At 40.8% G+C, this 120,610-nt stretch overlaps 3 protein-coding genes across 3 annotated transcripts; 1 reads left to right on the top strand and 2 right to left on the bottom strand.

Moving 5' to 3' along the window:
- Positions 1-3,534: 3,534 nt before the first annotated feature.
- On the top strand, positions 3,535-66,600 carry UTP20 (UTP20 small subunit processome component). Its single transcript, XM_058021940.1, has 62 exons — positions 3,535-3,633; positions 4,207-4,287; positions 5,400-5,466; positions 5,657-5,789; positions 6,245-6,433; positions 7,432-7,513; positions 8,619-8,756; positions 9,140-9,295; positions 10,900-11,046; positions 11,542-11,676; positions 13,105-13,182; positions 13,794-13,972; positions 15,930-16,085; positions 16,613-16,701; positions 22,307-22,412; positions 23,612-23,762; positions 24,154-24,216; positions 24,534-24,692; positions 25,621-25,697; positions 26,566-26,645; positions 27,308-27,551; positions 28,110-28,322; positions 30,068-30,158; positions 31,882-31,967; positions 32,558-32,683; positions 33,219-33,385; positions 33,905-34,113; positions 36,949-37,092; positions 39,011-39,090; positions 39,933-40,159; positions 41,063-41,207; positions 41,649-41,736; positions 42,776-42,919; positions 43,501-43,551; positions 43,647-43,799; positions 44,320-44,475; positions 44,852-44,992; positions 45,790-45,927; positions 47,130-47,269; positions 47,771-47,850; positions 48,592-48,881; positions 49,360-49,499; positions 49,954-50,110; positions 50,900-50,998; positions 51,593-51,760; positions 52,419-52,585; positions 53,483-53,624; positions 53,912-54,028; positions 54,744-54,914; positions 55,420-55,548; positions 56,031-56,141; positions 57,372-57,451; positions 58,141-58,210; positions 59,230-59,412; positions 60,228-60,359; positions 61,489-61,621; positions 62,656-62,855; positions 63,209-63,280; positions 63,478-63,744; positions 64,422-64,548; positions 65,390-65,535; positions 65,867-66,600. Exons 1-62 carry the CDS (start codon positions 3,589-3,591, stop codon positions 66,020-66,022), a joined length of 8,391 nt encoding a protein of 2,796 aa, XP_057877923.1. The 5' UTR covers positions 3,535-3,588; the 3' UTR covers positions 66,023-66,600.
- An 88-nt stretch (positions 66,601-66,688) lies between these two features.
- Positions 66,689-72,679, bottom strand: ARL1 (ADP ribosylation factor like GTPase 1). Its single transcript, XM_058021941.1, has 6 exons — positions 72,575-72,679; positions 70,631-70,768; positions 69,239-69,320; positions 68,201-68,312; positions 67,260-67,438; positions 66,689-67,070 (listed from the first exon to the last, which is right to left on the bottom strand). The coding sequence occupies exons 1-6, from the start codon at positions 72,576-72,578 to the stop codon at positions 67,040-67,042; spliced, it is 546 nt and encodes a 181-aa protein (XP_057877924.1). The 5' UTR covers positions 72,579-72,679; the 3' UTR covers positions 66,689-67,039.
- Positions 72,680-73,910: 1,231 nt separating this feature from the next.
- Positions 73,911-118,989, bottom strand: NUP205 (nucleoporin 205). Its single transcript, XM_058023209.1, has 43 exons — positions 118,913-118,989; positions 115,785-115,927; positions 114,582-114,753; positions 113,518-113,662; positions 112,550-112,709; positions 111,157-111,385; positions 110,838-111,002; positions 109,929-110,104; positions 107,909-108,025; positions 106,597-106,734; positions 105,399-105,549; positions 104,424-104,629; positions 102,837-103,019; positions 102,121-102,171; positions 101,321-101,530; positions 100,447-100,546; positions 98,804-98,941; positions 98,356-98,545; positions 97,541-97,661; positions 96,971-97,052; positions 96,386-96,550; positions 94,154-94,278; positions 93,139-93,253; positions 92,025-92,174; positions 90,990-91,064; positions 90,117-90,274; positions 89,063-89,143; positions 88,049-88,240; positions 86,169-86,439; positions 85,630-85,728; positions 84,359-84,507; positions 83,463-83,654; positions 82,583-82,704; positions 81,360-81,498; positions 81,025-81,151; positions 80,014-80,090; positions 79,119-79,247; positions 78,456-78,582; positions 77,601-77,767; positions 77,071-77,194; positions 76,103-76,231; positions 75,330-75,403; positions 73,911-74,265 (listed from the first exon to the last, which is right to left on the bottom strand). The coding sequence occupies exons 1-43, from the start codon at positions 118,938-118,940 to the stop codon at positions 74,113-74,115; spliced, it is 6,045 nt and encodes a 2,014-aa protein (XP_057879192.1). The 5' UTR covers positions 118,941-118,989; the 3' UTR covers positions 73,911-74,112.
- Between the last annotated feature and the right edge of the window lie 1,621 nt (positions 118,990-120,610).

Genomic DNA, 120,610 nt, shown 5'->3' with positions numbered 1-120,610 from the left:
AAATCTGTTTGCTTCATTTGAAAGAATACACCAAACTGCATGATACACTTGTATAACCTGCCTTCAACTCACGCCAGCTTCTCCCTACAGGAGGATTTTGAAGAACTCCTGTGATGCAGTAAGTTTACAGCCACATCCACCCCACCTGTGTGGTGACTCGAGACAGGCAAAGAGAAAGGCTTCTGGGTTCACAACCAGCTCAGATAACTGTTTAGTGTCTTTAATATTGATTGAGAAACCTAGCTTTGGGCAGCCAAGATTGGAAGTTGTTTGGTCAAATTCACAGTTGTTTCTGTTGATTTATTAGCCTGTTATATTTCATTTTGAAAGGAAAAATGCTCACACAAGATAATTACCTATGTAAACTCCACTATGCCTCTATGAATAGGGTAAGAAAATGAAAATTTGATCTAACTCCTGCGCACCTATGCAATCTACAATGTCCTCTGGTTAAAAATAGTCTGACCTGGCTGCTCATTGTCTTGTGTCAGGTAACATGTCCTTTAAGTCAGAAACTCAGTGTCAGATGGGCTTCTGGAGTATGTGCTGTGCTTGTGATTAATACACATAAAATATGACAGAATTAGGGCAACTCAGTAACCCTGTTTGGATACAATGAATTTATGTAGTTATTGAGCCATGTCATGTAGGGGGCATCCACAGGGGCAGTTGCAGATATGCACATATAATGGAGTCATCCAGACTTCCTGAGACTACCAATCCTAGGATTAATTCTATCCTAACACAGATGTTTCAAGTACAAGAATATGTCTAGAGCGTCAGTGAATAGAAAAGAAGACTGAAGTTGGTGCTCAAAGACAGACACATTTTACACATATAGGTTATATAACCTGAGATTAATTCTGCCCTCTGAAACCATCCTGGGTTAAATATTGAGGTATTTCACCCCAATTACTACTATTAGGCTAAACTACAGACTACCAGAGGGCAAGCCTGCTTTGCTTCTACATAAAGTGGCTCTGGCTCTTGCTGAGTCCAGCAAGTAGATTTAGAACTGCAGGACTAAAAAGCCCAGGAATGGAGGAGACATAGGAATCTTAGACCTGTTTCAGGAGTGCTGATGGATTAGAGTCAGAGATTGGTGGCTGTAGCCACCAGTGGGTGTTTGAAGAAGTCAGATCTGAATTGGTGACTACTTTGGTAGACATGCATGCACTATTTTACAAAGGTTTCCTCTACATGCCTCTACAGGCATTACTACCAATAAGACATTACTCTTCAGAAAGCCACCTGCTTTTAATTTTTAATGCCTGTAGCATAAATTTCTGAAGGAGAATTGCTGGCAGGAACCATCAGATAATCACGGGGTGCTGGAGCTGGGGCCTGCCCAGAGATGGGAAAACCACATCTCTTACTGGAAAAGAATAAGTCCTGAGGCTTGAGGCGTTGCAGTCAGAGGGGAGTGTATGTAATAAAGATATCATTAACATAGCTGCAGCTCATACAAGTGGGGAAGGGCCCTTCTGGGTCACTGAACCTTGCCAGCTGAGGCAGCAGACCTACTGTCCTGGCCATACTGGTATTGATACCTGGGCTATGAGCCTGAGGCTCACTCAGGTGTACCTCCAAGTATTCAGTGGTATTCAGTGCTGTCTGACACGCAGACCATGAGTAGCTCTTGCAACCAGAAACTCTCAGGAACATCAGCAGCTGCAGGTTTACCTTGTCTCAATCTTCTGAGAAATTGCCAGTTTACAAACACAAGAAGAGCATTTTTAGGCTTTTTAAAACTTCCTCTAATGTCTTTTATTTTTGGTGATGATGACTTCTGCGAGCCAGAGCACACCTGAGCTCTCCTCTCCATTACATCAATGTCAGATTTTGCTCATTTCCTTGGATGATGTTGTAGTGCAAGCATCCCACAAAGTTCTACAACTCTATGAATAGATGCTATTCATAATGGAAAAAAGATCTTGTAGACTGGTTTCCGTAAGTACACAATAGGTAGGAGACATAGTAAGTGAATTTACTATCCACTTCTGGAGGGTTATTTGTGCTCCTAAACTGTTGCATATTGGTCCCTAAGGTCTTGTGGATCTAGACCTCTCAACGTGCTTTTGGATGCCCTTTCTATGGAGATATTTGGCCTTGAAATCACTTAAGCCAACCTTTTCAAACTTAAATGCCTAATTAAGCATTCTCTTCCTACCTGATGCAAACGCCAGAAGTCCTTTCTATTTCTACAGCAGAAGAACAAGGTTTAAAGCTGTCTCAGCAGCTCTGACTCCACAGGTGCTGAAGCAAGCACGTTCCCCTACCTATCCAGATGACTATCATGCTAATGGCTTACTGCCTGCCTGTGGGCAGCCTTTCTGGGTGCACCTGGCACTGTTTAACCTGCTGGGTCTGTTCGAAGCTGTAGGTCCCTACGTGCTCTGAATCGTGAACTTCAGCTGTGCTCAAATCCACCTGTGTGTCTTTCCATCGGAATAGCCTGCAAGCCTGGTTCCTGACAGTGGCCTGGTCTGAACAGCCTGCAAGCCTGGTTCCTGACAGTAGCCTGGTCTGAACAGCCTGCAAAGCCTGGTTCCTGACAGTGGCCTGGTCTGAACAGCCTGCAAAGTCTGGTTCCTGACAGTGGCCTGGTCTGAACAGCCTGCAAGCCTGGTTCCTGACAGTAGCCTGGTCTGAACAGCCTGCAAAGCCTGGTTCCTGACAGTGGCCTGGTCTGAACAGCCTGCAAAGCCTGGTTCCTGACAGTGGCCTGGTCTGAACAGCCTGCAAGCCTGGTTCCTGACAGTAGCCTGGTCTGAACAGCCTGCAAAGCCTGGTTTCTGACAGTGGCCTGGTCTGAACAGCCTGCAAGCCTGGTTTCTGACAGTGCCTTGAGCTGCCTGAAGCAGGCAGGACGGGCGGCCTCGGCAGGGACAAATTTTCAAGCTGGCCAAGACGCAACCTGGAACGACGGCGTGGTTCTGAGCTGTCCTTACTACATCTGCCCGCACCAAAGCTCCTTCCACCTTAACTTCATCTCCCACCTCACTCACATGTCCTTCTCCTGCAACTGCAGCCGCAGGCAGAAGCTCCCATAAACCGTGATATTGCAAGGAACGACCAGTTCGTAACCATTTACTCTTGTGCGAGGACTTGGTTTGCATGTGCTTTGTCTGCGATGAACATTTTTGTTGAGGTCTGGACAAAAATCACTACTGAGATCACGGAGCTAGGCAGCGGCCGTTTCGTGACGAGCCATCAGGGCTGTGCTGTGGGTTGCGCTCGGCCCCATCATGGTTTGACCATAGCACAAACTGCTCCTCCCTGGGCACCGCTGTGGCCTCCCCCGAGTACCGAGGTGCCTCAGCCCGCCGCCCTCCACCAGAGCGCACAGACAACGGCGGAGCGGGGCTGCTCTCTCCACAGCTCCCACGGAACCTCCCCTCGGTGCCAAGGTGAGACGCGGACAGGACCCAGGACCCGCCCGCCTCCGGGGACGGGTCTCGTTCGGCACCGCCCGCCCCTTCCGCCGGCGGTCCCGCCCCTGCTCCCGGCAGCCCGTGCCGGCATGGCGGCGCCTGGCGCTTAGGGCCGCACGTGTGGGACTCGCTGTGGGGCCCCGCCGCCGCCACCATGAAGAGCAAGCCCACGGCCCACAAGTCGGGCAACACGCACCGGGTGAGCGCCCGCCCGGACGCGGCTGCTGGCCGGGGGAAGGGAGCTCGGTGTTAGTTCAGCGGTCGTGCCCGGCTGCCGAAGCGGCACGGCGGCAGGAGGGGCGAGGGTGGGCGGCGTGGCGGGTTCCGCTCAGCGCTGCGAGGGTCCCGGCCGGGGCAGCGGGGCCGGAGAGCGGCTGCTGCTCCGTAGCCGGCAGCTCCGGCCGCCGGGTCACCCTCCGACAGGCAGCAGGCTCCCCGCCGCCCTAGCGTAGGACATAATTCAGTGAAATTAACCGGGGTTGTTTCAGGAAGGCTGAGAGCGGGGCAGTTTGCTGAAATCTGGGTAGATTTCTTTGCGTCTCTGTCATCGTGTTGTGCAGGCGCGTGGGCCGCGAGCCTCGGTTTGCAGGTCGGGAGGTAGAGGGTCAGTCCTGCTCCTGTGCGTTTTGCCTTCTTGTAGGGCTGATATTGAGAGGTATTATCCGGCAGCCTGTCTTTAGGAGTGGGGTTTCTGTTTGCAGTGTGTGTACTATTGAGAGATTTGGAAGGGCTGTGCTCAGAACTGAGCAAGAAATGTGTCTTTTCTTTGCAGTTTCTTACCTTTTCGGAGCGCCTAAGCAACATTAATATTGATATTATTCATCGGATTGACAGAACTGGGAGCTATGCTGAGGTGAGAGCAGCAATTGTGATTATTTTCTGAAATAACATCACAAACAGACATAATCCATGAAAGAGTCACTTAAGAAATTTATTTAGGAGGAAATTGGAAAGGAGCTCCTGCAAGAACTGCTTTTTCTGGAGCCTCATTTCATGCTTTGATCCCTTTTGCTTTTACCTGGTCTGCAGTATTGCCATTGAGGGACTTTGTCGGTACCACCCTAATGTCTTCCATGTGGCTGATGGGCCTGTTTCTGATGCTGCTGTGTCATTTAGCAGTCCTAGGACCAGACTTGGAAAGACTTGCATGTGCTGAGTATCTGAGTAGTTGCAATAGAATCTGAAGTTTGAAAATCATAAGCTGAAAAAGACCTCTAAGATTATTGAGTGTAACTGTTAACCTAACACTGTAAAGTTCATCATTAAGCCATGTCCCTAAGTGCTACATCTACACATCTTTTAAATATTTCCAGGGATGATTATTGAACCACTTCTCTGGGCAGCCTGTTCTAATGCCTGACCACCCTTTCAGTGAAGAAATTTTCCCCAATATGCAGTCTAAACCTCCTCTAGCACAACTTCAGGCCATTTCCTCTTCTCCTATCACTTGTCATGTGGGACACATCACTTGTTACCTATGGACACCCACGCATTGGCAACACGTGTGTAAAGTAGGAGCATGTGTCTTTATGGATCACAAGGACCATTTCTATGTGTCATATAAATCATCATTATGATTATAGCACTTTGCAGGTTATTGCCACCCGGCCTTCTGGATTGTTCTGAACTTCCCACTCAATAGCTGAGAGGATGCCAAAAGAAAATCCCAAGGCATTGGGCTGGGTGAACTATGGCTCAGTATCTTAGATTATCAAGGCCAGTCAACAGAGGTATAAAAAGCAATTATGCAAACAAGTCCTGTCATCAGAAAATGTTTTCAAATGTGTTTTGAATATTGAAAGAAAGTCATATTTTCAGGTAAACTCCATAGTGCCTGTTGAAATGATTTCTTAGAATATTCTTTAAATGTTTAAGGCACTTGATAGTTGTCTTCATTTGAACCTCTCATCTTTGCAGGACACATTCATTAGGGTTGGTAGCTATTTTTCATCTTTGTTTTGGCAGGAGGTTGAAACCTACTTTTCTGAAGGACTGCGGAAATGGAAGGAGCTGAACCTCACTCGCCATTTTGGTACGTCATTTATATTCATGTTTTCTGCTTCCCTTAGACTGCTAAAATATGGTTTTTCTTCATCCAGAGCCCAGTGGGAGACTATTGACTGGTTTTTGGACTGGGCTGTGGAGCTGTTATTCTTTTACACCCTACATGCTTACCAGGGACTGGACTAGTTTTCAGGGCTTCTCTTTTGTTTTTTGAACAGTGCAATTCTATAATGAAGTGGCCAACAAATGCCAGTCCTTCAACCAGCTGGTTTATTACCAAAGTGCTGTTGTGCAGAGCTTGAAGACACATCTGCAAGTCGAAGGCAGTCTTGCTTACCAGCCCCTATTAAAGTAAGTATATGGTCACAAGAAGTAGTCATAACCCTTGATGGTATTACATGTGAGCATGACTCCTGTTGTAAGTATTCTTTGTCTTTATTGTGCTTGAGGAAAATATTCAATGAGATGCCCAAAGTGGTCATATTTCCCTGATAGAGCTTTATGGTTCTAAGTCTTAAAAAAAGTATAGTTGTGACAAGGCAAACAAATTAGCTGGAGTGCTTACTAAATGTCAGACATTATATTAATGTGCTTTGTTTGACATTAATAATTTGTTTTCTTGTTTACTGTTGTCTGCTTGATTTTTTGAAAATCTTAAGATTCTTGCCATCCCCAGCTGCCTAATAGGTGATATTTTTTAAAAAGCGATGCTGCCTTTCTTTCCAAGGGGACTGTGCTGGATTATGCAATGTTTGACTAGGTTTTGATTGAAATGCACTAACATTGGTGTATTTTCTGAAACACAGTCTAGTGGTGCAGCTGGCTCGAGATCTTCAGGCTGACTTCTATCCTCACTTTCATGACTTCTTCCTGGCCATCACCAAGTTATTGGATACACAGGATACAGAGCTGCTAGAATGGGCTTTTACCTCTCTTTCCTATCTCTACAAGTATTTGTGGAGATTGATGGTGAAAGACATACACAATATATACAGGTAAAAACCATATTTAATGCCTGTCTCGATCAGCAGTTACTAGATGCCGTAGAAGTGTAAATGCCACATGAATGCATGGCTTAATTCTTCAGTGTACTTTTTAGCATGCTTTCTCACTTTTTCTCAGAGAGGAACTGGCCAAGCTCCAGGGTGTTACCAACTGCAGGGACTTCTGGGCTTGGGGAGTTCCTGAGCTGCAGGTGCTTGAAGGCTGATTTCGTACATGCTTGCTGTGTTTTTAAACCTTTCCCAGGTATCTGCTTTTGGCAGCTGCTGTAGACTGAGTGAGCATGTGGCCTGACCCAGTGTGACCACTTGTTCAGTCTGAAATTGCTGATGTAGATGGGCTCTTACTTTTAACATAGACAGTGGTTCCATATTTCTTCCTCCTAATTTCAGTTTGGAACAGATGGAGCAAAAAACTGGTTACAGATTTCCTCCCCAGCCCAGGCTAAGCTGTTAAACATATTGAAAAATGATCTGCTCAATTTGAGAGAATCTGAAGCACCACTCCCTCTGCAATGAACCTGTGATGAGCCATCTGTCACTGTTACTGATACCAGCAAACTGCAAATATTTGTCAGCCTTGCAAACTGAATCTTTCAAAACTTTTAAGTGTACAGGAGAGCCTGTTGGCTCAACTGAAATACAAATCTGGCATATAAATCAACTCTCATTTCACTTACTGCTGCTAAACATATATTTGGAAAATCTTGATGCTGCAATTGAATCTGTGTAGATCTGCAGATTTGAAAGGTATTTCTGATTGTGGCTTAATTTGCCTGGCACTGTCATTTGACCTTCTTTGCAAAACTCTTGTTATTTATGCAGGGAGAGTGGAAAGGAATATAGATGAGGGAAGGTATTGGCCCTCTCTAGGAGTACAGGTTCTTAATGTTTGTAAAAAGTGCTAATGTAAACTGGAAACAATTTTTTAACCAGCGGATGGCAACTATTGCATTGCCCCTAAGACAATGGGTTATTTTGTGTCTTTGTAGCCTGTACAGCACCCTGCTGGCTCACCACAAACTCCACATCAGAAACTTTGCTGCTGAAAGTTTTGTCTTTCTAATGAGAAAGGTAAGTGGGATGCTTGTACTTTGGTGCTGTCTTAATTTTGAGGTGGTTTTTGGATTCAATGTGCAGTATTAGGTTTTCTCCAGAGAAGGGTTGCAAAGCCTGAACTGGCATATAGCATGTCCTGAGTTGTCTTTCTTTGTCATTTTGTTGTTTTGGGGTTTTTTTTGTCATACTGAGAATGTCATGCATTCTGTGTCACAAGTGGCAAATAGAGGCCTTAGCACTCTCTGTTTAGAGACATTAAACTAAATGCCTGTAGTTGGTTTATCTAAAATGACTAGAAATAGTAAGGTCAATCCTGAGGAAGGGAGGCTTGAATTTGTGTGTGCACATTTTTTTACTGTCTTTTTCACGAATACTTAAAGGCCTTTGTAGAACTGAAATTCTTATGACGTTTTTCCACTCCTGAAGATCACTGCATGTAACATTCCCAGACAGATCAGCCGAGATCAGGCAGTAGCAGCCTTTCATGGAGTAAGGAGAGAGGGAGTGTTAATTGTTGGGTTTTGTTTAGTCAAAACATACAAAAGCCATGATTCCTTAGACTGGCTAGCAAGTTTGAGTATCCTCATTTTTGTCCTAAGTTGAGAGACCTTAATAAAGCATGTTCATTTGCTTGGTTGCTTTTGGAAATTTCTGAACTTCAAGTCAAATCCTCAGAAACTGAGGTGTTTACAATATTGGTCCAGAAGTCCCTGCAGTATTCTCAAGTGTGGTTCTAGTTTTGGACAACTGGATTCTGTGTTCAGTTGATTCATGTCTCTGTCTCATCAGGATAGGGACTTTTTTGTTTCAGTTGTCACCAGTTTAACAGTGCATTTATGCACGTGTTTGAATGTGCATGAGAAGAATGAAATCCATATATTTCAGCTGCAGTGACTTCAGCAGACCTGTGTACATTCTGGGATTGTGGGAGCTGTAGCGACTGAATAGCTGATCAAATTTCTTCTTTGAATTTCCTTGTGTGGTCACAGAAATAATGAGTTTGAACTGTTGTGGGATTGCAGAACTAGGAGAACATGGTGCTGTGGAACCTTTTGATTGTCTCTGTCCATCTGGCAGCTCTGAATAGAAGATAATGTTTTTTTCTCCTCATGTTTTGTAGGTTTCTGATAAAAATGAACTCTTCAATTTAATGCTCCGTGACCTGGGAGAGCACCCAGAAAAGGTGGAAGGTGTAGGACAGCTGCTGTTCGAGATGTGCAAGGGTGTTCGGAACATGTTCCACTCCTGTGCAGAGACGGTAAAAACAAGATTGCTGCTTTAACTGTTACTGTAACAGGCCTTAGGCAGTGCTCACTGAAACCAGGGGTGTTTTCTCCTTCACCTCAGTGGCTCCTTGGTGATAAGCATGTTGGTAATTACCTGGTAGGATCTGAAAGCCTTCTAAGAATAATTTTGGAGACAGGATGGTTGTTTTAAGTAATTCCTTTTCAGTATGCCTGTATGCTGATATTGCACTTCTTGCTGATATTTCAGATTTTAGGTGATAGCCAATTTTTTTCTCAGTTCTAGAAAGAATTGAGATCACTGGAATATTTTAGCAATACCTTGCACTAATTGGTTTTAGGATTGCTAGACTTATTCTCTAAGTGTAAGATCACTATATACTCTTTTCCTGTGCAGGCTGTGAAGTTAATTCTGATGAAGCTGGGGCCTATGACTGAAGAAAAAGTTGAGCTACCATGGGTAGCTGTTGGAGAAGCCTTCAAGCAGATGATCAAATCAGCTGCAGTGCATATCCATAAGGAGCATTTTGACATTGTCTTCAAGTGCCTGGAGGTACACTGATTGCTTTTCTTCTTACTGTTATTTTTTTATTCATGAGTGACAGAGAAAAAATTCTGCACTTATTGTAGAAAGTGTTTGTGTTTTACTGGACCAGAAATGAGTTTTTATCTGATTTGGGAACACAAAATACAGAGTCGTGAGAAAAATTCCACCCTTCTTTTCTAAGCTCAGAGTTATCCTGGTGGCTGTTTTGTGAGTGAGAAGGGAGCTACTGCAGGTGAGACTTGGAACTCAGTCCTGTGGCTGGGCAAGGTTGGTTTGTACAGTCTGCCTTTGCATGCACTGCAGAACCCTTGATGGAATGTAGTGCTTGTTTTATGTTGCTGAACTATTGGTGGTTCAAAACCACTTTATGACAGTAAAAGGGAAGCTTTTTGCCCTTCAGAGCTTTTTAAGGCAAAGAGTTGGGTTAAACCTGGAAATCCAAGTTTGAGCCTTGCAGCCAAGTACTGAAAATCAGAATGGTTTCAGTCTGGGTGTTCCTGTGTTGCTGCTTGGGGGTTGCACTGTGGTCTGAAGGAGCACAGCTGAGTGCTGTGGGCTGTGCTGTGTTGGATCTGGGTGATGTAGAATAATCAGCAATGACACAGCCTGGCAGCGTATTTTACTTACCTGACCAACATTTAAAAGTTTGCAAACATCTGGTAGGAGGATTGAGGCCTCTTGCAGCTGACAACAGACTGTGTCAGTTGTGCTCCTGAGAGGGATGAAACAGGAAACTGCAGGAAGTGGTTCAGATGAGCTTTTCTAGGGTAGTCCTTCCAGCATGGGTAAATAATTCCTATTGGTTACTTCTTGAGACTGCTTTCCTGTGACTAGCCAGTTTCCTAGAAAATCCCATCCTGTTCCTCTGGCCTCACCCAATATGATGAGCAGTTTTAACCTGACTGTCATCAGCTACAGATTTGTTTATCACTGAATGTTTTGTATCCCTGAGGTTTCTTTGACTCAGCATCTGCAGTTGGTATGAAATCTTGGAAATTTGTGACATATTTCCTTTTATTTTTAATGAGGCTTTTTCTTTTACCCTGGGAACTGATGGATGCACAGGGGATATCTTGCTCAGAGCAAAGTATTCATGTAGTCTGTGATAGCTGTCTAAATTGGGTTCAGTTTGTTGGATCAAGGGTAGAAGTTTATATTTTCTGTCTCTCTGGACAGAAAGAAACTCTAATGTAGAATGTAAATTATATAAGTAATCTCTCAGCATCACATTAGCAAAATGATGCATAAAGTGTAAAAGTACCTAAATTCTGATAATTCCAGTGAAAGCTGGCTGCTTCCAAATCATTGTAGGTGTGGAACTCAATATTTCTCTTTCCTACTTTGTATGTCAAGTATCAGCCTTTCTGGGGACCCTCATTTTAGGAGTTCCTTGTGTTTCTGTCCAAGGAATCTGGGATGTGTTTTTACCCGAGGGAAATTTCACAGTGTTTCTGCACAGTTTAATTTGTGGAATATGTATGAAAGAGCCAACAATAGTTTGTTGGGCAGCTGAGATACTGATTCTTCTGAATGTCCTTCAAATAGCAGTAAGTGAAACAGAGTCTGTTCATTTATCTGAAGCATTTAAATTCTCTATTTTATTTAAACAGGAGTCACTCCTAGATTTGCAGAGGAAAATAACGAAGGTCAACTGCTCTGTGGCTTCAGAGCAGATGGAAAGGATTCTACAAGCTTATCTGATCTTAGTGGAACATGCAAATGGATCTAAAATCTCACTGCCTGAAGATGTCTGTCAGGTGGGTCAAACTGGCACTTAGATGTGTCAGAGAGGTATTGTTTGAATATGGAAGAGGTATGGTCAGCTGAAGCATTTATACACATTTCTAATGCATCACTGGGCTTGGGATTTGAGTGAACAGAGACATACATATATTTTGAGTATTGCTACTTCTCTGATCCTGTGAGATTTTACCTCTGTATAGTGATGTTAGTGTAGCCCAGCTTTAAATGAGCAATGGGGAAAATGAGCTACTGCTTCTAGAGTCTGTTCCTGCCACTGTGGAGGAGATTCCCCCCATATCACTGGTATAGAGCATTTCTGCCAGATTCATGTACATTTGACCCCATTGGGCTAGATTTAGGGCCTTCAGACTTCAGTGGGGCTATTAGGATTTGTTTCTGTGGGCTGAAGCTTAGAACTCTGCCCTCCTGGTCCAGGGACTGTCCAGGCCATTCAGACCAGATAATGATTATCTTCTTGGACAAATATGAGTTCTCTCTTTTCATTTCAGGTTTTAATGAAAATGTTACAGACACCATATCTCTCATCATCTTGCTGCAAGATGTTGCTGAATGCCATTTCTGCATTCCTGCTGGCAGAAAATGTTTTGTTGCCAGATTCTTTGACCAAGGAAGCTATTCAGAAGGTAACAAGGATTGCTGCTTATACCACAAATCCCAGTCTTCAAATTCCCTAGAGCAGGGTGATTTCTGGACATTCTATTTCAGGCTAGGAAATATGCTGTAAGGTTCCCTTCAGCCTTTTTGCACAGATAATGAAGAACTTGCCCAATGCCCTAAATGAAGTCTGATGAGGTGTTGGGGTTACCTGACAATCTTGCACAGGCTGTCAATATAGCAGTGTCACCATGGCAGACATCATTGTAATGAAATCCAGGCTTCAATTCAAACACCTACAGCCTCTGTAGAGAAAGGAAGGAGAGCAGTGAAGGAATGCATCCTACCTGTGGTGATAAAGCAGATCATTGAGTCAAACTTAGTGAAAAAAAAAAATAAAAATCATTAGGTTTCCAAGCATTTAATGAGTATGCCTTAGCCTTGTGGACAGGGTTCACACAAGTGCACTTTTGATTTAGAAAGTACAGGGGTAAGCATATTTCAGTAGTACCTTTGCTCCTGGAGCATTGACATTATTAGCTGCATACATTCCTAACAAATGTAGTGTTGCAAAGATCAACAGGAGATTATACTATGGAGTCTGATTCTTTAGTTTTCATGTTACAGGAAATTATAATTTTGCAATTAACAGTGTGGACCATAGTTTGTAGTGTGTGTGAAAAAATATTTCAAATAAAAATGCCACCCAATTTACAATGGGAAGGCAAGACTTGCAGTTGTTTAAAGGAGATCAAATTTCATCTGGTCACTTGTGCTGAAGTAAGATTGGTTTTGCCTGTGGCATGAGGCCAGTTTTGCTCAGCAGACTTCTTCAAACATTTGAGGATATTTGTGTAGGTTTGTGTTAAACTGGAGGAGGCTTAAAGCTGTCCTTGTGTTCTGAAGGGTCTGGGAAAGAGAGATCTGGGTGTGTCTTTTATCTTGGCATTGAGGAGTACTGATCCTGAGTGTCTCAAAGGACTATTCCTGTTTTGGATCCTTCAAAAGCACAGAGGTTTGCTCTGCCCATGAGGTAGTAAGCTTTCTGCAACGTGCTGCAGAGAAAAATGCCAAGTTGAAATATGTTTTGGGCCTAAGCTTTTCCCTAACATTTAGTGTGTGTGTGCTGCAGTCCTAGAACTTTCAGCTTCTGTTCTCCATATCACACTGAAGAGATAGCTCAGTTGTCTTTGCACAGAGATAGTAGGATCCAGCAGTGTTGGTCAAAAAAGGTTGTGTCAGTAGGGTTTGTTAAAAAGGACTGTGCATTTCTGTACCTGAATTGTCACTTGGAAACAATGCTGCTCTGTGTGCTGGAATTAGCAAGAGGACCAGGCAGAGTATCTCAAGAGTTCAAAGAATGCTTGAATTGTATACCAGAAAACATGTCCCATGGGTAGTGAAGAGCTCACTATGAAATGTCTCTCATTCTGCAACCTTTCACTTGCATCTTGCAGGTATTTGCAAGTAGATTTGAACGGCATTTTCTTTTGGACTTCTCTGAAGCAATGTTCACAATGAAGCAATTTGAGAGGGTAGGTGGAAGTGATTGTGCGTTATGTTTATTTTTGTTGCTAAAGGGAACTGGAGATTCCACAGTATACTTACCTGCCTTGAATGCTGAAGGATTGTTGTGTATTGACATGATGTTTATTTGAACTTCTGTTATGATCTGATAAGAAGGAAAGAGGTTACTTGTGCTATTGTGTTCAAGTTGTTAAGGGTTCTCAGGGTTGGAGAACGTGATAGGTATCTGTTCACAAAAAGAAGCTTGTTAAGAGGGTAAGTGAGTTATGGATGGGAGGAAGAGAATGAGTTCTGAAGAAACTAAAGGGAGATGAAGAGTAAGCTGTATAAGTGATGATCGGGAGGTATCAAATTAATTAAACAGAATGAGAGGTGAAAGCCAAGTCAAGGATCTGGAGTGTCCTGATAAGACTGGATTTGGTGCAAAATGAGTTTTTGCATTAAATTACCCAGTCCCTGCTGGTGTCTAGGGGCACCAGAACTGATAAGTCCAATGCTTTGCTGGCTTATTTGTGAGCATTTATATTTCCCTGTGGTTGGTGTCAAGGGTTTTTTGGTGGATTTGATGATGATTAAAAGACTTTCCAATCTTTGACCTTTTTTTTTTTGGTCTCTTCAGCATTTTCTCCCATGCTTTCTAGAATACATTGAACGTTGCTTCTCTGGCACAGATGCCATCGCAAAAGATGAGGCCGTGGCAATTCTGGCTAAACTCATTTTGGTGAAAGCAGAGCCTCCTACAATTGGTTCAATGGCATTTGAAAAGTATCCTCTTGTTTTCACTGAGGCATCTGTCAGGTGAGACTTGTCAAGTTTAGCTAACAGTAGATGTGTCTGTGTGGCTCTAGGCCTAAGGGCAGTGCAGAGCACATAAAAGTTGCCCTCCAGTATTTGCTGGAGTTGCATAAAATGGCAGCATTTTTGGCAGATTTGCAAACCAAGTGATATAGTAGGACATCACTTTGCTTTTTGAAATCATGTGAGAAGAGATGCTGCTTTGGAAAGGTGGTTGCTGATACAAACAGTGTTGTGGTGCACATATGGTGGGGATCTGTTACACCGTGATGCAAACTGCATCCCTTGGCAGTTAATATTTGTAGTGAGTGCAGCAGTTCAGCTTCTCATCATTGCTAACCTCCTGCCTGTGCCCCAGCTTTTCTCCCTGTATGCATATGTCTTGTCCAGGAGCTTTCTTGGCAGCAGTACAATAGCCTTGCCATAGAGCACAGCTGGACATCATAGGACATGTAATTAATCCAGAAGCAGCACTGTGCTGGCACAGCTTGACTGCTTTTAGTTGCAAACCTAGCTTGGTTGCAATGAAGTGGTTGCTTTCCCCAGAGCCTCTTTAGAGAATTAGGGGTAACCACTGAAGCACAGAATGACCATTGCTAATTTAATGATAGAGATTTTTTAGTAGTTCTAACTCGGCTAATTCAAAACTTTTGACGTTGCATTGCCTTTTATGTAAGGTCTGGTTTTTCCTTTAAGCAGTCTACTCTGGTTTTTTCCTATGTTTATTTAATAGTAGTGGAAACACTGAGGTTTTGGGAACAGAAAGTTGAGTCAAAATGATTAAATTTGGTTTTCTTCCCTTTTTTTCTTTGTTTCTTGATTTTTATTTTTTCAGTGGTTTGGAGCACAGAGCTGCAAGGACCTTGGTCCTGCTTGGACTATTTTTTTGTGCTCTTGCAAAGAGTCAGTAGTGTAAATTACTGTCAGGAGACATCTCAAGAGTTGCATACCCCGTCTCCTATCTAGTTTTTAAACACTCCAATTTTGGAGATTTCTGAGCTGCCTCTGGCAGTCTGTGCCAGTACTTTGGTATCTTTATACTTATACAGTTGTATTTTTATTTATTTGGGCTTTTTGACTTTTGGCTTTTTTCTTGGGTTGTTAGGGGTTTTTCCCCCAGTCCTCAGTGTATAACTTCAACCTTCTTTACAGCAGTTTAAATCCCTTGCTGCTTATCTTATCTGCTGGAAACATAAAGAGCAGAATATTTCTTACTCTTTGCATCAAGCTTTTACAAATAGCAGGCTTTCATCATCATACATGTCTAAGATCTTCTTTCTCTAGACCAACAATCCTAATTCCTTGAGCTTTATCTCATAAATTTATTTTCTTAAGCCTCTAATAATTCTTATTGTTGGCTTTTTATGAGCTTCTGTATTTCTTGAAGAGTGAAGCCTATGCAGCTCTCTGGCTGTGGTCTTGCAAGCACTGGGTGGAATGGAAAGATTGCTGTGCATGAGTGTGAAGGACTCCTGTTCATATGTTCCAGTGTGGTGTCAGCCCTTTCTGCCTGCAGATAGGCTTGTTGGTTTGGGCACACCTTGTGATTCCATTTAAGTCCCAAAACTTTTACCTCACTGATTGTTTTCTGTCATCCATCTGTGTCAATGTTATTGTGGTTTATTAACAACAGTTGTAGAGATGACTGTCAGATGTTCCTGGGGTCTATATGTCCCAGCTGTGAGGGTGTTCAACTGAGAGCCAGTGTCTTTTCTTCTAGAAATATTATTTGAACTTGAAATAAAGAGCTGACATTTCTTGTGGGCCATGTTTTGTGCTCTTCAGCATGACTAGATTATGTTTTGTTAAGTAGAGGACATTGAGAAGAAAAAAAATCTCTTGTTTTATGCAAGCCCTTTTTGCTAGAAGTAGACAACATAATTTTGAATATCATAGGAGCAAAAGGAGCAATCTCTGATATGCAGTGGTGAATTATTAAAAATTTTGGGTTTATTTTTAGCTCTAATACAAGACAACAAACAAGTAAAAGACAAGGAGAAAAGACAGGAGTATCAGTGTTGGATCATGTACTGTCCTTAATGCATTTACCAGAGAAGGAAGACATCACTGACCTTTCACAGTCTTGGGTTGCCTTGGTTGTACTACCCCATATTAGGTAAGTGATATTCTAAGGTACTGTGGTCATGTATTTCTGTAGTTCTGTCTACTTTCTTACTGCCTGTTTGCTGTCTTTCCATAAGGAATCACTTTACTAAGGAAAAGATGATAAGTGCTAGTGCTAGGCTCAGGAAACTGGGGTTAGAAGACAAAAAGAAGTGCTGCATGGAAATCCCGTGAGTCAACAGTAAAGACAGGAATAGAATATCAGCTTCTTGATTGCCTACTCACTAAATTTGGTGCTTTAGTGTATAGAGATGTTCTTGACACATTTCAGTTTGTGTGTTTTAAGCATTATCCTCTCTCAACAGTATTTTTTCAGTAATTATTGAAGGACTAGTTAGAAAGAAGATGCAGTGAATGCTACAATTTAAATTGTGAGTCAGAAATAGCAAAAACGTTTTGCTGCTGGTTTCAAACTTGGAATGAGCTACGTGTAATTTAATAGAGGTAAATGGGATAGAAAATTTTATATGTAGGTGTCAGTGTAACAGAAATAAAAGTCTTCCCATTTGTTTTGAACAGACCAATGAACAAAGACCACATCCTGCCTCATGTGACAAGTTTTATAGACTCTCTCTTCACAGCCATTGGCAAAGGCAGCCTCTGCAAAGGTCAGTTAGTTACTTCCTGTTTATTTGCTTTTTGTTGATATATAAAAAAATAAAAGCAATTTTTATGATTGTACAAAGCATGGAAATGAATAGTGGTAGCATTGTGTCCAAATTACCAGCTTGACTTAAACTAGAAGAGCAAAGCTTGGGAGGAAACAACCTCCAGGAAACAATGGAGGAACATTTGCTGTTCATAATAATGATGGGGTGACAGATGTCCTGCACAGTGGAAGACAGAGGTAATTGGGAAAGAAAAGAAGAAAGATTTTCTTCCTCTTTTTTTTTTCCTCACTATCTAAATCAAATTCAGGCTGAAGCTGTCAAGTGAAGGAGAGACTATTGACTCAAGCTCCAATTCAAACCTGTAGTGCAAAGTTTAGGACATTAGCATCTGTCAGTGCATAGTTACTCATCAAGGACTGCTATAAACTCCAATTAAATATCATTGTCTCAAACCCTTTGAGCTCCATGTTGGGTGCCAAAAAAGACTCTTGTGGTTTAACCCCAGCTGGCAACTATGCTCCACCCAGCTGCTCATACTTGCCCAGTGGGATGGGGCAGAGAATCACAATAGTAAAAAGTGGGAAAGTTTGTGGACTGAGATGAATGCAGCTTAATAGGTAAAGCAAAAGCTACACACAGAAGCAAAGCAAAACAAGGAATTTTACCACTTCCTATGGGTGGGCAGGAAACTTCCAGGAAAGCAGCATTATGCCATGCATAACGGTGGTTTGGGAAGACTAACACCATCACTCTGAAGATTCCCCAGTTTATCTGCTGAGCATGACCATATGGTTTGAAATACCCCTTTGGTCAGTTGGGGTCAGCTGTCCTGCATGTGTTCCCTCCCAGCTCCTTGTGCACTCCCAGCCCACTCACCAGTGGGCTGGTGTGAAAAGCAGAAAAGGCCTTGATGCTTTGTGAGTGCTGCACACTGATAACAAAAACATCCCTGTGTTGTCAACACTATTTTCAGCACAGATCCAAGCCAGAGCCTCATACCAGCTGCTATGCAGAAACTCAGCTCTATTCCAGCCAAAACCAGCACATTCTCTGCCTGTTATTCAGAACCATTTATGTCACGCTCAGGTACCACACTATCCAATGCAGCCTCATTATCTACCTCTTCCCCTCCCATCCTTTGATGCAATATTATTCCCTTAGTCTGTGGACCACCCCTGTAAAATGTTCACAGAATATCTGCTGAGTTCATTTTATTCACAAATCTGTTATGGCGGTCACTCAGGACAGGAGAGGTGGCCTCTTGTGTGGCATTGTTTGCCACCAGAGTCAGCTCATGTTAATTCACTGCTGCACTTACACTGCTTCTTGTAAAGCTTGTCCTCCATTGGTTTGGGTGGTTCCTGCTATAGGAATTCCTACAACATGTGACTTAAACCTACAACATGCTACTGAAATGGGTTACAACAATTTAAAGTAGTATCTTTTATAATCTCCACCCCAGTCCCTTTGGGCCAGGCCACAGGGCTTAACATTGCAATGACCTTTTCTCCTTGCCCCTGCTGGGGTTTGAATTTCCCCACAGTTTTGTTAGGGGAGTACCTGCTCCAAGTGGAGTCTTACCTACAAGTCCCAGTTTCTCCTGGGGTATACCTGCTGTGGTGTAGGCTTCCCCATCACCACAGGTGTTTTGGGGTGCACCTGCTCCAGGGCAGCCTTATCCATGGGCCACAGTGATATGCCTGCTCCGAATGAGGCCTTGCCCATGGCTGATCTCCCTCAGGAGTGTACCTGCTCTGTCATGAACTTGTCTATGGCCACACTGAGGTGCTCCAGTATGACCTCATGCATAGCTGGGGAGGACTCACAGTGTACCTGCTGCAGCATGTACTTACCCACAGGCACAGATGCTTCAGGTGCACTTTCTCCAGCCTGGATTTACCCTTGGGTCACAATTCCTTCAGGGGTACACCTGCTGCAGCATCGATATAACTAAACCCATAGCTGCTTTGAGATGTACCTACTCTGTCATGGACTTAACCACAGCCACAGATGCTTTGGGATGTGCTGCTCCTGTGTGGACTCGTCCACAAGTCACAGTTCAATTGACTCAAGTTCACACTGGAGTTCCAGCCTGGCTGGTACAGCAGGACAAAAAGAGCAGCACTGCCCTGGCCACCTGCCCACCTGGGTGCATTGCCATGGCTGTTATCAAAGTGCTCCCAGGTACAGCAGGGAAGGATGCTAAGCAGTACAGCACTACAGCTGTGGAAGCAAAAAGCAGGCACTGATGATCAGTGGCTGCTAATATACAGTAAGACAAGCAAGCCTTATGGCAGGCACAGAAGCTTGCTAATTGATATTAATAGCTAAACAGCAATAACAGCTATCAGTCAGGGTTCAGCCTAGCCCATTGCTACCTTGCACTGCTCAGGCTCTGTGTGTGCCAGAGACACACTGCTGTTTCTTCTAACCTTGCAAGCCACATGTTGGATACCAGAAAGAAGTATTGTATCTTAACCTCAGCCAGCAACTGAGCCCCACACAGCTGCTTGCTTACTCAGCAGGGATGAGGGGAGAGCATCAGAAGGGTAAAAAGGGAGAAAACTCAAGGGTTGAGATACAGATAGTTTAACTGATAAAGCAAAAGCCATGCATGCAAGTGAAGCAGAACAATTAATTCACCACTTCCCAAGGGCAGGCACGTGTTCAGCTATCCCAGGAAAGCAGGGCTCCATCACTCATAACAGTTACATGGGAAAACAAATGCCATGCCTTCTTCTTGCCTCTGTTTTAAATGCTGAGCATGGTGCTGTCTGATAGGGGATATCTCTGATCAGTGGGGTCAGCTGTCCCAGCTGTGTTCCACTGGGGGAGTTAGTTTTCATCACAGTGGCTGGTATGGGGCTGTGTTCTGGATTTGTGCTGAACACAGGGTTGATAATACAGAGATGTTTTTGTTACTACTGAGCCTACTGCTGCTGCCAGGGCCTTTTCTGCTTTTCATGGTGCCATGCTGCCAAGGAGGCTAAGGGTACATGGCAGGCTGGGAGGAGGCACAGTCAGGACAGGTGACCCAGCTGACCAAAGGGTATTCCAGACCTTATCACTTCATGCTCAGTATATAAATTGTGGGGAAGGAGGAGGAAGGGAGGGGATGTTTGAAGTGATGGCATTTGTCTTCTCAAGTCACCACTACATGTGATGGGGCCCTGCTCTCCTGGAGATGGATGAACACCTGCCTGCCCATAGGAAGCAGGTTCTTGTTCTGTTTTGCTTGTGTGCACGGCTTTTTTGCTTTATCTCAACCCACAAGTTTTCTGCTTTTACCCTTCTGATTTTCTCCCTGATGTTGCTGGTGGGGGAGTGGGCAGGTGGCTGCAGGGGGTTTGGTGGCTGGCTGGAGTTCAATGACAACACCTCTCCCAATGCCTTGTGTCCTCCCAGCCTCCCCACTGGTGGAGTGGGGTGAGGAGCAGGAAAGCCCTTGGTGCTACGTGAGTGCTGCTCATTGGTAACAGAAACATCCTTCTGTTATCAACAGTTTCCATCACAAATCCAAAACAGAGCTACCTACTAGCTGCTATGAAGAAAATTCGTCTATCCCAGCCAAAACCACCACACCATCTCTGACCCAAGTGGCACCACTACTTCTAAATGCTGCATCTTTTCTCCAGGAAGAGATGGTTACTGGTTGTCTTCCCTCTCTGGCCAGGAAAAAAATTAACTGAGCCTGCATAGAGCAGGGCAGTTACTCAGAGAGCTAGAAAGTATTTGACCTTGTGACAAGCTATAAACAACTTCTGGAATGCTCCAGGTTGAGTGTTCATTGTTCCTTTGTTTGTAAGGGCTGTCTGTCATTTTTCATTTATAATACCTTTGTTAATATTCCTAAGTGTATCCACCAATCAGGTCCATTGCTTTTTCTTCTTTAAAGAAACTTTGTCAAGCATTTAGGTCTTTCTTTTATCATATTTGCAATGTGTTTATGCTGTCATGATTGTTTGATTGGTAATGAACTTAGCCTAAAAAAGGAATATCTAGAATTTCTTTTCTTGGGTCTCATCTTTGCTGGCAGTAGTAGCAGCACTGCTCAGGCTCTGTGTGCATGCCAGAGGCACATTGCTATTTCTTCCTTTGTTGATAAGGGAAAAGAAAATAAATGCATCCTCAGTCCTGTACTCATGCCTCCTCTTGTCCCATATTACACTTATTTGCTTGGTTTTCTTCACCCTTCCCCCAAACTAGAGTTCCTGGATACTGTTTTCATCCCCTGGCATTTTTTCCACCTCCATGATTCCTGCAATTCCTTCACCTTCTACTAGGACTTCAGTCCTCTCTCACTGCCTGTGCGAGGCTCCCAGCCCTGTGCTCTATTTGACCTTCCTGCCCTCTGAGCCCTGAGGCAAAGTGCAAGTTCCAGAACTGGGTGTTTTTGGTGTTGTGGTTGCTGTGGAGTGCAAGGAAACAGGCTTGAAAACTGGGTCAGAGCAACAGCAAGGTATCTCTGGCAGCTCCTCAGGGCCAGTATGGAAGTGCTTCCCTTATTGATCACACAGGAGTGTCTGTAGGGAGGTGGAAGCTGCTGTCTTTGTCCAGCATGGCCATACTGCTACCAAAGGGCATGCAGATTGCAGCTTGGGAACTGTTCTTACACTAAAGATGCAGAAAGTTTCCTTCTGTCATTACTTGGTGTTTCTTCTCTCTTTGAGGAGCTCCTTGTGGAGGTTAATGGTTAGCAGGATCTGGGAAATCACATACCTGGGGAATTAAGCAACTGAGAATAGAGGAATTAGGCAACTTAGAATAGAGGAATGTTCGCAGAGAAATAAATAGGATATGAATGCTCACTTCTCTTTCTTTTCCATTGGCAGCATGTAAGATAGTTAAATCTTCTAAAAATTTTCTTGGATTTGCCTGGTTTGGGAACAGTATTTCTTTACCCTGGAAAGAGGCGAAGGAGGGGAATTATATTTTTTTTTATTTTTTTAAAAGCAACCTATTTGCTAACTTTGAAGTGTGATGGGAAAGGAATTGCCCTTTCTTGCCTGGCAGGGCATTGGCTATCTTGTGCCTCTGGGAAACCCTCCATCTCAAAAGGAGTCTGAGAGGTTTAGAAAGGAGACAGAATTCAGCAAACCCTGCCATTCACTAATACATACTCAGTCTTTAGGTATGTGGGGCAGCTTTAAAGATCTTACACAGTAGTGCATTGCCAAAGTTCCAGAGTTTATAGGCACCTTTGTGGTGGTAGCATCCGTATGTATTTTTGCTTTGTTTTTGCTGCATTCATATCAATTTGGCAGCATTTCTTCCTTTTGAGCAGAGTGCTGTCTGTGACTCCTGCCACAGTGCTTAGCTCCAGATCCCTGCTTTCTGCACATGTGGGTGTGATGGAAACATGCAAACTGGGAGCTGTCACAGCTTTCAGTGCTGGCTTGCTGGAGGAGGCACTTACTTTGATAGCCAGGGAAGCACTTCTTTTATGTGTTATGGTTAGAAAATACACATGCCAGTTCTGGGCTCCATATGCTGCCTTATTTCTCTGACTCCAGCCATTTCAGGATGGGAATGCACCATACAAGCACAAGTCACTGAGAGCTGAGTAAATTTACAAGATGTTCTTGTTCTTTCTCTGCTCCAGGAAACCTGTTTGTGGCCTGCCAAGCTGTAAGTACTCTCCTTAGTTTGGTGGAATCTGCTGAAGTACTCCATTTGTTACCTGTGGAGCGTGTCAAGAGCTTGGTGACGTAAGTAAATTCTGCCTGTTCGTGGTGCTTCGTGGTTTTCTTTGGTAGGGCAAAAATTTGCCTTTGCCTTTATATAAGAGCTGGTTAAATGCTTCTTTGTGTGCTGTCCATTCTGTTATGCTGGTGCATTGCTGGTGCATTGCTTCAGTATTGTGGTTATGTAGTGGAGCAAAGTTGTAGGCTCTTTTTTTGGAGAGCCAGGTAGATGTAGTTCCTGTTCAATGACATTTTCTCTGCAGACTGATGCTTTCTTAGCTGCAGGGCAGTGTGTCAAGTAAGTTGGTTTTAGTTTTATGTTGGAGTGCTACCCTGGTTCTAGTTTTGCTTTGGAATGCTGCACCTAGTAATTCTGTGTTACATTATAATGACAAAAGAGACAGGAACAGCACTTTCTGAGCTGTGTCAAAAGCCTGAGTTTGCTCCTGGTGTTGGGATTCCACTATGTCCTTACATACCCATGTTTGTGCTTGCTCCACAATGGGAGGAGATTTTGTATACTCCATTTTATTTATTTTCACTCTATTTAACTTATAATTAGCACAGAAAACTCTCTAGCTGGAGGGACAGGGAGAGAGCTTAATGCTCTCTCTGGCATCTCCAAGTCTTTAGTGTCTTGAGCTTCAAAACATCCTGTTCATTTAGGAAGTTATGGTGCTCATGTCTGAGGCATGATGGAAATAAAACAACTTGCCCAGATCAGACAGGAATTATTTGCAGTGAGCTTTAGCCTAATGCTTTCCTGTCAGCCCTGTGCAGGGAATGTGAAACCTGCTTGGAGCAAGGGATGTAAGGTGGCAGAAGGAGGTTTCTCTGTGAGGAGACAGGATTCCTGGGGTCTCACCTAAACCTAGATTATTTCTCTTCTGTTAAAGTTGATCACTGACTGAGCACCCGGGCAGTACCAGAAGCCCTGGTGTGACCTATGCAGGTTTATTTTCTGCAGCTGTGTGTCCAGCATGCAAGCCTCAGCTTGACAAGTCTGATTGACACAAAGGAGGGATCTCATGCCTCTTGGGCTGTCATGGGTTTTGCAGCTACAAGTCATTGTGCTGGTGAAGTCTAATTTCATTGGCCTGCAGGCAAAGTCTGAAATCCTGGAATTTTCCCTTAATGTTGTAGTTATCACTACTGCCTTGTTTTTTAATACCAGTGTTGTTGCAGTGCTTTCTGTATGCTAATAAACTCATCTATTGTTTTAGCACTTTCCCTTCAGACCCCTCTGCATTGCTGTTGGCTGATCTCTATTACACAAGGCTGGCATTATGTGGCTGCCAGGAGCCCCTTTCCCAAAGGAACCTAATGGACTTGTTTGAGAAGTTGCATCCTAATATTTCCACTGGTGTTTCCAAGGTAATCTGCTGTTTTGAGCACATGCAAAGTAATTTGTATTTTAACAGTCAAACATAAGTAAACTTAATTAAATGATAAAGTCTGGAAGGAGAAGCAGGATGAGACTGTAAAGCCATTACTTCCATAGTGTCTGCTTAGACCTGTGTCAATGGGGCATGACTTAACAGAGGTTAACTGTTAGCCCTGTCAGCCTTGCCTCTTCCCTAGAGCTAAATCAGGGCAGGAGCATAATGCATTCACTTCTAATTGCTTTCTAGACTTCAGGAATTCATCTGTTTCTCAGCTCCAAGATGAACCCAGTGAAATCAGTGTGCTGTACTAGACATTAACCGCTCTGGAGGTGTGTATTTGTCAATCCATGTTGCCTGACATATGCTTCTCCTTGGAATAGGTCCGGCTGTTGACGGTTCGAATTCTAAACCATTTTGATAATCCACCTCCTGCACAGATTGAGGTAGGGCTAAAGCTTTTCATTTAACATTTCAAAGCTATCTGTGTTTCATGTTTTGTGTGAAGTGTTGTTCACTTAGCAGAAACAAAATGTATCTGGTAAAGGTGGTCTTCTGCTTTTGTCCTTTCACATTCCAGTCTTATTTCTTTTTCCCCCACCTCCTGGTGTTTTCAGATGTGTGCCTAAATGGTGAAAACCAGAGCAAGTCCTTTGACTTTGTTCTTTTGTCCGGAATGGCCGTGGTTCTGTATAGTTTTTTTGACGTACTTTTCAATGAGATAAAGGTACTCTAACAGAATTCATGTCACTTGTTTGTTCAGGGTGATGGCACAGGGGAATTCCAGCCATTATTTGCCACATTGCTCCAAGCAGAACTTGTGCCAGCAACAGTGAATGATTACAGAGAAAAACTTCTCCATTTGAGGAAACTAAGATGTGACATAGTGCAGCCTGCAATACCAAGTGGATCTTTACAGGAGGTAAGTATTTATTGTCAAAAATCAGTTGTCACATTCCTTTATTCCAAGAGAATGTTCTTATTTCATCACATGGATTGCAGAGTTTTTAATGAGAGTGCATCAAAAAAGTCAATTAAGTCTCAGATTAGATTTTAGAAAACTTACTTGTTAGTAGGGTTCACAGATCCCATTGTCCTCAGGAGTACTGTGTTTAGTAATACAACAGTGGTATCCAGATAAATGGCCCACAGTCAGATTAATCTGGGTTTGATGCCATGGAAAGGAAGGCAGATGATTCCAGGGAGAAACAAGATGTGAGCAAATTTAAACTCATGACCTTGCCATGTCCTCAGTGTGGTTGAACATTGGTAGGGCTCTCACTGGCCGTTGGTGACCTCACTTCTGGATCTTGCTTCAGCAGGAAATTTTTTTATGCCTGTAATTGTTGAATGTCCTCTGCTGCTGAGCTAAAGGGGGCCTCACATCCGTGAGGAAGGATTGTAGGTCACTCCTCCATGTAGCTCAGTGAGGAGCCAGCCTAGAGATCATGCCATTAGGCCTAGTGCAGTGAATACGCCTCTGGGCAAACTTTCATCTGTCTGAGGTCCCCCATTTTGCTGTGGCAGCACTGGAGTTGGTGAGAGAGACAGTCCAGATCATCTGCTGAACTGGTTTTTCCATATTCATGTTATTTATAGTTATAAGGTCTCAGTGTAGCTTACAGTAAATGGGTTCTAGATTTCCACATGAAGCTATGAGGAAGTAAATGGGTTCTAGATATTCCACATGAAGAAATTATTATGTATGTGACATCCTTCATCTCTTGTAGCACTCCTGAAAACTTCTTAGACCAGTTTCTTCTTTGAGAGAAAGAAAGGTTAGAGGAGCTTGGTTGGTCTTTAACTAGTGTTTTTTGCATCTCACAAGGTGGTGTTGTGTGTCATTCTAGGTGCCTCTTCGGTATTTATTAGGAATGCTTTATATTAACTTCAGCCCTCTCTGGGATCCTGTAATTGAACTCATAACGTGAGTATATGCAGTTGGATGCTGCAGTCTGTAGTTGTGTCGCAGGACATTCCTTTCATTCTTCTGTGAACTGAAGCTGAGGTAAAAAATGTCCAGTTTGGAGAGATTTGTGCATGAGAATATTCATGTGAGATCTTCTGAAATTGATTTGATCTCTCAAATCTCAGCCTGTGTAGACTCTTCAGTTTACTTCCTGATTTTTTTTACTTCAAAGCAAACTTGCAACAAATACAGTCAAATAGCATCAGAGTTTCAACAGGAGGTTTTAGTCAGAGGTAGCAGGATTTGATTTATGTTTCACAAATGCTTAAAGGAACAAGAAGTCTCTCTGTTTCCTCATCTGCTAACTTTTCTGTCCTTACTGGAAAACCTCTAAATTGTACTAAAGAGTAGGGAAGTCTTAGCATGGTGAAAAAATAAGTGACTTCTTTCAGCATGACTTCATCTTCATTTTTTCTCCCTTTGTTGTATGATTAAAAAGGATGGGATTTTCCTCTTCAAACCAGTGAATTAATTAAAGAAAAAAATTAAACCAGCTCTTCAAAAGATATGTCCGTGTTAATTCTTCCTTTGATTCTATATGATTTGCTGTACAGAAGTCAGTAGAAAGCTTGAGAATATTTTTACTCAATTTGAGTTCATTTGAAGTCATGGGATACAACCAGATTATTTTAATAACAGTTGACATTTGGGATCCATGAGAAATGGCAGGGAAGCGCTACAGCTGCATTGTGCAGATGTCCTGTCTCTGGACAGCCACATTAAAGCAGTGATCAAAGCCTTTGATTGTGATGGTTGATAACTAGCTGAGTGACGCTTGCCTTTTCTTATCTTCCTTCTAATTTCATGCTGTATTCTGCTTTGTTAGTTCTCATGCAAAGGAAATGGAGAATAAACAGTTCTGGAAGGTCCTGTATGAACATTTGGAGAGGGCTGCTAGCTATGCTGGTAAGTCACCTATCCTAAGCATGGTTATCATAGCAACCCAGCTAAATGGTGAATTATGTGCCTGCTTTTCAAGTTCCCCAAATTTATGTATGATGGGGGAATTGAGAACCAGTACTGCTGTCGTGTCCAGGACAGGAGTGGAGAGCCTTGTGAGGAAGCTGTGTCTCCTGTCCTAAACACCAAGCAGTAGCTGGAAAAGGCCACCTGCATTACAGGAGGGAGTGGCAGGTTGTTGGAAACCCTGCAGCAGTTTCATCTTTGCTTAAGGCTGGCACTGCTCAGACTGGTCAGGAGCAATGACAAAACCTGTGTAATGGTGCAGACCATCTTTCTGCTCCGTGGAATTTCTGCACACAGTCCTTGAGTTTCTTGAGGTTTACCTATGGGCATATGCAATCTAATATTTCAATACAGAGTCACAAGTGTGCAGCCATTTGTGAACTTCCCTGTTACTCAGGGGAACTGAGCCCAGTAGAGAAGTGCCAGGATTCCAAGGCATCCTAGAACACTTTCTAAGCAGTGTGTGTCTTTCAGGTCAGTGTTAAATACAGTTGTGTCTAAACAGGTGCATGTCACCAAATGTATTACTTTTGTAATGGGGGATGGATTCCTTGCTATTGGTGATGAAGTAACCTGAAAAGATTTTCTTATCTCTTCCATAGAAATGGAGCTGCAAGATGAATTAGATGAACAGGAGGAGAGCATTGCTGAAACAGAAAGTGAGAAGATGCCAGAAGGAGAGGTGGGGACTGTCTTTCTGGAGCAGCTGAGGAGTAGAACAGACTGCAGTGAACGGCTGGACCACACAAATTACAGGTTCCTACTTTGGAAAGCACTGGATAAGTTTCCAGACAGAGTGGAGCCTCGGTCGAGGGAACTTTCCCCACTTCTTTTGAGATTCATTCGGTAAGGAAGATTTATTTTTCAATTGAGTGGACACATTGCTTTCAATGTGTTGCTGAGCTTTAAGATTGGCTATCCCATTACAGACTTTATTTCTTGAATGCATGGCTGATGACGTGTCTGTTTCCAGTAGAGATAACCTTTTAATTGGACTGTGGATTCTGTTAGAAATGAAGCAGGCTGAAGTGAAACTTACAGTAGTAGGTCTCTGCTGCTCATTCATTGACTTGACATTGTCACTCTCGTTACTCAGTTACAGAGTGATTTCAGTGGAAATGAAGTTCCTCTTTAATGAAAACACACTTTAGTTTGGAATCACAGAATACCAAAGTGTTTTCCCCCAGGATGGGGAAAATACTGATTTTGTTAGAGGCTGATTCAAATTCCTGCCCCTGGAGGGAAAGCAATGGTGTGCTTGCATATGTGGGCACATATCAGACAGTATGATGGACATAGTAAGATGTTACAATAAGAATGGTGAGGTTTTTAGTTGATGTTGTTGCCCTGAAACCTTGAGAAATGTTATGCTTCTAATTCCTTTCTTCTTTTTTTTAAACACAGAAATGAGTACTACCCAGCAGATTCCTTAGTGGCTCCATCTCAGGATCTCAGAAGGAAAATTAGTGGTACCATAGCAGCAAAACAAATACCCACTGAAGAGGTGAATGATGTTGCTATGGAGGAGGAGGAGGAGGAGGAGGAAGAAGAAAAGGAAGAAGGGGAACCAATTAGTATAGGAGTACCAAAAAAGAAAACAAGAAGAGCTGCTGCTAAGTAAGTATTTTTAGTTTTCCCTTTTGCTCTCATGGAAAGGCAGATTCAGCAGCTCACATTGAGATACAAGCTGTGGTTTTGTATATATTATTTTTTCTTCTTTTGCTTGTGCTTCATCATTTCTCAGTGGTTTACAAGTCAGAAATTCTGCCTGTACAGTACTAAAAATCCAAACACGTTGCCCAGGTTTTATCATTATCTCATTACCTGCTGACCTGTCTGTGGTGTGTTTTACTTAAGCAAAAAATATGTAGTATTCTGAAGTTTCCAGAGACTCTTGTACCTGATTTCCCTGGCTTCTCTGTGCATATCTGTTAGTCTTTGAAAACTGTGGGCATTGCCAAACACTTCAAAAAATTAGATTATTTGTTTAGGTATAGAATATTTGGATTCTGGTGTAGAATATTGAGATATTTAGGTATAGAATATTGGGATTCTGCCATTTCCTACCCATTATAAATCTTGTCTTCTTAGGGACCAAGGTTTTTATTTGGTAGGCTGAAGCTGCATGTTGCTGAGTGTCATTGTTGCAGTGCTGAATGCCTGAGAAAGTTGCTCTTTGTATGAATTCTCCCCAGTGATGACATCTGTCAAATATCCCTTACAAACACAGCACAAAGATTTATATTCTGACACTTCTGCAAAGGATGGCCCTTGTAATGACAGAGAACTTCAAAATGTCACCTTATATGTTGGAACAAGACAAGTATACAAGTATTTGATATGTGACCTAAAGTGCCATTTCATCCCAGGTGTCCTATGGGTGTTTCATTTTTTTTCCTAGATTCTGGCTTGTATCTGCAAGTTATCAGCAATTAAAATACAGTGACAGTCCAAGATATTTTGTTGTTTTCCCAGCCTCCATCTCAGAGCATCCGTGCAGTGAAGTGGAAACATTAGCACCCGGTAGCTGTAACAAAGGCATGAAAGATTTACCGGGGGTGTGTTAATGAGTTGTGGAGTGACCTCCCTTCCCGAGTCATGCCTGTGCCAGGGAGGACTCCCTTGTGGGCCTGCACCCTGTGTCCTGGGAGGTCTGGCTGAAGCAGGGAGCACCTGCCCCAGACTCCCTCTGGGATTCCTGGAAGGCATCCTACTCATCCCTTGTCTGTGCCCAGCCATGGAAGAGGGTGGCCCAGCTCAAGTGTCTGGAGGATTCAGTGTAAATTAGCAGCTGAATGAGGACAGCTTCTGCCAGTCCCACAGCACACATGGTAGAGGAGATCTCACTTATCCTGGTCTTCTCTGTCCCTTTCCATGAGGAGGAAGTGGGGCAGATGTGAGGTGACCCTGCTAGTGCTAGAGGAGCTGACTCCCATCTGTCCCTGCAGCCCAGTGTTAAGTCCAGCACAGTCTGTGGCTGAATGCAGCCCGTCACATTGGTAGGAGCAACATGGGCACCAGTTATGGACAAGTGAATAAACAAAGAGATAAATACAGAGTTTTGGTGTTCTAGGCTGGGTTGGCAGAGAGAAGTAAGCTGCATCCTGACTGTACCCCTTTCTTGTGAAAAAACTGAGCCTACCCAGTGCTGCTGAAGTAAATGTGTCCTCTGTGCAGTGAAGTGACAGCTGGAAGGAGCTGCTTAGGGAGCAGGACACTTCTTGAGATGTCTGAAATACTGCTGAAGACTTGGGATCCTCTTGTGTTTTGTTTTATTTTCTTTCTTGTTAGTGAATTTTAACTTAAGTTCCCTGTTCGTTTGTCTCCGGGATATTTTTAAAAATCATTGCTTTGTTTTGCAGGCAACTAATAGCCCACTTACAAGTTTTCTCAAAATTCTCAAATCCTCGTGCATTGTTTTTGGAGCAGAAGTTGAATGCCTTGTATACCCAGGTGAGGCTATCTGCTTACGTTTAGAAATACTGCTAATAAATCAACTCTTTCTTATTTGAGTGCCATGTCTAATACTGAGGAAAGCTGTCATTTTTTGATCTCAGCTGTGATAGCTGAAAAAGGAGCCGTCCTTGGGAGGACTTTCTAACAGGCTTCACTTGAAATGAGCCCCTTAGGCAAAGACCTGGTTAAGATACCTGGCTTAGTTTGCCAGGCACTGGCAAACAGATCTGACAGCTGACAAGTAGTAGTCTTTGGCAAGGTGGAAGAATGGCTGCAGAGTATATCTGTTTCACTTACACTTCATGGAGGATATGGGGAAGGAATTAGAATCCAAAATTTGGGGAAGATCTAAGGAGATCTGTCTTTGTCTATAGTGTTTTGTATACTAAGAGTATGGCCAGTATGTACAAGAGATTATCAAGCATCAAAAAAGGAATTTCTTCTTGAAGAATATTCAATTTGCTTGATTCTAGGGATTTCCCTGAAAGAATTGTCAAAAGTATGACTTCAAAGAGGGATTCTGATTCTTTATTTTACAATCCTTAAAATGGTTTTGCTTTTTAATTTTTTAATTTTACAGGGTTGTGTTGGTTCCCAGTTTGTGGATTTGTTCAGGTCATTGGGGTTTGCTCTCATTGTTCCTAGTTTGTTTTCTGAGGCTGTGGGTGTTGAAAGCTCCATTCCTTAGTCCCTGAATTTGACAATCTCTAGTAGACATCCACTCTGTTTCAGTCTATCTCGAAGTATTGCTTAGAAAAACAGTTGATCGATGTGTTTGCTTGGCTGTGTTCTTAGCAAAATATTGGGCAGTCGTGTAAAGGTCAAATCACTGTGGGAAAAACAGCCTGGCACAAGAAGATCATTTCATCATTTACTGTTTGAATTTCTATGTCTTAGTACATGCATTGTCACGGCTGGTGTGTCCATCTGGCATAGGGACGTCATGGCAGAGTGACCTCTGATGACACTTGCTGTGCTATTTAGTAAGAAACTGAAGAACTGATAAAGATGCTGCCTGGGGAAATGATCTGTATTTCTCAACCTCTTTTCCCTGTCCTAATGAATCTCAGAATCACAGAATATGCTGAGTTGGAACAGATCCATCAGGATCATTGAGTCCAGTTCCTGGCCCTGCACAGGACACCCCAGGAATCAACCATGTGCCTGAGGGCATTGTGCAAACAGTTCTTTAACTCAGGTAGTCTTGGTGTTGTGACCACCCCTTGGTGTTGTTTAGTGCCTAGGTTATGAAGAGTCATCTTCAAGAGAGGGCAAATCTCACTGAGACTTTGCATACCAAGTCTTCCAAGTAGTTTGTGTTTGTCACAGGAAAGAAATACAGATATCTTGGAATGGTTTGGGTAGTCTGCTTTTTAATCCAGTCTTAGATACACAGCGGATAGCTGTGATAATAAATTGATGATAAATGCAAACTCATGATGGTCCAAAAGACATCTATGAAAAACATAATATTACAACTATCCTATGTAGGTAGGAAGGAAAAGTATATATGAACTGTCAGCAGCCAGGCCCCTTTTTATGAGTGGAAGTTGTGCGTGTACATCTTGGCTTTTTAATGGCAACACATACATTCTGCTTCCATTTGAATAAGCTAGTCCAAAACCTGCTTGAGCCTGAGCCTTTGGATTGTTTCACTATTTTCAGTAAACATTTCTACCTCCTAGATAGGGACTCATTTTCTTTCATTTGTTATTTGCAGTTACTGTCTCATCAAGACCAGAATGTACAGAGAATAGCTCTTGACTGTATAATGACATACAAGCATCCTCATCTACTGCCATACAGGTAAAAGCTTTTATTTATTTTTTTGTTTGTTTGTTTGTTTGTTTATTTATTAGCACTGGTGAATTTGCCTGCTATCATATCAGAAGCTTGCTTTGGGGTCAGTTTTATTTGGGGTCCTGTATTTGTTGAAGACATATAGGTAAAGTTTCATTTTAGTCAGCTGTATGTTTTGTATCTAAGAGAGGAAATCAGATCTTGAGGTTGATCAGTGTCTCTTTTTTTGTTTAGAGAAAAATAGCAACACTTCCATTCTGTACCAGAATAGTGTCAGTAGTGTTAGTAGTTCCATCATTTTCAGAGATGTCTTTTGTACTGATGATTTGTAACAACCCAAAGAAACTGACAGCATAACACTGTGTTTAGAGTTAAATAGTTTCCTTGAAATACATCCAGGACATACTTGTCTACATCATTAGCTTGAATTTACTGGCTTTTGAAATATTTTTTTATAAAAGAGTGAGAAAATAATACTTTAATGTTTTGTATACAGCAGGATAGATAGGTAGGTAATTAGATATAGATGCATTTGTGTGTGTATCTGTCTATTTTTATAACCCTACCTGCTTTCAAATAATGTTTATTACTCTCAGGGAGAACTTGCAAAGGCTACTGGAGGACAAGAGCTTTAAAGAAGAGATAGTCCATTTCAGTATTTCTGAGGAGACCACGGTAGTAAAAACAGAGCATCGACCAGATCTCATCCCTGTTCTTATGAGGTGTGTTCTCAAGTGTGAGTTCAAAAGCTTCATGGCAGAGTACCATGAGCAGAGAGATGTAATGCTGCTTCTCATTTTGAATAATTGAGATAAACCCATGCTTAATGCTACAGTTTGATGACTTAGTTTGTGATATTCTGTATGTTTTTCTTATTAACACATTTATATAATGTGTTATGCAAATGGTGTTTTCTTTAAAAACAGCATTTTGGCACATACTGTTTCTACTAAGGATTACAGAGAACTGTGAGGACATTTCAGTTCATTGAGTGTTGCCAGCTATTTGCAGTGATGTGAATTGTCCTGCAAGGTAACCAGTTTTATACCTGAAGTTTCCAGCAGAGCTTCCATTGTAGAAGCAGAAGCTGATCTTTCACTAGTATGTTTTTGGGCATTATGTAGGATTTCAGTGGAGAACCTGAAGAGAGAACTTCCACTAGAGAATATTTTTAAACCGAGTTTCTCCTACAGAAAGAGAGGTTGGAAAACAGATGGCTTGCTGAAAGCTAATGCAATCTCTTTCTGGTTCTTGAAGAATTCTCTATGGCAGAATGAGAAACAAAACAGGGAGCAAAACACAGGGCAAGTCTTCAGCGAGCACTCGCATGTCGATCGTTCTGCGATTTCTGGCCGGCTCGCTGCCAGAAGAGATCCGGATGTTCTTGGATCTGCTCTTTGAAGCTGTGAAGCAATTCAGTAATGGTAGGTAGGCCACAGAAGCTGGGGGTGTGGTATTCCCTGACTGTAGAGATGTGGGAGGATAAATATGCTTAGTACTGTTATGTGCTTCAGTTTGTCTCTTGACCATGCCTTGAAGGTATGAAAGTAAACCCTTGGTAAGGACTAGGTTTCCCCCAAGTTTCTCCTTACAAAGCATGATTACTCTGTTTTACATGTCCAAGGTCAGAAAAGCTGAACAACTTGCCACAATTTTGCAAATAAGTTGTAGCAGGCCAAGAGTGGATAGTGTCTGGGATCATAGGCTAGCCTGAGTATCAGGGCAGTAAAGAGAACTTGTAAAGTGCTCTGATTCTGTAGCAGTGGGAGACATCTAAATATCAGAGAGATGGAGAAACAGAGCTGTTCTTATTTAAAAATCTGATTGTGAGGATCAGTAATTTAGGGCCAAATTCCACTATTTTTCACTAAAATATTATTCTTCGTAGTAGGCTTATCCATGGTGCTTCCCTAGGTAATTTGCTGTTCCTTTGCCTATCACAGGGCCTTGCCAGACTGCAGTCCTTCAAAGTATGTCAGAGTTGGATTTAGCTAAAGTCCTGCCTCTTGGGCGTCAGCATAGCCTCTTCAATGGTCTTGAGGTTGTGTTGAAAAACATGGGACATTTGATCCAGCAATACCTGCCTGAAATTCTACAGATTCTGCTCTGCATGACTGCAGTGGTATCCTGCATCCTCCAGCAAAGAGAGAAGGTACAGTACATGCAAACAATATACAAACATGTAAATTAAGTTTTTTCTCTCCTCCTCCTCTGAGCTTACACATACAGACAGAGCTTTATTGATTCAGATAAAGATAAGTTGAATGCCATTGTGAAGCTTAGCAATTAGAAATCTGTCAAAATAGAGGCCAGTGGTACTTGTCTGAAAGTGCTGCAGGGCTTAAGCAGTACAGGCAGAGTTAATGTACTTAGAAAACTGATTTGAACTGTGTGTTTGTTTGAACTACTGAAGAAAGAGTTGGAGGTGATCTCTGTGCATTGTTCCTACCTGTTTTTTGGAGAGATGGGCATGAGAGAGAGAGAAATGTTCTGTTGTAAACATGTAACAACATTTTATGGCTGGAAGTAGAAATTTGCCCTAAAGATGGAGTGTCTTGGCAGCAAGGATAAAACATTTGAGCAGGGGAAGGAGAGGTTTAAAGTTCCTTACCTGAAGACATTTGAGCAAAGCTTGTCCATGAAGTGTTTTGTTGCAGTGCTAGACCTCAGAGGAGCTCAGCATTGTGGATGACCACAGTGATTATCAGCCCTTTGTGTCTCCTGTCATGGGACACAGGAGGGACGTGACTACCAGCCATGCTTTCAGCACACTAGAAGCATCTTCAGCTCTGTGTCAGGAGTCTTACTAATCCCTTGTTACCATTTGGGTCTTAGCCAGGTACCTGCAGAGCAGTGGAAATTATTTTTTCCCTTGCTGAGCAATGGCTGTACATGCAGAAGGGGTCAGGTGAGGAAAACATCCTGTTAAAGATTGGTTGCACCTGAAGGTGGGGCATGTTGGTTTATTGCTGCCCTGTATGCAGGGAGGCAGCACAGACATCCCTGAGCTCTAGTCCAGCTACTTGGGGTCTGTTGGCAGCTGCTCAGAAAATGTAACACTGAGCCAGGCTTTTCTGTCTTCTTGGTGCTGGTGCAGAGCCTGCTCATGTATTAGGTGGGAAGCAAGCAAACTGCACAGTCATCATCATCACTGTGGTGTTGCACGGTGTTAGGAGATGATGGCCTGAGCAAGTGGGAATGAATGTTTTGTCACCATGAGCATGTTCTTGCCAAGACCCAGCTGTGAGCATTTGAGGTTAGAACTTGCTTTGAAAAAAATTTATCCAACAAAGCAAATCCTTGCAATAGGCATACAGTATCCAAGGTCTCATAGTTGCCTGCAGGCTGCACAGAACCTGGTAACTGTCTTAATTTATGAAGAAGATGAGCAAATTGGAGGACGTCAACATCCCCCAGTCTGACTTCAGCAGTGCATTGCATATGCCTGCATGTTTTCAATGAGAACAGGAGACAGGAGTTCTAAAAGCTGCTTCACTAACTGCTAGGAAAGCCACATTTTGCCAGAGTTGCTACAGTAATTCTGTCATGGTTGTGTAATATCAGGATTGACAGTCTGTTGTTTGTCTGAACTTAATTTAGCAGTTCATTAGACCAGGGGCTGTTAAAAGCTCAAGTAAGAGTGTGAGAAATCTGTTTATCTTGACTAATAATTAGAAGACATTCTTGGAGTTTGAGAGTAATTTATTGCAGACTGATACTGCCTGGAGAATTAAACATCAACTTTGACCACTTTTAAGACAAGTTATTAATTTACCATTTGTGGATGCTGTGGGACAGAGAGAGAGAAATGCTTACCATTTCTCTCTGTCTGTCCCACAGCATCCACAACCATTTCCTAGTGATTGTGTTCACTGTTGAGTTTCTTTGTCCTCTCAAAGGCTTGATCTCAGAGAACTCATGGTGATTGGATAGTGTGAAACCCAAAATGACTTCACTTGGAGGTTGCCATTAGCAATAGTATCCTGGTTTGTGCTTTCTTTGGGCTTTCAAACAGTTCATTTGCCACCTGGAATCTGATTGCACTCCATTGTACACTTTCAGCATAGCTCGGGAGGTCCTGTTGCAAGAGCTTGATCAGTTCCTTCCACCATCTCCTCTTTGTCTTTTTTACTTGTGATTTTATATTCTTGGATCCACTTGTGGTGGATCATGATATGGGGACCCAAAAGAGCTCCAATATCAGACAGTGGCTTTCATCTGCTCTCATGAGGCTTTGTTGTTTCTGAGGCTGAAGTTCATTACCTCTGCACTGTGGAACTGCTTCTTGTGCTCATGCATTGCACAGTATGGAAATAATTTAGGTTACTCAGGTCAAGACTTCTCTCAGGGAGGAGAGTCAGAATGCAGCTCTGCGTGAATTCGCTTACTGAAATGTTTTTCCAAAGAAAGGCTGTGGAACATAGCCACTAAATGGGTACAGGAAGCACCTTCCTGTAACCAAATGCTATAGCCCCCACCTGACTCCACTGGAAGACATAATTCACATTCTTTCCTTCTCTGTTCCTCCCCCCTTCTCTTCGTCTGTTGATTTCTTCCCAGAAGATCTCAGTGTACAAAGTACAACTTCACTTTGAAGAGGTGATTTCCGTCCTTTCAAGTGTAAAACAGAATTGTTTAAGTGTCAGAGTTGGAAATCTAGTTAATTGCAGTGTAGCTTTCTGCATTGCATCCAAAAGGGGCAGATGCTACAGGGTTAAACTTATAAGCATGGACTTTTTATGACCTGAAGGAGTCCTGTGTAAGTGATTCGGTGCAGGAACAGGCAGGCCCCTTCTAGTAACAATTAGGTCAGCTCTGAGGTGTACATTGCTACTGTGAACAAGTTACAAGAGAAAACAACAGAGGTTTCTGCAAAGAATGTGTCTGGATGTGGTCAGTCAATTGCTGGTTTAATTTCAGAGCAAATAGTTGGTAGTTGTTCTGCCAAGGTCTTACTGGGCTGGGTTTTTTGTTGTTTTCATTACAGGTCCAACCTAGGTTGATTAATCCACTGAAGAATTTGAGACGTCTTGGTCTCAAGCTTGTGGCAGAGTTTTTTTCTGATTATGAGACCTACAGCTTTAGTGTGGAAGAGATTGATGCAGTTTTCCATGCTGTGGTATGGCCTCAGGTAAGTATTTCTTGTTTTTCCAAATAACTTGTTTGAAACATGTACCATGCAGAAAACTCCAGCTGTACTCCAGTCCATCATGTCAGCTCTGTCCATCGCTAGAGTGGATGTGGCCTTGGACAGATTGTGGCATCCCAGTGTCTGTCCAAGGCCAGTTTCTTGGCTCTTCTCTGATTAGTCCTGGAATAATCAAGTCACAGATTAAAGTACAAATTAATTCATATGAATAAAATGGATGCCATTTCTTTGTTCTTTAACCACAGAAGCAGACTTCTTCCCTAGATGCTTCAATGAAGCTAAATAATACGAGTAATTTCTAGGTGTACTTTGCTACTTTTCTGTGTGACAGTTGTTGGGTAGGGGACTGCAGAAGCAAGTGCTGCTGCAGGAAGGACCCAGGAGGGTCTGTCAGTGGGCTAAGTGATCTTGAGCCTGCCTGCCAAGACTTCCATGTGAATATAGTGACAAAGCACAGGCATGTGGCTTTTATCAGAGAAATTCAGATCGCCTCTGAGCTTGGAAAATGCACTGCTGTGCGATGAAGAGAAGACACAGAATTTAAAATTAAATTATATTGTCTTTGTCAGTGCAGTGGCTCTGGGGTTGTCAGGGAGTGCCTGTACCAGCTGCTGGGTTGTCTCTGCTCTAAAAGCAAGCTGTGTCCATGAAAAGGTTAACTGAGTAAGAGAGACTGACTGCAAGCATGCTCTTCCATAGAGGCTTTTAAGGTATCCAAGTGCCCAACTTCCCTGCAGCAGAAAAGCCTGTTAAAGAGCATTGGTCTAGTTTGTGAAACAGCAGAGCTGCTTCTCTAGACATTGTGTTTGTTTACTCCTACACTGTTTCTCTTCTCTACCAGTAACAATATGTGATGTATAGTATGGTTATGTGGACAAACAGTAGATAAAAAGTAGCAGCCAGTGCATATAGCTCTGTATTGCCCTGGGCTGGGCAATGGGGAAGTGCATGTTCCTGGTTTGTCCATGGAGTCTTCTTACAGCTGGGGTGCTACGTGGGAAAAGCAGTGAACATTTGTTGCAGTTCCAGAGCAGTTCAGGCTATTGCAGTTCCAGGCAGTCAGCAAAGCACTTAAAGCTTTCATGGAGCACAGTGTTTGCAAATTCTGAGTAACTCTGAACAAGGTGTACTTTTGTTACTAAATAGTTAGAATGCCTCTTGTCCTTACATATGTCAGGAAAACTGATGGTTTTGAAGCTTGGATGGTAATACGATCCAGAAGCTCCCTCTGGAGTCTTTTCTGGTGAACTTCATGACGATTTGGTTTTGGCAAAAGAATCGTTTTGACTTGTGTGCTTTCCTTTTTTAAAACTACAGAACTGAGGTGTGTAAAACTGATGGAGAGGGCAAATTGGTTTAAGCCTGTTGAACCTGCAGTTGGAGCTTGCTGTTGTTCATAGCCCAGGATTTTGCTGCAGAGACTTGTTAGCAACAACACAACCCAAACACAGGTGGGGTTGTTTTGGATGCAGAACCCTGTGAGGAGATCCCACCCCAATAAGATTTCCAGCCTCTCCAGTGAGGCTGTGGAGATACAAACCAGGTGCTGCAGTCAGGGCATAGGCAGTGTGGGAGGAGTGAGTTTTGGGTGCTGTGCTTCAGATTTTCTAGGTATGTCTGGGGGAGTTTGCTAAGCCTCTGTGGCAAATGTGAGGTGTTGTGGGAATCTAGTTTCAAGAGAAGGCAAAAATGGTAGCTGGAATACTGTATAAACAGAAGTGAAATGATCTAAGAGTCATTTGACAAATATTGAAGAAGTTGGAAAATTACCTTATAAAAGGTTGAAATTACTTTATAAAAAAAGGTAAACTGTAGAATGTGAGGTCTTTGCTAGAGAGGACGTTTTCAAGTGGCTTTACTTACTTGTGTTGCATTGGTATCTGATTTTTCTCTCCTTTAGGTCTGCAGATTGGCTTCAGAGAGTCAGTATTCTCCAACTTTTCTGCTCAAACTCATTCACACCTGGAGTAAGAACCCCAGGTAAGTGTTCTTCTGGCAAAGAAGCCTAAGTACTTCTGAATACATAAAACTCAAGGAAGAAAGAGCACACTAACAGGCTGTGAATAATTGTGTCCAAACTTGTATTTTCTTTTTCCATTAGACTCTAAGCTGGGAAGCTTTCCAGTTTATGCAAGAACTCACTTTTTTAATAGGCTACTTTTTCCATGTATTAATAACTAAGCACATATGCAGCCCAAACTGAACTCACAGGTGAGGAGGAGATCTGATTTCTGAGGGATATATTTGTCTTGACCAATGACTTCTTAGTCTTGTGAGACGGGAAGTCAGTTTTACAATATATAATTTCGTTCGTATTTTTAGAGTCTATATTACTTTCTATTTTATGAAAGAGTATGGGCAAGTTCAGCACAGAATCTGTGACTGAGAATCTGTTACTGAAAGTTGTAAAAGAGCTTTTTTTGATTGTGAGAAGTTCCAACTGAACTGCCTTGAGTGATTTTTGCCTCTTCCTCAGACTCACTGTTTTTCCTTTGCTAAAGTACCAGGTGTTTCTCTTGAGACACTTCATTGGTAGGCATGAAGACGTTATGCACAAACTTCTGTTAAAAGTGATGTTGCATCACTAGGTTAGGAGCAGACTAAGACGAGACTCAGGCTGTGGAGAAAAGATTAGAAAAGGGACTTGATAACCTCTCAACCTCCGTTCATTGTATTTTTGATGATGCTGTTCTGGTTTTTGTGCACTTTTTTCTTGGTTGAAATGGAAGACGGTCATTATTTTTTGTGACTTCTCGCACAGTAGAATTGTAAGCTGAAAATTCTGAACCTAATTTTTAGTGAACCTTTTTATAATCTTTCAGGTATTTCCCTTTGCTGGCCAAGCAGCAGCCAGATCATCCAGAGAGTGATATACTGACAAATGTTTTTGCTGTGCTGTCAGCCAAGAATCTGTCTGAGGCCACATCCAGCCTTGTGATGGACATTGCTGACAGCCTTCTCAACAGCCCAGATTTTGAACCCACGGAGCAGGTTTCCAGTCTGAGCGTGACTGACTGTGTTGTCATGGCCACTGGAGACGTGACAGAAGGTATGCCTGCCTGAGAGTTCTCAGAGACCTGTTGGGTGCTTTAGATGGAGGTGGTAGATTATGGTGAAGCTGTTCTAAGAATACTGGGGAAGTGGACCTCCCAGCAGAGATGGAAACATCAATGTACAATCTTGTCTTGTGCTCAAGAACTGTAAAGTCCTGCTTGCTTCGTGGCTGATGAAGTCCACGTTTGACTGTCAGAGTCCTGAGCACAGAGAGATTCCTTATGAAGAGAGCAATGTTGACCTGTTCTGTCTGTGAAGCTTTGACTGATACAAGTTGAAGAACTGCGTTGCTGACTTGGCTCTGTGCCTAACACCAGGCTTTATATAAAGGCCCCATTCCTGTATGCACATGATCACTTTAATGTTTAGTCTGTGCTCCCTGACTGGAAAGACCTGGCATCTTTGAGAGTTCATAGACAGAACAGTAGTGTGCTGTGTTTGATGCTGTGGAGAGAGCATCAGTGTGCTGCTTTCACCTGCAACTCAAAGCTAGTGGAAAGGAGCATGTGCCCTTGTTATGGCAGCTTTGATTTTACACAAGAGGTCAGTGGTGGAATAAAGAAAACCACATTTACAAATGCTCCAGTCATTTTAGATGTTGGCACTGTAGAAGAATGTCCTTGGTGCCTTCTGATAAGCCTACATATATGAGGGCTGTTACTGAAATCTATGAGGAGAGTGGTGTGTGCTTGCTTTGAGCTCATCTCAGACATGTTAGACTTGGTCTCAGCAAGTGCTGGTGCTTCTTCCCAGCCACCAGCTGCCCTGCATGTTTATAGCTCCCATTTACTAATGAAACCTCCCTTATCCTAATTTCCCCTTTGTATAGGGTTGGATCTCCCTTCTGTTTCTTGCAGCAGAGTGTCTTGGGTGTTGCTAACTGTTGTATCTCTTACAGAGCCCCTCAGCCTAGGTTGCCAGTTGGTCCTGCCTCATGTTCCTGCCATACTTCAGTACTTCAGCAAAACAATGTTAAGTATGGAGAAGGTGAAAAAGAAGAAGTACAGAGCTCAAGTCAGCAAAGAGCTGAGTATACTTTCCAAGTAAGTGATTTTTAGAGCCTGAAACAGTTAAAAAGCTGGAAGGAGGGAGGAAGAAAGAGGCTTATTGTAATAGTTTCCAAATTAAAAAACACTGTGTCTCAACTTTTTAAAATTTGCAACAGTTGTAAATTGCTGCATCTGTCATTGACCTTGCTGTTTGCTGGTTATTGAGGTGATAAGTTTTCAGAAGTTGATTCTAGCTGATTTTGTTGCTGGTACTCAAACCTAGTATCTCTTGAGGTTAGGGAAAAGTGCAGAAATGTCTGCAGTCATGTGGAACTGAATGCTTAGGCTGGGACTGTGAATTTGGTAGGTATGCTCTGTTAGCCTGGATAGGCTGACAAAGCCTTGTGAAATGACACTAGTGCTGACAGACTTCTTTGCTCTGTACTGGTGATTGAAATTATATAAAAGAGTAAATTACCTTGTCCAATTCTGCAGGATCAGCAAATTCATACAAGAAAAGAGCCAGAATTCAGTGCTTGTGAGCCTTCTCATCCCTTTCCTTTATCAGACTAACATGGAGCAGGTAGGTCAAAATTATTTCCTCACCCCTACTAAACATATGATTTTATTTTAATCAAGTATATTTGTTTGTTTAAAAGTCATATACATGCCATTTCTCATTATCAGCCTGCAATCAGGTCTTCACATGTTTGTAGTCTGTTCAGAATGCAGTGCCACTGTGTGCTGATGTGCGCTACTCACCCAGAGGTGCCAGTGCCCAGACTGATTCTGTTCCCCCTTGTCATGGGGAAGGTCTGCAGAAGTTATAATGCAGTCTTTACCTTCTTTGACACTGTAGCCAATCCACCAAATTGCTTGCAGTGTTTGAAATAATTGCTCTTCTTCACTGTGTATTTTACGCACCCCAAAGCCACAGGGTCTGGACAGCAATGTAAATTTATGTGGTTGAGTGTGTGGTGTGCGTGGTGTACTGGGCAGTGCTGCATTAGTCTGCTGCTGGTTGAAAGGCAAAGGCAAACCATATACAGTACTATTTTGGGGGTTTAAATCAGTGAATCATTAGGGCACCGCATGTGATTGCTGTTGAGGGAACTCATACAAGAGCTTTACTGTGCAGTGGCCGGGTCCCCTCACTGGAGATACTCAAGAACTGTCTGGATGCAATCCTGTGCCAAGTGCTCTGGAATGACCCTGCTTGAACAGGGAGGATGGACCAAATTGACCTCCGTGGTCCTTTCCAGCCTGACCCATTCTATGAAGTATATGGTGCTGTTAATGTTCACCTCACATATTCAAGAAAGACTGCTTTTTAAAGCTCCATTAGTTCTCCTGACCTTTGAGTCATGAGGAAAGACACATAAAAGAAGTCTTTATCGTGCTGACAGTCATCTCTTAACACTGTATTGTTTCTAATTGAGAGGCTGCAAGTACTTCTGAGAGATTTGATGATTGCATTGTGTCCTAATTCTTTGTTTTCGTTCAGTATCTCTGATCTGAATGAAGTACAGCAATGTGCACTTCGTGTCTTGAAATACGTCCCAAGGAAATGAAATAATCTTGTGAGTTCTCAGTAGTTATTGAGAGTTATGTGTCTCTTTCAGGGTACCCAAATTGACATTCTGGAGACGGTGCAGAACTTGCTGAGGCATTGCTCAAACCCTACAAGCTTTCTCAAACCACTGGCAAAGCTTTTTTCTGTCATCCAGAACAAACTGTCTCGAAATAAGTTGTGCTTGGTATTTCAGGTATTGCATTTCTACATCTTTCTGTGCTTTTTTTTAATTTGCTCTAAGAGATCAAGAAAAAAGTGATAGCAGTATTTATCTTGGTGCATAAATTTAAAAACCTTTTTACTCTACTTGTTGTGTGAAGTGAAAATAACAGAATTCTATGTGATAGGAATGAATGAGCTGCACAAAGATTTGTAAAAGTTTTGGCTTACAGCCTGGTTGATGTGAACCTCGCCAAAGATCTTTAGTGTAAGAGAAGCCAAGCAAAGCACTTAAACTGCAACCAATCCTGCATGTTGATGAAATTAGAATGGATTTCAGTATCCTGAAGACAATTTTTATTTGTATTCTTCTCTCACAGTTTATAGTAGGATATTCTGTATTACTTTGAAGTGACATATAAATTATTAGCAGTAAAACACAGGAAACATACAGTGTAGATATTTGGAAACTTAGGACTTAAAACACATATCCTCCAACTTACATGAGAAAGGCTAATGCTGCTGCTTATTTATTTTTTGACTGAAGTGGTAAAGTCTTGAGTTAGCCAAATTTTTAACAACTATAAAAGTTAACTGGGTTTTTATGTTTTTTAGACTTTATCTGACTTGGATGCTAAGTTGAAGTACATTACTGATGTTGTTAAGGTATGCACAGTTTTTCTCTCTGCTCCCTTTTTCTCCCAATATGGTATGATCACATTTCTGTCATTTTTCATTAACAACTTGTTGCTCTGTCTTAGCTGAATGCCTTTGATCAGCGACATCTGGATGATATCGACTTTGATGTGCGTCTGTCAGCATTTCAGTCAATCACAGCCCACATCAAGGAAATGCAAACAGTGGATACTGACTTCCTCATCCCTGTTATGCACAACTGCTTCTACACCATCCAGGTTGGCTGAATGTTCCTTCCCTTGCTATATGCACCATGTGTCCCTGATGAATCTAACTTTCAACTTACTTCCATTGGCTGATTTTTGGCACCACATAACATTCAGAAAGTATCTTTAGGTATTCTTACAAACATGTTTTTGAAGTTTTGTCTGTTTACCTTTTCATCTGTGTGTCCCAAAAGGCAAGCACAGTGCAGCACAACTTTCTGTCAGTGAGCAATGGAACTGTTTGGTCATTTGTACTGGATAAAAGGCACGTTACAGGCTTGAAAGGCTGATTTTGGTTTGTTGCAGCATGTTCTGGTTGTGTGGGTCTGCTGGTAAATGTAAAGAGTTTTTTCCTGATGGGTAGGTTGGGCATTAATTTGGGACTAGAACTTCTATAGGAAAGCTCTTAATAGTTTCTGAGTCTCTACAGGACTCGCTGTGTTGTATCCAGTGGTGCTGTTCTGTCCCAGCTTTTGGGTAGAGAAAGGTGTCAGAGCCAGACTCATGCAGTGCCATTTCTTCATCCTCTCAGCTCGGGGACATGGCTCTCAGTGACAACGCAAGCCTTTGCTTGACCAGTCTCATCCACCGACTGGCAGAGATCAGCCACACAGAAGATGAGTACAAGGAGCTAATCCAGCACACTCTCCTGGAGTCTGTGAGAAGGGGTCTGAAGAGTAAGACTGAGGTAAGGCAGTGGTATCTGATCACACATTTCCAGCTATCTTCATGAGATGTTTTTTGGGTGAGTTCTCAAAGTCCTCTACTGGGATAAGAAGTGCAGGTACCCACTGTAAACTTACCCTTAATATGAAGCCTTATAAAATTCTAAAAGAGTATAGAAATTACCTGTGTTTCTCTGCTGTTGTTCAGCTTTTCTTAGTTGAAACTCGTTTTTTGGAAGGGAGGCTTTAATTTATATGCAGCCCATAATGGGTGCATTTGTTGTTACCAAGAATTAGGACGTTTGACTGAAACACTTGTAAATGACAGCACTGCTGTTCTCAGGGGTGTGTAGAAGCCTCTCCAAGGGATACTTACCATTCACTGCTTGCTATTTTTAGAGCATCCAGCAGGACTACACATCACTGCTTTCCTGCCTCATTCAGACATTCCCAACAAATCCTGAATTCCAGGATTTGGTCCAGCTGACCAACCGCCATGATCCTGACATGGACTTCTTTGAGAACATGAAACACATGCAGGTAAAAAATAGCAGGCATTTCTTAGTACCTCTCTTCCCCTGCCAAGCAAAAGCATCTTACTGTGAGGGGATGTTTTGCAAAGCATCTGTGTGTTGTCTGCAGAGAAATTGAACCTGTGTCATTAGATACTGTTACAAAAAAGAGGGACGTAGGCATCATCAGGAGTGATAGAGAATCAAAGTTATGTTTCTGTCTGTAAATGTATTAGGTTTATGGTAGCCCACAGTCAGCAGTATCCCGAACATTCCTCTGACAGGCATGGAATGGGTCTCTGTTTTTTCTGCCCTATTCCCTGCTGCTCTCTGGAGGCTCTGCAGCCCCTTCCCATTCACAAACCTTAGCAACACAAATGTTACACAAAGCCTGGTTTTTCTTGCAGTGTGAAAATACATTAGTTCTTCTTTCAGGGATGCAATCTGAGAGAGTCTTTGCTATACCTGTACTTATATGCAGTTTGCATATAAGTTGCAAGTTTTTAACTTTAATTTTCTCTGGTCTTTGCATTTCATTGCAGCAGCTGCTGTTTGCAGTTGCCTCCCTTGTCTAACACCTCAAGATAGCACAGTCTTATGATTGTGAATCCACAATGCCATTGACTTGGAATATCTGTTGAGGCAAAAGGCTAGTGAAAGCCCAGAGATTTAAGGAAAAAGGCATGCCTTAGAAATGACTGTAATATGTTTATGCCATTACCTAAAACTGGGACATTTTCAGAACTGCGGGATGTAGGTGCTCTCTCGTGCTAGCTGTGACTCAAGCACCACCTCATTCACTCTCTCCCATGTGACATGTCTCAGATCCACAGGAGAGCACGAGCTCTGAGGAAACTGGCAAAGCAGCTCACTGAAGAAAAGCTTGTGCTGTCTTCTAAATCCCTGCAGAACTACATCATGCCTTATGCTACAACTGCAATTTTCAGTGAAAAAATGCTTAAGGTAGGCTCTTGCAATTGAATGCATCTACTTGAATATTTTCACATTTCGTATGTAGCATTTCCCTTAAAAACCTAACCCCCTTAGACAGCTGATATGTATGTGAAGTGGGTGTCTCCATTGTAGATAAAAGTGCTGTGCTGGTATTGCTGGCAGAAAGAGGATTTGGAAGGTGCAGAAGCAGTCTGGGCCCAGTCCTGTATCTGCTAAAAGGTTGATCTCTTAACTGTTTGGGTTAGGTTTTTTTGTTTTGTTTTAGTTTTTACTTGGGGTTTTATTTGTCTTTATTTTTTTAATCAGCTTCTTATTTTCTTCCCTCTGCCTCCAAACTTTTGTCTTCCTGTTTAGTTGTGATACTCTTTGACAGTAGACTGTGGGAATATAGTCTGCATCTAGTAACAGAGGTGGGAATAAATACAGTTTTCTCTGGATTTAGAGAGAAACTGCAAGAATTGGCTGGAAACATCTGAAATCAATAGCAGCTTTGTAATTAAAATTTGAAGGCTGACATTTTTTTAGTCACTTTCACTTTCAGTGAAATTACTTGTAGTATCAGTGTGGACAGACTTTCCACCTGTGGCTTTTAAAAGCCAGGTTTCACTCTTCTGTAGTTCCCTGCACACTACCAGGAGAACAGCAGACCTGCTTCTATCAAGTAAAGTAAATGTCTAATTTGCTTACTGTCAGAAATGTTCTTCTGAAGCTGAAACAATTAGAGCTCAGGCACAGGACCCAGCCCCTGCAGCAGTGCAGTCTGTGCCCCTCAGTAGAGTGACTGAGTAACTATTTGACCAGAGGGCAGTAAAATGTGTGGATTGAAAATTTGATAAAGAAACAGACATTTTATTTCACATCTGAAATGGGTTTATAGTTGACCAGCAATGTGCCATGTGTTTGTGGTTGGATGCCTTAACTGGTTCTTGTTCTTACTTCTTAGCACAAGTGAGCCCATAGGTTTAAGTATGTGAGAAAAGTTAAAAGTGTGCAGAATAATTTGGAGGAAGTGGGTCTGGAGATCTGCTTGATAGACTGTGATTATTTTTTTTCCTTACTTGATGCTCTGGAGGAGATGTATAAATACTGAATCCCAGCATCCCCACTAGACTAGACATTACTTCTGTCTTTTGTTGCTTTGGATGAAGAATGCTGCAGACACGTGGTCATTGTGAATGCTAACAGCAGCTGAATTTCTCTCTTTTGAGCAGCATGAAAACATGGTAACAGCCTCAGTTGAAGTTGTTGGAGCTGTCTGCCGACACCTTTCGTGGTCAGCCTATTTGTACCACTTAAAGCACTTCATCCACGTCTTGCAAACAGGACAGATCGGTACGAAGCTGGGAGTCAGGTGAGTACCACGAGCACTGCTGCTCTGGGTTTCTCCAAAGACTGCTTAGGCGCAGTTCAGTGTTTTTAGGAGCATCTCACGGACTTTGGCCTCTTCTCTGAGGTGAGGGATTGCTGGCTTTGAGGTGGACTTAGGCGAGTGAAGGTGGGCATGGCTTGCTGCCTGGCGCTATGAAGTTTTAACAAGTTGTTACTTTATTACACCATGTCTCACTGAAGGCATGGCAGCAGTTGTGTCAGGCTGTCCCTGCTCCTGGGACGCCTCTGTTGCTCCAGTACCACTCTCTGTGAGGTTTCACATTGAGCTGGGTCACAGAATATGTGTGCAGCTGAGAAGTAACCAGTTTTTATTTTCTGGGGTGTTTCAGGATAAACATCCTTATGGTGCAATGTAACTAAATCTGATGTTTTCCAAAAAGTGCCTGTAAGATTTTTCTGTTGTATATGCATCCTCTTGGTTTTGTGCAGAGGGCTGATCTTTCTTCGTGTTTTCCTTCTGCAGCTTGTTAGAGACAGTGCTGGAAGCCTTTCACTTTGACCATAAAACACTTGAAAAGCAGCTTGTGACCATTGACAACCAAGGTGAGCTTTTTATGTCTGCTTGTAAAAACACTCCTCAGACTGCTCAAATGCAGCTAATCAAAGTTTTGTGGTTTACTCTTGACATCAGCAACTTCCTTTTTTTTAAATGGGCATCTTGGAAGCTAGCGTTGACTTGTCTCCTCAGGAGTAGGCAGATTTTCCTCCTGTGTGTTGACAAAGTCAGGAGAGGTGTAGGGAATCATGTCCACATTACCACTCCATCCCAGGCTTCTGTAAGCCAAAACAGCCCAGAACCTGTGTGGTTTTCATGGTTATCTGCAGCCAAGATGTCCTCACCTTGCTTCCCTTGCCATTGCATGGGACAAAGTTGTATCTTCAGCTTCTTCACTATTGTGGTTACCTATGTTGGGACCTTTAGGTGATGGAGGAGGATGTCTCACAGCTGTGCTTGTCAGTAGCTCTTGCCTTGTGAAATCCTCAGTTTTAAGTGAATGGCAGTTCTCTGCAGTTCAGGCACATTGACCTTTGCTCAGCTGACTACGGGGTTCAGACACAGAGTAGTGAAATCTTTGCTTTAAACCTGGCCCTGAGGGTGCTTATCAGAAACCAGCAAGCCAAAGCTTCTTTACCCAATAGAAGCCTGGTGCTTATTGGTGGTTTGCTGTCACTGGTGGTAGGTAGGAGCTTTATGTAGAACCAAGCTGTCACAGGAGTCTCAATTAAGGGCTCAAGTTTTGTGTTCTCCTGTATTTACCTGTACTTTTGGCAATTACTTGATAGAAGCTGCTGCCGTGGACCTCGAGCCAGTGGTGGAGGCTGAAGAAGCCATGGAGGTGGAGCAGAGTGAAGGGGAAGAGGAGGAGGTTGAAGAAAAGAATGGGAAGAATCTCTCTGAGAAGCCAGTAGAACCTGAGCAAGCAGCTGAGCCATCTGAAAATGCTGAACAAGTGCCCAAACCTGTTTCATTCTTACCTCGAAATAAAGAGGAGCTTCAGTGTCTGATCCAACACATTCAAGAAACAGTTACAGTCAACATCTTGCCTAAATTGCACAGGTGTATTGTTGCAAAGGTGAGGAGCTGACATTTGAAAGGTCCTTTGTAGGCTGCTACTTTAAGGATTGGGATACTACTTCAGAGCCAGTGAAAAAGCAACATATTTTTAAAAAATGGACACAATGAGAGAGACCATCTGAAAGCACAAAAAAGGCTTCATGCCCTTTGCTGAGTTGTGGAGATTACTGACAGACCTTCTGGTCAGTATGGATGTGGTGTCCTAACTTCCCTGCTGAGAACTGTCTCAAACTGCACAAGTGAAATGATTCATTTTGTCCAACCTCTTGAAGAGTTCTCAGCCACTTGCTTGCACCAGCCTAGTTTCTGTATTGAAAACAGGGATTTATCTCACCTGTCCTTTAGCTGTCTGGGTTTTTCCTGCAGTCATCAGAGGAGAGCAGCCTGCCATACTGGCCTCTTATAGGGTTTGTTGAGAAAAACCAGAGTTCGTTTCTGTATATTAAAAGTGCATTATGTCTTGCTCTCTTAAAAAGGTTAAAAGAGACGAGGAGCACAAGCTTGTGAAATCCAATGTTGTGAATGATGATGAGGTAGTTCGTGTTCCATTAGCTTTTGCAATGGTCAGAATGATGCAATGTCTTCCCCAGGAAGTGATGGAAGCCAACCTACCAAGGTAAATCCCAGTGGGGCTCCTTACATCCCAGTGGGGCTGTTCATTGTGCAGGGAAGGAGTGCAGGCACCTTTCTCAAGCTGTGGTTACATACACGACTAAAGTCATGAGGGACATCCTAACAGACCTTCTCCTGGAAATTCCTGTTCCTAGGGACATGCACCTCTGCACCTCAGCATTTAACTGCTGTAAGTCCTGACCCAAGAGCAGAGCTGTGAATCAAGGTGCAGAGGCAGGGCTGGTTGTGCTGGGGAAAGAATAATGTACAAAAAGAAAAGACAATCAGTAGAATGTCCTGAAGGGCAGTATGTGTGTGTATGCCTATAAAACCTCTCTGTGAGGCTGGCTGTGAGTACAGCTGTGGTTGTGAAACAGTCCTGAAAAGCAGCTTCCTTGGCAGGGTAATTAGTTCTGCTCTGCTTGGATATGGACAAAGCTGTCTATCTTTGTTTCCAGCATCCTACTGAAAGTCTGCACATTCCTGAGAAACAGATTTCAGGAAATACGGGACATTGCCCGCAACACCCTCATTAAAATCATGGAAGTGTTGGGAGTGCACTACCTTCTGTATATCCTAAAGGAGATGCGGTCTGCACTCATCCATGGCTACCAGGTAATGCTGAAATTCTTCCTCTTCTGCTCTCTGTAGGCTTCTTTTCTAATATATTGGGAGGAGAATCCAGAGGGAAGTTGCTATTGGAATTGTTTTGCACTGGTAGAATAGCTTGGCATAATACAAGTAAATATTTTTGCTAATGCCTACATCAGTCTTTGTTTTGCCTTGCAAAGTCAAGTCAAATAAGGGTCTGTACCCTCAAAGAACTGAGAGCCTAAGCCATTTTCCTAGTGAAGAGTTGGGGTCTGAAGGGGAAGGATGAATTTCTGGTTCCAGTAAGATTAGAGGAAATCTTTCCATAAGGTCATGAGGGCCAAACAGTATCTGGGGGGAGTTGCCAAAGAGACTGCACAGGCAGTGTGTGTGGTGATGCTAGTTGAAGGATTGTTTCCTAGATCCAGAGCCAAGGCTCTGACTATTAATTCATCTTTCCTCTTTCCATGGTTTGGGTTAAGAATAATTTTTCATGTGAATTACCACAGTGGAGTAGCATGGGCTTCTAGCTGCTGTAACAGTGAAAGAATCAATTAGAGCAGCCTAAGTATATCAGTAAGAGCCCTGGGGAGAGAGGAGATTCCAGCCCTCTTGCCAGTATGGCGTGGGATGGGGAGCCTTTTTCTCTTGCTACTACATAGATTATCATCCTCCCAGTGTCTTTTTTTCCTGTAATGAAAGCTCAAGTGCAGTATGTGTCTTGTGATGTCTCTGGTATGGGAGTGTCCCCATGCAGTATGATTAATGAGGTCAATGCAGAGGTTTGGAATGATCTGTTCTCTTTTTCTGTAGCTCCATGTGCTGACTTTCACCGTGAACCTGTTACTGAAGGGCCTTACTACCAGGCTCAGTGCTGGTGATTTGGACCCCTGCTTGGATATCCTGATTGAGGTAAAAGCTGTTCAAAGCTAAAAGAAAAAGCATCATGAAGTGCTTGTGACATATTCTAGGAGGGGAAGGTTTTGTGTAGGTTGTCTCTGATTTGATGGCAAACTAGGCTGTTGTGTGTGTACTGCCAAGGAAGGAGGCACCAGTAGGCCCTGTTGTAGATGGGAATCAAGAGAAGGCAAGTGTCTCTGGGGCTGTATCCTGAGCCCTGCATCTTGAGAGGGGATGGATTTAAGATTGACACCTACCTGTGTTTTCCTGTACTCTAAATGGCTGAGCAAGTCAGTAGACATGTACCCAGTGCAGTCCACAGAGCCCAGGAACTCAGCTGGCCACACAGATGGGGTATAGTGGGATGCATTGATCTGACTGCAGTCCCAGTCCTTGTGTCACAACACCACAGAGGGGTGTGAGAACAGTCTCATCTGGTGTACTTAAACAAGGATGTTCTGTGTTGACAAAGGAAAGATAGGTGTGATTTGTAGGAAATGTGGAGAATTGTTTTTTCTGTGAGCGGGGAAAAATAGTGTTGTTCTGTTGCTACTGGAGAAACCTGCTTTTCTTCAATCATTCATTTCTCTTGCCTGTTTTCCAAAGATTTTCAACCAAGAGTTGTTTGGGAATGTAGCTGAAGAGAAAGAAGTGAAGGGTATTGTCTCCAAGGTCATGGAAGCACGCAAAAACAAGAGCTACGATTCCTATGAAATTCTTGGGAAGTTCATAGGAAGGGGCCAGGTGACAAAACTTATTGTGCCACTGAAGGAGGTAAGGAAAGTCAGCCAGTCTCACAAACTGTGACCACTCTCAATTCTGTAAGGTGATTCTAGAGCCTCTGGGTAGCTACTTTGAAGTTACCTATGGAATCTTGCTTTGGCTTCCCAATTTCCTTTAGGAAAGCAGTGAGACTTTACTGTTGATATCAGGGCAGGGAGTGGCATTCTGAGAAGCTTTTAACTGCTGCTCAAGTGGATACATCCCACTTTGAGTTCTCCATGCACTCTCCCTCTGCCCACTCTTCTTTCCTCTGGAGCGTAGAAGTCCTGCAAGGCTGTTTTGTGGTTTAAGCTCTTGTGCTTGGAGGAAATGTCAACAAAATGTATCCAGGGTCTATCCATGTGCAATAATTGCCTTTTCAAAGATGCAGATTTTTTAGCAGAGTGCAAACTCACACAGGAATGGAACCCTGATTTGCTCATTAGCTCTTGTGTCCTGGTGGCTGTAGCTGAACTGGCTGGAGGCTGACAGGAGCAATGGGCAGGGATGTTGGTGCAGAGCTGAGGCAATGGGATGCTATTCACCTAAAGAGCTGGAGACTGTGACAACATGATGAGAGAGAAATTGATCTAGTTGCTCCCATGATTTCTGATTACAGATAATTGCCATCAGGCTGTCCTCTTAAATTCTCATGGTTTTACCTTTGCAGACTCTGGAAAGCACCACAAGCTTGAAGATAGTCCGGAAGGTGCATGAGGCACTGCGTCACATCATGGCAGGGCTCATCTTCAACTCAGACATGAATGCAGAATCCCTCCTCCTCCTCAGTCATGGTCTCATCAGTGAAAATTTGCCTCTGCTCACTGAGAAGGCCAAGTGAGTTCCTGGATGTTGTTCAGATGGTCTGGTATTGGTTTGCTTGCAGAAATGGCCGTTCTCAAATCCAACTGATCAAATGCATGAGAGTTTAATTACTTTCATTCCCCTTTTGTTTTCAGTGTAACTAAATCATTTGTGCAGTTACAGGGCAAAAAGAAAGCTTAGTAATGAGAGTTAGCATTTGTGGAACTCATGGGAGTCTTCTCTTGCAAGGTCCCTTGACCTTCAGCAGGGCTTTTTCACTGTCTGATGAGTTGATAACATGCATTAGGATGTTAGGATGGAGGAACAATGAACAGTGTTTAGAAGCAGGGTGCAAACATTTCCATGGGGCCAAGGAACCAGGAAAAACATGGTCTTTCACTTCATTGCTTTGCTGCTGGGGCAGAAGATGAGAAGAACCATCAGATTTTCTCTCCATCTGGTGGAGTCACTGTTCAGAGCTAGGTTTAGGTGTCCTGCATTTGGTGTTACGTAGGCTGGCTTTCTCTAGAAGTCTGCTGTTTGCAGACTTCTTGGAGCAGTGTTTGTAAGCCACCAGTAACTGATGTAATGATCAGTAAAGAAGAGCAGTGAGTAGTGGCAGGATGTGTATTTGCTTGAAGGAACTTCCAAAGTTGATCTGTCCACTAAGAAAAAAGTGACGATGTTATACTCATGATTGTGTGTTTGTTATCTCTGGAATAGTGGCATTGTTCTCAAGTCTGAGTCCTGTCTGTCAGGCTGCTTTCAAACTGATTTTATTTCATTGTGGGCCATCTGTGACCTGCTTTTGCTTGCTATGTGGGAGGCAGCTGAACACAGTTCAGCTCCTTTTACTCCCAACAGCAGGATTGTTGTGGAGAGGGTTCATATCTGAATATTTTCTTTTGCCATGCATACACTGCTTTTCAGGAAAAAAGCTGCCCCTCCTCCAGACCCTCGGCTGCAACCAGAGAGCTGCCTGCTGCTCCAGCCCACTCCCACAAGAGGAGGGCAGAAAGCTCGTGTCAGCAGCAGGACTAACACATATATCCTGGTTGATTCAGGACTTCGGGTAAGATCTCCTCAGATAAAAAACTTTACATTCAAAATTTTGTTAAGGGTATGCAAAGTAAAGTATTCTGGATATATTGTTTTAATAGCACAGCCGTTAGCCTTAACTTCACTTTGTATATTGTAACTCCAGTGGTGCTTTTAGAGATTTTTTTTAAGTGCCTGTTGAAGTATTTGGGTGAGATATGGCACAAGTTCTACTATAACCTGAAACAGTTGTGGGACCTTACTTGACTCTTTTGTGTTCTGGCTGACTTTGAGATGAATGTCTTGATTTTTCTATTGCAGCTACTGCACATGAGCCTGAAGAGATCCAAAGTAAATTCTTCTGAGGAACATGCTTTGGAAATGCTAGACCCTTTTGTTCCGCTGCTTATAGACTGCCTGAAATCTATGGATGTCAAGGTACAATTCTGAGCTGAAGTCTGTCTGTTCTGTCTGCTGTACTATGGGTCCTGCCCACAAATGTCATCTTGCAGTTGACTTGCAAGAGGAGAGAAAGCCACCAGGTTTTCAAACCTGCTTTAATAGGTGTGCAGATTAAATTGTTTGAGGACATGTAATCCCAAGGGAGTCTTGTGGCTGATGGAGGACTGAATACTCTGCTCTATGTTGCAGGGGGCAAGTTCTCCTAGAGAACGTTCATAAGAGGAACTTAGAGAGTGTGTATGAGGATGTTCATGAGATCCTGTGGGTGCTGGGAGCAGTGTTCTCACAACTGTGGTTTCTTCTGATCCAACTCCAAAGTCTTCATTCCTAGCACTGTAGGCAGCCACTTTTTGGGACAGCTTTTGGTTTGAGTGAGCGTAGAGCCCAAGAGTGGAAGGCATACCTCGTACCCTGTCAGATACTTGGAGTGGGGCTTTCCATGTCTTGAAGGCAGCTCTGCTTCATATCTTTACCTGATAAAATCAAAGTTATAGAATATTTAAGTCACAGATAGAGCTTTCAGAACTGAGAAACCCTTGTGTTACCCATGAATGGTTTGAAAGAGGTTGAGTTTGTTAGCTAACTGCCTTTTACCACTGTTGTAGATAGCCTGACCATGTCTGTAAAACAGTGAGAAGTGTTCTCTCAATGTCTCTGTACCCACGTGCTGTCCTTTGGCTCTTCCTTCCAGGTGATAACTGGTGCTCTGCAGTCCTTGGTATGGATTTTAAAGTTCCCTTTGCCTTCTGTCAGTACAAATATGGAGTCACTGATCAAGCAGCTTTTCCTCTTGCTGAAAGAGTTTGCCAAGACAGGAATAGCCAAAGGCCAGAATTTCCACCTGGTTGTGAGCTGTTTCAAAGTAAGTCAGACCCAGCTCTGCTCATTTCTGCTTTAGGATTAACTTTCTAGAATGAGACTCTTCCAGCTACAGATCCCTCCTGCAGCTGTCCCTGGAGAGGTAGTCCGGAGATCACAAGCTAGTGAGGAATGTGTGGCCTTGCTTATTCTTTCCCAAATACAAACCTAAAGATAGTTGCTCCCTAAAAATGCACAGCTTGTATCTGAAGAAATGTCTTTATAGAAACATGTTTGCCTTCTTTCTTCATTTTAGTAGTATCTTGTTCCACCTGAGTAAATCCTGGTAACTGAATTGAGACGTGGGAAGGGTACAATTCACTTGTTTACTTTTGTCTCACAATTGCCATCTGAAAGCAAAATGTGATGAGAATAGTGTTGGCCACTATGTTCTAGAGCAGCAGTTTGTCTTTTCAGGCTGAAGTTGTATAAATCAAGTCAAACTTCGGTGTGCACCTTTATTTTATGGCATTGCATGTGTACTGACAATGTGCCATTTGATTTTGTAGTGTGTAACAATACTTGTGAAGAATGTAAAGAGTCAGATAACAAGCAAGCAGCTCCAAGTGTTGCTTGGCTTTGCTGAAGAAGATATTTATGATTCATCACGCCAAGCCACTGCCTTTGGCCTTCTCAAGGTATTTCTGTGCAGCAGCTGTGGGTGTTCTGTGAGCCACTGGAACAGCAGTGATTCTGCTTTCTGGTGAAAGACTGTACATTCTCACGTCAGGAACAGGCTGCAGATGCTGTTGAAGCTCTCTGTTATAAGACAGGAAAAGTCAACAACATTTTACTGTTTGACTTGTAGTCCCTGTTTAAAAGTGTTTGGGAGGTTGTTTTGTACACAGTGCATATGTGGATGTGTTTGGATCTGTTTTTCCTAAAGAATCAACATCTCTGATCATTAGCTCAGATATTCTGTATTGCCCAAAAGAAACAGATATGGATGTGTGAAGTGTAAGCCATCTTTTGTTTTGTTTTGTTTTTTTTTTCCTTTGAGTTGCACTTTCTGTGTGTGAGAAAGTCTGTGTTAAGGTACCACCTGAGACGAGTGTTGTCTGGGTTGTAGACACTATATAAGCAGAATGATGTGACTCCAGCTATGCTTTCACATTTTCAGGCTATTTTATCCAGGAAGCTCATTGTCCCTGAAATTGATGATGTGCTGCAGAAGGTTGCCCAGCTGGCCATCACGGGTCAGAGTGAGCCAGTGCGAGTCCAGTGCAGGCAGGTTGGTGGAGTGAAGAGTTTCTCACTTTATTTACAGCTGTCTAACAGGCCAGAGGGCTTAATGTGGCCATCCTGTCTCTCACAAACATGTGCCTTGGCCCTGCTGAACCCTGACCTCTATTTCCCCTTCTTTACTGATCTTTATTCTCCTTGTTATCTGGCTTCAGTTCTTGAGACTGGTGCATAGCAGAATCACAGACTCCTTGCCTATAGTGAGACTGTGGCATGCCTTCATAGAACTGTAAAATTGTTTAGGTTTAAGATCATAGAGTCTAACCCTTAACCCAGCACTGCCCCATCCACCACTAAGCCATGTCCCTGAGTGGCACATTTATAATTCTTTTAAATACCTCCAGCCTGTTTTAAATAATCCACCACTTCCCAGGGCAGCCAGTTCTGGTGCTTGACCACCCTTTCAGTGCAGAATTTTTTCCTAATATTCAATCTGTACTTCCCCTGGCAAAACATGAGGCCATTTCCTCTTGTCCTGTCACTTGTCATGTGGGAGAAGAGACCAATCCCCACCTGGCTACAGCCTCCTTTCAGGCAGGTGTAGGGAGTGATGAGGTCTCTCCTGAGCCTCCTCTTCTCCAGGCCAAACAATCCCAGCTTCCTCAGCCACTCTTCATAAGACTTGTGCTCCATACCCTTCTCCAGCTTCATTACTGCTCAGCACCTCAATGTCTTTTTTGCTGTGAGAAGCCCAAAAATGAACACAGTACTTGAGGTGCAACTTCACCAGTGCCAACTACAGGAGAGCTGCTTAGCAACAATGACATGATCCTTCCTCTGGAGGCTTTTAAGCCAGTGTAACTAAGCTTTGCTCTTTTTTAAGCCCCAGGATAAGCAAATTTGCCACAAATCCATAATTGCTTTCCTCTACTTCCTCATTCTTTCCAAAGTAAAACCCACTGAAAGACAGAACTGGTTACTTTGTCTCAAGCATTGGGATATAGGTGCAGCAGGATCAGGAAATGTAGCTTTCATAGTTACAGGATGGATTTGGAAGGATGCAGGATCTCTTCACAGATGCCTGTAGTATTTTAAAAACTGATCCCATTCCAGACACAGAGCTTGGCAGCAGTTGTTGACCCTTTGTATAATAGGAACAGGATGAAAGGGATGATTCTCATAAGTTTGCTGCTCCATCACTAAATTGTCTTCATAACCTTTTTACAAGCTTACCTGAGTGTTTATTTTAACTCCTCTCTGTATTGTTTTTTCTTTCCAGATTTACTTAAAATACATTCTGGATTACCCTCTTGGTGACAAACTGAAACCCAATTTGGATTTCATGCTTGCACAGCTGGAGTGAGTTTATATTCCTGACTTGTAGTCACTGTTCTGTGAGAACAGAACTTTGTTTTTAAAAATTATTCTAGTATGCCAAAAAGCTCTTTGTAATGAGCAGAAGGCATGAATGAAGTCTTTATTTTCCTACTTGTAAAACACTTCCCATTTCCCAAGTCTGGCTGTTTGATGAAGCAAATGCTTTTTTCTTATCCCTGTTTCACTGCTAATATCGTTCTTTATCTGTTTGTAAGCAAAAGTTCTATTGTGTGCTTAGTGGTTTACCACCTCCACTGGTTGTGAGTCATCATAAAGTCGCTGGTGAAATGGAACATCCAGGAGGAATAAGGGAAGGTGCATTTTTAGGGGACTGCTGTCCCATGGCAGTATCTCAAATGCAATTGCAGGCACAATTAAAACAACTGTACCAATTCTGCCAGTGTTGTGCCTCCAACCTCCTGCCGAGCTTCGCCCCTCGCTTGCTCAAGGTGACAGCAGTTACCAGGTTCCCCAGCACAGTGTGGCTGTGCTGACTCAAGTGGGCTGTTTGTGTCCCAGAGCTCTTGTCCATGGTATCAGGCCAGGTCTGGTAGCTGTTGTAGAAGGATCCCTATCAGTGCGTGTTTCTGGAATTGGTTGTTGTTAAATTGTTGGCAACTTCATAGGGGAATTAACTCATTCCTAACAGTTAATCCTTTATTTCTTCCCAGGTATGAGTATGAAACTGGGAGGGAATCTGCACTGGAGATGATTGCGTACCTCCTCGACACGTTCCCGCAGGTAACGAGCACCCCCTGGTGTTCCAAGAATCAGGCAGTTACTGTGGGTTGCAGTAACAGCACTTTCCAAGCAGTTTATTTTGGAAGCACTTGCTAGTTCCTATTATCTCTTATCATGAGCAGAACATTCACTTATCTCCAAAGAACCGGGCTTTGCTCCAAAAGAGGAATGACATGCTGGAAAGTCTGCAGTACTTCTTTGCCTAATGTGCTCTGTTTGCAAGTAAAATAAAGCTGTGTCAGCTGGAGTTTGGATAAACTCAATCGTGATTTATGGCAGGAAGAAACACAACCAGATTAGGAAACAGACTAGGAATAGAAAGTGAGAGTTTTCTCACTGTAAGGGTTTTTCAATATTCATGAGAGATTGTTGATAGAACTGGTGTGTTCTGTTTGATTGGCCTGACTGGAGAGGAAGGGCTTCTCAGTGGGGTGGATCAGCATGAAAGCTAAAAAATAACTGTGTGTCTATACAGGAACACATAGGCAAAATCCTAAGCTGCCTTGAATCTTTGCAGCTGGAGCTTAACTGTGCATTCAGGACACTGGGAGAAGTGCAATCAAGCAAGAATTTGGAAGGAAGAGAAATTCTGCACAGTAAGCTGTGCTTCAGCACTGCCCGATGATTTAATATTTCACATTGGTTCCTGGGAACTCTTTAAGGTGGCAAAGAGCTGCAGTCTCTGAGAGAAGGACATTTGGCTATTGCTGCAATACTGAGGACTTCAGCCTGTTTCAGTGAGAGCTGGGCATGAAAATGCCCTTTAAGGTTTCACACTCACTTTGCTGACCCAGGGATATGGTAGCGAGTCAGAGTCAGAGCAGGGCTGGGGCTGCTGTAAACTCCCTGTGTGCTCCAACAACAGGGTCATCCCATTTTAGCAGTTCAGCTGCCTTAACATGAACCTACTCAGGGCTAACACTGCTCCTGAATATAGTGCAGCAAATACTCCTCTTTTTATCTTTAAATGCCAGAAGCTGCTTGGGTATTTTTGGTTGATAATGGTTGTTTCTTTCTAGGATCTCCTGCACAAATACTGTGGGCTGTTTTTTCTCTCTCTTTGTATGATGATGATAAACGATGACTCAGCCAAATGCAAAAAGATGGCGGCTTTGACATGTAAATCTCTTCTCCGTAAGATCAGCAATGAAAAACAAGATCTGATGTTTTCACTGGTCACTGAGTGGTTTCACAGCAAAAAGGTACTCTTTCATCTTTTCACTGACCAGGTCTGAACTCTGTTGGAGAGTAAGATTAAGGCAAGTGAGAGATTGCTAGTACCAGAGCTGGTGGGTTGGTGGATTAGTTGTTCCTGACTTAGAGAGCAAGAAATGGTACAGCTTCATAAAGCTGCACAAATATAGGGACCTGCTGATGCTTTAAGTCAACCTACAGACTCCTTGCAGCTACATTTTGCAGCTCTCTAACAGTTCCACTTTTGGCTCAGTGTAATCTTTGCTCAGGTTAGAGTTTTGAGCAAATTCCTTAAAGCTTTCCTGATCCCAGCATTTTGTGCTGACTTTATCTCAGACGTGCTTCATTCTGTTGCTGGCAACTGGAAGGCAGCAAACCTGGTCTTCAAGATCTGGTGTTTGGATCTGGGTGCTTGGGTGACAAGCTGTCCTCTAGCTGAACCCAGGTTCTGTCCCTCTACACTAGTAGAGTTAGCATTCTTCAACACTTCATGGTTTCCATCCTAGGATGTTCAGTTCTGGTTTGTAACTGTAAGCTGCCTGTTGCATTGTGAAGAGTTGAAAAGTAACTCCCAGATTTCTGCAGTTGGGATTTCAGCAGTTCTGGCATTCAGTTTTAGGGTGCATTCCCAGGGATAACTTGTGCTGCCAGGTGCTTTTATACCTTGCTGGCAGCATCTCCTTTTTCAGTATACTCTGAAAACCAGCTTCTCTTAAGGTGCTGTTGCTACAGGCAGAAAGTAAGGGTTGCTACCAGCTCCTGCACTTGGGAGCTGCAATATTTGATTATAAGAGTTAATTTTTTGTTATTTTTTGTGTGTCAGAGCTCACACAGGAGGTTGGCTGCCCAGGCATGTGGTTTGTTTGTTGAAGTGGATGGAGTAATGTTTGAACGGCGCCTTGCAGCAGTCCTCACATTGATTGAAAAAGAAATCAACCCAAGTAGATTTGAAAATGTAAGTAACTTTTCTCCATGCATGAAGCTCAAGTGAAGAGAATTAAAAAAAAATGGAAAAAGGGAAAAAATGTAGGAGAGATTTAATGATTGAACTTAACTGTTCAAGACTGAGGAAAGAAACAAAACACACACATCTGTTCTGAAGAGGACCTCACTGACCTAGAACCTTATTTTTTGCCTGTAAGCCCAAATTTGATGTCATATGTCACAGCACAAGGGGAAAAAAAACTTTGCAAAGCCACCTGGCCTGAGCCTGCAACTGTGCAGTGTAACCAGCAGATATATTGTTCCTTGCAGTGTGGGAAATGTGTCTGCTAGCTGCAGAGATTTGTGTAAGCATTGATTTCAGGAGTGCATGGCATGGGACTCTGCTTTGTCCAGTGTTATCTACAGCTTTAACTTTCAAAGTACTTCCTGTACTTTAAGACCATGGTTTTGTTGTATGGAAGATCTTTTTAGTGCACTTGATTAACTCAGAATAACAAGGCTGCCTCAGATTCTACTTGGCATGTGATAATCCCAAAGGGATCCCAGTCACTGTGCCTGGAGAGTGGCCATGAATGTTACTTATGTTCAGCATGCTGCCCTTGCACAAGAGAGAAGAGACTCTCAGATCTGTAAATTGGCAAGAGATGAAAATAAAATACCTGCAGTGAGGAGAAATTTGGTGTAATCACACCCTGTGCTGTGACGTACTGACAGCTGACATCAAGCCAGCTGGTGGTTGCAGGCAGGCAGCACACACAGTGTTGTCATAACATCTCAGGGCTCCCCAGGTGATACAGACAAACCTGCACTCAGCTGGGCTCTGATGAGAATCAAATCTGCACAAGTACATGCACTGACATAATGTGTGTAATTGCTTGCATTTAGAAACCCAGCAGTTTGTTACAGTCATGTCTGTATGAAAAGCAAGAAGAATGATTCTAATACAATCTCCTGCAGAGATTGTCTCCGGAGGAAATGCTTCAGTGGAGGTGCTTCTGTTCTGTTTACATTGGGAATTGGGTACAAGTCAGTCTTCTGGCTCTTTTTGAACGGTTGATCTGAAATTTATTTAGCCAGGACTAATCAGGACTGTCCTCAGGTTCTCATAAGTATCTTTCTTGACTTGCTGATTTTATTAGATAACTGAAGAAGAAGAGGAGAAGGCTGCAGATAGGCTGCTATTCAGCTTTCTTGTGCTGGTAAAAAAGCTAATCACAGAGTGCAACTTGATTCAGTTAACCAAGCACAGTGATGTTGTGAGCAGGATCTGGGGTAAGTATCATTCAGGAGTTAGTACAGCTGTGCTCCAAGAAAGATTCTTTGTGTGCCTTGTGGTTTTTCACACGCTAATAGAAATGACTGAACTTAATTATACAAGGTTTCCATTCTGCAAAATGCTAACACACAGCAGTTATTGGGCAATGAAAGAGAAGTTGCTAATGGAAAAGGTTACATGCTTGATGAAAACAACACACCCTCTGTCTCAGTTGCTGGGAAGTGCTTTCTATTATCCACAGAGCAAATAATTTGAAACTATTGCATGTTTCACCATAATTACATTCTCTTGGATGAAAACATTGAGGTCTCCTGAGAAGATGAGATTTCCTTGATCACACATACCAGCCAGAAAATGATGACACTTGGTAATAGTGCTCTAAATACTGTGCCTGTCAGGATGTGAAGACCTGGAAGTTACTTGATTCAAGCAATTTCCCTGTGTGCAAGATTATAAAACATGAGGCTGGTTATTGCCATTTTGTTGCCTTTAATTTAACTGCTTCATTTGCTGCAATCAGATGACCTCATGTGGCTGGTTAGTGACTTTAAGGAGTCCAGCCTGCCAGGTGCCTTTAGTGAGATAGCAGATAATCATTGTTATCCTGGATTTTGGCCAGAGGTGAGACAGGAGAGCAGCTCCATGTCTTCTCTGAAGTATCCTCGGCCTCTCTGCAGGGGTTTGATTTGACCATCAGCAGCAGGCCCAGCTGACACAAGCCAGTCCCCCAGACATCCTGGGCAGATGAGCTGTGGCACCGACTCCCCATGGGGACTGTAGTTGTTGCAGAAACATGACTTGCCTGATCACTGTGGGGACATTTGGCTACCTGTAGGTTTTTGCTGCTCTTCACTTTGGCTGGATTGAGTTGCTAGAAAGTCTTTTATTATATTCTGAGCAGATTAGCACAGTTCATTTAATTCACCTTTTTATTGCAGCATATATTGCAATAAAAATAAATTGTTGGGAGTGGCCTCATTCTATTTTTGCTCTCAATTTCCTTTGCTGAAAGAGGTTTTCTTTTCTCCAGATCATGTCCAGTCTCACCTGTGGTATCCTCATAGCTGGGTCTGGCTGACAGCCACTGAGATCTTTGGCTTGTTGTTTGCATCTTATAAGCCAGAAGATCTTGTCAACAGATGGAAGGAAAGAAAGTCAGGGAAGAGAAAAAAGACACCAGCAGAGCTGTCTGCATCCACAGTCTTCTTGACTGCTGAACTGGACAAAAAGGTAATGATGTCCATACTACCCCTTCACTCTGCTCATGCTCATTCCCTGACTGGGACATAAAAATAGTTCAGTTTGGCCTGAATGTTTCTCTTTTAGTCACTTGTCTGCTGTCTAATCCTCATCACTTAAAGCATTTGAGGAGGTGGCTCTGCTGCTGGGAGGGGGCTTCTCCTGGGGTCTTACTCTCAGTAGCACAAAAATACCTTTCCAGATTGAAAGATGCAGGCAGAAGTTGTGTTGATCTTTTGGTCTCCCCTGGGAATTGCCTTTGGTGACTGCAAAATACTGCTTTGAGTGTCTGCTGCCAGCTCCCTTCAGTGGAGTCATTCCTTTCTCATTTTTCATTTCCCCAGATGAAGGAACTTGCATTTGCATTCTGCCATCAGCTGCAGTCCAAGTTCCTGGACATGTCTCTGAGTGAGCAGGTAAGGGCAGGGGCTGCAGGAGGGCACAGGGCAGGCCCTGGCATGTGAGGGATGTTGTGTCCTAGGTGGTGGCACAGGACAGATACACAGTACAGGGCTCGCTGCTCTCTGCCCAGGGCACAATCCTCTGTCACATCAAGTCTTGGCTCTTACAGAGGCAACCCACAGTGACTTACTCCTCTGTTTCCACACTTCAGGTTATAAAGAATTTACTTTTTGTGGCCAAAGTTTTTTACTTGCTAGCCCCTGCCTCAGAAGAAGGTAAAGAGGCAGATGGAGAGCTCAGGTCTGAAGTGGAAGAGCAGGAGGTATCAGAGGATGAGAGAGATACTTCCGCTCAAGGAGAGGAAGAAAGAGAGGACACACAAGAGAAAGGCCAGCCAGCCACACTGCTGTGGTTAATGAAGAAGCTCTCTGTCATGGGGAAGAGAGAAGCAGCATATTCCCCTAAGGTCCCTTTAAAGGTAAGAACAGTGTAGTCCCGCTGCTTTTGATGAGGTGGGCACTTCTGCAGGACAGTGTTGCTCTGGCTCTGCTTTCAGGGGACAAGGGGCAGAGGGTGCTGTGAGCTGGCACTGAAGTGAGGATTAGTAGGTGCTGAAGAAACACCTACTGTGTTTTGGGGCTCTCAGGAAAGGCTTGTGCCTGTCCTTGCTAATGCTTCCAGCCTCTTGAAGGGTGGGGGAAGAGTGGTAAACCCCAGGGCACCAAGCTGAAGAGAACAGAGCAGTGCCTTTGAATGCCCCAGAGTCCTCATGCAGGCAGGGGAATGGCAGCGTGGAGTAACTTGCTAGGAGGAGGGGGGAGGTGTGGGAGAGCATCACCAAAAGCACTGTGGTTCCCCATGGTGCACAGATAGGTTGAACTTGTGTGTCCTCAGCTGTTGAGAACAGTGAGAACAAGCCTGTTGCTCAAAGTGTCAACAGCTGCCAACCCAGTCCCAGCTCACACAGCAGGGGTTGTGTCTCTAAAGGCTGCACTTGGATGCAGTAAGACCTTGAAAGAGCAGTGAATTTGTGACTCAGGTGTCTAAAACAACACCTCCTGTGCTGAACAGTGATGCATGGCCCTCTGGTAGCAGTTCAGTTAGGAAGCTTCCTTCCAGCTTTCCTTACTTCATGTCCCACACACTTCTTTTCAGAGAAGCTGCATCTTTAAGTTCCTGGGAGCAATCTCGGTGGATCTGGGGCAAGACAGGATCAAGCCCTACCTTCCAACAATTCTCACCCCTCTGTACAGGGAGCTGAACAGCAACTATGCAGAGCAAGGTAAGGGATTTCCCTCTCAAAGAGGAATGTGCATCACAGCTATGCCCCAGTACAAACATTACCTGCCATTCCTTTTGTCTGATGAGGCATTGATATTGTAATCAGTGAATTTTACCTGCTTGCTGCCTAACCAAAATACCAGGAAGGGAGGAGGGTGTATGTCAGCTGAAATAGAAACCTGCATGTTCAAAGACTGGAATGAAGTTAGGAATGCTCCTGTGTTCAAGTGGGTAAAGCTTGAGCATGTGGTGTAGTAGGAAAAAACTAGTACTCAAAGGTGGGCTCATGGTGGCAAGACTTAGAGAGTCCTTCCTGAGAGGAGCTTGGAAGAACTGTTTGAGAGACCAGGGGAAGTATTTGCCCTGCTCTCAGTTTTCCTTTGCACCTCTTTGTAGCCTTTTTTCATCCCCAGTATCTTTCTTTTCCCCCAGTGATTGGAGGTAATATATTGCCACTAACTAGTGATTCCAACAATTAAGCCAGCCCTTATTTGGCTACCAAGGATGCTGACTGGAATAATCTTTATTTCCAACAAAGCCTATTTCACTAGAAGCCTACTGGCTATGTATAGAAAGAAAGCCACTTGTAATTACCTTTGGAATGACTTCACCATTCTAAAAATTTTTTTTGCTTCTCAGAAGCTTTGTTTGTTTGTTTGTTTGCTGGTTGAAAAGCTACTCTCTGGGAAAGCTGGTGGAGCACCAGCGGATTTCACAGGCACCAGTTTGGGCAAGGTTTATCAGTGTAGCCATCCTTTATTAAAGAAAGAGGAATCCATATTGTGCTCTTGGCTTTTGTTCCATATGCTGAAAAGATAAAGTAAGTCAATTTTGTTTAATAGATCCAACACTGAAGAACCTTTCCCAAGAAATCATAGAACTTCTCAAGAAGTTAGTGGGGCTGGAGGCCTTCTCGCTGGCCTTTTCTTCTGTGCAGAAACAGGCCAACCAGAAAAGAGCAATGAGGAAAAAGCAGAGGGCTTTGCAGGTAAGATTCCACTTTCTCTTGAGAGAAAAAGAAATAGGGCTTCTCTAAAGGCTTGAGAGATGCCCAGGAAGGGGAGTTTGAGGAAGAACTGCATCTTTAATTAGGACAGTTTCATCAGTTCCTTTACAAAACTTGGAAGAAGCTGTGTATGATCAGCCTCTTGCACAGGTTCTGGCTGACAGGGATGGTTTTCTGCTCACCTGAAGGGCAAAGCAGCCTGAACACCACCCATGTGTTATTTTAGCAGTCACCAGTTTCTCAGGAAATTGATGATTTTCACAGGGACTGCTGTTAGTTGTCAGTGAACTAACAATATACTGGTTTTCCTTAGACTGTAGCAAATCCTGACATTGCTGCAAGGAGGAAGCTGAAGAGACACAAGAATAAAGCAGAAACCAGGAAGAGAAAGATAGAATCCCTGCGTCCTATGTACAAGGCCAAGCGACATCGAAGTAATGCACTAAAAGATTTGGCAATGGTGGAATGAAAGGGCTTTTCCTTCCTGGAGGATTAATTTATGAAAAGTAATACTGAGTTAAAGAACTAATTACTGTTTTTAAAAGTACTTACATATTTCAGTTGTATTTATTAGTATTTTTATGGCCTTTTTCATCAAGGATCTTAAGTAAAAACTTCTAAATTTTTTCCAAACCTGTATATTTACCAGAGCATGTACAGTTAAATGGGAAACAACTGTGATATTTTATATTAAATTTTACTTCATTTGTAAGAAATGGGTTCTGTGATGATTGCATTTCTGCCTGTGAGCACACTGGTCTGACTCCTGACTTGGATTTGTCCTTCAGTTTCTGCAGCTACACTGAGCTACTTACCTGTCACTTCTGGCTGAGAGTGCAGGAACAACAGCTCATGAAGGTGGAAGTTAAATTCAAGTCACTGCCCTGGCACATCAGGGCAGTAATGTGTGCTGAAAACACTGGTTTTCCTTTCAGACACCCACTGAATGCCATGTTGGCAGCCAGAGGTGCACTGCTTGTGCTCTCTTGCTGTACCTCACTGTAACAGTGTGTCTGCACTGCAGGTGCACCTCTGCAGGTGTTCGGCTACGTGGCTGCTGGAACTGGCAGCCCTTGGATTTGTTCCTGTACGCAAGCAGCAAGCAAGCAGCCTCTAGGAAGCAGCACACCCTGGGTATAGCTGACAGTTCCAGATTTTATTAGTGTTCTATCTACACCAATATGCTGGCCACCAAACCACCAAAGGAAGGGGGGGATGACAAAAAAAAAACCCACCAACTTTCTCAGCCAGTAAGACTTCCATACAAATTAACATAAGTACATTCTTTAAACAAAAAGTAAGAAATGGAGTATCATAATGTACACATTCACTTATTTCAGTTTTACAATTGAAGAGAGGCATCCACATTACAGAAGTCAAACTCAAATCTGATCTATTTACAAGTATCTGTGGCCTGAACATACTTAACTGCAGAAAGGAGGATGCTGGCTATAGCTGACACTTCCTTGCACTGGTCAGTTTTGTATCACTGCCTGCTCTTCAAGGCCTCCACCAACCTAGGAGAAAGGTTAAGTCAGTTTACTGAAAAGTCATCTCATTTCTGCAGAAATACTTCCAGCAGAAAGCCAGTCATTCTTCTCATGTAGACTTACATCAGACTATCCACAAATCCAGTCTTATTTAAAAAAAAAACCAAATGTGTAAAATTAGATACATGAATGAAACATAACTAGACTGATACTCACCATTCCATTGCTTCATCAAGCCCTGTGCCTTTAGTTGCAGAGGTTTTGAATATCTGCCATTTTCGGTCCTTCAAAGCTGGTAAGCCAAGGGCATTTGCCATTTCTGTGGGAGTCATGGCCTGTTCCATGTCCTGTTTATTTGCAAACACCACCAAAATGGCTTTCTTCAGCTCTTCTTCCTAAAAAAAAAGCGAAATCATGGAAGTTGTTGCAGAGACTTCTATGGAATTTAAGGAGAGAAAACCTATACAATATAAAACTGTACATATAATAAAAAAGAACTTCAGCAGCTCTCAATTATTTTGTTTGCTGATTTCTGTTCTGTAGAAAATTCTTCAGTGAAAGAATGGTGTTTATTTTCCATTCCAGTATGATACTGGCATTTCAATTCCAGTATGAAACTGCTTCCTATAGGAGCAGTTTCAAAACATGGCCAGCCCAAGTTATGAAACAAGCTGGTAGCTGGATTTAACAAGGCACATTAAATGAGCTTGCAGGTATTTTGGGCGGCAAGGCAAGAAAGAGAAAGGAAGTGTTGCTCAACTGATCTTACTTCCATTACCTTGTTCTACATTTGTTCTTCAGCTTCAAAACATTGTAGGATGTCAATTACTAATTACTGTCAATCCTTCAAGGCTTGATCTTGCCACACTGCAGTATTGAGCAGCTGTCCTGGCAGGCAGGTAAATTTTCATATGACTGCAAGGCTACATGAAATTAACTGTCCAGGTAATGCTGCACAAACCCATGAAATACCTGCAGAGTATTCAGTGCTCTGTCAGTCAGAAGTGCTGCATGGGCTATGCTGAGGGCTGAAGTTTCACAAGTGAAGTTGAGCTTCACTTGGTTCACTGAATCAAATTTCATATTTACTCAAAAAAGAAAGGTTTTAATTTCTGAATTTATTTTACTGATAATGACTGTGATCCTTGTTTTCTTACCTCTAACATAGCAACAAGCTCTGATTTTGAAGTGCCAATTCTGTCTCGATCACAGCTGTCCACTACATAAATGACGGCGTCTGTGTTTGAATAGTAACACCGCCAGTAGGGCCTGCAGAGGAGACACAAGTTCCAGTCATGTCATTTGCATGTCAGCAGTTAGCTAGATAATCAAAAACAGATCACCCAGAGGAAGTAAAAACTCTCGGAGGTGAAAAGCCCCAGGAGGCAAGTAGATTTCTTCAAGGGGCTACAAAAACTAACGGACAGTACCAATACTCTCTGAGTCACAACAAAAAATAATTAAGAAGCAACTTGAAAACAGGGAAAGAACAGACAAGCTGGCGACAGATTTATTTGGGAATCAGACTGCAGGACATCAGATCCATAACTGAGGGATAGGAAAGCAAAGTAAGTTTAAAGATGTAACCAAAGAAGGGTCACCAGAGAAATCTTAAATGAATAATTAATACAGGCAATTAAATAACAAGGATCAAAACAAAACACATTTTTCAGAATTACTGTACTGTACTGAAACTAAAAAGTGAAGGAACCTTTATCTCACTAACTGCACCTTCCTTACTAGCTAACTACACTGCACCTTGCTACTAAGCACTGAAAAAGGGATCAAGGGGATCATACAAGGGTACTGTTAATGACTCATTACAAAACTTGTGAAGCTTGCTAAAAAAATTACCATCTATACCTAAATCCAGCTTCACTACTCTTAAGAATGCAAAGCCAGGCAGTATCTTTCTGGGTTTTTATCACCCCCTCCATCCTTTCTCAAAATGCAACTCAATTGCCTACTACACTAATAAATTTGTTTGTCAAAGTAAAACCGAATACAAATGAAAACCCCAGCTAGTTTTTTTCCAATCTGTGCATCACAGGTTTTACAAACTGAATTCCATTAGACATGTTCTCCTGAGAATGGGCTTTTTAAAACTTAACCAATTTTCAGAAATGCCTGCTATGAGAATTCCAAGAACTTAGCACTTTTTAGAGAAAGTTAATTGACTTTAAGAACTCTATTACCTTATGCTTGTCTGTCCTCCTAAGTCCCAGACTTGAAATTTCAGATTCTTGTAGGTCACCGTCTCAACATTGAAGCCAATGGCTGAAACAAAGTTAAACAATTTTACTGTTGGTAATTTTCCTGTTTTTCTGAAGAATATCACAGCACTCAGTTTAAAATTTTCAGTAGCTGCATAATAAAGTTCATGCCCTTTGAAAAGCTACCCCAACAAACATGACTCAAAATAATGCAGAGATATTTCTTTTGAACTAATAAAACCACATTGTAAACATATTGTAGAGATTTGTAAGAAATGCAAAGGTTGTTAAAAATCAACAGCAGTGTGTCTGAAATCACCAAGAGAAACAGAGCAAGGGTTAAAGAACTGTCCTGCTGTGATAACCAAGTACAAAACTGACAGCAAGAGAGCACTAAAGAATGTGTCCTTCTGTTCAAACAAGGTCTGCACTCTTTGAAGAGCCACAGCAGAACCAAAGCAGAACCAACTTCTCAGGAGAGGACTCGATACTGATGTCTGGAAGATGGCAACAAGGCTGCAGTATCACATATGTCATTCCTTGTCCTGCCAGCCCAGAGAAACACAGCACAGGGAAGTGAACAGTGGGCACAGGCTGCTTAGAATTTATGGAAGCTGAAATAAGCAAAACCCTCAGGCAAAAAGATTAAGTCCCAGCAAACTGTTGGCTTCTAAAAGGTAATAGAGGCCTGAGCAAAGTGAGATGCAGGAGGAACACAACAGACATGACAGGGACATTAAAAAGTCAAGCATCCCTTGTCCTTCATGTTCCACAGAGTGATCATGGCCAGAACACTTGGGCACACACACTGGGTGGGTGTGGCTGCATGAATGCCAAGACAAGTGGTGAAATCACTTGCATTTTTTAAGTAAGCATCACCTTCTCCCTTGAAAGCTCACATTGAGTTTTGTTACATTTTATAGAGACTGTAAAGTTAAATAATCTGCTTTCTTCTTCTCCATGTTAAACAAAAGTTTATATAACCCTTGTCAAAAAAAAAGGTACACCATCCTATGTACAGCAACAACGACCTCTGAAGTTCACATAATACCTGTATTTGGAAACAAACTAATTATAGAGTCCACATTTACCATCTATTGAATGCTGACCTACCACAAGTAGTCTGTGAAATCATGCTAACAATCTTGAGGTCAAATGCTTTTTGAATTTTTTAAGGCAGCATAAAATATTCTTTTCTAATACTTTTATCCAAGAAAAGTTCTTAGATACAACAGTGCAAGGCTCCCACACCATCAGGTCCTTCTGTTTATGAAGGAAACATGTAGTAAGTTCAGCTGGCAAAGTTTCTGTGTCAGAGCTACAGGCAAATCACAGGCTCCAGGCAAATACCCTCCCTATGGGCAGATCACTTACTTGGAATGGTGGTAACAACTTCTCCAACCTGTAACCTGTAGAGAATGGTTGTTTTTCCTGCTCCATCCAGCCCCAGGATGAGAATCCTCATCTCTCGAGTTCCAAACAAACTGGAAAAGATGGTGGAGAAGAAGCCCCCTACAAAAACCAGCAGAGAAAGACATTTCAGTGTCAGCCAGCTCTGTGGAGGATATGCAAAGGCAGACAGACCAACCTCATCTCTTGCTGCCCTACAAGTCATTTCTCTTCTCCACTGAAAAAGCACAAGTCCAGGTTGTTGCCCAGATGGCTGTGTGCTCATCAACATCATGTCCTCCTGGTTTATGCTGCCATTTTATGATTTTATGGTAGCTCGCTCCAGCAAATCACATTGCAGCAATATCAAATCTCACTGCAGTTACAATTTTATTTTTTCCTTTTCTCTCCTTTGCCAAAATATGAGTCATCTGCTTTTTGGCTTGTATCAGACTCTACCTTTTCAGTGCCAGAGACTATACAAGGACCAAAAGAAGCCTGAAAGAATTCAGCAACAGAAGATGTCTACGGCCTTCCACAGGATCAACCACTTCTTTTTTTCTTCAAATTAGGTATAAATCAGTTGGACCTATTAAATCAGTTCATTACAAACAGCAAAGCTGCACCAAATCAAGTATGGTAATGCTACAGAGAAGTCTAGCAGCTGATTTTAAATGTCCTTCTCATTCTTTTTTTTTTTCAAAACCGGCTTGTCCCAGCATCTCATTTATTCTCTAAATGCATGCAAGAGTACTTGTGGCCAGGCTAGTATCTGATTTATGCCTACTAGATTTTTAATAATAAAAAGAATGCTGATGTTCTAAGCCAGTAAGAATTACTTTTTTTTTCCAAAGATGTTTATAACAAAAATACCTAATGTTAAATCATAACTTTGTACATACACTTAGAGCCTGCAAAAGGTAATGAAACATCCAACAAGCCAGAATCACTGACAACACTGATAAATATACCAGAGACAAATTAAGAAGATTTGTGACCAAAATCTTACTGAAAGATGCTTTGATAAAAATTATTCCCTATGTTTGCCTATCTAGGCATCTGCTTTTCCAGGGAAAGGAGGGAGCAAAGTTTATACTTCACAGGAAACTGAGACTGATAACAGGTTGCTTTATCTCTTCTAGGCCCATCCCACAGAAGCCATACACTACAGACCTGGAAAACAAGAAGTTATAAGGGACCATCAGCTGCCAGTCTGCATAGTGCTGCTCATGGCACCTCTTACTGCCAGGCAGGCTAATAACTTTAAGAGAACTGAGCTGGAAAAAGGTATTTCAGTAGAAACATCACAAGCAGAAGGTTACCACTGGTTGCATGGAGGCCTAAGATGCAAAAATTCTTTCAGTCAGTAACTTTGCTTGCCGCCAGACACCTCTCACTCCCTCTTTTTATACGCTATTGTGCCTGCTTTTCCCACACTAAAACACTGCTCAAACACCATCTGCAACAGGGCAGGTTCACCTCAACAACTCAACCCTCGGATTAAGGGCCTCTCCTTAAAATACCCTCTACTTCATTTACCGGTCTGCAGGACCTCCTCTCCTAATCCGCTCTCATCAGCAGCCCATTACAGACTCGATTCACAGTTTAATTTTGCCAGGTGTCAGGAGTACAGCACCTGAGGACGTGACCGAGCACACCCTCCTGCGGCTGCTCGGACCATTCCCCACGGCAAGGCAGCCCCAGGGCGGCCTCCGGCCACTGCCCGGTTCCCGGACAGCCGGCCCGCGGGCAGGGCCGGGCCTGAGGGCGGTGGGCATCGCCAAGCGCGGCCCTCAGCCCGCTCTGCCGCCGCCGGCGGGCTGGAGACCCGCGGGAGGGCTCAGCACCGACCCGTCCGCCCTCCCTGCCGCAGGGAAGGGTCCGGATGGACGGCATCCCTCGGGCAGCCGCTTCCCACCCGCTCCTCACCCATGTCGAGCCGCTCCGCCGGCGCTCCGGCCCGCCCCGCTCCGCTGCCCTCGCCGCGCTGGCCCTGCCGCCTCCGCCCGGCTCCACGTCGGACTCCGCGGCGAGTAAACAAAGCGCTCCGCGCCCGCCGCCGTTTCGACACACGGAGCCCGGCCGCGCCCCCGGCGCGGAGAGAACGGCCTGGGAGGGGGACCCTCGCCGAGCCCTTCCTGGACACGCCCGGGCGGGAATCAGAGTGGGGAGAAAGGTCTGGAGAATAAAAGCCGCGGCCCCGGGGCCCGCGCGTGGCGAATCTGCGGCGGCGGGAGCGCGCGGCGGGCGGGGCGCGGCGGCGTCACCGGCCCGGGGCCTCGGCGCTGCCCCCAGAGCCGGGCGGCGAACGGGAGCCGCGGCCGCACAACCGACCGCGCCGAACCACCGCCTGCTGCATGAGGGCGGCGTGGGGGAGACCTCGGAGCCAGCACCGTCCCTGGGTTAGGGACAAGAAACATTCCCGGCTGGAAGTGAACAAAGTTCAGCTGTGTAAAACGCTGATAGCAAGCTGCTCCTATGGATTAGCTAACAGGCTCACTTGACAGCAGCACTGTCGTCATCCCTGCATACAAATTATGTCAGCCATGTAATACGGTTGCACAGATAAGTAAATATGAAATCATAAAAAATGTGAACCATTACATAATGAGAACTCAGAGGAAACAATGTACAAGGCACACATGAGCTGGGCCGTAAACTCAGACTGAGTTAAGGGAGAAGTGCAACAGATCTCATGTCAATAATCAATGATTATGCTTTTTTTAATAGCTTTTTTACAGAAAATACAGGGATATATGAAAATCTCATAGGAGAACAATCTAACTGTAGAACCAACCTACCATTCATGATTACTGGCTTCCTCCCCATGCACTTCATTCTGTCCTTATACTTGTGTTGAAGCAAGAAAAGCACAGAAACCTTTACTCCCCCAGCCACAAGAACCAAACCTATAGCAGTTACCTTCCATGACTTTTATCACTTTTCTCATTTAAACTTATTCAAAGAGAAGCAGCTTGTACTTCTTCCAGCTGAATAAAAGGTAGGACGAGGGGAAGCAGAAATTAGCAGTTCACAGTGCAAAATGAATATAAAATCCACACCACAGTAATCAGTCTGCAAGTGATGACACATGAACTCACTGGTTTCATTAAATCTCTGTGTGAAATGGGAACAACACAAAGATGTTTTAGTTTTTTCTGAAAACATCAACAAATGTAGTATCATCACAGCTGCAGAACTTCCTGTTTCCTTGAAGCCCTCCATTAGAATTCTTTCTTGCTTGAAATTTTACATTATTCATAACTCAGTTGAAAAGAATCCTTTATTTTTATGTCATGTTGGGAGCAGTAGGAAAGAATACACAAAACTCATCCACAGGGATAAAAAAAAGTAACAAAATAATTTTGGCAGTACTTAAAAAATGTCTGATCTATAAAATGCAATGACCCAGAAGGCCTGCCCTAGTACACAGCTTCACTGGGCAAGCAGCATCTACCAAGTGCCTTTTAGGTCCTTGATATCCTTAGGAGACCACGGATGCGTCTAACGAGAGCTTGAATAAAGGTGTACCGCGAGCGAATCTTGGAGTATAAACCCTCAATGTCCAGGAGCTTCTTCTGCAGAGATTCACCAAAGCTGTTTGTGGCTTCAATCTGAAGCTGAGAAACAGAGATTTGATGAAGTCATTAATACAAAATCTTTTCTTCCTGAAATGCCAGCTTGTAATCCACTGCCTGTCAACCCCTTCACTATGATTTATTCTCTGACCTGCTTTCCAAATAATGGGTTTTTCTCTAATAAGTACTACTTATTCTGTTTTAGGCATTACTGGTTATAATTCAGCTTCTTCACTCATTGTCATCATACAAACACATCTTCCAATTAATATTTTCCTAGTCCTTTAGGGACTCTTTAAAGAGTCTGTGTGCACCAACAATATTTTTTTCATTAATGCATATGTAAAGAGTCACTGAATTAACTCCATTTTAAGTATTTTACCAAGATGATACTGTATACTTTACTTTTGAACAAACAAAATAAATTACACATGCCTCATGACAAAACACAGCAACTTTTCTTACAGTTCTAGATCCAATAAAGGTACTCGAGACTGCCATTTTGAAGAACAGTTGTTTTCTGCATAGTCATAGAAATGTCAGTGAGATTTATTAATATCTTTTTCCGGCCACTTCTGCATCAAATTTACACAAACTATTTTATTTCTGTGTAAGTGAAATTACTTCTTTTCTACCATTTACATTTTATAGTCTCCTCAGTTCTTGTTACCGTTTTGATCTCATTTCTCTACAGCCTAGCTGAAGCTGACCCATAGTGAACAGTTTCATCACAGAGAATTGAGAAAAATGCCCTCATATTGCAGGTCTTTCAAGGATATCTGGTGTTTTTGGAAAGCTGTTATTAAAAAACACCATTTGACTGGTTGGTAAGAGAAGAAGAATGATTATTTTATAAGTATAGTTCATTTTTTCCTTAACTTTTCATATTAAGATTCAAAGATATGTGCACAGCAGCAAAAGTGCCACCTGTTTCACAATATTTTCCAAAACAATTTTGTAATGCTTCACTGATTCTAAATTAAGTTCTATGTTGTTGGTGTTACTGCAGGTTGTTCAGAAGTGGGAAAACAAAAGTCAGACTGCTTCTAATAGCTGCAGGGTAGCCAGGAGCCTTCTGTACCCTGCAGCAGGCTGTCACATCTCACCTGGTCTATGTCGTGCTGGCTCACTCGATTCAGTCCACTACTGAAATCCAAGCTTGGCTCTGATCCAAAGGAATCTGGCAACAGAAAACAAGATGTTAAAATTGTGTTGGCTGCTCCACACTATCCCTGTATCAAGTCATATAACAAATTTAAAACAGCGTTCCAATTTGATCCAAAAGTAAACTTGGGCATTAGAAATTACACAATTTTTTTTACTTAAACAGCTTAGAGAAAATACATAAACAGTGAGTCATAAAGATTTTGAACACAAAATATGGCACTCCTCTGCAAATCTACTCTCCCTGATTTCCTTCCATTTTCTTTCTTTTTTTAAAAGATGAAATTCAACAAACTTAAAATCCTCTGGCGAATCAATGGTGGCTATAATTCTACATTTTAAATACTTTTAAAACCACCAATATTAACTTTATTTCATAATTTCATCTTAGATTATATTGAAATATTTTCCTGTGCACTATTTTGGATCCATTATCTGATTGTATTAGCTGAACTTCAGTTAGTTTGAAGGACAGAAATAAAAAAATTAGTTACATTTACTTTCCTTTGGAGGTTATGTGTAATACACATACCCCAGAAGTCTGGGAGTAAACAATATCAGTATTTCCAATTCTCCAGTGGAATATCCAGAGGTGTGCCAAATCCAAAATCTCTTTTATTAAATATAAAAGGCAAGATATTAATAGTAGGAAATCACTTTTAAAGCTAATCACAAGAAGGTATTCAAAGGCATTTTGATGCTTGAGAAATTTTACCTTGCAGCCTTCCTTTCTTAAATGACATCCTAGAGGACAGCAGTGGGTCTTGGGAGTCAGTGGGTGTGCAGTGCAGTAGGTAGTGTTCCAGATGGCGCCAAAGGATGAAGAGACATATTTCTATGATATCTGCAGACACATCTCAGTGAAGGACTCCAATTTGGTTGTCTTTGGATTGTACATTATGTATAACATATATGAGCATATTTACACACTTGGAAACAGCTGAAGATGTCAGCTCAATCACCTGTCACCTCCTACACTGCCATAGCCCAGTGATGGATCGCTCACACTCACTGTCCTCATCACCCTGCAGAGCCTCAAACCAGCCCTCAGGAGGACTGCAGAGTATGGAGTGCTCATGCGGTTTGTAAAGGTGCCTCAGCAGCATACAGCAAAGCTGAGCTTATAAATCCAGGCACGGCAGGAACATCTCAGGTGACAACAGAGAAGTGTGCAAGAGCACATCTTTCCCAAGGGAGGTTGCAGAGGAAAATTCTGATCTGTTGAAGACAATTTTTTTGTGCATGACTGGTTATTTCCATAGAATTACTGGTGTTTATGAGATTTAGGTTTATGCAAGGTTGGCTGTTTGACTACAAACTCCTATTATGACAGACACATCAAAATTATTTTTCAAAGTATTTCTTCCACCATATTTGGACATGTGTGAATGTTTATGGGGTCTGGACACTAAAACTGAAGAGCTGGGCTGTAACAATTCCTTTATTGGCATATTGCAGAAAGTCCTAGCTGGGTTTCAAAATGGGAATTATTAACTTGAAAATCGTTACGTTCTGGCAGTAGCAGAGCAATACCCTTGTAAGTTAATTGTCAGTATTTCAAATTTACTTTTGCAAAGAATTTTTGTTCAAAGTGGTCAGAAATCCAGGTAAAAAAACCCTGTTTCTATCTCTCTGCTTTTCTGGATCATCACCTTGAGGGTCATTTCAATTGTAGAAGGATACAGGAACAGAGGGAGAGCAATTTGGCTCGGTTATTTATTAGTTTCACCAGGCGCCGCCTTGCCAATACGTATTTTTGGGAAGTGGAAATCTTGTCAACCCCAGCTGGCATAACTGACTGACACAACTGTGATGGGAAGAAAAAAAACAGAAAGACAGTAGCAAATTACAGAACATCAAGAGAAATAAGCAAATAAGATTACTTACTAATATCTAGAACTTTCTTCTAAGCTACTATTTCTTTACAACCTTACTCTCTATTTTGAATTTGCATAACCTTGCTGACCAAAAAATGGAAAAATGAAACCCATCTCCAAGCAACTATAATGAAAGTCACAACTTTGACAAAGTTAAGCCAAATATTTCCCCTGAAGTTTTAAATCACTCATTCTGTGGACCCCCTTCACCAACAACAGAAAAGATTATGCACAAGAAGTGGAACTGCTTGCTTATCAAAGATGCTTTGGAGCCTTTGTTACAGCTGTGTCCAAATTAGTACAATACAATAACTACAGACTCAGAAGAACAATTACCTCTTTTATTTCATCTGGCGGCAGTTGCTCCACATTTTGCAGTTTGTTAACACTCTGACGATGGCTGTCATAGTAACTGAAGAAATCGCTAGTGCTCTGTTTCAGCAGGTAAACAATAATGCCCAGGCCAGGCAAATGCCAATATGGGACGACTGGAGCTTGTGTATCTAGACAAGATGTTGAAGATAAGAAAACAAAACTAATAAATCCCCAAGAAATCAATAAGCTGTGCTCTCTGTCAATAACCTAGACAGGAAAGCACTGGCAAGTATATTTTGCCCTTGTGTCAGAAGTAACCTAAACGTAATTCTAGGCAAAAAGTTCTGTGACTGCAGTACTAAAAGGCAGTCAGCCTAGCGCAGTAGTGAGTGCAAAATGTGATATGTAACTAGATTAGAAGACTTACTATTTACATATTTAATCCATTCAACTGCATAATAGCACAGTGTAAACTCTTGCCATGTGTTGTAATAGAGTTCCAATCAAAACATATCTTACATGTCATAAATGAGGTCCTACTTTCAAATAATGTAATCCAGCACAGATGCTGAAATCTGATCTTGACTTCCCACTGTCTTGTGCTATTTATTTACACACACACATTTCTTTACTGACATATATTTCTGAGGCTGTCAATGAAAAAACAATTTGTTTGTTTTAACTAGGATTAGTTTCTGATTTGGCTTAGTGCAAGGTTGAACAAGCATGGATGCCAGAATGAGAGAGTGAGCAGCTACAGTATTGGCATAAAGTGACTTAAACAGTATGTGAAACTACAGCCTCAGGTTCACTATTTCCTAGTAGCCCAAATGTCACACTGTTCAGGCTCATAAAACAGCAAGTCAAAAATCTCACCCTGCCGAGGCCCATCTCGGTTGGTTGACTCTGACAGGCTGGGAGTAAACAGACAAACAGTGTGCTGGAAACTGGGGGCGCTTTGCAACATCAGTGACTCACAGTATTCCATCACGTTGGCACAGATCTGCCAGCAAAGGGAAAAAAAAAAAAGACAGCATGTCAATTACAGTATCTACGGGCTTTGAAGCATTAAATTTTACATGGACAAACGTCAGTGAACAATATGCTTTGCTCCTCTCTTCCCACCAGATTGTTATGATTCTATTTTCTCGTCGGTTACAAACTCTCCTACTGCAAGTCTAGGATTTGCAACTTTGCCTCTTTCCCAAACCTGCTAGCTAGAATTTCTGGATAATTTTAAGTCCCCTTAGGCTTTAAGTTAGTGTTAGACATTACCCTCTATACACAGCTTTCATTTTGAACATTTCTATCAATTTAAGCCTTCAAAATACACAGTTTGTATGCGAAACAATAAAGGTTTCTAATGCAAATGTAAGTAAATACATTTTCAAGGATTACTTTAAATAAAATGTGGACTCCTATACCACACTAAAACCAGTGCAGAGCATTACCACTACCATACGAAATAATGATAACCAAACAAATCTGCACAGCAGGCAAAGTGTTGAGACTGAAGCTTCTTGTATCTTGTGTCCTTACCTGTTGCATGGCCAACTCAATTTCATCCCTCTTGTTCACTCTGTCTCCTGCTAGGTTATCATCTTGCAGCTTGAACTGCCGTAGCCTGTCTGACCCTCCAAACCGACTCAGAAGTCCCAAGCACTGGCGCTGCCGTAAGGAATGAACATTTAAATGAAGTGCACATTTCTTTTCACTTAAGTGATACATGTTCTTTAAAACAGTATTAAGAAAGAGATGCAGATAAAACTTATGGCACTTTGTAAACAAAATGTATGTTTTTAGTGTTTTAACTTACCTTGATTTAATTTGGAAATTAATGGCACCCTAAAACACTGCCAATTCACAAATGCACAACTTTTCTTGTGTCTCTTGCAGACTATTATACAGAATACTATCAATGACAGTTTAGGTTTACCCATTCCCACACCTAAAACACCTTTACCTATACAGACAAACAAAATCTAACATCCAGTAAAAGCAGAGTACAAAAACTACTTCAGTAACAAATAAATGAACCACTAGCATGTCTGATACACCAAATTGTTCAGCTGGAGACATGATTGTGGCCCAAGTGGTAACAGGCTGTTTCTGCATTACTTCACATGCTTTGGTGTTGGCTTCAAATTTTTCTCTTCCCCCAAGTCCTAAGCTAGGAAGGGAAACAAAGTCCCTGATGCAACCCTGATGCTGTCAAGTGTTATCTTTTCTAATGCACAGGGAAGTGTGGGGAGACACCAAAAAACAGACCATGAAAACCCCATCCCACTCACACGAAAAAAATCCTCACACATTCTTCTTGATGCTGGAAAACATCTCTTTCCCAATTGCTACTATTCAAAGTAAAAAAACAGGAAGAAACACATCAAGGCAGCCAATTCTAAAAGGACATGGCTTAAATATATTACTTTATTACCTGAAATCGCCCTATGTGTCCTTGTAGCTCCATCTGTGTCCCTTCATTAACATCCATGTCCAGCTCATTTAGCACTCCTGATAAAAGACACAGCCATTAAGTAACTGTTTGTTTGGGGTTTTTTAAACAGATTTGTGCATTATTACATTTAAATACAAGCATTGTTCAGAAATATTTCAGCCAAACATTCAACTTGTATTTTGCCTATTTTTTGAGCAAAACATTCAGATATGAATGCAGCTACCAGGAGATGCATGAGAGCATGCAGCTTACTGTTCTGGTAAGTAATCAAATGAGGGCAAGGAGGAAGGGAGGCTGGCATGGAAACTATAGCTGTTGTGCAAAGCTCTGTATACTGTAAGCAAAGAAGCACCTGGGCTTAACCTACAGCTCTGCACTCCTTCCTACAGTAGTCAGACATTTCTCCTGAACAAAGAAAACCATTAAATCAAAATAGAGAAGTTATTTTGAACTGGCGAGCACGCAGAAGAAACCACTATATCCATCACAATCATTATTAGCCCTTTGTGAAGAAGTCACTCAAGAAAAATGGCAGTATGCTAATTTGCAGTGCTTTCCCCCAGGAAACTTTATATTTTAAACAAATAAAAACAAAGAAGACATTAAAAAAATAGGTATACAAACAATTTTCTATCTTAATTTCCTCAGTTATAGAACTTATTGAATAAAAATGTTTTTTTGAAGAGACCACAGATACTTTGAGCACTTCTATTTGTAAATCGCCTCCAAGACGCAAAGTACTTAGTGTGAGGTAGCATGATGAAAAGACAATGGGAAGTCAGATACATATGGGTAAGAGCACTATGTCTACTGCATCTTTACTTCAAGAAAAAATTATTTAACACTTCTTGATTTTTCTCAGAGCTCTACATGTCAAAAAAAAAATCTGTATTGTCATGGATATTCTCTTCTGTCTTACTGTTTCTTTACAGAAAACAAAGCCTGAGATTCATGCAAATGGGGTTGAGACTTCAAAACTGCAGTTCCTACCAGGCAATGCTGCCTTGCTGATTATTCCTGTCAGGGAGGCCAGCTCCTGGAGAGATCCAGCACTTACATCTTGACACCTCAGGATTGCCTGGATTGTATCTGAATGGGAAATGAGGAACTGCAAAACCTGCACAAGAAAAAAAGAGAAAATATGAATGACTCAAAATTTAATGGCAAGCTGAGAGGAAACAATGCTTCTGAAGAACTTTAAAAGACCTCGTGTACCAGTGAGGATGGGATTTAAAAACACTAAAACAACTTACTTTCAGAGCAAAGGCACACAATTTCTTTGAATGAGCAATACCAGTGGTACTCAAGCAAGTTTTGGAACTTACCTGTCCTGCAGCCTGCAGGTGTTGTGCCATGCTGGACGTGAGGATCACTTGGCACAGCTGGAGAGCTGGAAGCAGAATCTGGCGGTAACGCTCCACTGGGGCAGGAATGAACACTGGGGGATCTCTCATTGCATACATTCTTAGGAGGCATAAAAAGAAGGGAGAAAACAAAAGATAAAGAGTGCAAGAAGAATGAAATCCACTAGTGAGGCAGAGCCTCAGCCTACAATCAATCAAGAACCGAAAACAATTTGTATTTCAATAAGATATCTAGACCTGAACTGACTTTCTATTGGAAAAGCAACACATTTATGATACACAGCTGCTGCCAGACATTTTCTGTAAGCAGGGAAAATTACTTCTTTGTATTATGCTACACTAAACTAGATAACTTTGTTGCAGAAATACCATACCTGCTTACTGATATATAAAACTAGGTATTCTCAAATATTTTAGGAAGAGTTGTACTTAATTCTAAAGCAACTGTTAAATACAGTCCTCCACCAAATGTACTGTAGGTTTTATACAATCTTATTATGTCTAATTGGATCTTTCAAATAGTATACTTTGTCTAAGTCCTAAATTTTTCCAAAGCATTTCAACTCTCTGTGTAACTAAGAACTGTGAGTTTAAAAAAGGAACCAAGGCTTGAAATCAACCCAGGTAATTTCCCCTAAATATGGAATCTTTATCTCTGAGATCTTCTCTCAATCACCTCACAATGACTAATGTGGTATTAAACTTGCCAAGTGGCACATCAAGAAACTTGCCAAGCAATATATAACCGTGAATATTTTTTTTCAAACACATCATGAAATATTCCTGAAATAGCATTTAATTCACTGGTCTCTCAATGCTTTATGGTGGAGGACAGACTCTGCCCTTCACAAACTGCAAAGCCTCCAGAATAAGTTTACAGTGTAAGCTGTTTGTCAAACATAACAGCATAAATTATTTAATAATAATAATCATCAGTTTTATCTGAGATATCAATTTTATGTAGTCTAAGTAATTAGCATGCAAGTATGACGTCATACCCACATCTGAAATTTTCCTCTCAATGAAAGGTAGCTTTAAACTGAACTGATAGGTTTAAGAAACACACACATAAAGAATAAACTCACAAGTCATTACTCAAAAATCATGAGGCTATAGAAAGATGTGATGTGCTTCCAGGAAGACTGTGTTATGGTTTCCCCCCCAGCCAGGGCAGCCACACTTACCCCTGGTGGTCTGTTTCGGGTCGCATGTCATACACCTGGCACTGTGCCAGCCGCACAATGACGCCAGACCGCAGCAGCTCTAATGCACCTTGCTGACTTTTGGCTATTCGAGTGAGGAATGCCTGCACAACAGCAGAGAGGGTTAAGTTTTGGAGATGCACAAAGAGGCTTATAAAGTCTACTTTCTCACTTGATTTTTGCATCATTTCAAATATATTATTTTAGTAAAATATCCTGAAGGAATACTTTCAGGGCAAGTAGCTCAGAGTGCAGCTGCAGATTGAGCTCTGGGTGGCAGGAGCCCCAGGCAAGAGCCTGTGAACTGCCCACCCTTTGCAAAACAAAGGGCACGAGAGATGTGGGGCACCAGCCAGAGGACTGGACACTCAGAGACATGGCAGGAGGCAAGGACTCAGCAGAAGGCCCCAGACTGACACACACAGACTGCTGAGAGTACAAAAACCCAGGGGTTCCTTTGTTCAGGGTCCCTCCTCAGAGGCACCAGCTCAGGCTCTTGTTCCCGTGTTGCACCCTGATTAAATCATTTTAAGGATCCAGATGTCTGAGACTGCCCTGGGAGACCTGGGGTCAAACCTAGGGTAAGGAAACCTGGTCTGAGTGTGTGAGTGTGGTGAGGGTAAAGCAGGGCACCCATCGGTCACTGAAGCCACTCATTATGTAGGGGCTTTGGTCCCAACAGGTAAAATCTCTGGTGGTACAAGTGTGACTGCCAGAGTGCTCTTGAATGGTCAGACAGAAAAGCTTCCTTAACATTATCTCTGAGTACAATCAATGCAAAATGTAGACAAACAACTTTAACTAAGAAGTAAAATTAAAAAATGAACACTGTAACACAAAATAATTTCTAAAGTACTGTTACCATTTTGGACTCATAGGTGTACAGCGCCTTGAGCAAAGGGGGCTGAGGAGTGAGCAAGCTCTGAAGAGCCAGGTCATCATCTGCCAGGCTATCCACAAGGACCTTCAGGTAGCCACTATTCGAGAGATACAACAGCCACTGCTGCTGCTTGTCTACTGAAACAATGTGATCAAGTAAAGCCAATGCCAGCATCTGGGATGAGGGAAGAAAAACAAACAAATCAAAACAGAATTAAACATATAAGATCAATGAGACTTTTAATAAATACCTAGAAATGTGAAATGCCAAGCAGTTTCTTCTAACAGCTTCTTATAAGCAGAATGCATTTCTTCACTACAATTGCAACCATTTATGTGAAAAATATTTTAAGATTACTTTACACTAGTATGGTAAGAGCCAATTACCTTTCTCCACTATTCTTTTAAAAAACATTAAAGATATTGTTGAACCAATAACTAAGGCAAAATATTTTAAGGAAGTATTGCCTCAAGCACAATTACTATTTAAAACTAGTTTGCCTTCTGAGGAAATTCTCAACTATTGGCTACTATCAGAAATTACTTCTTCATGAAGTCACATCTTCCCAAGCTAAGTCCATGACTTTAAAATGCTAACAAATAATTGCAACAGGAGTCCCTATCTATATCTATTGCAGCAGAGCTTTCTACCCTTATTTTTAAATAATAGGACACACAGCCTCGTTGAGAAAAAAATTAATATGCATGTATGGCTCTACTTTCAGCAGCTTGAAGGATGAGTAGGAGGACAGAAACATGAAACAGATCCTGTATCTACAGAAATGTTCTAGTTCTACCTCATGAAACTTCCCATCTCTGCACAGATGATGTTCTTTAAAACAAATGAAACAGTAATTTTAAAAGAATAGATTTGTTTACCCTGCCTATTTCATGGCCATCACAAGCATCACGACAGACCACCTCCATCAGAGCTGCCCCATAACTCTCAATAGTTGCCATGTTTTCCCGTTGCAATTTACTAAACATATCTTCAGGAGCTGTCAAATGTTCCCACATAGTTTTTTTAGCTGTAAAAAGCAAATAAAACAAAAAATGAAAACATTCAAAGATAGACATCTTAGCATTAACTTAGCTACATCCATCAGAGCATTCTCTCTATGCCTCGCAACAGAAATGCCCCAAACAAAGTCAAGGGTTTTTAAATGAACTGCAAATGTTCTACAAATCCACCCTTCCTTGAATATCACACAGACCAGCCAGAGCAAAAAGTGTTATCCTGTATACATACACACCCTTGTAAATAGTCTGCTTAAAATAATTCAAATGTTCAGAACTTGTTACCTAGATAAACTAATAGGCCTAAAACTGGAAGTGTTCAAGGCCAGGTTGGATGAGGCTTAGAGCAACCTGGTCAGGCGTTCCTGCCCATGGCAGGAGGTTAGAATGAAATAATTTTAAAGGTCCCTTCCAACCCAAACCATCCTAAGATTCTATGAACTTTTACTGGGACCAAAGAATTCAGTATGAGCTAAATTAACAATGTGACTTAAATGAGAGAGAATGAAACCAAAGTCAGTCAGACACTTCAAAGGGGTCATAACAAATTCATAGTTTGTTTTTTTCCTTTTACTACTGTAGCTCAAAACCCAGGCCAAGTAAAAGTCTGCATGCAGGTAACTAGCTCCAAGATTTCTTCTCAATTCCTGTCTGAACAATTATTAGAAACACTAATAATTCAAGTATTTTAGCCATTCACAGAGAGAATGTGGTATTTACCATAAGCACTCAAGGATTAACAGCAACTCTGGTTGGCTTATTTTTTGCTTATTTTTTTAGGAGGGGATGGTGGTGGGGTATTGTGTGAGGCTTTTGTGTTTGTTCCCCCCTAGGGAGATCTTCAGATAAAGGAAGAGAAAGGGTATGAAATTATAAACAAACCTTGGGGTTTGTTTTGAGGTTTTTTGTGTGGTTGGTGTTTTGCGCTTTTTTTGCTTTGGAATTTGTTTTGGGTTTTTTTAAACAGGATCACTATGGTATGAATGTACATAAAGATGTGAAGACATAAGCAATTTATTTCAGAGGCTCTTAGAGCAAGATGTTTTCCATCTATTTCCAGAAGACAACTCAGCATGCAGAAACTGTACCCTCCACGGTTTAATAACTCTTTTCCAAATACAGTTGGACCATACCTGCTTCTAAAGTGTCTGGTTCATCTGGTCTCTGGGCAATCTGCAAATAATAAAGCAGTGATCCATAAAGGTGTGTCCTCACTCTCTGGAAGCCACCACCTGTTAACAAGAAACATTCACAATTAAAACCAAACAAATGTAAATTCCATAACACCATCTTCCACTGGCACCTAATTTAACTTTCTTATGGCAGTGCTGGCAAAAGTAAATAAAACTATATTCCTTAAGGTGAAGTTCTACTGTTTGCATAAAAGTGTATTTATGAGTAAATTCAGCAAGTTTATGCTGTTCCAAAAGAATGAAAATATGAAATTCTTCTTATAGTCATTTACATATTTCTCTTCTGTTTGCTGTCCCGATTTTTTTTAAAGTGTTTGCTAATTTTGTTTTTAACATTGCTTACATCTATACTAATCATGTAAGATCCACCTAACTGACTGCAACAAAAAACTTCACAGCAGTATCTGAAAGCAGCTCAGCCCATCTTTTTACTCTTGGCAGTTGGAATTCACGTACATGCACTGCAGAAGTCAACACACCTGTTTTCAAAATGAAATCCAGCAGCTTTTTTAAGATGATGTGGAGGGAGGAGTCACCAACAGAAGCAAAACCCATGGATATGCTCTCAGAGCCAGGTGATGAGGTAAAAGAACCATCCAGCATCAAGGCATACTGGGACTGTCCTGCCATGGAGAGTGCAAGTGGCTGTTTCTGCTCCGTTTTCACAGACTGGCTCAGGTGGGCAGTCAGGGTGAACACAGCCCCTGCCACCACCGGCATCAACTCCTGAGCTGCATCATCATCAAGGATCTTAATACAGAAGTAGAAAGACCAAAAAAAGGCAAAAGAGAAAAAAAAAATGTTTAAAAGTGTCTGATTTCATGAGTCATTAAAGTAGTTAAATTAGCCTCTCACAACTATTAAATTTATGTATGCATAAGGATTTCATTAACATGACAGTATTTAAAACACATAAAAATCAGTAATGTCAGAAACTTGTTTAGAAACCTGAGTTGAACATATTTTAATTGAGAAGACCATTAGCCTTCTGGATTTTTTTTACATAAATTACAGGCAGACTTATAATCAAATCTGGATAGCAGAAAGGGAAGAAATGTCTTGACATTTGAGATGCTTTATTAGTCAAATATTTAAACCTAAGCTAGAGAAAGAATAACTGGTATCTGCTTTGCTATACAGCTATTTTATTACCATTAAAAATGTGAAGGTACTACTTAAAGAACCCAAAGGGTTGAGCATCAGGTAAGCATTAAGGCAATGTGGAAAAATACTAACAAGAAGTTTGCATGCATTGTTTTTGATCACTCTGTCATCTGGAAGGTAAATCTGGTATATCTTTATCACTAATGCTGAAGGAGCTTTCCTTTTAAGCAATATAGTAATTTTGAACAGTAGTTCAATTATTTTCAATAGACAGTAACATTTTTTTTCTCAACTTCACAGAAGTCTTCACCAGGATGTTCCAGAATATTAAGAGTCTGGAATTTCCTCTTTGTAAAGATTGTAGGAAAGAAATTTCTTCAGCTAGTGAAGGCCTTCTTTGTTTCCTGTTTTTTTTTTAATTCAGTTCAAATAAAAAACAAAACCAGCACTACACTATAAATAGGTAACTTTTAGGTAACTCTTTCAGAAAAAAATAATGGTAGTAACAAAAACTAAATCCAAAAAGTTTACTTTTTTCCTAGAAAAGATAAAACTTTTTAATATATATTTCTCAAAACAAAACTCTATTAATCAGAACTACAAACCACATAACTCACATAATAAAGCAAAAAAATAATAATACCCCAGCAGACTAAAAAATACAACAATCCTTCATTAAATTTTGCCTTTTAGAATGGATGGGTCAGTAGTAACTGTTCTAGTCTGTCTCAAAACTTATTACTATAACTCAGCAGTAAAACACCTAGACTTTTAAGACAAACTCTTATACTTCCAAAAGCCCTTCTAATTGTAAAATGTTTCATTTTTCTACTGTGAAGTTTCATTCAGCTCATTAATTTTTCAAAAGCAGCAGCAGTAGGATTTGCGGTGAGTCATCTAAATGCAGTAAATTAGCAAATGCAGCAGTTTGCCTTCAACCTTCAGTAAGATATTGTTTCTCATCAAAGCAGGGTGTTTCTTTTTCACCCACCTTTGCCAGACTACCATCATGCTGGATGATACTGAAATGCCTCTGAAATCTGCCAATATATGGTTCATAGTTCAACAGTAGCTATGCAAGAATACAAAGTATCATCTCTGTCTCTTCTATCAGCATAGCAGCAATCAGAAAACTAAAACGAATACTAAAGGCAGACAACATTTTTTTGGACTACAATCAAAATTGCAGCACTTTCACATAAAAAGATGCAGCAACAAAGTCCAAGGAGCGGGCTGATTTCCAGCAGAGCACTACCTTGTCATGCACATCCTGCAAGAGATCCCGGATAATCAGCTGCCTGTCCTCAGCCTGGATGAGGTCCTGGGGGCAGGCAGTGAGGATGATTTCCACCAGCTGTCTCCAGGACTCCAGAGCATGCCTCTTGGCATGGAGGCACTGCAGCAGCTTGTTGCGCTCCACCACGTATTGCAGGATAGTGTTGATCTCCTGAAAACCCACCACAAAGAAACTCAGTTACTATGTGCTAAAAGAAATTCATAGCAAAGACAGAATTCAAGGTGATAATTTTTTCTATTAGCAGTAGTCTTCAGAATAAAATGTTAAGTCTTCAGCTTACTAGAAACAAAGTGCTACTACTACTTCAATAAGGTAGCCCATTCCATTTCTGAGCTGCTTTTCACAGGGCAGACATCATTAATGTCTCAATCTCATAGGAAAAAAAATCAACCAGGAAAATTCTTTTCTAGCACTTTAAAATGGAAACAAACTATGAAGAAACTATTTGTGCTTTTTTTTCCCATTTAGTCTGAGTAATTTCCCCTTTATCCTTTGCATCCATGTAAGCAATTTTGACTTTAGTTGTTTTCTGAGTTTCCTGCCATCTGTGAATCTCCAAGTTCACTGAAACTATATCTGTGTAGAAAAAAGGAGAAATAAATCAGCATCCCTTGTGAAAGAAAGGCAAAATGATCTTGGCCATAAGATGAACATGCTTGTACTTGAACAGCAGATCTTGACATCAGTGTGTAACTGCTTTCTGTACAGTGGGGTGAGGAGCTGCAATTGTTATCACTAATGAGGAGGGAAGAGGTTAAAGAAAAAAAGAAAACAGATCACAGGCCAGCTGTTTAGAGAACAGTATGGTAAGAAGTACCTTAGCTTATCAGTTTTGGGGTTTTTGTCTTGAGGAATTACTAACTCTAAGTTAGGACTCAAATCCACAATCTTTTATAGTAATGCTTACTGCTTGACAGGCTATGAATCCACCAAGAGCAACAACAAACAACAGTTAACTTTTTCTGTACTTACCTCCATAAGTAAAGGTCTCTGGCCTATTGCTGCCATTCCTTGAAGGGCATTGACTTCTGCAACCAGAACTCTGTGAACATACTGAAATTAAAAGTGACATTTAAGTGATTGTACCAGTTTAACCTGGCAGGTAGGTAAACACCACACAGCAATTCACTCCCTGCCCCAGTGGGGTAGGGGAGAGAATTGGGGGAAAAACAAAGTGAAATTCTGTGGGTTGAGTTAAAGACACTTTAATAGAACAGAAAAGGAAAGCAGGGGGGAACAATACACCATTTAAACTAATACAAACAAGGGATGCACAAATGCAATTGCTCACTACCTGCCAACCACTGCCCAGCCAGCTCCTGAGCAGCAGCCCACAGCCAGCTGTTCCCTTAGTTTATACACTGAGCATGATATCACATGGTATGGACCTTTGGCAAGTTTTGGGTCAGCTGTCCTGGCTGTGTCTCCTCCCAGCTTCCTGAGCCCACAGCCCACTCACTGAGGGGTTGTTTGAGAAGCTGAAAAGTCCTTCACTAAATAAATACTGCTTAGGAATAGCTAAAGGATGAAGTGTTGGGAACATTACTGTCATCCTAAATCCACAACACAATACTATACCAGCTACTATGAAGAAAATTAACGGTACTTGAGTCAAAACTAGGACAAGCGACAAAGGAAATGTATTTGTATCTTCTAAAAGAATCTAGGAGATGGCTACATAGTGACAGATGCAACAGATGGACTGGGATTGAAACAAGTTTTACTCATTTTTTAGGGTCACAAATTCTTCAGGACAATTTATAATACACGTCAAGTACTTGTCACAATGTGATACATTCATAAGTAAAGCCTCCAAGAACTACCACAGTACACAACAACATTGCACATGTAATTGTGTACACATATGTAGTTGTGTGCTACTAACCAAAGAAATACATATCTGAAAAATACACTTTTTATGTAAAAGCAAGTTTCAAAGTATTATTAACACACCGATTTAATTTTTTTTTTAATTATTAAGTTATAAAATACCGTATGCAACTTGAAAACAAAGACCAATGCTAACCTTGACATTGCAGACCACTTGTCCACGTGCATTCTTGTGCTCACAATTAGTAATGACTTGCTCAATTTGAGCCCGGTCAAAAAAATCCAGTTGTAAAGGCTCTGGAATGTCCTGACTGAAGTCAATTGAATCCAGGATATTTAAGATCTTTCTGCGTACTGGAAATGCAAATCAATTCAAACTGTATTCAGAAGTGTCAACGGGAAACAAAAAAATTAACAAAAAGAGCCTAATTTACCTTTGTAAATCTAAATCTTCAGCCTAATGAGTAAAGTTTCAAATGAAAGCATTAAATCTTCAGAAAGTCAATCTATCAATCTATGTAACAGGTTTAAAAACATTTTCTCCAGCCTTAAATTCTTAAGATGTCTTATCTTGTACAGTTCTCCTGTTACACATGCATGTCATCCAATATTTACAAATACAAGACTAATTTTTTCTCCAAAATGAAACCAGGATGGTTTTCAATTATAACCATTGTAGTCTTTTATTGAGAAACGATAAAGAATCTGAATTTATTAATTTATGTGGGACTTACGTTCTTTGTCATGAAAATACAAATATGTTCAGACTTAGCAACAGTCTCACTGTTTCTACTTGTTAGCAATTAATTTGATAGACTGCCACTCTCCCATTTCATCCTTGCACAGATACCTAAACATACTCTTCAAATTGCCTTTCAAGTTCAGTGTGTTTTTCACTCACTCACTTCTTTTTTTTTCCCCCATACTAAATAAAATTGTTTCATGTACTGCTGCTGTTTAGAACACCTATTACTTTCTTTTCTGAAGGGTCCTTTCTGGAGGTGGTTCTCCTGCCTGTTCAGGATCAGATACACTTTATTGATCAATAATCAACAGTCCTAACAGTTACCTTTGGAAGCAGTGTCAAAGTGGAGAAATCCACTGACTGATCGACTTTCGTCTTCCATCCCTCCTTCACCATCAGCTGAAGGTAATAAAACATACTAAATAAATTACAAAAACATATCTAAGTGAAAAATATAACCTACTTTATTAATAGTGAAAGACAGGGCACAATGATAAACTGATAAACCTTTCACATCAAAGCCTTCTAAGACAATATACCCTTGAACTCTTAATCAAATGAAAAAAATACTTATCTGTCAAAAGCTATCCAGTTATTATACACAGATCAGAAAATCCTAGAAATGCTTAAATAGACATCTCACTCTTCAGTATGAATAATGCAGTTGGATGGACACCATAAAATGAGTAGCATATCTGAACAGTTTCCCATACTCAGATCCTCTAGGAGGAAGAGAGTGCTATGGCTGACAAAAGTAAGGGAAAACACCATACTGCAGTAGCCTGTTAAAATATCTTCCATTTATTCTACCTTCTTCATGTAAGGAGTTTTATTGCCATCTGGTTTTATTTTTCTTAATTTACCTCTACCTTGTTCTAAACCTCTGAAATCTTGCCTTTTTATTCAACATTGAATTTTACACTACATTGGGATGAAATATCACTTTTGTGATGTTATAATGTTAAAAGCAAAACTGATGTGTAGCTACTATCTTCTGTGAGAGGGTTCACAGCTTGTGATAGACATTAAGACAGAGAAACTTTGTCTTAAACTGTTTACCATGGAAGACTGTCCAGCTTTTCTATTTTGTAACATTTCTGAACAGCAGCTCAAAACAAATTATTCCACAAGTTTAATTATTTTTTAATATTCCCCATCCTACCACATAAATTGTTTTTAATTTTTCTACCAGCAATGAACAAAACGATGCCCTGCTTTCTTTCTCTTTGGAGTCTACAAACATCTTTCTTCCCATACCACAAATGAACTGCCACAAGCTTATGAAGAACAGAATTCAAATGAAGTGTCTCATTTCCCATTTACTGCAGCCTATTTAGCCTCACCATAAGTCCCTCTTACCCAGGTATGGTTTCACAGGCATGTCATCGAGCAGCAGATGCAGCAGCCTCTGCGTGTGGGAGCGCTGGCGGTTCAGGGACGTCACTCGCATTTCGATAGCTGCAGTCTTCATTAGCCAGGACATTTGGTTGAGTGTTGAAATCTCATGTTCTGGACAGGGATAAGGCAACAATTATAAAACAGCATAAATAATATTACTTACGCCAAGGAAAGCATTTTTAGAGGATGCCATTAGTAATTGTTTGTTTACCAATTGTTTACAAAACAAAAAGACAGAGATCTGACAAAAGCCAATAAATGAGCATGTGGTTATTTTGAAAATAAATCATATACATATATACAATAAGCATATATGCATACACAACCAAACTGGACACAACTAACTGTTAGAACAGTCACTGTGAATAATGCAGTGCTTCATGAGCCAACGGGGTCAGTTACAATTTCAGTGAAAATAACCAGGCATTTACCCAAGTGAACTGTAGTTTTAATCAAAATTGGTGAGACTGGAACACAGGTCTCCTAGAATCTTCCTATCTTCATCTAATTTAGATTCCTAAGTTACATAAGAATCATCTAAAGCACTTTTACATGCTGGATACATGTACTTCAATGCTAAGTTTACTGGCATTGAACAAAAGATTGATGGTCAAGCATCTGATAAAGTATATTTATTCAGTTTAAGACACCTGAGAAATCTTGGTTTGAAATACAAAACATACATACTAGCTTAAAAGTACTTTAGTCAAAGAAAGGGGTGACATAGGTGGTTACAACCATCAGCCTTATAATCCCTTGGTTCTTTATAATATTATTTTCAATATTTTTTTTCCCATAGTAAGGTCTAACAAAACTACAATGATAATTGCAATACAGTTTAGGATGTGGTTCTGGAGACTTAGTACACTCCAAAGATAACATTCTTTTCCAAAAGTTCAGCACTAAAAATCTAAACTTCTTAAGTAGGGAGAGTTCAATTTTTGCAGAATTAAATGATTAGCAGAGCCTGCAATAAATTCAGTTTAATAATGCTACCTATGTTTCTTCTTTCACTCCAAAGGAGTCAAAAAATACATTGAATTTTAAGCATGCACAATCTTAGCATAAAAATTACCTTTGATAGAAAATGGCAAGTACTGCAGCTGAGTGAATAAGAAATCCTGACTGGTCCTCAGATATCTCATAGTTGGACCTGAAGTGTCAGAGCATGCACACAACTGATAGATCACCTGACAATCAAAAACAGTAGATATCCATGTATGGAATTTATTTTAAAACAAACCAACCACCAAATCAAAAGCATAATGCTGTTCTACTGCTCAAACAATATTATCAGTATTTACAGTAAATTTTCCATCAGCTTTCTTCAAAATTGAACATATTATTTGTAACAGATGTTGAATTATGATCTTAAAAGGACTACCAGCATGTGATGACCACAATGGCTGTTTGTTCACAACACGACAACAGATGAGCCTGTTTGTTCAGCTCACTTAAAAATTAGTATTTTTCTGTCTGCATGTCCACCAAGAGAGGATATATAATAAATTTTCCCTGCTTCTACAGAACTGCCTTTTGCTTTTAATAATGTTTAAAATCCTTTCTAGTGCCCATGGATTTTCAACATGATACAAGTGTGCGAGCATCAGCTACCTCACACATCTGTCTAACTCAGTTGTCTCCCCCACCTGACACCCTCTCAGCCACACATATGTACATTCTCTCACAGCTGCAGAATAAAGCAGAGAGTTTCACTGGCTTAGTTGGAATTTTATGTTATTTGCTATCATACTACACTTCCAAAATTAAAAAAAAAATTAAAATTGGCACATGTCACAATGGACTTAAAGGCTGACTAAAAACATTTAGGTTAAGTTTTACACATATATCCTAATTCCAAGTTTCTGACATGAGTGCAGATCTTTTGATTTCTGTGATGCTGCAAGATACTTTTTGAACAGAAGAAGGTAAAATAGAAAGAGTTCACTCTATATAGAAACCTGACATATTCATTTTAAAAATTAAACTATTATCAGAGTCATCAACCATCTGTGTTCACCAGCCAAGAAGTAGGAAATTTTATTTAGAGTTTACTTTCAGTATATGCCAACAGAAAATATGCTGAATACCTGGTAACAGAGTTCTGCAAGATGGGGAGATTCCCGAACTGCTGTAGGCCCACTCCTTGTCTCAGTACCCTTCTCCAGGATGTTCAAAATAGCATGAAGGCAAGTCCGTGGGCAACCCAAGACACCTGAAAAGAGAAAAAGAACTTGACATTCTTGATCTTACTTTCCTCCATAGCAAATACAGGTCAAGTACACAGAAATACAGAACCTAAATCGTTCAGATACCCTCTGCTACACTATACTGCTCCACAGAGCTGCAACAAAAACTTCTGGCAAAGTTTTACCACCATTACTTAAAATCAAAGAAGGAACCATGTTTCAGCAAAAGCCTAATGAAAATGTTTCAGCAAAAGCCTAATGAAAATATTTATAGTTAGTCTGTAGGCTTTTGAGATGGTAATGAATCAATTTGAATTATTGTTTTACACTTTTAAACCAAGAGTCATTTGACAATTTCAAAGAACAGCTTTAAAAATCTCCTGTCTTATTTTACAAATACAGCCATTTAATGACTAATTCTCCTAAAGGCACCTGACGCTGCAACTGTGGGGAACAGGGAATAGCTTTTAATACCGAAGTCAAAATTCTGTCTTTTTGCCAAAATTCTTCCTTTAGCCAATTAATTCTTTAATCAACCCTAAAAGAGGTCCTGAAGCAGCAAAAGCATCAATAATCAGAGTTCTTACAGGGGAAATAATCTCTGTTTGAACATGTATAACTTATGCTTTAACAGGAAATTATTATCTTGAGGTAAATGTCTTACAGTCATTATTTCTTCACATTATTAACAAGAAAACTGAAAGATGTGGGCAAGGTCTCTCACACCCTTGAGACAGATTTCCTCATCACTGACCTAACATATGATAGATGCCCTGTAAAATTGTGTGGGTGCAGATCAGTTACCTGTATTGTGTAACTACAGGTATTTCACAATATCTGAAGAAATAAAACTCAGATCCTATCTATATTTCATTTAGAACTATGAAGAACTAAAAACTGCTGGTCCAGAGCATCCAATACAAACGTGAAGATAATGAGAAATAATCTTCTCAAAAAAACTAAAATCAAATTATTGAATGTTGTTCAAACTTGTTTATGTAAAACATCCTTTAAAACAGTTGGGAAATAATCTTGTATTTCAGACTGGAAGGGACACCATGACATCTCAACACCAAACTACTGCTAGCTATGTAGCTAGGATATCAAACCATTGTTCTTGGCTTCAGACAGTTGGGTCTTGAAAACTTCCCAACATGAAGACTGCATGACCTCTACAGCCAACCTGCTTCACTGTCTTCTGGTGAAAAAATTTCTCCTATATCCAAATTGAGCCTCTTTTGTTTCATTTTATGCCTACTGCATCTCATCTTCCTGCTACACTCCTCTGAAGAGTCTGGTTTTATCCTGTCATTTACATCTTTGCAGGTGTGCAAAGATTTCTATTAGGTTTCCTCAGAGCCTTTCTCTTTTCCAGACTTCCCTTAGCTTCTCCTCACAGGCTGAATAATCCAGCTCCCCCATCATCCCTGTTAGACTTGCTCAGTCTGTTTTGTAAAATACCAATTAAAAACTGAGGAGGCAAACAAGACACAAAGTAGCACCCTATTACTCTCACCAATTCAATCTGAAGGCAGCAGGAGTGATCTTTCTGAACTTTGCATTGTTACATATATATTATTAATATATTTATATATTCCTAGCACTATCATGAAATCCCACATTGTCCTAAAAGGTTTTCTTCTACAACATTAAAAAACAAAACTGGTTTTCCTTCCTATAAATAATTTTAAACAGGAGCTTGAGCAAGGACAGAACAATAGCCGAGAAGTAGAACCAGTTAAAAGCAACAATCTCTTTAGTAGGTTGACATGTTGTCATTTGCAGGTACAACTTGGATCATCAAATCAACTTCTTTCTACTAGGGACACAACTACGATGCATTAAATAATAAATACATTAATGTTTCCCTTCTAAATTATCATTATCCCCCACAATTCTAATTTCAAGTCTGTTCCAAAACACTTAAACAAAGACTCAAATCCTAAAGTTCTTTAAATGCTGCATTTGAGTATTAATACATCTTTTCATGTAGCTTTTGAGGACTTGTTCAAGGCCTGTTGTTTTATTCTTTAATTGAAGAGGAACTGCTTTTCCCCATAAATTTCCCAATAAATCTTCTCAGTGTTGTTAGCAGAACTAATTAAATGGCAGATCAACCTCTCCTCTTCATACCTGGATCTTGCAAATTTGTGGTGCTGACAGGTTTCTTTAGTTCAAATCCCAAGAGATACAGAGCTAGGCTGGGAGGACTGCACTCAAGAGAGGTGATAAGGAGATTCAGAATATGGATCCTGGTTTCGTGATGGATTTGTGCCCGCTTCTTCTCCGGCTCCAGCTCTTGATTAGAAAAAGGAGAAAAAGCAGATACAGTGACTAATGAAGTAAAAAATCCATCTAATAGAATAATCTTTAGTGTCTTCAAGTTAAATACAAGAATGCTGAGGGATGAACTTTTATTACTGCAGAGAGATACAAGAACAAAATTGCAAATTACGGTTAATACAGCTGTAAATAATATAACCAAAGCAATGTTAAATACTTGTCTTCTGAAAACAGACTCGATTTGGAGCTGGCTCACCATACTGTGGACATACTTTAACAAAATACAGGTACTTTTCATTCTGTTTAAGGTCCAATTCCACAGAAAACAAAGGAAGATTGTTTCCTGACTTAAGAACACTTTTTACACTTCTTTCAACAACTTCATTCCATGCAAAAGACAACTGTTTAAGCCATTTTAAGAAGCGTTTTACATACCCTCATCTGGATTAATTAATTCTTCTGCATCTTCATTGTCTAAACATTCCACAAATCCAGCCATCAGCTTCTGGCTAACACTCTGTATTCAACAATGGAAGGATGGAAATTAAGACAATTTTAAGAGTACTAAACCAAATACTTCTCATCATTCCCTTCACATAATTTGACAGAACTTCTGGAGAAAAATTATATAATCTACTTAATAAGCAAGAGTTAAGAGTCACAGCTGTTCTAAGAACAGGTTAGCAATTAGCCAGTGAACAGAAAAAAAAATCTACTGTTGTTACATATGCTAAATTATTCTCACAGATTGAAGACTATAAAGCACAAAAAGATCTCCCTATCTCAAAGGATATTGCCCTTTTTCTTCTTGAAAACAATCATGATTTTGTTTTTTTCAATTAATGAAGTAATTGTTTTACCAATGCCACAGTAAAAGACGTTTTATATGTGGGTAGATATAAAACAAAATATAGTTTTAATGTAGTTTCCTTTATAGAAACATTATGAAGCCCTAGTATTTCTCCATCAGTTTCTCTTTCCAGATTCAAAGAAACAAATACTTACCTGATCATGTGTGAAATCCCCAACTAGTTTTATCTGGATGTTGGAATTATCAGAAATACAGCACAAAATCTTGGCACTTTCAAAAGCTAGTTCAGGATTGCTGTTTCCATGGTAAAGATACCTTCAAATACACAAGATTATGGCAACAGAATTGCTGAGAATTTAACTTTTTAAAGATGGATAAGAAATTAAACAACATTTAGAAATGAAACATTAACAAATCAAATTTTAAAAATGAAACATTTACAAATCAAATTACATGAGATAACATTAAAGCTTCAAACAAAATTTCACCCTGTATGAAACACTGAATGCTAGTTCATTGGGAGAGATGAGTAGGCTGACTAGGGATAATAACCTTTCCTGGAATTTTTATCATTCTTTTTATCAAATATCTACATTAAACACTGCTGCAGAAGTTAAAACAACTGCTTGTAGGCATTTAATACAGAAAATAATGGACAACACTGTAAAACATGGCCAACAGCCAAATTCATTGAACTTTCCCACTCTGTGACAACCAAAGTCTGGGGCAAAATGTAATTATATGCAAGGTAATCATTGAACATAAGGTAGACAGGAAGAAATCATGAGGGGGGGAAATCCAGAAAGAAAAACTATAAATACAGATCCCAATCTTGCACTAGACAATCACAGTTCATACCACCTGTGAAGACATCTCGCCTCACCAAAAAAAAATTCATGAGATGCTCTGTGTGAAGAGGAACACTGACTAGTGAAACCAATGAAAGGATCCAGGACCCAAACACTTCTGTGCCTCCAAAACTCCTCCCTTCTCAGTACTCTGCACATACCTAGCAATATTCACCACGTGGTCAGCCTTTTTAGTGCGAGGGTTGATTCCTTGCAGCAGCTGCTCCAGAGGTGTGACAATAAGGGAAAGGTGGCTCTCCCGCAACAGATCCATAAAAATGTTCTCCTTCTGTAGGGTTAAGTTCAGAAGTGCAAGGCAATACTGTACAGCTTTCTCTAAATGCTTCTTCCCTGCAGTGCACAAAGAACATGAGAAACACAGAGGAGAAGCTAAATAGACTACATTTATAAATGTCATTCATCGAGCCTTGCACCAAGAAAAAAAACCTGTCAGTTGTTAACCAGTAGGAAAACTGCCCCCAAAATACAATTTTTATATGCAAGAGATACAAGTTACAGATATGCAATGTTAGCTTTAAATCCTACCTACTATACATTTTAACTTGTAAAATGAATTACAAAAATGAAAAATGAATTCTAGGCACATACCAGGAAATGGAGCATAAGTATCAAGCTGCTTAACCCCTTCTTCTAGCAAGCTAAGGCAAAGTTCCAGCATTGGAGACTCATTCAAAAGATGATACATCAAATTGAATCCAGGTGGTTTATATGCTATTATTTCTTCTCCTAAAGACAAAAGGAGAAAAAAAAAATATAACCTCCAATAAAAACCCCCTGTTTTACTTAAGTTAGCATAAGCTACAAAACCTAAAAAGCCCCCATGATTCTAAGTAAAATCCCTTGCACAAAGTCTTCAGAAATTTTCTTTATATAGAAGCCATTGAGGAAATTTTAAAAGTTTGGGAATAGTTGTAAAGACAATTACCATTACTTTCCGGTACCCAATAGCACAATCTCAAATTTAACCCTAAAAAAGATCTTATTAAAAAGAAAGTGGAAAAAGTTTATGTCCCCCCCGCAACCTGCACAAAGACCCTGAATGAGGGAAAAAGTATTTCCAGAAGTCAAAGAGAATGTCCACGATAAATCCCTATGACTGTTGTAATAATGTATGCAAAAACAAAACTACTAGCCTAAAATTCAAAGACCTTCGTGATATGAAATAAAAGGAGAAGACTAATGCTTCTGATTTATTTAGGCTCTTCATGAACTCTGATAGATAAAAGCAGGAAAACAGTAAGTATCTTTTTTAACACACAAATTGTGTGTGATGTACAAGGGTACAAGGGTTTCTTTTGGCACCAGCTTTAAACATGCCCTTCTTCCATTCATTCTGTGTGTGCAACTCCACCACACACCAACAGAGAAGACATGCCAGTGTGGAGCCACACACTGAATCTGCTTGAAAAATGCACCTACTCAAAACTAGATTAACCCACTTTTCCAATGTATCATGTAACCCACAAATAATCAAACAAGTTGAAGGATTAGCTGAAGACAGGAACAAGCTAACAAGTTTTCTGAGCTAGTTATGCTGCCAAGTACTCTTTGTCAAAGCATGAGGCCCACAGGTCTTCCAACTCAAAAGATATTTACAGTTAAAGAAGTGGTTCTCACAGCACTGCTACAAGAAAATCCACAAGCATCACAATGGAATTCATTATAAGAAACTTTGTTTCAATAAAAAAAAATTCTAGGGCTCAAATAAGCCCTAGATTTCCTATAATGAGGCAAGTGTAATCTACTTTAACCATTTAAAGGACAGTTGTTCAGAATTAAATTACTTCAGGTCACAATTCCACTGCTACAGCTTTCAATAATTCATATATTAATAGTGTTAATACTAAAAGTTATCTCAAATACAATGCTGCCTTTAAATTAACCCTACAAATAGTAGTGATTTAGATAGAGACCAAACAAGTCCAGAGGAACAAGTCAAAACTGAGGTGCTGTTCAAGTGTCAAATGGTGCTCTTCAACCAAATCAGAAATGAAAGAGAGAGAAGTCATCCTCCCAGCAGAGACAAAGTAGAAAATAGTGTACATGAAGACCTACTGAGTCAGCAATGCAGATCTCAATACTACGTGGAAATTTTTAACATCTTCCTATTTTAAAGTCTTGGTCTAGCTTTCCACCAGCTTATTTGCAATATTAAACAAGATCCCAAGACAGAAGCAACAGAGCAAAACAAGCTACAATTCTGTTTGTCAGTGAACAATGAACAAGTTAACCTTGTAACTCCACATATTGGTCCACAAAGTCTTCAAGTTGAGGCTCATAGTCCCGCAATAATTTGTAAAACACTTCCAGAACTACCTCAGCTACTTCCCACTGCAGATAATGAAAAAACAAATAATACACAGATTAAGGCTGATACTGAAGCAACAAAGCCAAGATGACAAAGAACACAACACATACTGCAATGATGTACTGGATCAGAACCATGGCTAGCATTTCAAAATTATATAGTCAAGCCAACAACACTATAATTCATCGTGTCAAATAATTTGAAAGCCCCAGCTTTCTTTCTGAAGTGAAAGGGGAACATTGAAACAGATTTATTACCTGCTTTAAGCTCTGTTACACAATATACATATTCGGATATTGTATTATTGTATTTATTGCTTATTCGGATAAGCAACAAATAGTTTTTTCTTATGTATATAGCTAAGAATAGATCAAGAATAGCCAGCTTCCACGATTCAGTTTAGCATGTGCCTCCATCCAGAAGTATTTCATCCAGAACCAAAGCCAAATTCCTTGCTTAAGTAAGTCAGAAATATTTTCTGAGGTAACATTGAGAAAAGGACAAATGTGACTTGTAGGTTTGGGCATGTCATGTTCAGAAATCATTAGCCATGTAGTAGACTTGCAGAATCCTGCAAAGCAAATTGAAATTTAGGAATACAAACTTCTTTTTTAAAAGACAATTTATACAGGCTCCTTTAAAGTATATCCTGATCTATGAGTTGAAATATCACCTGCTTACAGAATCAAAACACTCTCAAATGCTCTAGGTTACTTTTGCACAGCTTTCTCAAACAGATCTAAGCCATATCAACAACTATATCCTAAGGAAAAAAAATATTTTGAACCAGAGCTTACTTTTTCAGCAGCTTTCCGGTAAGCTCTGGTGCGGAATCGGAGAAACACGGAATCCCTGAGGAACTGGAGGTAGGGATCAAAGCCTGGAGGGCGCAGACCTGCTCCCAGGTTAGCTGGGAATGAACTCTCCACCAGTGTGCTGATGAGTCGACAGAAGGCGCGGGTTAAAGGATATTCCTCATAGCGGGACTCAATCTCATTCAATTCAACCTTCCCAGGAGGACAGCAGAAAGAGAAGGAGACAAATCACAAATTTTGTGGGAGGAAGAAACATGTGAGAAATAATATAATAGCATCATCTGTGAATTACTTCACAGTGAATCAACTTAGCAGCATTTCTGTCTACAGTACAACACAAACAGAGCAAAAGCAGCAAAGCATCAGTACTGTTCAGTTCAGCAACACATATTCATTCCTTTCTGAGCTAATAGAAGATATGCCTCAACATTTACCTATTTTGTTTTTATTTACCACTGTTGCTAGATACAAAGTGAGCTATATACCAAGACGTAACAAAAGTGAGTCCAATTTAAGAAAAATTTAGTAAGAAGTGCTCATGAGGAATTTGAGGGTTTAGATGCTGTTCTGTTACTAGTATGAAGCTGAACTAAATGCAAAAATGGATAAAATTTTCCAGAAATTACAAGCAGGCTTGAAAGTAAATTACAAAGCAGTGAAACAACAGCGTCTATTAGAAAAGTTTCCCATGGACACATGAAGGAGAGGACGCCTCTGCAAGTGCTTCCCAAATGCATATGCAGATGATCAGAGAGGCTGCCAAAGTACAGAGACTCTCTTACCTCAATACCAATTGCCTGTCTCTGGCCTGGACTTCTCACAGTTTGTAATATCTTTGAAACAGAAAGAGAAATGAAAACAGACCAACACATTTCACATGATCAAAGTGTATCTCCACAATTTTTATCAGGAGTAAAAAAAAAAAAATACTCATCACGTTTTAGATCTAAGAAGAGGTTTTCTAAATCCTTTTAAAGGATAAAAAGCCAAGATTTTTCTATTTGAGAGGCTGAATTATGCTTGACACTTGTATGCTTCCAGCTTTACATTCTCCAAGATCTGCATCATGTTTTCACATTAATGATTTTTACCTTATATTGGGTACGGGAAAGACATTTTCTTCATTATCTCTTAAAATAGTGTATTTTAAGAAATATCATAAATTAAGAAGCAAAGGTGGTGAGATGTCATTATTGTCAGGGTATCTTATTAGCAACTAAAAATAAGGCAGCAATTACAGTTCAAACAGGACTGTTAGGAAACCTGTACTGATGTCAAATAAGCACAGCCAATGACATCTCTGAGGTGATACTGTCATTTTCAAAATCATTTCAAAGCATTAACTGCTTTGAACCAATTCATTAACTGTGAAAAAAATTATATCCAACAATGGCAAAAAGAAAATTTAGGAAGAAATGCAATGCTATTTCAAATATACTACTGGCAATTTCAACTAACTTGGATGCTACAGTTCTAAGCACTGAAAATCCTAAAATACCTGTGTATATTCCAGGGATTGCCAGAGTGAAGCAGCTATTTCAGGAGATCTTCCAAAAGCAGTAAGGGTTTCTAATAGCTCTGCTTTCAAAATAGGAGGAATGCTGCACTGCAGAAGTCCCAGGATGACCACTACTGGTGTCCACTGAGGGTGCTCACAAAGAGCCAAGCGAGCATTCTCACTCTACAGAGTAAACAGAAAACAGAATTGCAGATTATTTCTTTAAAGGCTTTTCATGTCTTACAATCTCTAATTCACGGTTCAGCACCAAAGACTCTTTGTACTTGAAAGTACATATGATATCAAATGAATAGCAGACAATTCCAAAGCCAACCATTTTAATTAAACAAAGAGCGGAGTATAAAGACTTACAAGTACTCAAATTGTGCCTATACACAGAAAAATTATTTGGATAATACAGGCTTCTTATAACAACCTGCTTTTTTTAGTGGACAACCATTCATGGAATTAGTCTTTAAGTACTTACATTCTAGCAGCTTCTTCAAGCATGAGTAGAGGGACATTTCTTCATTTTTCTATTACAAACATTCGGTATACTCCTATCTCTATGTATTTCTATGAACCCACAGTTAATTTGGATGTTTTTTAACAACTTTTTTATCATTTTGTTTTAGTCTAAGAACAGGATCATCACTCACGTAAGCTCCCTAGAGACTCTGAGATGAACCACTGCACAGGAACAAGCCTCTAGCCTCATCAAATGGTAATTCCCTGCATCCTTAGAACAAATTTATCTTCATCCCAGATTATGATTTAATGATGCCACGAAATATTACTTTTAAGAGCTCCCTTTATCCATGCATATCCAATACGGACATTACAGCTCAAACAGGATCACCCCATTATCATTTCTGCCAAAGACGATTTTTAAAAATCATATTTAGTTTCACTGATCTGTCTTGTGTTTGTGTCAGCAAAACCAAGGCCATCTCACTGTATCACAAAAATTTCAGGCTGCAAAATCTGGTACTTAAGAGCAGAATTATACACTATTCAGAATTACAGACAACTCACAATACAAAATTATGCACTGCAATTTTATTCTCCTGGAATTCTCTTCCAGTCAATTCATTCAAATAATTTTACACCCTTGGTTTGGGGATGTTTTAAACCATAACCCCGGAGGCAACTTTCACAGCTGATCACATCCCTTGCCAAATTTCTATCACCTCCTTTTGAATTCAACTAATACTTTTGCTTTTTCAAACTCATAAATAAAGGCAAAGAACTTTCCTACTCCACAGTGACTTATTGTGAATATATCTCACTTCTGAAAGACATTACCAGCTCCATTACCAGCATGAGAGTCAAGTAAGCAAGAAAATGAGCAATACCAAGAATACAGGAAAAGGAATCATCTCTTTCTGCTTCACCTACACCTTCAGTGTTTGGTCATTACAGTTACTCCTTCCCATACTTATGGAGTTCACTAATAAAATGACAACTGCTAGATAAATTTTCCTTACATACTTTTTTTGGTCAAGGAGAACTTCAGAGCTGAATGATGATGATTTGCAAGGAAATAAAGAAGTTTTAACAAAGAAAAGCAAATAAAATGTTACTTACCCAATTGACTATAACAGTGGTCAGCTGTAAAAATGCAATTAATCCATCCTGTTCTTTCTGTGTGATGCCTCGGAGAGGCAGGTGACGGTACTGGACACTGTCTGCACTTGGCAAGTCTTTCCTTAAGTGCTCATGATAAAGCATCAAGGAGTGGAAGAAATGCTCCCAGGAGACAGGACTGCCACCTGCTCCTTGGATGTTTTCCGCTAGAAAAATGACAAACAGGTGACGAGATTTTCTTTCTACTCTTTCAACAGGGTGAAAAGCAGGATGGCTAAAACTAAAAGTTTCTTATCTAAAGAAAAAAGTTAAGTTCAAAGGAAAGTTATTGTACGCAAAATTAATCATTTATGTTTGGGGACTTTTGCTTGTTTATGGGTTTTTTTGAGACAGAAAAGTGCTAATATGAAGAACTAGCATAAATAAGTTTTCTGTTTTATGAATTGGAATCTTTGCAGCATTTTTTCTATTTTCAAAGAAGAGGGGTTTTTAATAATTTGACCAATGCAAAACTGATGCAAGACACATGACTGACTAGCATCTCCTACTTTGAGAAAGTGCTATTGTATTAAATGAATCCAAAAATTCTAACTGAACAAAGCGCTTCTGAAGAAAGTTAGCTCAGAAAAGTTACATTGTATATTTTGTAAATACAGCTAGCTTTAAGACATTACTTATTTTTTGTTTTATAATAAGCAACACTGACATTCTGCACTTCTTATGGTGCTAAGACATGGATTTTTTTTTTTTAAGTATTATTTTGCTAGGTGAATTGCTCCCATGGTGCTCAGACATCTAACTACCTCATCTGGCAGGTTTTATTTCAGATTACATTTTCAAGTAAAGACTTCCAGTTTCACCTTTGTACTACTAATGAAATGTTAAAAGTATGAGGCCACAATTCATCTCAAATGAGTCTTCGCACTTTTGGAAAGAAAAGGAGTTGAGAAAGAGCTGAAGTGTCACTTCTCTTACCATGACTACTGCCATTGACTTTTAGCAAACTAAAGCAGTAATGAGCACACTGAGGCCCACTAGCCAGTCCCCGCAGCATTTTCAAGTATGGGATGTAAATTGTGGAAGGAAGTAGATCTCCCATTTGCCTAACAAACTTTGACAAGACAACCTAGAACAAATAAAGATCAGTGTTTAAAAAAAAAAGGAAAAGCTGAGTATTAGAGGAACACATTAAGAAGTAAAAGTCAGAAAACAAATTCTAACGTAATGAGGGCGGGGTAGACAAGTTCCTTTGCAGACTGGCCTATTCAGTGAGACACGTTTGAAAGAGAAACTAAACAAAATAACTCATGTGACTGCAGAATATAATAACTCTGCAATTCTGTATTTCTAGTGATAAAATTTACTTCAGCTCCCAAATGTTCCAGAGGAGTATTATTAGCACATCTCACAGTGCAAGTAAAGAATTCAGTGTGCTTGTCATATACCTGAACAGTGACTCACACACACAGTGATTCCTTTCAGAGACATTAGGCTTGCTTGCACCTGGCCCTAATTTAAGTTGCCAGTATTCTGGGTGAGTCTTGGGATGTGTCTGATTTTTTGCGGTTTTTTTTTTTTTTGGCTAGGTTTTGCCTAGCACTGCACATTCCTTCAAAAGGGTTGACAGAACCCAAGGTACCCAAAGAGTTTTTTGAATGTCTACTTTACCTGCTTAGATTGTATCCTCATTCTAATATTAAGTTCTGTCTCTTATGGACTATAATTTTAGGACTTTAAATAATTTAAATATTCTTAGGACTTTTTACCCCTAAAATACTATCAACTGCAGTGAATAAAGTTTTGGTTTTTTTATTGTTAAGGAATCTAACTTCTCAGTTAAATGAAAAAGGCGTGCAGAAGTCATCACACAAAAAACACAAGAGAACTATCAGAATCCATTCAGCAACTGTAACAAATCAAACCTAAACAACATTTTCAAAGAGGTTTGTTAGTACTCTTTCTTGCTAAGTTTATTGACAACCGTGAATGGCTGGCAGAAGCAACAACCACCATGCCATGCAGAGCAGGACACATGCAATTCAGTCACTGAAAAAAGGTAAGGTCTTCTTAGAGGTTATCTGTAATAAGGATACCAAAAAAAAATTTGTTGCTTGAGGGTTTTTGTTAATTTAGTTTTAAGTTACTAGTAATTACTCAAGAAAATGGAGATAACCTGGCGCTGAGGGGGTCGCTGGTGAGCTACTCCAAGGTAGGAGCCCATGATAGTGGAGGTCTGCAGGGGCTCTGATGGACACCAGTACTCATGGGCAAGCTCCAGATTAAAGGGGTCCTTCCTGTACAACTCAGCAATCTGTCAGAAAAAGGAAGATGCAAGAAAAGTAACAACTCCAGGAAGAAAAAAACAATTACTTCAAAAATAAGCACTGCTTCTAGATTAGCTATAAAAATCTGAGAGGCAAAGCACCACAGGGCAGGTGTTCCAGTTCTTAAAACTTTCTGAAAATCACAGCTTCTAAATAACAGAACTGGAACTAGTGACAGCCAGCAAAATTCAGAATGCACATATCAGTGAAAATTTAATAATTTTCTATTTTACTATTATGGATTAAATCATTGCTAAAAAACCCAGTGTCATTTCTCCTTAAACAACCATATGCTTACCTTTATACATTAATTTTACAAGTTAGGTAGTATCATAATTAGAAAACTTATCTGCTATCTCAACATACAAATTTCTCAGAGCAAAATTTTATTTCTTCATTTAAGTTTCCTATAGCTATATGAGATGCTTAAGAAAGCATTTCACTACAAATTTTCCTGCTGATGTCCTATAACCTGAAGGAAATCTTTGGAAAAGACTAGTAATACAAGCTTTTAAATTATCAGAAAATATAAAACACCTCAGAGTTCAGTACATGAATCTATTTTTCAACACAGATTTTTCTGAATGTGCAGTAAAGCAACCCTAATAGCTAATATTTAAACAAATATAAGTATTTTCATTTCCATTTTATTTTATTCTGATTTTCTTTATTTTATTAAAAATATGACAAAATCATTCTTTAAAATGTATGCTTATGGTCAAAACTCTACTGAAATAAGGGAATTTGTAATTCCATCAGTCTTGATGGAGTCACCTTACTGAGCAAATATAAAACAGTCTTCCCAAACTTTCATTACAAATATATCAACACATAAGAATTATTTAAACATTTCAATTATTTATCAGAGTAATTGTCAACAGTGGGGTAAAACCTCTAAAACCTTCAAATGTAAGAAACAATGCAGTGTTTGCTTACTAAAAAATAATAAAAACCATGACATTACATCAGAAACCAAGGCAGCAAATTAACTCCTTTATATGAAAAATTATAGAAAAGTGTCTGTACTTAAGGAAAAAAAAAATTCATCTCAAAAGGGAAAGATCCAGCACCATATGGCATCATTCAGGTACAAGTTTCAGATGACAAGTGAAAGTCACAATCATTATTTGTCACAGTAATTTACAAGAAAATAAGGCTTACTAGAAGCATTAAATGCTCCAGATCTCTCCGAAGGGAAATAGGTGGATCATTACCCATCTGAATACTCATGTGGATCATGCGAGCATCTTCGTCAGCACGGTTCCTCAGCTGTTTCACCTGCAGGATTTATGAAGTGGAAAAGGAAACAGTGGTCTATATTTAGCTAAGAATGAAATAAACAGAAATAATGGAATTGTCTACATGGCCTATTAAACTAAGAAAGCAAACGTACTTGCACAAACATGACAAGAATATTAAATTTTCTATTTTTTCAATCCTCTCTTCCTCCCAAGAGCTTGCATGCAAAGTTTATTGATTGACTATAACTTACTGCCAAAGCCCTTAGAACATAGCAAAAGCCCTCAACTTGTATCATAGGAATTTTTCCTAACTGACTGCATCAGATACTTTGGTTTGGCTCCAAAAGGTGGATCCTTTTCCTCTTTCTAATTTAAAAGCTAGACAGCTTAGTTTCAAAGGATGCTAGACCATTACTCACAAGGAGTGAAAAGAAACATGTAATGTAAATGCAAACATGAATGCAAAATATTGATTCATGTATATAGATCTGTGGATTGCACCTTTCTTAGCCATTAAAGGCTACTCCTACTTGCAGCTACTTCACAATTTGAAAAGGTCAGAACTGATGCAACTTTGGAGTTACTCCGTCTCAGCCAGAAGCATTATCACATGTCAATAAATACCACAGGAAAAACAAGAGAGAATAGCAAGAAGAATGGCAAGCAATTTTTTTTTTAAAGTAACCATTTAGTCAGCATCCTGAACTTCTTTGTGTTGAAAATGCTAATTATTAAACAAAAACCAGCTGACATTTAATTTTAAATTCAAAAAGCTTTTGACATGAGACTCCAACAGAGGCTTACAGAAAGCAAACTGACATGAGATTAAAAGTTTTGTTAAATATTAAGGAGACATTGAAGAACAAGAAACAGAAGTAAGCAACCAATTCAACACATAAATAAAACATTCTGACAGTCAGTAGAGTCTAGTTCATGGTCTATAACATATCTCAATATGCAAAATTGAATGAGCAGCAAAATAATGTGTCTCATTGGGAAAAAATAGTTTAAAATAATAGTAATAGGAAAACATTATTAAAAACTAGAAATAACTTTGGAAAGGGTCAAAGCAAACTAGCTAAATTGGTATACTAACTGAACAAGAAAAAAATGTTGATAAGTTAAATAATGAATTATTTGATAATTAATTATCAAGATCAGAATAAATATAATGGAGGCAACCAAAAGATTTACCCAAATCATCACTGTCAAGCAACATAGATGCAAAAACTATGCAGAAGAATTAATTAAAATGATGACTTAGAGATTTAAGTAAAACTGAACAAAGGTTACACAGACACACAAAGCAAAACAAAGATCCCGCAAAACAGACACTTCTTTTTACCTAAAATTTGAGATTCAGTAGAAATAACTAAGGACATAAGCCAACCACTGCTATCAACAGTTAAGACAAAAAGTTGCCTTGTAAGGCTATACTCAATTTCCTACTAACAATTCCCTGTGAAACAGCTAGTACTGACTTACATCAAACTAGAATGCATGTCAATGGTCAGATTTTGTCTTATATTCTGCATTACAAAATCCTGTTTGTAATGAACATCTCTCTTTGTCCTCAGGCATTAGCTACAACTAACTGAAAATCTGAGCCAAAGCAGGAAAAAACCAAAAAAACCAAACCCAAACTGAAACGGAATTTCAGCATCCATTTAAATTTTAATCATGTAAAACAAACACCACTACCACCATAAAAGCCTGTGTTGCAAATCTCACCATACTGAAGTGTTTTAAAAACCACATTCTATTTCAGTGTGGAACACAAACCCCAAACATTATGGCTTCTATAAAGCAAACAGGTTTTCTGAAGCTGGACCTCAAGCTGAGCATCACATCTGAATCTCTGTGCTACCTTGTAAAAATAACAGAAACCTAGAAGAGATGCCCACACTTCTCAGTAAGTGCTACTCACCCAAACAACTTACTTTCATTGGCATGAGTGCAAGGAAGTCCGTGACAAGGTTATGGATTTTGCGAATGTAAAATTCCTCCTGGTAGAAATTTTCGGACGCCACAACAGATTCAGTGAGGAACAGGAAAACATAATCAGCAATCGCTAGCTCTGCCATTGCCTCGTCTGCCTCAGTGAATTCTGCTAGAGCTGGGCAACAAAATTCACAAGAGGGGAAGAAGTAAGTAACAATCTGTTACCAAACAAATATATTTCAAGATACATAGACATGCAAATTTCCATGCTTCTATCAGGTCTGTTTTTTCTACTATACAGGAGAACTAGACTGAAAAAAAGATAAATTAATGGCAGATGATGACCTCTATTCTGTTTTAATAAATGTTACAGTGCGTATCCATTTACCCCAAAAAAACTAAGGCAGTCAACCAAGAACCACAAACCTACTTTATTTAAACATTAAAGATATTGTTTACATTTTCTTTTTTAGATATTTTGAAGTAGACTCAATTTTGACATAGTAGAAAGCTAGATGATTTGTGAGGTTCGGAAAGGAAAAAATAAAATTATGAATAGATTTATCATCTCAAGATACTGAGGTCTAACATCTACAGATGTAAAAAAAAACACGATCAAGAATCCATTCTGGATTTAAGCAGATTCAAATGATACTAAAACTGAAAATTAAATGCTTGAATTTTCCAGTACGTTAAAATCTCTTTCCCTTCAATGAGGCACTATTAATCTCTAGTAAGTAATTACTTCTACATCTGTGTACATTTCAGAGCAATTCATTTCACTACCACCAAATCCACATATAAAAAGTTTTAAGGAAGTAAATGACAACACTTCAGAAAGGTAATGGATCCTTTGACTTACACCACTTGCAGCCTCTGAATACTAATGTGCAGCAACTGAACTTTACCTGTCACATCAGAGAATTGGGATATTCCTCGCAATGTCAGCGCCCAGGCTAATCTGACAGTGGCTTGCAGGCCGGGTAATTTCCAGGGCTGGCACTCCTGAAGCCGAGTGTGGATCGTTGCTATGTACTGTCTTTCTGCTAGCAGAGGGAGCCGGTGCATCAAGTCTTCAACAACAAAAACAAAACCAATACTCAGTAAACAAATGGGAAAAAACACATGCAAAATCCTGCCAATTTGTTACTCATCAATAACAAAACTGCTCAAACAACAATTTATCCATCTGCACAATGTAACCTCTGGGAAAGCTGCCAGCATTACCTTCACGATCCTCTGCCCCTTGTTCCAGAAAGCTGACATCAAAGCAGTAAAGGAGAGCCATGAGAAGAGACAAGTTCACGCCATCCAAGGAGCCATCAGCTTCCACTGTTACCTTCTCCAGGTAACTTATGAGGAGTAGAGTGTCATCCTTACTCAGGGGTGACTGACAGGTCCAGACAAAGAGACTTTCAGCCAAGGACTGTCGGCACTCTTTAATGAGATCAGAAACCTTTACAAGACAAACAAACAATAAAAACCAACCCGGTTAATGTATCTATTCTGGTAACATGTTCAATTTCTCCTTCTCAGTCAATCACGATGACTGGCTTAAACAAAAAGTCACCCTGAACACAGCAGCTACAGAAAATGCTGGGTTGATTTGCTAAACAAAAAAGGACCCTTCTGCTTGTTAATTGTATTTATATTGATATGTATTTAATGAAAGGTGTAAGTAGATATCTGGGAATATGACTACACACAAACCAGTATCCCTGCCGAGGCCAAGAGACATCAATCTAAATAGAATTTACATAGCTGTAAATGGATCACACAGAAGGCACACTCCCTGTCTCTAATTACACAACTGCACTGGCAGTTACCCCAGCTACAGTCAACCTTCCCTTTGCCCCCAAAAAAAATCTTCAGGTGAAACTAAGGTAAATTAAGGTAATTTAAGATAAATGAGAAAGATACTCTTTTCACAGTTTCTAGATTCATAGTAAAAGTGTAAAGCTAGTTCTTCATCCAATGGAAAGTAAATTGATTTATTATTACACAGAATGATTTTAAAGCAGATCATCCATTAGAAATGAGATCAAAAATTAAAACAATAATATTTAAAATCTTCCTGCCAGTAAAATTATGCTGCAGTTAGTGACAACGTCAATTAAGCCCAAGAACTACAAAGATGACACTGTATTTAAGCAATTTTCACTTGACTATTAGAAATGCTTTCATTCATATTAACACAATTGGGCTATTAAGAGAATTATTCACCTGACTCAACTTGGTTTCCATCTGTTTTAATAATTTGTGAATTAGTTCACTTTTCTTATGTCAATATTGCAGATAATGGTAGTGCTGATAATTTAAAATACAGACTTCAGAATTTAGAAAAGAAGAAATTTACACACAGTGTAAATATTAGGCTTAGATTTTTACTGTTACAATTCTTCACTAAAAATAAGACATGCCCTAGCATCTGGGAGCAACGGCAAAATAGAAATGCAGGAAGCAATGTGAATCCCACACTGATATTACACAAGCTGTGGAGCAATACATGTAATCTCAGACAGCAGCAGACTTTGTGCAAAGGCAAAGGACTTCTTGCAGTCTAACTCTATCCTAATGTGTTGAGTAACACAGAAGAATATCCATGCTCAGTGAATTTTACCTCTTTGCGATGTTTCTCACTGCCCAATCCTCGCTCTCTCTGGAGTTTATCAAATTCATTGTTCAAATCAATGTTAGACACAAGTGTGAGGATCTTCTGAGTCAAACCCTGCTCCATTAGGTCATCTGTAAAGCGTGTTGTCATGGAAATTAACTCTTGACTGTAACGGAAAGAATAGAAATTTAACAATTAATCATAGTTTTCCAGTCACAAACATGTCTAAAATACTGAATCCCATAAAATGTATTTGATGACAAAGAAACATACAAATAAGTTACATCCAGAGAGTAAATAAAGACGCATCACTAATCAGTAAGTAGTGCCCTCAAAATATTATGCTGAAGGGATACAGAGTCTTAGGCAGGGATCAGCTAGTTGAGATTTCTATTAAAAGGAAAAAAGTATTATATATAAAAGATGAACACAACTCACAGGCTTTCTTATTAGTAAATACAATTTTCCAGATACTGCACTCACAATTTATATTTACACTAGAATACATTTTTTCATCTTTCTCTAGCCAACTTGGAAGCAGTGTGCACTGCTTTCTTTTTCAAGGCAAAAGTATAATAGCATATAATGTTCACCAGTAGACAGTACATTTCTTTTAAGTAAATCCAGGATCAAAATTCCCTTTTACAGTACACAGAAAGTCAGAACACAGCAATGTCCTCAAATACTGAGCAATGACCAATAGTTAGAGCAACAATGACTGGGACAGTGTCTGAAATAAAATACTGCCAAAAGGTGAGGTAGCATGAAAGAACTGAAAGTAAAATAGATATCCCTATAATCCAACAAAAATATGAGCAAAATAAGATTATACTTTAGAAACAAACATGAAAGCAGCTGCACCATGTTACGAGAAAAAAAGCAAATCTGAGACTATACATATTCCCTTCAGTCTAATTAGTTCTAAAAGCACTCAAAACCAAGAGTTTTGATCAGCTTCTTGCCCTGATACACACCTGAGTTCCAGTGTCCACGTCTTGCCTTGGCGTGACTGGATGAGGGTTCGCAGTGAATTGGCAATGCACCTTTTCCCATCCCAGTACAACAGAACTGCCACTAGACCTCTGGTCAGGCCAGGAAAGTGAGGCTGCTGGTGTTCTCCTAGTGAATGAAATGCACAGAAATAGACAAAGAGAGCTAAACAAACATGCCTTGATAACAGCTCTGTATCTTTGTATTTCTAATTGAAATATAAATATGGTATTCAAAGTAACTGTGGTTACTCACTACCACTTTGATCTGTTTCAGACACTAAAGAAATCACAGATATTTTGGGTGCTATTGGTAAAATTATTACTCAACTACTAAAACATACAAAAAATTTTTTTAAATGCTAGTCCAAATGGTATTTGCCACTGATACGTACCCATCTTAATAATCAATTTGAGATGATTATCATAGAAATATATTTTATTCAAAATGAAATTTTCTATCTGAAACTACATTGAAAATTCAAGTTCAAAATAGAAAGTGAGCCTGACTTGAAGATGGCTTTCCAAAGGTGACAAATTTGCAATCCACCTCTTTAACAAATTTTTCAAGTTAATGAACAGTAGCTAGTAATAACTAACAATTTTAACTTAATAATTCTAAAATCAATCTTCTACACAAAGAATGTGTCACTCTCCAGAATACTTCTCTTACTAATCAGTTATTAGATTAGAGAATCACACAGCAATATATAACTAATACATAATTTGAAGAATCAGTGTCTATTACACTGCTTTATGGAAAAATTCTCAATCATGTTTTAATTATGTTTCAATTCAATGATACAGAAAATAAATCATAAAACCTCCTCAGAATATGCCCCCCTTTGCTGGGGGCTATATTAGCTGAGCATACAAACATTAGGGTTTGCCACCATATGACATTATAGTGAGAATTTCTTTTTAAGAACATTCTGTGATAGGAAGTTAAGGCCTTCACTGTATCATGCCTTCACTTTAAATGTACACTTCAATAAGAAAGCCCTATTTAATCTGTATTTCTCCAGATCTTGAATATTTTCCCTTCTCACCAGCTAGAAGGAGCTCAACAGCTGCCAGCTCTCCAATATCAAAGAGGTCACTGAGGATAAAGGCTTCTCTGATGAGCTGCTCTGGCAAAAGCCTAGTTCCCTGCTGACCCTGGATAGCAACTCCTTCTGTGCTTGCTTTCTGAATTTTCTCATGCTGCTGAACATTTTTTGGCTGCAAGAGAAACAAGCATCGGAAGTTATTCAAAATGGCAAGATCAAATACTGAATAAAGCTTTACTCATTAACACTTCCTCACAAATACAGTTCTGTCAGGTTAAGTTGTCATCATAAAAACAAAGGCAGTGTTTTTAAACAGAGACAGTAAAGGCATCCTAAAAATGCTTCATGCTTGGACAGCAGTGGTCTCTTTGTGGGAACGTAAAAAACTAATCTTATACAACCAGTGCTGACATTTAGTTTACTCAAAATATTAGTGGTTGAAAATAAACTTTGATAAAATTCTCAACAGGAGTTTATATCAATTCAGTGAAAGACATCTGGGTTGTTGATCAGAACTGTTGCGTTACTCCCAACTGTTCTTTACATCATTCTTTTTCCATTAAACTGAGATGCTAAAATATACTGGTGAAACTCTATAGCTGACTGTTAAATTTTCTGACCTTTCAATTTAAAAAAGCCATCTCCTATTGGAGAAACTGCACCTCTGAAAGACGATATATTTCTAGCTACTACCCTACAATCCACCAGCCAAGAAACAGGGAGTTTTTTCACATTATCTGGCATTCTGAACAAGACACATTCTGTATTTTTTAAGGTCATGTGTTCACCTATTTTTTGTTTGTCAATCTGATTGAAATATGAGCAAAACCAGACAAAATACTTTGTGCTTTAGTTCAGATACACAAGAGTAACAAAAAATGTTAACACATGACTGATGGATCATCAAATACTTTTAGTATTCCTTTCAAAACAGCACTCAAATAATGAGAGAAAAAAAATCATCATAGATAAAATTATCCTGTAGATGACACAATACAATATGTATGTATTTCTTTTCCCACTTAATACTATTAGTATTCTTATGGCAGAACAGGACTGATATAAAACATCTGTGTTATGTACTACAAAAATGTCACATGAAAAGGATGGCCAGGGTCTAAAATGGCATGTAAGACAACAATATAAGACAGAGGAAATCATCAACTCTCCAGCTCATTCCAGAAGAGAGCATCAGTCCAGTACCGGATTTCTGAAGAGAGAAATGAAGTCAGATTTGTGCTTCTTTAAAACTTGATCGAGACGATGAACAGCTTCAGGTTGCCTTTTCCAAATGGCATTCATTACAGTCTGCCATATGTCCTTATATGGACCCCACAGGCTTGCAGCTAAAAGAACACATAAAACAATGTATTTAAAATAGAGAGAGGAAGAAAACAAAATATTTCTCTATTGCTTTCAATAAGTAGACTCTTTTTTAGTTTACTGTTACTCTTGGCATGTCAGTATACTCTTACACCCATCAAGAAAAACATATTTTCCTTTCCTAAGGCACAAAACAAACAAAAAAAACAACAATGGTCTGATATAAAACTTAATTGCATCCAAAGAAGTAAAGAACCAAAAAAGATTATGTATACACCTAAATTCTGGTGCTGAAAGTCATCTTACAAGAATACTTACAATACAGGTATTAGGTTGGAAAAGACCTTTAAGGTCATTGAGTTTAAGCATTTATCTGACACTGCCAAGTGCACCACTAAACCATGTCCCCAAGTGCCACATCTACATGTCTTTTAAATCCCTTCAGAACTATGACTCTACCACTTCTACAGAACACTCCAGAAAAGGACTCCCTTCACTATCAGCCAAACAACACATCAAATGAATTACAGCAGATGGCTAAAGAAAAATTGTTTCAACCATTTGCAAAGGTTACTACTTAAGTGAGTAAGCTGGGCAAACCAAAAGCAGGTTAAGCAAAAGCAAGCTATTTAAATCACCCTTATTGTTCCTACACTGTCAGAGATGAACCGGTGTGTACTGAGCCAGTCATCTGGAAGGGGTGTCAAATCCTGCCTCACTAATCAGAGAAAAACATTCTCTGTTGAGAGAGCACAAACTCTTTGATTACTCAAACTAAAATTGATATCCCTCCCAACAATCAAAATGCCAATCTCCTAAGCTTCAAAGTACCTCTAGAATGTCAGATCAAAGACTGCCATACTTAAATGGTGAAGTCTACACACTTAAATGGTGAAGCCATTCATGCTGAGTAGCTACACATGAATTTACAAATGACTGAGACAACAATTTAGCAGTGCCAGTATGGCTGTGTCAGGCCAACCTGTAAAAAAGATATAAATTTGCCTTTTCTGAGCATCAGTGTTTTAACTCCTACAATGTTACCCCTGCCTAGAAATAGCTACTACTGCATGCATAATTTCACACATAGCTGTAACTGGCTGTCCCACACAACTTCAGAGTTCAGATTTATTTCCACTTGAAATTGTCTTTTCACTCTAACTACATTACCAAGTCCAATAAACACCAGCAGCCAACCACAGTGCCTGCCAAAAGCTGTTCAATTACTTCCCTGGCCCATTTGTTTGCTCTTGTCCCTACCACATCATTGCTTTGCATCAGCCCAAACACATGTACTCTAGGGAATTAGAACAAACTAAGGGTCTAAATTCTCAAAGCAAAATCTAATCCAAAAAGGAGTTGATTTTCAACAGGATCGCATCTTCAACCCAGTTTGCTCTGCAATGGCACAAAGATGAATTATTGCAGAAAAAGGAACAGGCCCCAGGAATAGAAAGAGGTGGGACTTCAGCAACCATGTTGACTTTTTCCCACTTAAGCTGTTCTATTATTACTAATTTTAGAAAGGCTAACTGTCCCATCAGGGACAGCAAGAAAAGACAGGCTGAGTTGCTTCTCTTGGCAACAGTGGCAGTTGATGCTTATATGCCTGAACATTTTGCCAAGTGATAGACCCAAACGTGATATGCCTGTTCCCACAAACAATATACTATAACCTAAGGCAAAATTTTTACTAGTTCTAGTACCACATCTGCTTTAATTTTTTCTCAAAATTCCTGTAAAAAACTCCTTATTCCTCTAGGTTTTTTTAAATTATAAGGCTATAGACTCTCTTGCTGTGTAACTCATCAAATAGTCTCATTTGAACTACTCCAATTTTCACTTCAACAAAGCCATAGCTGTTTATGAAGAGTCTTTGCTTTATTACTGCTTTTCTGTAAGGCTACAGGGATGCAACCCATTCAGTGAGATCAAAAATCTTCTCAGTAAAATCTGCCTACCACAAGAATGGAGGTTTTAATTCTATTAGCTAGAACTAATAATAACTATTAACTGTCACTATTGACATTCAAAACCTTATTTACAGACCTTTTGGCCTATATGGCAGTTATAACTTTTCCAGAGGGTCTCCATTCTCCTTCTGTTAACCTAACGAAGCTCAACAAGAGTAAATGCAACATCTTGCACCCAACACAGAACCACTCCTAGCTGGGAACCAAGGGAGCTTCTGGAGAGCAGCCTTACAGACAAACACCCAAGTGTCCTGGCAGACAGGAGGCTGAATACCAGTCAGCAGCACAGGCTCATAACAAGACTCCAGGCTCTATTAACAGCTGTAGCCAGCAAATGCAAGTAAGTGATTATTTAGGCATCTCAGAGTCCTTAACTCCCACACTGTCTAATTTTGGGCTCGTCAGAGCTAGACACTGAAATAGCGAGCCAGAGAACAGAATGAATGAGAGGCTGAAAAAAGTGACCTGGTTCAGTCTTACAAAAAGAAGGCTAAAGAGGGATAGGGGCTTTGTTTTCTCTAACTACTGAATGGCACTACATGCAGAAAGCACGGTAAGATTCTGGATCTATTTCCCTTTTGCCTCTTACACCACACAGCACTAGGAGATGAGCGTAATACCGAAGTGATGCCTAACCACATGCACACGGAGCTACACAGTCCCCGGTAAGCAAGGAGGCCTTGGCTGCCGGACGTGACTCCCCAGTAGGTCCAGCCAGGCATGGCGGCAGCTCTGACCGCGGAGCTCCGTCCCCGTGCAGCTCTGCGCGGCCCGAGCCCGGGCACCGCCGCACGGGCGGCCGCACTCCAGCGCCTGCCCGCACACCGCGCCCACACTGGCCGGGCGCCCCGCAGCCCTTCCCCGCTGCCCGCCGGGCCTCGCCTCGCCGCTTCGCCACGCCCGGCCTGCCCAGTGCGGCCGCCCCGGTTCCGCGGGCTCGGAGGAGAGGCGCAGGGCCGCCGGCGGCCGCGGAGCGGGATAGCCGCGGGGAGAGGCGGAGGAGAAGCCGCAGCCCCACGCTCAGATTGTTCTTACCCGAATTTACCGCCAACGGAGCCGCCATCTTGGGCAGAGGGAGGCGCGTCCGGCGCCGGCGCCCGAGGAAGGCCCGGGCGTGCCTGGGCCCGCCTCGCTGCCGCGGCACCGCGCGGCTGGGCCCGGCAGGGGCAGCGGCTCCGGCGCGGCGGGGCAGCCCCGCGCCCGGGCTGCTGGGAGCTGTAGTCAGTGCAGGTTCAGCGTGCCAGCCCGCTTCGTGTTCGCTGCGGGAAGGGAGAGCGCCGAGCTCCTGCACTCCCGCCCTCCTCCTCTGATGTAAATAACACAGCGACTCCGTGCCGTTCCGTTCTTCTTTCCCTTTCCCTTTCCGTGCCACGCTCAAGTGAGTCTTTCCTTCCAAGCCCTGCCCTGTAAGCCCTTTTCACTGAATATGGCTAAATATCTGACTTCAGACACTGCACTGGGAGATACATTCACTAGAATATTTAAATTTATTTTTTTAATTGAAAAAAAAAAAATATCATCAGGATGATTCCAGCTTGTCTGGTTTCTGATTGAAGTCTTTAAAAAATAGATACAATGAATAATTTTTGCATATGAATGAAGCTTTACAATATTGTATAGGGGAGGATTAAAAAAAAAAAAACACCCCTCCCCAAAAAAAAAAAACACAAAAACCCCACCAGATCTGATAGGAGTTATCCTGTGAAGAAAGCTGCATTTAAACTCAACGTATGTGCAAAAAAGAAAATGAAAAAGTACCAGGCACAAAGAAAAGAAAATAAAAAGCATGTTTATACACTTATTCATCTGGAGCTGAGGAACAAATATCAGTATCTTAGAAGTAGTCTGTGTCTGAAGTCAATTTACCATTCTCTGCCCCAGTAGTAGTCAGCATTCTTACAGAAATTCCCTCCTGTATTACCTTTAGGGTAAAAAATTCCACTAAAAGTACTCATTTACAATTCCAATTGTTTCCCTTCTTGAACTTTATTAAACCACTATTCCATGTTTGCAAAACTATGTCCAATGAACTAGACCCATGGGAAATGGGCAAAATAACTATCTTTGCTTCTGTAGATCTCCCCTGTAATGGGATGGCAGAGGGGTAGTAGAGAGAGAGCAGAGCTCCTGGGGTGAGACTGAATTGGCAAGGCAGCTGCAAGAAAAAGGAGACAGAAAACAGAGAAACTGTTTCACTTAGTTAGAAGAGGAGAGAGAAATGAATATTTTAGAAAAGAGGGGAATTCTCAGAGTTCAGTAGATGAATGTGTTCTCAATAATTTGGCCTAATTTGTTGATTTAGTCAAAGATCCCATATTTCTTTGAGATTTACCTTACCCTGGTCATAGCCATGAACAGAACAGACGTATAATGATGAGAATGACAGTGAATTATTCATTTCATTCCAAGAAATAAGTGAAGTTATTCCCCAAGCAGCTGAACTAAAGCAGCCTTGGTACCTGGGTGGGGCATTCCTGTATCCTCTCCTGGGCATCCTTCCCTGTGAAGCCATAGTCCTGCAGGTATCAGACAAACTTGGAGATGCCTGTGCTGATCACCTGGCCACAGCAAATGTAGTGGATAGCTTGAGGTTTTGCTTCAGTCTTTCCTTCCACAGCGATTCTAATTTTGATCTTTTTCCTTTATACATTCCCTGATTTGCACTAAGTTTATGAGCCCTCTAGCCTTTGATCAGATTAAGTTGAAATTGACTCAAAAATTGCAATAGGTTCA

Source organism: Melospiza georgiana, chromosome 4 (assembly GCF_028018845.1).
Source record: "Melospiza georgiana isolate bMelGeo1 chromosome 4, bMelGeo1.pri, whole genome shotgun sequence".
In the NCBI taxonomy this organism is placed as follows: domain Eukaryota; kingdom Metazoa; phylum Chordata; class Aves; order Passeriformes; family Passerellidae; genus Melospiza; species Melospiza georgiana.
This window is presented reverse-complemented; position numbering and strand designations above follow the sequence as displayed.

Coding starts and splice junctions, on each gene's coding strand:
- NUP205 (XM_058023209.1), bottom strand. CDS start 118,940: ATGGCGGCTCCGTTGGCGGTAAATTCGG. Junction 97,053..97,540: donor GGGATTTCACACATGATCAG/GTAAGTATTTGT, acceptor TGTTGAATACAG/AGTGTTAGCCAGAAGCTGAT. Junction 93,254..94,153: donor TTGCAGAACTCTGTTACCAG/GTATTCAGCATA, acceptor TTTGATTGTCAG/GTGATCTATCAGTTGTGTGC.
- ARL1 (XM_058021941.1), bottom strand. Junction 68,313..69,238: donor GGAGGACAGACAAGCATAAG/GTAATAGAGTTC, acceptor TCTCCTCTGCAG/GCCCTACTGGCGGTGTTACT. Junction 67,439..68,200: donor AGCTTGTTGCTATGTTAGAG/GTAAGAAAACAA, acceptor CTTTTTTTTTAG/GAAGAAGAGCTGAAGAAAGC.
- UTP20 (XM_058021940.1), top strand. CDS start 3,589: ATGAAGAGCAAGCCCACGGCCCACAAGTCGGGCAACACGCACCGG. Junction 48,882..49,359: donor ACAGGTGTATTGTTGCAAAG/GTGAGGAGCTGA, acceptor TCTCTTAAAAAG/GTTAAAAGAGACGAGGAGCA. Junction 49,500..49,953: donor ATGGAAGCCAACCTACCAAG/GTAAATCCCAGT, acceptor CTTTGTTTCCAG/CATCCTACTGAAAGTCTGCA.